Source organism: Hyperoodon ampullatus (assembly GCF_949752795.1).
Source record: "Hyperoodon ampullatus genome assembly, chromosome: 13".
Lineage (NCBI taxonomy): Eukaryota > Metazoa > Chordata > Mammalia > Artiodactyla > Ziphiidae > Hyperoodon > Hyperoodon ampullatus.
In genome coordinates this window covers 88918993-89061385 of record NC_136926.1, presented here as the reverse complement: position 1 = coordinate 89061385, position 142393 = coordinate 88918993, and the positions used below count along the sequence as shown (strand labels likewise).

The following is a 142393-nucleotide window of genomic DNA, read 5'->3' as shown; positions in this document are numbered from 1 at the left end:
AAACAGTACAGGGATCCCTCAAAAAATTAAAAAGAGTCACCGTATGGTCCAATAATGCCAGTTCTGTGTATCTACACAGAAGAATTGAAAGCAGGGACTCGAACAGATACTCGTGCACCCACGTTCACAGTAGCGCGGTTCACAACAGCCGAAGGTGGAAGCAACCCAGGTGTCCAACAGCCGACAGGTGGATCAGCAGCAGGTGGTGACAGACACAGGGAATGTTATCATGTTACGTTACAAAAAGGAAAGAAATCCCGCTACAACGTGGACCAACCTTGAGAACACGTGCTAAGTGAAAGAAGCCGGTCACAAGAGGGCAAATATTGTAGGAGGTCCCTGGAGGAGTTAAATTCAGAGACCGAAAGCAGGATGGGGCCGGGGGCCGGGGGAGGGGAGAGGAGTGAGTGCTTCACAGGGACAGCGTCAACTGGAAAGTGAGAACGTTCTGGAGACGGAGGATGGGGATGGTTACACAGGAATTCAAATGCATCTGATGCCACTGAACTGTACACTTAAAAATGGTTAAAATGGTAAATTTTACGTTATGTATCGTTTACTGCAATGAGCCATGTGGTTGCCTAGATCTTATCACTGATTAGTTTTCCAATTACAGGGATCATGAAGAAAGCACTGTTTATAGACGCCCAAAACGTGAAACTTCAGTCATGTTTAAGGAGCCCTGGCCGTGGCATCTGTACTTTCCTTTTGGTACACCCGGTGGTTCTGCAAGCTTTCCTATTTCCATTCTTTTTTCTCAGCTAAAATGTCCCTCTCAGAAGACTGCTTCAGAAAACCCAGAGCAGACTGTGCACAGCTCACGTTCGCAGCGATGCGCGCTAGATTCGCTGGAAAAACCCGCTGTCTTGTGTTGTGAGGTCACAAGCAGGGACTCTCAGCTTCCCAGAAACTGACAACTACCCCCTCCCTAGGGGGCCCCCGCCTGCTCTCCTGGGGGCCTCACAAGCTTGCAGCATCTGAGGGGCATGAGGGTGTCCCCATGGGACCATAGCTGGCAGCTGTGCCACTTCTCCCAGGAGGGGGTGGGAACCGGGGCTGGAGGCTGACCTGGACTCAGCACAAAGGAGGCTATTCTGGGAGGCCTCGGGGTCTCCCGCAGGGGTCAGCCTGCCGACAGGTTCAGCTCCAGTCCCTGGGCTCCCGTCCTTGGCGTGCACCCCGAGACCCGCTCCTTCCCCTCCCAGCTGTGTCCCCCTCCCCAGGTCACACTCCTGCTCCCACTGAAGCTGTGCCCAGGGGCCCTTGGGGAATTGCCAGGGTCGGGCACCTGTCCAGATACTTGAGCTTTAACCCGTGGGATCATCCACAGATGAACGTGTCAGCCCCTTCACCACGACCCCTACAGTCTGAGTAACTAATCAGTGACAAGAGCACAAGCGCCCTGTTCTTTTGAAATTATTCAGGATAAATAATAAAGGAGCGCAGCTGATAGAGCCACACAAACCGGAGGCCCCGAGTCTCAACCCTCCTGTCTGCTCCCAAAGCTGGGCTGCCACGGCTCCGCAGGCGTCACACCTGGTGTTCCTCCCATCAAGGTCAACACCTGCTGCTCGGTTCCAGAAACCCAGCCAAGAAGGACGTAAGGGCTCTTGTCTCCAGCCCGGGGTCCAAGGGTCGAGGCCTGCTCCTCGAGAGCTATGCGACATTGCAAGTCAACTGCCTGCCCTGTGTCCGTTTCTCCACCCGCGATGGCGAGGGGCAGTGACGGCGCCCGTGTCACCGGGTAGGGAACCAGCGAGGCCATCGCTGTTCATTTCATCACCTTCCTGCAGCCCAGATGTGACCATTTCTACGATGACAACAAAGCCCACGTGTTTGCCTGTGGGACTGCAGGCAGGTCCTGCCAACGGGCAGCCGCTCTCCAATGGCCCAGGGGTACCCAGGCCCTGGGGCCAGTTCTGAATGAGGTGTCCAGATCAGGTGAGGCTGTGTGGACGCACAGCAGGAAACTCCGTTGACTGGGGAGGGGCTGCCGCACACCATGATCTACTTGGGGTGAACTGGTATCATTTAATTTTTATACAGCTTGCTGTTAACAGAGTCCCCAAAATAAACAGTTGTGCCACTTGCTTCAAGCACATTTTCTCTTCAGTTCAAATAGTTTCTTTTTAAAAAAAAAAAAAAAAAATATATATATATATATATATTTAAAATTTATTTATTTTGGGCTACGTTGGGTCTTTGTTGCTGCGCGCAGGCTTTCTCTAGTTGTGGCGAGCGGGGGCTACTCTTCGTTGTGGTGCGTGGGCTTCTCATTGCGGTGGCTTCTCTTGTCGCAGAGCACGGGCTCTAGGCGCGCGGGCTTCAGTAGCTGTGGCACGCGGGCTCGGTAGTTGTGGTTCACGGGCTCTAGAGCACAGGCTCAGTAGTTGTGGTGCACGGGCTTAGTTGCTCTGCGGCATGTGGGATCTTCCCGGACCAGGGCTCGAACCCGTGTCCCCTGCATTGACAGGCGGATTCGTAACCACTGCGCCACGGGGCGGGGGGGAGGGAAGCCCCCAAATAGTTTCTTACCTTAACAATGCATACTTGTTCTAAGAGGGCGGGAGAGCTGGTGGGGGGGTGGGGACGAGGAGGAAGCAGGGAGGGGCTCAACAGGCCCAGGGCAGCCCCGAGGGAGGGGACTCCACGACCCGGGCGCCTCACCTGTGGGTCCTACCCAGCGGGTTCCGTCGGCACCTCCGTAGGGTGGCCCGGATGGACCTGGGGTGGGAGAACAGATGGGGGTCCACTGCCCCTCGCACTCACGACTGGGATGACGGCCAAGCAGCGGCCAAGTCTTCCTGGGGGTGTGTGGCAGAGGCAGCGAGCAGGCCCCTCGGAGCAGCCCCGGTCAGGAGGGGGCGGGGGCTGGGGGCCGCTCCCACCAGAACCTTCCGTCAGGGAAGAGCCCACACAGCCTGATCCTAGCAGCTTCCTGGCAGCCCTCCCGGCACTGGGCCTTTCCAGCAGCCGCCTTCCAGGGGGACACGCAGGGCGGATGGACCCTGTCTCAGGTACGTGGCATCCTGAGCGTCGCAGGGTCCTAAGGAGGCTCCGAACTTTTCACGGGAGGATGTGAATGTACGTGGTTCCCGGCATCCCGAGTCCCCGAGATGACACGCCCCGCCCCTGAGCCCCCGCCCAACCCGCCCCATTCGGTCCAGCTGTTTCGACGGCACTAGAGGGTTAATTTCGCCCAAACAGAGCACTAGGATCCCACTGCGATCCCGCGCCCAGCAATGAGGGAGGCATCTGTGCCTCGTCCACCCCGCAAAAGCCCCAGGTGTCACTGGTCAGGTGCTGGGTGCAGAGAAGGTTTGTCAGAAAGGCGTGGGACGAGACTTCCCACCACGGACGCAACACTTTTCTTTTCAGCCACAAGAAGGATATGTTTTGATGTTTCTTATTCATCTCTACATTAATTTGCATAAATGAGTCTTAGACGTTCATCTTCATAAAGAATAATGTTCCAATTATAAACCTAAGCCATGGGAAAAGTGGAAAATTGGGCAGTACAATAGCATAGAAGGAAGGATTACCTTTAATCCCATCACCACTGACAACCGGCGTAGATCCGGGGGTCCTCCCCCACTTTCTTTCCGTATTCTGACACAGTTGGCTGAGTTGACCTCTGGCTGCTGGCAGCTGCGGTGGGCATGGTGCCCGGCGGGGAGGGAGATGGACGGGTGTGTGCCTGCAGGCCCCGCGTCCACAGGAGGAGAGGCAAGAAAGCCCCCGGGGCAGCACTGGAGCTCACACGTCCTCAGACTCCACAGTTCTCCTCTTTGCTCCGTCCCAGTCGGACAGGAAGGCTGAGCAAGGCTTCCACGCAGAGGTCCGGCTGGAGGGACGGGGTCGGTGGGCAGCGAGGGCTGTAAGGAAACGCCCACAGTTTTGCTAAATCGTGGTTCCTTGGCCCTTGGAACCCCCTGGAAATAGGACGTTGGCTCTTTGAGGCCACTCGAAGCCCTACCTACGCTCTTCTGACTGCCTGTAAGCGTGTCGGTGGACACTGGGGAGCATCTCATCCCGAGGATGGGCCATTACCCCTCCCTCAGCACTGCCCTATCACTGGACACTATTTTACTGTTACTTTACAGCTAGACTGTAAAGGCTATGAAGGCTGCAGAGAACACCCTTTTGCATATTAAAGTCATTTTCTCTGAGAAGCTTCTCTACCCCCACTAGAAATATATATTAAAGGATATTACTAACTAACACACAAAGATTTTTCATTGTAAAAAGTGTTTTTACTCAGCAAATTCCCCGGAGACTCATCCAAACCACTGCGTGTATCAATAGCTCACTCCTATTTTATTGCAAGTAGTATTTCATGGTGTGGATGGACCACTGTTAACCATTCACCCATAGAAAGAATCTTGGTTGTATCCAGTTTTTGATGATTACAAACAGAACTGCAATAAACTGTCATGTACAGGCTGTTAGGTGAACAGAAGTTGTCATTTCTCTGGGATAAATGCCCAGGAGTGCAACTGCTGGGTCATATTGTAGTTGCATAATCGATTTCATAAAAAAACGCCAAACAAATTTCCACAGTGATTGTACCATTTTACATTCCCACCAGCGATGTATGAGAGATCATTTCTCTACGGCCTTGTCGGCATTTGGTGTATATTTTTTATTTATTTTGATAAGTGTGTAGTGAAACCTTTTTGTGGCTTTAATTTGCTTTTCTCTAATGGCTAATAATGCTGAACACCTTTCATGTGCTTATTTACCATCTTTATATCCTCTTCAGTGAAACAGCTGTTCATATATTTTGCTCATTTTTAATTGGATATTTTTGATTTTGTTGTTGTTGTTGGCTATTGAGTTTTGAGAATTCTTTATATACTACAGATTTGGGTCCTTTATTGGATGTGTGGTTTGCAAATATTGTCTCCCACTCTGTAGCTTTTCCTTTCATGCTCTTCAAAGGGTCTTTGGAAAAGCAGGTTTTAATTCTGATGAGGTCCAATTTATCAAGTCTGCCTTTTACAGACCATGCTTTTGGTGTCAAGTCTAATAACTTTTTGCCTAAGCCTAAATCCAGATGATTCTCTCCTATTTTTTTCTAAAAGTCTTATGGTTTTACATTTTAAAGTCTGTGATCCCTTTTTGAGTTAATTTTTAAAACATTTATTTTATTGAAGTATAACTGATTTACAGTGTTGTGTTTGAGTTGATTTTTATAGAAGGTGTGAAGTTAAGGATGAATTCTTTTTTTCTCCTGTGGATGACCAACTGAACTGCCATTTGTTGAAAAGGCTACGCTTCCTCCACTGAATTGGTTTTGTAACTTCATTGAAGATCAGTTAGGTGTACCTGTGTGGGTCCACTACTGGGTTCCGTGTTCTATGATCTGTCTGTCCCTCTGCCAGCATCACATTCTCTTATTACTGGAGCTATATAGTGAGCATTAATATTGGGTAGAGTAATTATCCACTTTATCCTTCTTTTTCAAGATTGTTTTAGCTATGTTAGAGCCTGTGCCTTTCCATATGAATTTTAGAATAAGCTGTACATGTCTACAAAAATTCTTGTTGGGATTTTGATAGAAATTGTATTAAACCCATAGATCAGTTTGAGGAGAATAGACAACTGTACTGTGTAGAGCCTTCTAATCCGTGAACATGGTATGTTGTTCGATTGTTCAGGTCTTCTTTGATATCTTTCATCCGCATTTTATAATTTGCAGCATATGGACCCTGTAAGTGTTTTGCATCATTCATACCTAAGTATTTAATTTTCTTTCAAGTGACTGTAATGGCCTTGTGTTTTTAATTGGTTTCACACATTAATTGTTGGTATACAGAAATGTGAGTGATTTTTGTGTATTAATATCTTACCCTGTGACCTTGCTGTATTCACTTATTGGTTCTAGGAGTTTTCTTGGTACATTCCTTGGAATTTTCTACACAGATAATCATGGCATCTGCAAAGAGGGGTAGTTATATTTCTTCCTTTCTGAACTGTGTGCCTTTTATTTCCTTTTCTTGCTTTATTTAACTTTCAGTACTAGGTTGAGAGGGGACGCCCTTGCCTAGTTCCTGATCTGAGGGGGAAACATTCAGCCTTTCACCATTAAGTATGATGTTAGCTGGATGTGTTTTTCAGGTGCTCTTTATCAAGTTGAGGATCTATTTCTAGTTCTCTGAGAGTTTTCATTATTAGTGGGTGTTGTATTTTATCAAATGCTTTTTCTGCATCAATTGATATGATTGTATATCTGTTCTGTTGATAAGGTGAATTATACTGACTGATTTTTGAATGTTGAACCAGACTTGCATACCTGGATTAAATCTCAGTTGGTCCAGTAACTTTATGCATCACTAGATTCAAAGTGCCAATATTTTGTTTAGGATTTTGTGTCCAAGTTCATGAATGATATTGATCTGTAGTTCTCTTTTTTGTGTGCTGTCTTTGTCTAATGTGGTCTCCAGGTAATGCTAACCTCAAAGAGATTTAGAAAGTGTTCCCTCCTTTTTGTTAAATGTATGGTAGGATTAATTCTTTTTTGAATGTTTGGTAGAATTTTCCAGTGAAACCCCCAGGACCTGGAGATTTCTTTTTTTTAGGAGTTCTTAAAGAATTCACACAATTTAAAACGTTATATTATTGATATAGTATCATATATAGAGATCTTTCCTCTTTTCTAATAGATGCATTTTAGTGCTCTCACTTTTCCTCAGCACTGCTTTGGCTGCATTCCACATATTTTGATTTGTTGTGTCTTCATTTCCTTTCAGTGCTCTATACTTTAAACTGTGAGACTTCCGCTTTGACATGTGAATTGTTTGTGTGTTTTATCGACGTCCCAAGAAGTTAGAGATTTTCCTGTCGTTTTTCTACCCTGCTCCTGAGTCTGTAGGTTTGTATTTTTGGCCGCGTTTGAGAGGTTTTCAGGCATTCTTTATTCAAACACGTTTTCAGTCCCATTGCCTTTCTTCTCTCCTTCTGAGGCCTGATGATAAAAATGTTGATATTTTTGTTATTTTCCCACAGGTCCCTATGACTCGGTTCATTTTTTTTTTTTTTTTGCGGTACACGGGCCTCTCACTGTTGTGGCCTCTCCCGTTGCGGAGCACAGGCTCCGGACGCGCAGGCTCAGCGGCCATGGCTCACAGGCCCAGTCACTCTGCGGCATGTGGGATCCTCCCGGACCGGGGCATGAACTCGTGTCCCCTGCATCGGCAGGCGGACTCTCAACCACTGCGCCACCAGGGAAGCCCCTGTTCATTTTTTTTTTTTCCAGTCTTTTTTTCTCTCTGTTGTTGAGACGGGTCAGTTTTGATTAATCTCAGGTTCACTGATTTTATCCTCTGTTATGTCCTCTCTACTTTTGACCCCATGCAGCAAGTTTTTAAATTCAATTATTGTATTTTTCACTTCTATAATTTCTTTGTATTTTTTATAACTTGCATTTCTTTGCTGAAATTTTCTGTTTTTTGTTTGTTTGTTTGTTTCAGGAAAACCCATAATTGCTTGGTGAAGCATTTTTGTGAAGGCTGCTTTAGAAGACTAGTCAGATAATTCCAACATCTGATTCATCTCAGCATTTATTGATGGTCTTTTTTAGTCAGGTTTTGATATTTCTGGTTCTTGGTATGATGAGTGATTTTTTTTTTTTGTATCAGAGACACTTTTGGACATTCTTTTGCACATTGAATCCTATTGTTCCAGCTCCATTTCTTGAAGAAACTATTCTTTCCCCACTGAATGGTCTTGGCTCCTCTGTTGAAAATCAACCTCCACAGATTTGGGGGTTCATTTCCGGACTCCCCACTCTATTCCATTAATCTATACATCTCTTCTTATGCCAAGACCACACCATTTTGATTACTGTTGCTTTGAAGTAAGCGTCAATAAGTAGTAAGTGTGAGTCCTCCAACCTTGTTCTTCTTTTTCAAGATTTTTTTGACTTACCTGGGTCCTTTGCAATTCCATATGAATTTTAGGACCAGCCATTTCTGCAAACAGGAAGCAGGGATTTTGACAGGGAGCATACTGAATTTGTAGGGCAGTTTGGGGAGTACGGACACTTTGATAATATTAAGCCTTACAATCCATGAACGCAAGATGTCTCTCCATTTATTTAGGTCTTTAATTTCTTTGTATTTTTCAGTGTACAAGTACTTCCTTGGTTAAATGTATTCCTAAGTATTTTATTCTTTTTGATGCTGCTATAAATGGAATTGTTTTCTTAATTTCCTTTTCAGATTGTTCACTGCTAGTGTATAGAAACACAACCAGATTTTGAGTATTGTTTAAGTTCTGGTTTGTTTTTATTACAGTCATTGCTGATGGATATCACCCACCACTTCTGAGGTTGGAAAGTCCTGTCCCTCCAGAGACTTCAAATAGTAACTTCTAGATTTTTCTAGTTTGTTTTAAAATGTTTGATTTCAGTAGGTACTGCCTCTACTCAGTATCTGGTATTGGATGACATCAAAGTCGGTCTCCTCTTACTGGCTGAGCCACGGTTCCAGCGTCCTGGTCAGCCTGCCCTGCTACCTGGAGTGCCAGGATGAGCCTCCCTCGGTGCATGGAGCCCCACCCCATGTCCCAGGAGATCCTGTGCCCCATCACAAATGCCACATTCCCGACATGGGCGTCTTTCTCCAGCCTCTCCTGTCTCTTTCCCAACGCTTCCTTTCTAAGTTTTTCTTTTTGTCCCTCTTCACTTTGATTTTTTTCTTTTAGACTATTTCCAAGTTCCTCCTCTTTTTGAAATATCAGCTTCTTCCCTAAGACAGAAAGGCCTTTTACCTTAGAAGCTCCACACTGGGTGCCGATGGTGCTTCCTGCCTGCTCTCCTCCCCACAAGGCCATGGGGGTTGTTTCCATGCCACAGACAGGGACAGCAGTCATGTGGGACCAGACTGAACCCAGCCACAGGTGCCTGAGTGACATGGACACTGGCCACCAGCTCAGCGACCTCATGACTCCTGGAGGCTGGGCCCCAGGTCAGCGGGCATTTGGCGAGACTCCTATTAACAGTGCCTAGGAGAAGTGAAGGCTTCTGTTCTAGGCTGGGAAGCCTAGAGGTGCCATCTGGAGGTGTCATCAGTGGGTCTGAGTGCCCACCCTACTGTGAGGGAGGGATGGCAGGGATGCCCCGTCAGGTGCCCGTGTGCTGGGGTGTCTGCATGGGGCTGGGGGCCGCACACCAGGCTCTGAAGCGCAGACTCCAGCCCGGGTCTGGGGCCTCGCAACCACGGAGGCTAGAAAGGATTGTGAGTCAGAAAATGTGAGCCTTGGCCCCTCAGTTGGGAGCTGTGTGGCCTTGAGCTCATCACTCAGATGTTTCTCATCATCCAACGGAGCAAACAACCCACCCAAGGAACTCTGGCGGCAGGGCTTGTCCCCCCAGCGAGAGGACATCTGGGTGACGACACCCCCAGGCAGACGGAGCCCCGAGACGCAGGAATCACATGGACGGTGAGGACAGACAAGCCCCGGGGGGCACAGACCTCTCAAAACACACCCCCAGAGGCCCCGCTGTTGGGGGACAGTGAGCAGAGAACGGCCGCCCGCCTGCCTGCAGACCCCAGGCACCGACCCAAGGTCAAGGTCTGAGCCCAGGGCCGTGACTGATCGCGGGCAGGTCAGCTTCCTTGTCCTTAGGGTGAGTCTCCCCAAGTTCTTTCCAGGTCAACACCTGGGAGTCTCAGGTGGCCCAGGTTTGGGGCTAATTCTAATATTTAAACATGAAAAAAGACGAGGGAGTTCCGCCTTGAGACTCTACACAGAGCCTAGACCCACGGGGAGGGTGAAGAAAGAAAACGCTGCAAAACTCAGGTCAGGAACTTCTAATTCTGGCCCCGAGCCAATGGCAGTTCTGAAAACAGATGCCCACAACTGTGCTGTTTGCTCTCCACTAGCATTGCCTTCACCTGCTTGAAATGAGGCTTGTGAGCCCTTATTCTGGTCTCACCACCAAGGGGACAGCGGGACATCCCTTCACAGGCTGGGTAGTGGGAGAGCCGCGTGCCAAGGCCTCCTCCCCGCAGCCGTGAATGGCGCCAACAGACGTCCGATTCTGGGGTCCTTCTCCTCCAGGCCGAGTTAGGCGACGCGTTGTGTGTGTGGGGACAGAATATGATTCCTGCTCCCCGGGGCCGCAGCGGTGGGCGGGGAGGAGCCCGCACCTGGCCCAGGGCCGCAAGGGCTGCAGGGCAGGTGCCGCGAGAGGCCGACTGAGTCCTGAGCGCGGACAAAGGGCCTCGCTGGGCAGCCTCCCTGCACTGGGGGCGCGGAGTGGAGGGGGACGGGGGGCAGCCCCAGGGCAGGCGTGTGGCCTGAAGACGGCCGCATGCCGCTCAGTGGGGACACGTCTCAAAGTCGCCTAAATTCCCCCCACGTAACGACACCAAGAAGAGGTCTGTGAGAAAGACAAGCGCACACGGGCCACCCAGCTCAGACCCCCCAACCCCTGGGCGCCACTCCAGGTCTCCAGGCCGCATGGCTCACGGGGCATTGCCTGGAGATTTCTCTAAGGGTCTCCCCTGCCCGCCAGGCTTGTGCATGCGTGTATGTGTGAATGCGTGCATATGTGGGTGTGTACACATGTGGGCGGGTATGTATGTGTGTATACATGTATACGTGTGTGTCGATGTGCATGCGTGTAGGTGTATATGTGGGTGTGTACACGTGTGTATGGATGTGCATGTGTGTGGAGCTGCGCCCATCCTTCTGTATCTGTATACATCTCCTCCTCCACAACTGGACTCCAGATTTTAGAGGCTCAAGATATACTTTCTGATGCTTAGCACAGAACCCAGCTTACTGTGAACACTCAGAGATGTCTGCTGACCTAATGTGTGCTGGGCCCTGCAGCACAGACACAGCCATGTGGCCAAGGCCAGAGGGTGGGCACCCAAGTGCTGGTGCTCACATGGCTGGTGGCCCACTGCAGGGCTGGAGGTAAATGCAAACAGCGTGCGCAAACGGTGGTCCGGGAGGAAGCACACACCAAAAATGGGAGAAGCGAGGCCGCCACAGAGAAACACAGGACAGGAGGAAAAAGCAGCGGGGGCAGCAGCTCAGCCTTCCTGGGAGACAGACGGGACAACCGAGGCAGCAATGATCCCTGAAAACACACGCAGGAAACCAGGCGTCTCCCGGTGCAGGACATGCAGGGACATGCGTGACAAAAAGCCCAGGAGCCGGCCAGCTCGGTGGCAGCACACGTCCTGATTCACACTTTCTCCTGCGCGAGTGTTTTGTAATGACCCCGTTGTACCTTCCGACAGAAAGACCTTGGCATTGGAAACGTAGAGATTGAGATTCGAGATGTGATGAGAGTCAAGGGGATGTGCTGGGAACTCTGGCACAACTTTCCCGAGAAACCATTTGGTGTCCTGTATCAAAAGCCTGAGAGAGAGCTCATGCACTGTGACCAAATGAAGCGCTTTTTGAAGATAAAGATGTCTATTATAGAATACTGAGAAATGAGAAACAACCCACGTGGCCAACAATAGAAGGAAACACAAACACATTTTGACAAATCCACCCAAAAACATTCAATTTAACAAGTGAAAACATGAAGACATAACATGATCCCAAATACTTGTGTGAGAGTGTGTGTACATGGGAATGTGGGTGGTAATTCTGTATATAAACCCTGAAAGAAGGACATATCCTAACAAATCAGTAGCCGTTCCCTCTAGGAGTGGAATTACACAAGCTTTTTCTTAAACTTAGGCTTCTCTTTAATCTGTGTTTCCAGTTCCTCTATGATAAAAATGTACTTCTTTCACGGTGAAGGAAAAGCAATAGCAGGTATTTTTAGTTGCATTTGTTGTATCTGGAAACATGTATCGGGCTCGGAGCGGGCTTCTCTTTGGTCGCGTTCCCTTTGGTGTGAAATAATCTCTTCACATAAAAGGGCGTTAGCCCAGACGTGACCCACCCATGACGCCGCTGAGCAGAGCGGGCCGCTCTCCCTCCCAACGGCCTGTCTGCCTGCAGCTCTGCTCTGGTGGACGCACCGGGCACCCCCCCGCCCCGGGGACCAGGTGTGGGCTCAGATGCGTCGCGGCCCCCAGCAGGCCGGCAGGTGTTTCTCGGGAGTGACAGCCCCTCGGAAGCCTCTTACTCGCCAAGCCCCCGCCCCCCAGTTGTAGGTTTCTTGTTAAAACAACACGTCGGGATTCCAGAAGATAAAAATCCACCTTGCTCATCATGCTTGTCGCCCCGCACACCTCTGCGTTTTCTTGAGACTCTAGAATTTTTCTACTTCCAATTTGGCGAGTATTCAAGAAGCCAACGATACATATTTCCTATCTTTCCTCATCTAAAAGATGTCTTTTTTTTTTTCCTTTGGTGGAAAAAAAAATCAAGGAAATTTGTTCACAGTCAGAAGCGGTCATTTTCTTGAAGTAACTGTGAACTAGCTAAATTCTTCAGAAAGGGGCCTCACAACATTACAGCACCACAATCAAACATCAGAGACTGAGAAGCAAGACTGTTCCCTTCCCATGACGAAGTAGCTAATCTACATAACGGGCATTAATTTTTAATGCGTTTTATTTCACGGAAGCATTACACTCCATTGCATTAATTGCTATGATGTTACATAAAACATTCGGATTTAACACCTGTCATGCACTTTTTCCCATGTTAATCTACACGCCTGCTCGACCCCCGGAAAGGAAGGGAACCCTCTTCCTGGCTGTTACCAGACCCGGTTTGGCCGCTGTTTGTTCAAGGAGACGACCTGAAATCTGCTTGGCCTGGAGGTCAGGGGCTCAGACAGCGCACGGGGACTCTGCCCCAGGGGCTGGCGGCGGCACCCTTGAGTTCGACCTGCACTGGGGGTGGGACTCCGGGACCAGGGAGTCCGGCAGGTGCCTGCTTAGCAAGGCGCGGGGCCTGAGCCAGCGCCCCGCCCCCCCGGGCCGGCCCCACCCCAGTGGGCAGCCCTGCGCTCTGCTGTGAGCCTGGCCTTTCTGCTGCCCGGCTACGCTGAGCTCAGCGGGGAGATCCGGCTTCTAGACACACGTTCTGGGCAGGGCCTTTCCGTTATTTTGAACCCGTTTAACGTCGTGACCCAGAACTCAGAGAACTGCACTCATAATAGGTGACATGCCGGTACCTTCTGTTCCACTCCTGCTACAAAGACGCCAGTCACAACCCACACACCAGCTTCCCCCTGTCCTAGTGATAGGAATCACCTGGCCTCCGGCTGAGGCTCCGAACCCCAGGCCCCGTGTCAGCCCTCGGACAGAACCCCGGACGGAGGCAGGCACCCTCTGGGGATGGGAGGGGTGAGGGCGCATGTGGAGACCCCCGGCTGGGAGTGCAGAGGCCCCAGGAGGCCACGCCAGCGGGGGGCAGACCCTCCGTCCACACACACCCTCCCTGAGTCCTGTTGGGGCCGGGTGGCTGCAGGCCGGTGAGGACTGAGTCAGGAACACGGAGACCACAGCGTTTCCCACCGGAAAAGGCTAAAATCCTTTACAAAACTAAATCTGCCTCTTCAAGCTAGAATTTAGTAAAAACCCAACAGTCAGATCAGCCTGAGGGTTTCTGAGGCTCTGCTGGGCCCCATAATCCTAGCCTCGATTTTCATGGGCCCAACCCCTCCCAAGTCTAATCTAAGGTTTAAACTCCATCGTTTAAATATCTGAGAAGGTTAAAAATATCCAGGAAGGTCATTAAATTCTGGGAACTGCAGCCCAGGGCTCTGGCTCCGCCGCCACTGGAGCTTATCTGCTCCCTCCCCAGGAGGCTTGTCTAGGGAGGAGGGAGGCCGAGGGGGGCGGACAGAGCAGGTGTCGGGTGGGTGAGGTGGGGGCAGGGCGCCGTGGCCCAGCCTGAGCCCCTCGGCAGCAGCGCAGGACGTCGGGGGCCCAGGGCACCGTCTGCCCCCCGGTGTGCGCCGTCTGCTCTTACTTCTTAGCTTCATTAATTTAAAAAACAACGTCACGTCTCCTGGACTATTTATACGTGACATTTCAATTTGTCTTCTTTCTAAACAGACAATCAAATTAAAGTGTTGGGAGTTTCATTTTGCATGAATGTATGCCCGGCTCTGTTTCACGGAAACGAGTTTTCCCCCGAAAGTCAGAGAGCTGGCATGGTTCAGTCCAGCCTTCTCGTCTGACACGGGAGGATCAGAAAAGATAGAACAGCAGCAGCTGAACCGTTTGCCCACCGGCTCACGATCGAGGAGGCCCAGTACGCGTGTGTCTGGCCTCACAGCGACGCGTACCCGTTCCTGCTTGCCTGCGTTAATGGCACGGGGCACCGAGTAACCGTCTGTACCTGGCAGGTGCCCACAGGTGCGACGCGGAGCGGGGAGCAGGCCTCTGTCTCGTCTGCTTCGGCTGAGAAGCGCTGAAGCTCTCAGGAGAGCCGCTGGGAGGTGACAGAGACACGGCTGTTTCTTTCTTTTTTTTTTTTTTGTAGTAACCTCTCTCTCTCTCTCTTTTTTTTAACATCTTTATTGGAGTATAATTGCTTTACAATGGTGTGTTAGTTTCTGCTTTATAACAGAGTGAATCAGCTGTACATATACATATATCCCCATATCTCCTCCCTCTTGCGTCTCCCTCCCACCCTCCCTATCCCACCCCTCTAGGTGGTCACAAAGCACCGAGCTGATCTCCCTGTGCTATGCGGCTGCTTCCCACTAGCTATCTAGTTTACGTTTGGTAGTGTACATATGTCCATGCCACTCTCTCGCTTTGTCACAGCTTACCCTTCCCCCTCCCCGTGTCCTCAAGTCCATTCTCTACGTCTGCGTCTTTATTACTGTCCTGCCCCTAGGTTCATCAGAACCATTTTTTTCCCTTAGATTCCATATATATGTGTTAGCATATGGTATTTCTTTTTCTCTTCCTGACTTACTTCACTCTGTATGACAGACTCTAGGTCCATCCACCTCACTACAAATAACTCAATTTCGTTTCTTTTTATGGCTGAGTAATATTCCATTGTATATATGACACGGCTGTTTCTTCAATGGCCAAGCGGACCCCCTTTCAGAAGTGACGTGCAGACTAATCACCCACTGAAAGGCCGGCTGGGGCCAGAGCCTGAGCCCTGACCAGCTCCGGGGGTGACGCTGCGGCTTCCAGGCCGTCGTGGGGCAGCGGGGGAGGGGTCGCCAGGGTGCCGGGTGTGAGCGGCTCTCACCCGGCACCCTCGTCCACCTCGGCCTGGAGCTACCCAGTGACGCCCTCTTCAGTCTGACCCGGAGTGACCTCGCGGGCAGTGTGGGCTCCGCGTCTCACTCCTAAAATGTCCCTGTTCCTCGGGAAATTGCGCATTAGGACACGGTGCTCAGATATTCGGACGCACGTGGCCGTTCTCCCCGGACCCCCTGGGCCCTCGCATCTGGCGCCGCCTCATCTGCTTCCCTCACTCCCACCCCTCACAGCCACGCTGCCGCGGAAGCTGAGAGGCCGCCCCCGGCTCCAAACGCCCCTCAGCCCGCCCTGCCCTCCTGGTGCCTGGGTGGGAGAGCTGGGGTAGGAGCGGGGCTGCCCGCACCCCTGGCTGTCAAATCCTCCAGGGACACAGACCCCACCTGCTTTTGCCAGGGCAAAACCCAACATGTTATCACTTCCCACCAACCCATGTGTTCCACACGACCTATTAATCACCGCACATACACCTGTAATTATGAGAGTGTGGGTCCCAGCCATACCCTGGGTAGAAACTCTTAATTAAACTCAAACAATGAATCAACCAGCACATATTTTCTGAGCATCTGGCGTGCGCAGGCCTCAGTGTCAGGCAAGAGCTCATGTCCCTCCTTTTCTCTCATGCCTACAAAAACATCGATTTTTTTCCTTAAATTATGGAAATCTCAAGGTATTAAAAAAAAACTTTTGCAAAGTGGAAATACACACAATTGTAAGATGAAAAGGATCAGGACACTTGGCCCTGGACTCGGAAGGGGTCTGGGAGTTTTATCCTAACCTGTCCCCAGTGACGGTGCAGATATACTAGCCTTTCGTTGGCAAAACTGTGTCATCCTGAGTGTGTGTGTGGCTGGTAAGCAACGGGGATCCACAGCAAGGGGATTCCAGCCCCAGATGAGCCACAATGCTCCCCCCGCATTCAGTTTAAGGGAAGCCAGAATGAGTGCATCCATTGACTAACGGGGAATCATAGATGTAGTGAAGCCTCGGGAGGCCTGCTGCATACACCGCACCATCTAGAGATTAGCGGTGGGGGGAGGACGGCGCCCTCTTCTGCTTAAACTGCCGGGGTTGTGGGATCGCCCTGGAGGTCGCCGCAGAGACGGAGGGTCTCTGTGCTCTCAACCCTGGTGGACAGGGAGACCTTGGGGGTTCTCCGAACTGACCCCCTCGGCAGCTGCCCCGGGGAACGAGTGGGGGCAAACCAGCTGCCACCGCGGCCTCCGCGAGGCCACCTCCCAGCGGGGTCACTGCCACTGGCTCCAAATCTTGGCCTTGAGTACAGGACTCAGGAAACTGGAATCTTTGCAGCCCAGCGAGAGGGAAGGGAAGGGGAGGCCCAGGCAGGGAATTCCAAAGGCCAAGTAGAATCCACCCAGCTCAAACCCAGCATTGGGCTGGAGTTTCGGATGAGGCGACAAACGGTGACAAAAGGAGACACAGCCCACGATCAGAGCCCTGCCCGGAGAGTCGGAAATCAGAAACCGAGTCTGCTGGGACCAGCGGGCTGGGAGGGGGCTCCACAGGTCACCCGAAACCCCTCGAGAGCAAACCCGCGTGGGCGCAGGGACACGGCAGGGTCCCCAGGGACTCGGGAGCTTGGGGGAGCATTAGGGGCGCAGAGAGACCCCAGCTCGCCCCTCTGGACGTCCTTCTCATCCCTGCCGAAGCCCAGGACCCCCTGAGCACCCGCCCCCCTCATTTCCAGAGCCACTATCCGGACCCCGGGCTGCTCTCTGAGCCCCCCAGCCCCAGCGCCCGATCTGGGCTCAGAGGGCGAGTGTGGGAGCCCCCTGGGCTCGGCTCGGACGGGGAGGGCGCAGGGAGCGCTTAGGATCCTAGTTGGCAGAATTCGCAGACCCTCTCCTGGGTTCAGGTCCGCGCCCCGGCTCCGCGCCCGGGCCAGAGAAGGCAATGCTGGGAGGGCGGCCGTGCGTGCGTGCGTGTGTGTGCGTGTGTGTGTGTGGGTGTGTGTGTGTGTGTATAAGGCTACCCTTGCGCGCACCGCTGTGTATACGGGGTGACGTTCCCCTCTGCACAGCAGGGGCGGCAGGAAGGGGCGAGGAAAGGGCACCCGCGCGCCGGGGACTCGCCCACGTCCCGCGCCCTCTTCGCGGAGCCGGGTGCGCCCACAGCCGGTCAGGGAGGGTGCCTGGGAGATCCCTGGTCATCCCACTCGGGTGCCCCCACCCCGGTCTCCGCTTAGGTCACCGCCCCGCTCCCGGTCGCGGACGCCGCTTTGTCCCACCCCTCCGTCCCCTCACCTGGGCTCCTGCAGATCCGACACAGACACACTGGGCGGCAGCTGGAACCAGGCTCCGGCCAAGGCCGTCCGGACCTCCATGAAAGCGCACGAAGCTGGCGGAGCCCGCGCGCGCCTGCGGCCGGGCGCCGGCCCAGCGCGGGACTTGGAGCCTGACGGGGGGCCGGGGGCGGCGCCCAGCCCAGCCCCGCCCCGCCCGCCGCTCCGGTGGCCGGGGGGTGGGGGAGGGGCGCTTAAATGTCCCTCCCGCAATCTCCTTGGCCCCAGCCCCCTGCGCAACCGAGTAGAGACCGCGCGCGCCGGACTGTCGCCGCTCCGGGACAGGTGCCTGCGCCCCCGTTGCCCTGCGCCCGCCCAGACGCTCGGGTGTAGACCCCCGCGCCCCTCCCGCCCCCGCGCCAGGCTCTCACGGTGTAGACCCCCTGTCCCCGCTACGGCCCCGGGAGACTCCAGCGGAGGTCTCTCTCCGCGCCGCGCCCGCCTCCCCGTCTCCCCTCTGGCCTCGGGACCCCCCGGTGTAGATCCTACTGCGTCTCCTGTCCCCGCTCCGGCCCGGAGCCCTCACTGCAGAAGCCCCGCGCCCTTCCGCCCCGCTCCGGCATCGGCACCCTCCAGTGTGGAAGCCCGCGCCCCCGGCCCCGTTCCGGCCCCGGGACCCTCCCCTGTGGGTCCCCGGCCCCACCGCGCGCGCAGCTTCACCTCGGGGCCCCCGACTCCGCGGGCTGCCGCTCGGCTCGCCGGGCCGGCGGCCTCCTCCAGGAGGAGCGCGGCGTTTCTGGAGCCCGCAGCCCGCGGAGTCCGGCACCGCCCCGCGCACCGCCCCCGGCCCGGCCCGGCCCCGGCGATCCGCCCGGCTGCTGTGGCGCGGCGCCCCCTCGCGCCCGGCCGCGTGTCCCTAGGGCGAGCGGACCCCTGGGCGCGGCGGTCCGGCCGGGAGCCCAGGGACGTGTCCACTCAGGGCGAACTCTCGGGGGCGCACGAGGCGCGGACCCCGATCTGCGCCCCGCGCCCACCGACGCAGGGGCGGCTCCAGAGGCGCAGGGACCCCCGCCCCCTCCATAACCACACGCGGAAGCGGCCCTTGCGGGAAAGGGGCAGGCGAGGGGCTCTCCAGTGAGCGCGGTCGCGAGAGCCCGGAGGAAGGGCACCTGAGGGGTCTGGAGACGCTCGGCCGGTCACCAGCAGAGCCTGCTCTTTGCGGGCCGGCACTGCCAGATGCGTGTGTAGTGTGTCCTGGATCCTGACGGCCTCTGTGAGGGGCTGTTTCACCGTGTGCATTTACACGAAGAAGATGTTCCTCTCCGGCTTGAGCCTGGACACCGAGACCTTGGAAAGAAGGTTTTTTTCTTCATAGAAACACTCACTGAATATCAGAGCCTGGCCACCCCTCTGTCCCTGAAAGGCCACCTCTCCCCCAGAAAGTGATGGCTTCCGGGCGCTGGCTGTCCCGTGTTTTCCGGACAGAGTCTGTCCTAGGCTGAGCAGAACCTGTTCTGGGTGGCGGGGCATTTGCCCCCTGGGGATGGATATTGTAGCTGCTGAGGCAGAACTAGGTGGAGGATCCCTTTAACACGGAAGCCCTCCAACTCTAGGAAACACTGAACAATAAATGAGCAAACAAGGCGGCTTATGGAAATCTCTCGGCACTCTCTGGCCCACAGCGAGTGCCCAGCCTCTGGGTCTCATAGGTCTGAGTGTGGGTGGGTATGTATGATTTCTCAGGCTAAATACTCCCCGGCCCCTAACCCTTCATGCGAGGAAATTTCCAGCCCCAGCTCCACCGCGGCTGCCCCTTCAGAGCTTGTGCCGTGGCTGTGATGTGCAGAGTGGCACGAGCCCATCCCCCTCCTCTCTCCAGACACCATACCTCTGTGCATCCAGCCGAAGCGCTCACTAGCCTTTCCTGGCCCAGCGTCACGTTCTCAGTCAACTCTGCGTTTTCAGTCCGCAAAAATCTCTCCATCTCCCCAGTCTCTACTGGTGCAGTTGTTCTTGGTTTCTCCTGATCTGCGGTTTTTAGCTATTTGGTTCTTTAAAATCTAGGTGCAGTATATTTGTTTCTATTAAATTGTGTTGTGTTAGTTTTGACTAGCCTCTTTGGTGAGCCTGTCAGGTATTTCAGAAGCCTAATCCTATCATACAGTGTATAATCTCTGTCCTCACCTTGAGCTGGTGGAAAAGCGGTAACTGAACGTTCTCCAAAGAGGAGGACGCCCAGGGGCCGGGGCCTCCACTGAGCTGTGCCTCTGTTTGGTGCTGACTGCAATCATCTTGCCTTATCGTGGTGCCAGGGACACTCTACCCCCATCTAGACTGTTCTAGCAACGCACATTTTCTGTTTTCTTTGGGAGACTTAATTGAATGCCTTTCTGAGATAGAAGCAAAACTCATTAGGCATCTGAACTGGTAAGTCTACCCATTTTACAAAAATGAAACAGAAAGGATAACACGCGTGGTCTGTTTAATTTGACTTTGTCGTGATGGACTAACCATCAGCACTTTGTTTTAGAAACCGTGCAGTGTGAACTTGCTGGCACAGGGTGCAAATCCTGGTCCATCACTTGGTAGCCTCGGTGCATCTTTGGCCAAATCACTTACCTCTCTGTGTGTCGCTTTCCTTGTCTATAAAATGGAAATAACAGTAGAACCTCCTTCACTGTTTTGATACTTAAATGAGTTAACGCTAGGACACATCTGGGCCATAGCAAACAAAACCAATTATCATCATTATTTTAGGCGCTTACACAGCAGTAACAATCTAGAATGTGGTAGGAATGCTGAAACAAGAGACTGAGCACGTCTGCAAACCGAGGAGCTTTGAACTCCGGGCCCAGGGGCCCTTGGGGAGGACACGCAGTCCAACCTCCGCCCGAGGGCTGCCTGGCACCCGCAGATGCGATGGGCACTGTGGGCATCCTTCCACGTGGGCCAACTCCTCTCCCTAAAACCAAGCAAATAGTTCAGCATGTCGGAGAGGGACAGACCATTCTCAAACTTCCTTTGTAAGTACTCTTCTCGTCTCTCTAAGCCCCTGAACTTCCTTCATTATGTGTGTCTCTTTCACTTTTATTATTTTTACTGCTTTGTTTCTGGACTCCTGAATGTTTTGCTCTGTGTTTCTGATCGTTTTGAAGCCACTGTTAGCGTCAGTAAGTAGATAACGCTGCGGGTGTTGGACCCTCTGGCAGCCATGTGTCTGGGGGTCCAGCACTGCAGGTATTTTATAAATTCGCTGCTGGTCCACAGGACGGGAACCAGGGACAGGGTTGCAAAAGACGGTACCATCAGCCCCAGTAGACTCATTTTTGCTTTTTCTGAGTAATATTAAATTTATTGCTGTTTGATGCATTTGCATTTTTCGTGTAGCTTCTGCTTTAGGAAAGGAGCAAACATTTACAAAATGTTTTTGTGGGTTTTTTTTTGTTTTTTTTTTATGGCCCACGGGCCCAGCTGCTCTGCAGCATGTGGGATCTTCCCGGACCGGGGCACAAACTGGCGTCCCCTGCATCGGCAGGCGGACTCTCAACCACTGCGCCACCAGGGAAGCCCTACAAAATGTTTTTTGAACGTAATACGTGCTTATTGTTGAAAATTAGTAAACCTTCTGTGAAAAATACAAAGGAGAAAATAAGAAATCCCTGTACTTCCCATCTCCACCATTCAAACTTGACCACTGTTACTGTTTAGGACCTATTTTGGTACCAAAACATTTTGGACTCTTTCAATGTAAGAATATATTCTTGTTTGTTTCTATATACAAATAGCATCATAGTAGCTCCTGGATTTTCACTGGATTTAATAGGAAATGAACATCCTCAGTGTTTTCCAGGCTCCAACATCATTTTAAATGATTGCACAGGATTCCTTCTTGTGGCTGGTACCAAACTGTAACTGAAACTCTGTTGTTTGACATCTCTGTTTTCTCCAGTTTTCCACTACTATAATATGCTTCTGCCAAAACAGCTTTCTAGGTTTATCTTAACCCACTTTCTTCACTATAGTAGCATATTAGTAAATACTGACTGGTATGTTATTAGTGGAAAACCCTTGCTGCGAATGAAATCCTTTTCTTGAAGAAATAGAAGGTTTGCATATGCATTTATTTCTCTCTCTGTCTTAGCAGATAGTAATCCCCTTGTGCAGGGACTTTTTTTTGTTTTTTTGTGTTTTTTTTGCGGTACACGGGCCTCTCACTGTTGTGGCCTCTCCCATTGTGGAGCACAGGCTCCGGACGCGCCGTCTCAGCGGCCGTGGCTCACGGGCCCAGCCGCTCCATGGCATGTGGGATCTTCCCGGACCGGGGCATGAACCCGTGTCCCCTGCATCGGCAGGCGGACTCCCAACCACTGCGCCACCAGGGAAGCCCTGCAGGGACATTTTTATTTTCGCTTCCTTGTCCTTAGCATAGATGGGACCTGGCACCCCATGTACATGTTTGGAAGGTGTTTACTGTGAGTGTATAAGTCAGGAAGGGAATGAATATTGTTATGAATGTACACGTCTAATTACATTCTTTACCAGTGTTTTCCAAGTTAGTACTTTTCTTCTGGGTATTTAACTAAAACTTACATGAATTGGCTCCTTTTTGAAACAAGGTGATACATTCCCCCCTCTTTTTTTGGTAACAGCTTTATTGAGAAAGAATTCAGGTATCGCACAATTCGTGCCCTTCAGGTGTGTGATTCAGTGGATTTGAGGATGCCCACAGAGCTGTACAGCCGTCACAGTCAGTGATAGAGCACTTTCACCTCCGCATAAAGAGCCCCGGACCCTGGTGACATGAACCCACTTTCTGTCCATCTGTCTGTCTGTCCACCTGTCCCTTTTGCGTGCCAGGTGCTCAGAGCTCCGTTCAAGAGTCTGTCGGCCTTTCGGACACTTGCATTCTCCTGTTTGCTCACCTGCCTGTTCCTGGCTTGCTTTCTTGCTGTCTCTTCTCGTTCATGTCCGTTTCTGACGTGTGTCACCCTTCATCTCTGAGTGCTGCGGGGAACCAGCCCTCTCCCTGTTAGTGGTTCTCCCCGCCTGAATCACCTTTCCTGGTTCACTCAGCTGCTACTTGAAAACATTTCTCCTTCTGCCTTTCTGTTCTCTGAGTTTTCTTTCTCCGGAGCGTTTGCAGCATTTCATGTGTTCTGGTCACTTTGTAGTTCCCGCAGACGCCCATGGTCTGTGCTCCCCCCACCCCCAGGCCACTGGTGGCTGTCCTACCCTGTGTCCACCCCGTCCTCCCGCTTTGATGGATCGCATGCCCCCCGCCCTCCGTCACGGGAGGCCGGGCCTTTGAGCTTCCCCAGAATTCCCCCTTTGTTCATCCCTTTCATCGTCCACCCCCACTCCCCTGCTCTGCACTTCTCTTCTTCCATTTCCTCATCTTACTCCGAGCTCCATACAGGGACACCACCTACTAAAAGGTAGATGGCTTGCTTCAGCGCGTCGTCCAGCAGGCCCTGGGCCTTCTCCTCGTGCCTGTGGTTCAAGAACAGGACGGAGTTTCACTCAGGAGAGAGGTGTCCTTCGGAAACGTGTGCATCCCTTTAGGGTGGCCTCCGAGGACAGGGGCCTGTGGTGGATTCTTGCCAAGTGCAAGCAACCAGCTTGTCTCCGCGGCTGGGGGGTGGGCGGCTCACACGTTTGAATTCTCTGAACCCCACGCATCTGAGGAGCGAGGCTCTTCCCGGGACCGGGTCCTCCTCTCGTCCTGACGAGCAGACACACTTGTGGTCCAGGCCCGTGGGCCCGGCCCTGCTGCCTTTCATCTGTGAACTTCAGAATCTGTGCCTCAGTGGGCGACTCGTGCAGCACTTCTCAACATGGCTTTTGTTATGATGAGATGTTCGTGATCCCAGAAGCGCAGCAGGGTTTCTGCAGGAGTCGCTCATCATTTAATTTAAACCTACAGTGGGATGCAAGGGTCTTGCTGCCTCTGTCAGTTTTGTGCTTATGAATTTAACATGCAGTTTCACTTGTGTCACGCTTCTCGAAAGCGGCCTCAAATTTGATGCAATAGCATCTTAAATTGTTTGAATTGCTTAACCCTGTACTGAGTAAGGGTCTGGCTGATTGGGACTTGCTTTTTCCCGAGTTATTTGGCGTCAGTGACTCTCTGAAGAGAAATACCTCTCTTGCCTTTGTGAATAGGGCAGAGCCCTCGGCGGCTCAGGTGTCACGGGACAGGCCGGTCACCCTCATCCAGTTCAGTAAATCCTCGTTCACACCCGATCGGTGCCGGGTGTGCTGGGCACTGCAGCCTGAAAGATCCACTGGAACCAGCTGGAAAAACCTTGCTCTGCGGTAGCTGTGCGGTGGGTGGTTGGGAGGAGCCTGAGTGTGGACGCGCAGGGCTTTTCCGTCCCGGCTCAGCCTTTAAACCAGCTTCAAATTTCTCCTCTGCAAACAGAAGCCCACTGCGCTCTACCGGCAAAGCTCTGCAGAACGGCGGGGTCTCAGATCACAGAGGCCAGGACAGCGGTGAGAAAGACACAGCAAGAAGCTACAGCCTACCCCGCACCCCCGGCACACACGCACAAACCCAGACAGAGCGAAGCGCCGTTCTGGACGAAGCAGTAGCAAGCAGCAGGCCCTTGATGGCCTGTACGGGAGGTAGGCTTCGTCCTCAGATAATGAGGAATGAATCAGGGGAGACGCACGGAAGGATTTCCTGCAAGTAATAATAAAAGCGGTGCAGGAGACGCTCGGAAAAGGGTTAGCAGAATGGGTGCGACCAAAATAAACCCAGACGCCGAGCAGTGACATCCCAGCCGCCCTTGACCTCACTTTCCTCCGTCCCTCAGAAGGACGGTGACGGTCCCCGTCAGGCCCAAGCGCGGAGCAGTGCTGCCTCCCTGCCCCCCATGCTGCCCTGGCCGGTCAGCCGCCTCTTCTCGCTGGGGTGGTGGTTAGAGCTTCCTAACTAAAAAGCAGGCAGACAAATACATAAAATCCAGCCTCCTTCAGCGCTCTGACCCTTGTCTCCCCGTACATGCTGCTATCAGGGCCTAAGCTGGTCTCCCCGACTCCACTCAGGTGCCCGGCTGTGCAGGCGCCAAGGTCAGACCTGCCGGTGGCCTCGCCGCAGATCCCGTCCATCCGTGGTCCTGGCTCACGACGCTCACTCCCTCCTTCGGACGACGGGCTGCCGTTCATCATGCACGTTCTTCCTGCACTTGCCTTTTAAAAACTCGGCTCCATCTCCCCCCAACACACACAGCAAGACCACTGCTTATAAGAGCGTGTTGTATTTCAGGCAGAAATGCCTGTTGGTTGGCCTTTTCCCTGGGTAAATTTTCAGCCTTGCACCCTTGCTAACAGTTCCCTCGTACACAGTCATCCTCATGACATCTAGGGTGGGTGCCTCCGTCTGCCTGGTCTTTAATTATCGTTCGAGTGCCGTGGCTCTGGGGCATTTGAAGGCCTTGGCAGGGCTGCAAGCTTCGTGCTCCCATGCTGGCTTCGGGGTTTTTCTTTCCTGAGGAATAACAAGGCCCGATCCTAATTACAAGGAGTCCCCACAGTTCTGACAACACTTCCATCTGTGGCTGTCCTGCTCGCATCTGCCACAAGAGAACAGAACGCCCACGGTGGTTACACGCGCGGGGCGGAGCTCCTGCCCTGGTTATGAAACAGCAAGTCATCTAGGATTTCAGTGCTTCCTCGGGGGGCTGGGAGTCTGGTCACGCCCGCCTCGGACAAGATGAGGGCCCTGGGCAACCAGCCCATGTGTGTGCATGTGTGCGTGCACGCGTGTGTGCGTGTGTGCGTGCACCCGTGTGTGCGTGTGCGCCGTGCCATGACAGGCGCTAGGTGCACGCGCTCAGGGAAGGACACGGCGCTTCACGTGGGAAATGCTGGGGTTCCTTCTGTCCTGATGGCAGCCGCTCCCCTCCGTCCCCCGCCCCTCCACGCCCCTTCCCAGTCCTGGGGAAGGAAGCCTCCGGGATTCAGAGATGCCGGGCCCGGTGTGGGGTGCAGGGCGGGCCCCGGGCGTGAGCACCCGGCGGACCTCCTGTCTGGGAGCGGCAGAGATAGGACGAACCCTCCGGAAGGACAGCCCCAGGTGGACCCTGTAAGGAGCAGAGGCGGGCCAGGCGGGCGGGCGGTGGGTTCCCCGGCTTCCGGGAAAAGTCTGCATCTGCCCGTCCGTCTCGGGGGCCCCCAGGGCCTCGTGGCGGAGGAGCGGGGACACGGGTGGGGGCTATCAGGGCTGTGGCTCTAGGGCGGCGAGGCTGGGGTCACCCTCTGGGCAGAGTTCGGTCTGTCCTTCCCCCGTGGAGCGCGGATGTCGCCAGGCGCAGAGGAGGGCCCACGTGGTGGCCCGAGGAACAGCCCCAGCCGTCTGGAGAGGTTTCCCTGCACTGGTTAATGGACTGGCCGGCCGCTCGCGCCCTCGGACTGGACAGGGCTCCCGGCCGTGGCCCCGGTGCTGGTGGCCCCTGCTCCCAGCTTCTCTGAGAGTCGAGGTGGCGGCTCTTCACCCCCAGTTTCCCACTGAAAAGTAGTAAACCAGCTCTCTGTTCATCAGAAGGGCTATGTTACTTACCTCTCAAGGCAGACAGATCTTTAGTGTGAATTTCTAGAAGTAGCAGGTCCCGACCCTATGTCCCGTGACCGGCTTGATGGTGACCTCGGGTCGCATTTGGTTTCGGGGACGAGAGAGCCCTTCCAGCAGGAGGGTCTTCTCTGTGCCAGGTCCTCTGTGCAGGTGGGGGAGGGACGTGGGGACGGGGGGCGGGGGACAGCTCAGCCCCATCCCGTGGAGACTGTGACCAAGGCCCCTGCCACCTCGTGGCACCCCACGGTACTGTTTCCCCTGCAGGGGCAGCCATCCGCTCAGGGTCCAGGGGATGTTTTAATTCTGTTTTTTTGCTTTCTGGGAATAGTGGCTCCTTCCCAAGGGACTAAAATGAAAGTGACAAAAAAATTAAAATGTCAACAAACATTTGGAAAAACTGTTTAAGCTCACTTATAAGTAAAAACTGCAAGTTGAAAAGATGCCGCTTTTCCTTATGAAAAGAAATATCTTCCAACGGTCCCAGTCATCCTGTCCTGAAAACCCCTCTGAAGGAAACGGGCTGGAGATGGAAAAGTTGCGGTCTAGGAGTGTTTACAGAAGACACATTCATAATATTGGGAAACGGGGAATTTACTCAGCGTCAAGCTCAGATTGTCCCTGGGATCCCGGCTCGCGGAACACGCTTCGGGGTTTGAGAGCACCTGCTTTCGGGACAGGACGTGAAACTGTGTGGAGTGGACGTGGGGCGGGGCGTCTGCTCCAGAGAACAGAGCACGGAAACGTCGGCGCCCCGTGCCGTGTGCTGCGTTTGTGGGTTGCAGTGACTTTCACTTTTATGCATTTTCCTTATTTCCTGCAAAGAATCTGGTTAACTTTCATAACCGTAAACGGTGGGAAATGAGCAGCACGTAGGGGTCCTCCCTCAGGGTGAAAAGCCTGTGCTGTAACCTGGAAAACCGGAGGATTCCCCAAGGTTTACTCCGGGAAGGCCTAGCCCTGCTTTGAGAACAGATTCTTTCACAATTTGGTAAAAACTGAGGATCGAAAGTGCTTTTTCTAACCATAGACCAGCCGAGCGAAGAAAAAAAGTTCAACAGAGAAAAACCAAATGTGTTCACTGCCTCACGTTAAAAAGGGAAGAAGGAAAGAAAACGGATTCTGGTGGAGAATCACATTTCCAGCCTCAGGTCAGATAAGGGGATTATGATCACATTTCCAACTTCAGATCGGAGAATTGTGGGCTTGGCCAAAACACCCCCTGCTCTCCTAGAGTGCTATTAAATGATGAGTGATTTTATATTTTACTTACACAGATTGCCTCCTTACTGGAAGCAGGTGTTACCTAGGTAAGTGGGCCGGCACGAGCCCCGCACCTCACTTCGTCTCAGCAAAGGACGTGAGCTGAGGCTTCAGACGGTGTCTCGGGGCCCACGTGTCTCTCTGGTCTGTGCCCTCGGTTGGCCGTCGGCAGGACTGCACCTGAGCCAAGGCCCTGACGGCTCCAAGGGGAGGGAGGGTTCTGGCAACTCTTCCAGGAGGGATGTGGGTGGTTCAGCTCGGGTCGCTGCGTCCAGAGGCACGGACTCCCGGCACATCAGGCTGGGACCACGGGGCGGTGAGGGCCAGGGCCTTGCTCCCTCAGCTTCCGGGCGGGTCATCCCCGGGGTCCTGTGGCTGAGGTTCAGCCCATCCCTGCCCCCAGCACGAGATGCAGTGCCCCCCCACCCCCATCGTGTCTCCGAGGCTCTGTGGCTGCTGCCGAGTGCCCCGCGGACGGGCGGCAGAGGTGCCCCGGGTGAGAGCCATCGCGAATTCTCTGTTAGAATGAAGCAAGGAAATCGCTGTTTCGGAGCTGCAGTCGGTTCTGAGTTGGCTTGGACTTGATCTCAGAGGTCCTTTGGGCCTGCTCTCATTTACAGGTGAGGAAAGGCTACTAATGTCTCAGATACAACTTAGAGGAACAGAAAAGGCCAACCCCGGTTTATTTTCATTGTTTCAGGGCTGACTATTCACTGCAACGCACGGATGTGAAATAGGGGCAGAATGTGTGGCCACGTCAGGAGGTGCCCTGTGCGCCCCCCCGGCTGCTCGCGGCCCCCCATGGTTTTCTGAAGCCCCAAGCCTCAAAAATGGGAGTTGCAGGAGCTAAAAATAGACATGTTCCGGTGACGAACGCAGCCTGTCCCCTCCCTTCTTCCAGCTACATAACCCAACTCTGTTACAATGCTTCATAAGCCCTCTCTGCCCCCCGGTGCCCGCATGTGCGGCTCTGGATGAAATGGCCCCACGCGAAGCTGTGGGAGTCCAGGGCTGAGCCAGCGCCCCAAGTGGGTCCAGTCAGCTCGAGGCCCCGGGGGGCAGAGAGCGTGTAGCATCCAGGAGCTGTAGCTGAGCGTCTCGAGGGGAACTCGCCCCGCGTGGCGTGGCAGGGGCCGCGGTGCCAGTGCTGCGGCCGCAGCCCACGCGCCCTTTACCAACAGCGACGCCCTTGCCTGGGAGGCTCCCATTTCCTATGCAGCTGACCGCTGGACCCACGGTGGAAGCGCCTGTCCGTGTGCGTGGACACGGTCCTTAGTTGCATTTTCCATTCTTGTAACTTTTTCTCGCTCATTTAGGAACTTTCCTTAATTACCCTCTCGGCGCTGGGTCTGTGCCAGACGCTTGTCATGCAAAGGGTTCCTGTGACCAAGGAGCTTCTGCTCTTATCGGGGAGACAGACCTGTAGACAGGTGTCAGATGTTATGGTGCAGGTAGACGGGTGTGACTGTGCAGGTAGACAGGTGTGACATTGCAGGTGGCCAGGTGTGATACGCAGGTAAACTGGTGTGACCATGTGGGTAGTCAGGTGTGACTGTGCAGACATTCGGACCACCGGGATGCCCTCGCCTTTGTCACACGCAGGCCTTGGTTCAGTGTCTCTCCTCCAGGGCGGGGAAAGACATCTGTTAGCCGACCCCTGGGAGAGCTGAACCCTGGCCAGGCAGGAAGTTCTTTAAGGAGTGTCCCGAGGGCCTCTGAGTTCACAAGCAGCGAGCAGAGCCGCTTCCCTTTCATTTGGGCGGGGCCATGGGGGGGGAGGGGAAGTGGCCGGAGCCACCCCGGGGCACCCGCCTGCTCCAGCCCTCACTCCCGCTTTGCTGACTCTGCTCTGGCCTGTTTTCCGCATGCACCTCTCTCTGCACGTCCACATCTTTCCGCGGCTGCCTCATGATTTCTGACGGTCCTGTGCCCCTTGCTTCACGCTCTCAGAAGTTTCTGGGCGACGCCCAGTACAGCGGTCCCTCTCCCAGCCTCTGCCTCAGTTACGAAGCACAACTTGCTGCAAGCGAGACTCCTCCTGCATCCTCACCCTCCTGGTGTCCAAGGAGACAGGCTACCCGGGGTCAGACGTGTCACTGTCGTTACAATGCTCCTTGGACGCTGTTTGGACCCGGGCGGGACTGCGTGCTCCACTGCGCCAGGCATTTTCAGGGCCTTTGTGACGGGGTGAATGGGCTCGAGGGCTCTGAGTTCCGGCCGCCGCAGCACGTCATCACACCAAGTCCCCATGGCCACCTGACAGGGGTCGCCGGGTCCCGAAGATCCCAGGACCGAGGTGCCCTTTTCCCTCGAGGGTTCGGGGAGAAGCCCTGGTGAACTGTGACCCAGCTCTGCGGCTGTAAGCACGGTGAGGACGGCGAAGATGGTGAAAAGGTTGCATTCCGATGCCCTCCCGGGAGGGCGCGTCCCTCCCCCACTCAGCACCCCAGGTCTCACAGAAACTCGGGTGCCTGCAGGGTCCGGGGCCCCTCCCGGCTTCCACTCTCAGAGGAGCATGCGTGGTCTGCAAAAGCAGGGTCCACAGAAAACAAAACAAGAGCTATCGTTTTCTTTACACACGGCCCCAGGAAGCAGAGATGCTAGAACATTCTCAGCTGGCAGCAGACACAGACTCAACCCCAGGCCCACGGGCACTGGGCTGCAGGCGGGGACACCGCGGGGTGTGATGCTCACGGTCACGGTGCTGGGGTGCAGAGCGCAAGGCCCAGACCCTCGCTGGGCCGGGCTTCCTCGACGGAAGAGAAGAACTCAGCCCGGGGGGGACGCCCCCAGCCGAGCCCCGTGTGAGAGTGGGAGCCGGGCTCGGCTTGCCTCCCAGGGGACACGCCCCGGGCGGCTGCCGCACACAGATTCAGGACGGTGCTGCTGCCCACCTCCGAGGGCCGCGACCACGGAGGCCCCGAGGTTGGTGCCCCCCGGGTTCTGCCACGGGCTCCCCCGCTGCCTGCCATGTCCGTGTCCTTTCTCTGGGACGAAGCACAACCCCGAGCGTGACAGCCTTCTGTGGCCTCGAGTCCAGCCTGTGGGTGGTCTTCTGTGGATGCTTCCCCCGGCCCCCGAGCTCCCAGCTGGGGCACCGTCGGACGCTGAGAAGGCCTCTGGCCCTGGCCCCGGCCCCTCTCCTCCCCCCGCTGTCGTCCTGTGAGGACACATGCAGGGCTCGCCCAGCGGTGGTGGGCTGTGTATTTGGAGGAAGGGTCAGCAGGGTCATTTCAGGACAGGACGGAGCCCGCTGGGCCCCGGGTGTCTGGGGGGCGGTGTCCCTGGGGGAGGCCGAGTCTGCAGGACGGAGCAGTGGAGGTGACTCGGGACCCTCGTGGAAAGGAGGGACCTGGTGGCTCAGACGCTGAGGTCACATCTCCCCCTGCGGCTCTCTGCTGAGTGCTGGCCTGGTGGTCTAAGGGACAGGCGATGGGCCTGTCACTGCGGGACGTCAAGTGTGACACCATCACCCACGTGATGTCACAAGCGGACGGGGGCAGGGGGCCAAGTTAGCCTCAGGCTGGTTTTAGGCTGTTTCTCCTGCCCTTCGGTTCGCTCTCTGCCCACGCGCACCCTCCCTCCCCCAGTGGGGTGGATTCTCCTACTTATTATCAGAAGTGGGAAAGGTAATTACCAGGTGAGGAATCGTAGGTAACAGACAAGGGTGCTGGTTACAAGTTTGCTTTTGGGCAGAAAGTTTTACTTGTTTGACAGCAAGATAACAAGCATTGACAGGACATCACTTTTTGGAAAGACCTATTTGAAGAACATTGGAAAGGCTTTCTAGATGTTTCCACCGGCTCTCAGCTGGCCTCCGACTCCCTGTCCAGCTCCGGGCGGAATGGACGGGCTCTAACAGCCAGGCGAGTGATGCCCTGGGCACGCCTCACTTCCTGCAAGGCGTGTCGCTGCACATGACCTGGGGGGTCTGCTGAGGGCGGGGGAGCAGGTGTGGCATCGGGGCCCAGCTCTGGGCTCAGCCTGCAGCTCCCGGGTGCCTGAGATGGAGCCCCGGGCGCCCCCAACCCCCGCCGGCCCGAGCACAGAGCAGTGAGGCTCCCACAGAGACCTCGGGGGCAGGAATCGGGGTCAGCGTCACAGGAGGGGTGACCAGGGCTGGAAGAGACGAGGGACCAAAGAGGAGAGAGAGGCCAGCCCCTCCCACCTGCGGCCACGCAGCCCGGGCGTCCCTAAACCCAGCCGTCCAGCGCGTGAAGGCGTTCTGAAAGGGGCGCTTCTAAGAGAGCGTCGCCTTGTTCAGGTTGCCCGTGAACACTCAGCTGTCCCCTTGTTTATTCTCGCGAAGGCAGTTTCCAGGGTCCCTTCCAGGGCCGGGTGCCGGGCCGCTCGCTAGGACTGATTCAGCAGCTGAAAGACGGACCCCCACCTTCAGGGGTCTATGGCGCTGGGGCGTCCATGGTTGACCCCGCCCTTGGTTGGTACGCAGCTCTGGTAACACAATTCGGGAACAATCACGGCCCTGCAGAGGCTCGGAAGGCAGAGGCCCGGCATTTGAATGGTTACCCTGCTCGCTTATTTTCCTGTATTTGCTGTGGAGTGACTGGAAAATTCCCCATCCCTCAACGCCTACGAGCCAGAGATTACCAGAACCAAAAATAAAAAGATACCCACAGCTTTTCAAAGAGGAGCAGTGAGGTGATTGAAGGCTCCCCCAGCCTCCTCCACCGGCCCCAGGGGCTCCAAGACAGCCGAGCCATCAGAGAGACAGTTGCTATTGGGGGGAAAAGTACCAAATGCTGCTAGCTTTAAATCCTTCTTTTTTATCAGATTGGACTCTGGCCACTTTATAAAGCTGAACGTTTAGATTTTAGAAAGCAACGCAACAGCCCACGGGTTCAAGAGTGATACCAGGCCTTGCAGAAGACAAATGTTATGAAACACATACAGAGAGAATGATCTCTCATTATGAACCGTACCCTGTGCTGTGCCCAAATATAACCAGCGCATAATTAAAAAACTTCCCAGCGTTATTACCTTCATCACAACAACAGACGTGCCCAGGAGTCCACGCCCCCACGAGACAAGAGCTTGGTGGGGCGTCCTCACGCCCAGAGGCCTCCACAGGCTTCCCTGGAGGACGACCCATCCACTCACCCGCAGCTGAGGTTCTGAGACAGAGATCGTACCTGGCTGGTCCTGCCCTCATGCCCCAAGGAGACGAAGGGGAGGGTGTGGGTCTCGGCTTCCCCAGCGGACGGAGCCCGTCCTGACGGAGCCTGCTCTGCCCTGGACAGTGTGCAGCCAGAGGGCAGTGTCAGGAGTGGACGCAGAGCCTGGGAGGAGCAGCTCAGCCCATGGCAAAGCGTTAGCTTGGACCCAGGGGGCTGCACACGGGAAACTCATGCAGCAGGGTTCTCAGGGGAGGCCCTGGCGCTCGGGGCCTCTGGGCCAGGACGCGTCGGTGGACGTGAGCAGAGGCAGGGCCGAGAAGGTGGCTGCAAACCGAGCCTGAAGCAGGGCCTGTGCTGTGTTCGGCGAGGGGCAGGGGCGGTCCGCTCAGCTCCAGGACGGGGGCATTTGCTGTTTGATAAACCGCAGGCCGGGTTATTGCCTCGTGGGGATTGTGAGAAACGGGTCCAGAAAGGCCAGCACAACTCAGGCCCAATGGTGGCCGTTCCCGAACCGTCCTGGCAGCACAGTCCTGGCACCTGCATTTCCCCAGATCATTGCTGGGGGGTGAAACCCTGGAGAGCGAGTGTCTGCAGGCTCGGAGCCCCATGGGTTACTCCGCGGTGTGGGGCTGCATATCTCACACTGTGTAATTATGTAGCCAAATATTCCCGGGGGAGTTCTGTTTACAGAGGGATTTCTGATTATTCTTGAGGTTTGCTTAATATGTGTGTGCGTGTGTAGGTGAGTGTACTGAAAATAGCTGAGAGTCTGTAATGAGTTAGAGGAAAGGCAGGCAGTTAGTTTGTCCAACTGACTAGCAGTGCGATTTGGGGGAAGTTATGGACTCTCTCTGGATGTGAAACGAATGGACCGCAGCTGCCCACGTGTGGTCTGCACAGGGTAGGTCTGCACCCCGGAGCCTGTTGGAGGTTCAGGCTCAGGCTCCGCCCCGACCACGGATCAGAATCTCCATTTTATAAGGTCCCAGGCCGCTCATCCGTGCGCAAGCGTGTGCCGGAGGCTGGGCCTCTCCATCTCTGAAGTCCGTCCAGCTCTGCATTTATTTGATTCTATGAAAAGAAGGAAGGCTCTTAAGAGGCCATAAAGGGACCAGCAGAGAGAGAATCTCTCACCAAAGGGCAACAGCACAATGCTGATGAAGAACCTTCGTGTTTAATGTGTGTGCAGGGCAAGTGCAGTGGCCCCGTGCAGCGGTGCTGTTATTAAAATGAACGTGTGTGAACTGACCGTTTAACATTTGCATCCTGACCATGAAATAATGTATCACAGAACAAAACGCATCAGTTCCTGACTGCTGTCCTGCTTTGTCTCTTGGGTCACCTGCGTTGGGTCTGAAACCAGCCCCAAGTGGGAGTACTTACAGCACGGAGACGGCAGATGCCACAGACCAGCCCCAGTGGATCCTGACCCGTTCCCAGCGCCGGGCGTCTGTCTGTCTACAGTCTCGCTGGGAGTGGAGGGAGAAGGCTGCTTCCAGCGAGATGTGGGGACTCCAGGGCCTGGCCTCAGACAGAAGGCGAGCAGGGTCACAGGGTCACTTGGGAGCAGCCCAGGGCTCTGCACGTGCACCTTTTTACTTGGATGTGATTGACTTTTGCACCAGAAGCCAAAGGGGGCTCGCCCTGCCTCAGCAGCAGGTGCAGGACGCTGGCTGCCGGAGCTGGGAGATGGCCGGGTTGCCCCGGGGCAGGCGGAGCCGCCCCTGCCAGGCTGCACCTTGCCCTCCACCCGGCCCGGCCTGCTGAGTGATGACCACTAGAGCGTTTCTCCCCTGGAACCATCCTGCCGCGCTGCGTGGCTGCACCTCCGGTGCCGAGCACACTGACCAGCACCAAATAAATACGTGTTAAACGTACGAATGAATAAGAAAGCAACCCCATCAGGAGGGGCTGTCCTGTCCTGTCGCCGGCTCGCTGACACCTTCTAACACGCGTGTCAAAGGGCGTGCTGTTGACGTGAGCAGCGGGCGATCATGGATGCTCCGTGGGCTGGTGCAGCTGACAGGCGTCGGAGGAATTTTTGGCGAGAGCTCAAAGCCAAGCCTCGTGCCCGTTTTCAGGGCCCACTTGCCCCCCGCCTATCACTCGGAGCCGGTGGGACGACTCAGCGGCCCAGAGGGTCTGACCAGGACCCGCTTCGCACCGCAGAGGAAGGTTCATGGGCTGGGATGCAGGAGCGGGGGCCCCTCCCACCAGGCTCTGCGTTTGGGCCGCGTCCAGGCACCGTTCTCCTTGCGATGCACATATGTGTTTACAGTGGAAGAGACGCAAACAAAAGTTAAGTTCATACGCATGTGGGTTTCATGTTTCTATTTTTCTGTTGCAGAAATGAAACTGCTGCTAAATATGTTATACGTACAAATAGATAGATAAATCATAGATACACGGATTTTGTTGTCTCCAGCGTATTTTTATATTTTATCTTTTTAATATACTTCAGACAACATTGATGTTTGAACAGTGGACAGGAACCCCTACGGTGGTTCTTCTAGAGCTCGGGGTCGGATTTCCCTTTTTCCTCGTGTGCTCTGTGTAGAGATTTCCCCTGAGCATCACTGGGTGGCTGAGGCCCCGTCGCAGGACCACAGGCTGCTCCCGGGTCAGGCGGAGTCCAAGGGGCCCGAGGGGCTGCCGCACTGGGTCTGCGGCTCACAGATCAGAGAAGGTGGAGGTCAGTAAAAGCTGCTGTCCCCACAAAGCCTCTTACATGGGAAAGCGCAGGCTCCGCGTCAAGGTGACAAGGAAGTCCCCTGGGCCCAACGGGCAGCTGAGTAACTGTCAGTGGAAGCGAAACAGAGAAGCACAGGCTTGTGAAATGAGCCAGCGGGTCTCCTGGAAGCCGAGTGCAGACAGGAGGGGCCAGCGAGGCTCCAGGGCACGGAGGCTGCCGTCCAGAGGGCAGTCCTCTCCCCCCACCGGCTGCAGAGACCCCAGATCACGCTAAGAGAAGTGGAGGCTCCCCCGGCCCTTCTGGACACCACACACGTGTCCCTCTAGAAGCGTGGCCCTGGCTTCCGCGGTGGGGACCACGACCAGGAGGTCGGCTACAGGTGGAGGCCGAGGAACAGGGACGTGAGAAGCGGCCTGCGGAGAGGTCAGCCAGGAGGGGAGTGGCCACAGGAAGCGGTCAGCACGGAGAGGTGGGCAGGGTGGGCTCTGACCTCTGGGGCGCAGGCTTCGCTGGGTTTTCTCTCGGGCATAGCTGAATGTTTTTGCGTCCTCAGGACACACCCCACGAAGGCGTTAGAGGCTCGACGGTGTGTTTGGTACTGGTCACCGGGCACTGGTCTGACTCTGCGTCCTGTGTGCCTGCCTATCCTCTGGAAGTTTCAGGGCCCCCTTGTTACCCCTTTGATGATCCTGTTTCCAGAGCCGGCTGTGCAGGGACCAGACTCTGAGGTTGCCATGTCCGTCCTCGGGGAGGGGCGTCCACCGGGGCCGCCAGTTTTCAAGCCCCCGCGCGCCTTGGCCTCGCAGGCCCTGATTTTAATCCCGCCTTAATCTCCTTCAGTATATTCCGCCCACCTTGCTCTCACCACTAAGGCATGTGGGACGAAGCCGGGCCCAGGCCGTCTGTCCCAGCAGTGAGGGCTCATGGAGGTGAGTGAGAAGCTCGTGTGTCTCCTCCTCTGGGTGTCCCGAGGCCCCGCTGACTCTTGCTGTCGTTTCCCAGGAGGTCCTTCTCATGGCCGAGTCCTCCGTGGTTCCGAGCACGCCCTGGAATTCTCAGAGGCGCAGTTGTCAGGGCCCAGCTTGTCACGTCCCACGGGCTCTCTTTCTCTGGGGCGCGGCCTGTGGGAAAGGTCTCGCACTTTCGCGGCATTGCATCTTCAGCGTTTTCACCCGGGAGTGGTCCTCACAGCTGCGGAGCTTGCCTCCTGCCTAGAGAGGTGCTGCCGGTTCCAGGGTCCCTCGGGCGCCCACCACGCAGACAGCTGGACCCGCCTTGCGGATGGAGGGCCTGGCCCGATGTTCAGGAAATCTTGCAGTGTACAGCTTGCTTGTTCACCCGTGCCGCTCTCTGCGAGGGTTAAAACAACACAGACAAAACAAAAAAGAATTTAAAACCTCCTCTATGTAGCTCATCTATTAGGAGGTGTAAGTCTAGTTTTGCCTGATCAAAGCAAATACGACCGCTTGTTCATTCACTTGGATGGTATTTCTGAGGCTCTCCTGGGTGCTGGAGGCCAGCACTGTCTTCTAGCCTGTGCGTTGCTGTGGTAACAGCCACCGGCCGGCCGCGGCCCAGCCCAACCCCGAGTGTGCCCAGACCTTGGGTGGGCAGGGCCTCAGGGGCCCGTGGCTGCTAGAGGCCCCCGGACAGCGGGCTGGGCCTCAAGACCCCCTATGTGGCAAAAACCAGAGCAGTAACTGTTGTCAAGACCATCCACGGCGGCTAAAATTAGTGCAGAAGCTCCGCGATGGGCAGGGTAACTGCAGGTCTCAGAAACTGTTGAAAGTGGAGTAGAAAGCTGGTGGCCGCTGCTCTGACTGCAGTCCTGACACGGGCTGACCGGCCCCCCTAGGCGTGGTCCCGGGAACCTGAGAAAAGCCCACCTTGAGGGACCATTCAGGAACCCCTGGCTGTGCTCGTCGAAAGGTCTGGGTCGTGACAGAAAAAGACTGAGGACCTGGAGGGGATGAGGGGGTCTGACGACCGAGGAAACGCCGGAGCCAGGCCAGATGGGGGGACAGACAGGGGACCCTAGGGGACAGCCTTGTCCCCAGGGTGTCAGGCAGCCGGGCCCCTGGCACAAGCTCCTCATCCATTGACCCCAGTGACACACAGCCGTGGGCCGCCAGGGCCCCGCGGGGACAGCACGAGCAGGTGGTGGTAGCTGGGGACACAGCCCCACCGCCCACACCCAGCCTGGTTCTTCCGAGTGGATCACGTCGGCTGGCGGGGTGATCGAACTCGACCCGCCCTCCCAGGCTTTCAATCCCAGAGTTCACGCCCTCGCGTTGCCCGGCGTGGGCGGCTCTGTGTGGGCCCAGGTGGGGGTTTGTTTTCTTCCTGAGGTGCTCCTGTAGGCGCTCTGGGTGTGGGCGCCGACAGTGCGGGCGCTGTTTTCTCTCCAGTTGCTAAGTGCAGGTTGTGACACCCTGGCCGGACGAGCCACTTACGACACTGCGTTGACCAGAAACGCTCGCCAAGACCAACACCTGTTATGATGAGCGCTGGTCTCCCCCGGGTTTGCATTTTCACGTCAAGTGACTTTTTCAGCAAAGGGAAAGATGACGTCTCTCGTTTTTTTGTTCGGAGCTGGAAGTACCTACCAGCGTATTAAGTCAGTTATGTTTCAAGCACCGCTATTCCCGTTGCTGTTCTGATCACTTGTTTATTTAGCAGGAAGCCCTTTCCTCGCACTGGGTCCCGTGTGCAGCCCTGCACGTGAGCCGCCAGAAGGGCACGAGCCGGGCCACCGCTGGGGTCCCAACAAGGCGCCGTCCAGGACCCATCGGTCCAGCCGACACCCTCCCCGAAGCCAGAGGCTCCCTTTTTGCTGTCGCTGCCATTCTCAGACACTCGACAGACCGGGAGCACCCACTGCGCCCGCCACGTGCTTGCGCAGGCTCCACGGGGCGGCACGGAGTCCCGGGAGGGAAGCAGGGGCTGGGAGCCATGGGGGGCGGGGGGAGAATACGGATGCTGTTTGCTTCCGGGAACCCGTTGGATTTGGAGCAGCAGCAGGTCACTGGGTGCTGCCTGGGCCCCGGCGGGCGCCACTCAGGGCTCAGACGGGGGCTCCTGCGTCACTTCATCCGGGGGCACGGGTGGAGTCGCTTCCGGGAGCTGGGCTCCTTTCATCCCCAGGGACCCGTGGCTTCATTTTGTTTCTAACAATAAAGAGGCTGTGGACTGGCCCCCCGCGTCCCGAGGGAACAGAATCCACGACATACTTGCTGTCAGAGTGAATCTCGGAACAGCAGGACTTGGTGCTTGCCGTGCCGGTCGAGGTGGTGGCTCTTTCTTGTGGGGACAGAGAGGAACCAAGGCCACACGTTAATCTCAGCCCAGAGTCGCGAGGCTGCTCCTCCTCACAAAGTCCATGAGGAAACCCTGGGGGGTTTGGGGGGCATCGCCGTGGGCAAGGAGTCTTTACCCCGGGACCCTCCAGGGGTCAGAGGCTGAGCTGCCCCGCAGAATCCGGGGTGGCCCCTGGAGACCCTGGTCCAGAGGGGGTGGGCAGTGCCCTCCTCTCCTGCCCCTCATGCCCCCGCGCCCTGCCCCCCGCCCCCCAGTGGCTCCCGCCTCCCCGAGGGCAAACAGGATGGCGCCCATCAGCCTTGACCTGTTTCCTTCTCAGCAGAGGTGACGATGGCTGCCGAGTGCTGGGCAGCAGCTCCGCCCCCAGAGATGCAGCTGGACGGGACCTGCCTCTGAGCCTCTCCCCAGCGACCGGGGCCTCTGCAGAGGGCAGGGGAGAGGCCGCGACCGTGACGGGCTCTGAGGTGGCCCCTTACGGGGCGAGCAGGTCGGGGCCCCCAGACTTCACGGGGGGCTCTCTCTGCAGGGATGACTCAACCTATCGCGGCCCCTCGTCCCCCGTGGTGTGAGCCGGGGGTCCTGACCGTGATCCCTGCTGCACACACAGGAAGCCAGGACGTCCCCAACCTCAAATCCAGGCCGACTTTTCTGGAGCACTGTCGTCTCGGGGGAGACAGAGAGCCTGGAAGCAGCTGCACAGAGAGCGCTCTGGAACTCGGTCCAGCCTCTCAGGTGACACGACACATGGTGACCTTGTCAACTCGTGTTGCTGCTCGGAGCTCAGACTCTAAGGCCAGGTCCTTAGGGGCCTTCGTCTCCGCACAGATGGTCCCTGGCTGGTGCCAGGACGCGGCGGGCGCTCAGCTGTTAGAGAGGTCAGAGCCCGCGGGAGACCATCTCCCGTGGATGCGGCACCAGTCAACCCTGGGCGTTGGCGTGTGCATGCACGCACGCTGTGTGTGCACACATGTGCTCCCACATGTGGGTGTGCCTGGGGGGGTCATACGCTCAGCAGGGCTAAGCGAGCACTACAGCGGGTCCAGCGTGGGCCACAGACATTGCTGACCTCAGGCCCCAGGGGCCCCTTGGCAGGAAAGCCGACAACGGGGGCCAGCCCAGCTGCCCACCTGGGGTCTGGGACGATTGGGGCCCGTGCCTGCAGCCTGGTGTGCGGGACCAACCGACCGTCCTTTCACTACAAAGCAACTGGCCTTGTTCTGTGCATCTTTAAAACTCAGACCGAGCGACTTCATTCATGTTGTTGTCACTTTTTATTACAGAAAATTCCAAACACATACCAAGTAGGCAGGACTCAAGCTTTTCCAGTGAAAATCGCATTGACCTCGCTCCCTTCCAAGCCCCAGCCCGCCCGCTGCGCCTCGTACGGTTCCAGTGCAAACCCCAGACACCATGCCATTCCGTCATAAATCTTTCAGTACATTCTCTTAAAAAGGGGGCTCCTAAAAGAGCTACACTTCATCTAAAATAAGTGAACAATATTCATTAATATCACACATCTGTTCATGTTTAAAATTCCTGTTGTCACGCTGTGTCTGTGTTACTTTCAGCTTGTGTGAATTAGGATCCAAACAAGCCCACGCACTGGGACTGGCTGCCATGCTTCAGTCTTTAATCAATAGGTTCCCCTCCAGCTCTTTGGCTTTTCTTGCAAATTATCTTTTGAAGAAGCCAGGTTGTCTCACGGAGTCTTCAGCAGCCTGCCTTTTGCACGTTGGATATTGACAATGAAAAGACATGGAGGAGACGTAAACGCATGTTGCCAAGTGAAAGAAGCCCACCTGAAACGGCTGCGCACTGTGTGTCCAACTACAGGACGTTCTGGAAAAGACAAAACTGTGGACCCGGTGAGCAGATCAGTGGTGCCAGGGGCTGGGGGGAGGGAGGGAGATACAGGGGGAGCACAGAGGATGTTTAGGGCAGTGAAAACACTCTGTATGACCCCATGATGGCGGATATGTGTCATTACACACCTGTCTGAACCCATAGAATGTACAACACCCAGAGTGAATTTTAACATAAACTGTGGACTTTGGGTGATGAGGTATGGACATAGGTCCATCAGCTGTAACAAATGTACCGTCTGCTGGGGATGTTGATAGTGGGGAAGACCTCCCAGGCCAGGAGGGGGTGTACAGGAAAGATCCACACCTCCCCCTCAACTGTGCTCTAGCCTTAAGCTGCTCTAAAAACTAAATTCTATTAAAACAATATGCATAAGAAACTAAAACAATACATCGAAATGCTAATGAGGTTAGATCCGGTGGCAGGATTATAGCAATGTTTCTTCCTCATCTTCGATGGGGTCTATGTTAACATTTCACAATTAGATCAATTAAAAAAAGCCAGGCACATGATCACAGGAAAGGACTGTAAATGCTAAATGCGACTGTCACCTCTGGGTGGTGTGATGAACGGCCTGTTTCCTTTGTTGTACTTGAAAATGTTTCCACCTGGGCAGCACTTTCAAAATGGGAAAGCTTTATGTAAAGATCAGACTGCAGCTCTGAACGTGTGTGCGTGTACACACATGTGCACCCGTGTACATGCACACGCTCAGCAGTCCACACTGGATTGAATCTTTGAAAATACAAGGCGTGTACCGTGAAGCTGGCCCTTGTGGTGCGTGAGTGGGTGGCTCCGGTCATCCTCCAGGCTCTTCTGCTCATGTGGGGCAGCCCGGGTCCTTGCAGGGAACACCAGTGTCCCCGCCCTGACACCTGGGCAGCCCCCGGCCCTGACTCGGGTTTCCGCATGGGGTGGGCACACAGACGGGTCAGACTCACACGACAGGTGTCCCCACGTCACAGCTTCACGGTTGTTTTAAAAACGTGAAAAAACGTGAAAAACTCAGATGGGACGAGATCCACCCACGTTTACACAAAATTTCAACATAGCGTTTCTCAAGGAAGAGGGTAAAATTTCCCTACATTTCCAGTGTTACAGACTTTTGAGTGTTTGTAAAAAGTGGCTTGAATTTATGATCTGCTTGTGCAAAGATTTCTCACGGACCCAAGGGATTCTCTCTCCCAATTCCTGGTCATGAGTTTCCAGACAGCTGTCTTAAGCATAAAGCCTGACGTTTAAGTTACGTTCAGGATGGCAAGTTCAAGCTTCCTATTAAAATTTCTAGAAAAGATGTCACTTGGAGGAGTTGCACAAATTACCCAGCATTTCCCTGACTCGAGTGCACGTCTCTCTGTGAGACAGCACGCAGGTCCCCCAGGCAACCCTCCCCCAAGGGTGGCGCCACTTCCTCAGGAGGCTCGAGGGGTCCCAGGGACCTTCGGTGCCACCCCGGCCCCCGGGACGGCTCAGCATCCCAGCACGTGCCACTGAGAACAAGGCTGCAAGGAGACGTTTAACTACCCCCAGCCCTCTTAGGGATATCCACCCGAGGCGCTGTGTCGGGTTTCAGCGGGAAACCTTGAGATTCGTCACGTTCCCAGTTCTGTCTTCTCCGTTTCTGCCCTAGTACAGACCCATCAGAGGGACCTCCCCCTCACTGCTCCCCAGGAACGGTTCTGACCGGGAATCCTGGAGCCTCACACTGCTGTTGTGGAGACTGGCGGGTACACGAAGGTACGCCCACCTTGGTGAGGAAACTAGGCGGGGACTGTGCCTGCATCCTTGACGTCTGCCGGCCCCCACCTGTCCCGTGTGCAGCATGATTCCCACTCCCCCCCCACACCCCGATCATCAGGAGGGTGGGTGGCATGTGACGGTCAAAGAGAGGACAAACCACGGGAGGAGGATTCAAGTTCCCAATGACACCTGAGCATTTGGTGAACACCTGGATCCAGCCGTACCTGAAGCTCCACCTCACTTCTCAGACAAGCCAGTCGATACAGGAAGACAAGCCCACTGGAGCTGTGGCTGTTACTCACAACTGAAGAGTGTGAAGAGGACACAGCCTGAGCCTAACATCACTTTTAATCCAGTAATTAGCCCAGAAAATGGCAAGAAGAAGGTCTGCTGTGCTGACCTAGAGCTGGAAGCAGGCACACCTCCTGTGTCCTGGTGATCCAGCAGCCCAGGGGCTGCCCCTCCACACGACAGGAACGCAGCATCACGGGCACACCCGGGGCTCTGCTTCCTCCACCTGCAGCCTGACCTGGAGACATCACGAAGGAAGGACCAAGGGGCTGTCTCAGACAAGTTCACCAGCATTACCGCCCAGGAGTCTCGGGTCAGGGGTACCGGGTGGGGTCTTCCTGGGGCCGCCCGAGCACACGGGGCCTGTGGGTGAGACCTGGGACCCCAGGGGCGGGACCACGCGTGGCCATGCTGTCTGGCTGACACACCGAATACGATGAGTTTCACACCCTGTCAGCACTGAGTTCCCAGGTCAGAACTGCCTCTGGTTTCCTTGGGTGTCTTAGGTCAAATTTTCATAAATCGAGTGATTAGAAATAACACTGGTCCTTGGCATTCCTAAAGCTTTGGTGCAGTAAGGGAGAGACTAACAGCCACGGACCGGCTTGAGACGATCGTCTGCTTTTCTGTTTCAACGTCCAAGGCCCTGGTCGTTCACCCAGGAACCTGCCCCGTGAGCTCCCTGGAGGGAAGCAGGACAGGGCAGCTCACCCACGCACGTGGTGCGAGAGCTGGATCCCGTGAAGAGGGAACGGGGCAGAGAAGACGGCTTACAAAAGGGACTTTTATTAACGGAAAGAAAAATCTGTTCGGTGGGTCACGTATGAAATAGATATACAAAACTTTACATCCGATCTCGCAAAGGAGCCAAAGGCTGCCCGCGAGGGCAGGGCCCTTTGTCCCGGCGCCCGCGAGAGCTGCAGGGCCCTGGGGGCCCCAGGCCTGTCCTCGTCACACGCCGATGCGCGGCCTCGCTCGAGACCTGTGCATGTTCTGGTAGCTTCCATCGTGAAAGAGCAGGAGGACGCTGGGTTGCTGCTGCATCAGCCCTCTGCCTGGTCGGACGCCCAGCCTTCACCCTAAGTAATATGCTGCGGTATTTAAAGGAAAACACCTCCCCACACCCCCCCTCTTCCTGATAAAAAGCCGCAAACTCCAGTCCCGCTGTGCGGCTCTTCTGGGCTCACCCAGGATCTTTGGCATGGCCGCGTTCCCTGCCCCGCTGTCCTTAACAAGTAGGCTTTCTTGTAGTGAAACTTCTAAAAACACCTCTTTATGCAAAACAGTGTGTTTCTGCAGGTGGAGCTCTGCACACAGACATGTCCGACTGGAGAAGGGGCAGCCCCCGGGACGGAGGTGAGTCGAGTGCCCGCCCCGCGGTCACATGAGGTCGCCGAGCTCGGCCTCCAGCGCGGCCGCCATCTCGTCCGCCTCCGAGCTGCCCCCCTCCTCGTCCTCGCAGCTGGACGCTCCGCTGGACTCGCTGGCTGCGTCCTCCTCGTTCAGCTTCCTCTTGTGGCCCCTGCGAGGGAAGCACACGCGCCGTGAGATGCTTGTGGCGCACACGCTCCCCGGCCCCTCGGCCGCCGGCCCCCATGCTTCCGGAACAGCCCTGACAGCACAGGCTGGGCACCAGGGCAGCCTCCGTCTCCAGCAGGGAACGAAATACCCAGGATGTGTGAGGGCGGGAGAGGGAAGGGCCCGGAGCGAGCTCGGGGCTACGGCTGGCGCTGGACAAGCCGCTGGGAAGGGAGGTGGGGACACCGCCAGCAGACAGGTGTATGCTTTACACTCACGTCTATGAAATCTATGTTGAGTTAGCCACTGAGTACATTCCTGACTGTGGGCTACGATCAACTATTCTGCATTTGGACATCAATTTGGACATCAACAGTTTATAGCTGTTGTCGCACCATTTATCGAAACGAAAAGTTACGTAGGAATATATATACGCGCCCCCCCCCACTACTATGGTTTGGGGAAACCTTCTGAAGGGAAGAAACCCCCCAAAAGATTTACCTCTTAGAGACACAAGAGGCATCTCAAGCGGTCACAGACACACACGAGACTGGGAAAATGACGTGCAAGACTATGACGTCTATAACGTAAGACCTATAATACACACAGAAATTTCTACAACAGACAAGGAATAACCTAATTGTGAGAAACGCTCCTCAAACAGAAAAGGGCAGTTGGCAGAAAAAAGGGCCAACGAACACTGAAAAAGATACTACTACGTAATTTGAAAAGCGAATCAAGGGGCCAGTCAGGAAGCACATTCAGCGCTCAGGCTGGCAGAAGTCAGAGGAGAGGGACCCCGGCCCCGGAGGGAGCACGTGACCCGAAGGGGAAGTGCACGTTTACTGCGACCCAGCGCCGCCCCCTGCTCAGCCGCTCCGGCCTGGCTCATCAGCCCCCGCGGCTGGAGCTGGGCCCCCAGTGGGCGTGAGGACAGGGAAGGGAAAGTAAACCCGAAAGAAACTCCTCCTCTCGGGTCCCGTCGGCACGGGGAGGAGGTCGGTGCAGGAAGTGGGGGCGGCTGGGAAGCGACACGCGGCTGGGAGGGCGCCAGGGTCTGGACAAGAGGACGGAGCCGTGGGGACCTTGTGATGTGCCTTCAGGAGAAACACTGACCAAGGTGGATGCTCGAGCACAGCCATGGCTGGGACGCGGCGTCCGGGCCTCGCCAACTCAAGCCAAATCTGAGCAGACGTGCGGCCCGAGGGTGCAGCCCCTCAGACACACTGTAGGGTTAGCTCTGGATTTGCGGGAGATGGTGGAACAAAAGATGGTGTTGAGTGTAATTAATCGGAGGCGCTCACACGATTCCCCTTCGCTGAGCGAACATGACAGATAAACTTAGAAACGACGTGTAGATGGAACGGTTTAGAGAGACTGCTTTCTCCGCTACCGTTCAAACTACTGCAAATAACCCCAATGACAGGGACAGAACTGGGGGGTCGCGTGTGCACGTGCGTGTGCAGCAGTAACACACACGAGAGCAGAGTCAGCACCAGGCCTGAGTTGTGCTCAGCTGCGGGGGATGGGCAGAGGGGGCTGAACCCCACCTTCCAGGCCCCCGCTTGTGGCTGCATCGCCGGCGGCGCTGAGAGCGCGTGGGGACGTGGTCAGTCCTCGAGGCTCCTCCCCGACCGCCCTCCACCTCCGGCGTGTCCCGCCTCCTGGGCGTCCCCGGGGTGGGTGCCGTGCGTGCTGTAAAGCAGATCCCCGTCTTCTGGTCACCGAGGGGACGAGCTTCCAGGAAGCACCAAATACAAGGGCAAAGAGGAGGTGTGCCCATGACTGGTGAGGAAGCCCCCGGGTCCAGGAAGAGCCGGGCCCTCTGCCTGTGTACAGAGACCCTCATGCACCCCGAGCTGCTTCAACAAGGAAGCCGAAGCTGAGTCAGTGGACGGCGCCTGGCTGCGTCATCCGGGATTGGTGGTCTCCTGTGGGGACGGCTCCACAGGTGGCGCAGGGGGGCCCGGGAGGGACCCCGGGGCAGGAGAAGTGCAGCCCCTAGAAGGCTGATCCCGGGGCGTCCTGTTGATAAAACCTCCTGCACTGCATCTGGAGACCCCGCTGCAGGGCAGCCTTTTGGGACAGCATGGGCTGCACAGGGTGTCCCCCCGCCCCCCAGGGAGATGCCAGCTAACAGCTAGGCAGGACCCCACGGCTGTCGCAGCCTCTGTGCAGAGAGACAAATATCGACTGTGCTGAAACCCGGCTGGTCCTGCGGGAGAGACTCTGGGAGCTCGGTGTCCACTTGTGCAGCCGTGTCCAGGGGCCTGGGGACCAGGGTCGGGGGCCACAGTGATAGTGCCTTGTGCTGGGAAGAGCAAAACCTTCAGTCTCGGTTAAATAATGTTTGGAGTGTTCCTATATCCAACACGATTGAGTTTTAGTAATTAAAAATCACCTCAAAGACTGGACATAGCTCCAAGTCGTGGTTAATAAATGCCTAAAATTGATACCAGCTTCCTTTCCTCTCAGCAGAACGTGCAATAACTGTATTTTGTTTTCACAACCAACAGCACAGTCCCCTAGAAAAATGCTAACAGATTTAATTTGGGGAAAATTTAAGGCTCAAGAATCAGCTCAGATTCAACGTGGAATAAAGCAAGAACGTGAACAGGAACATAAATCACGTATGTACATTTCCTCCCTCACGTCCCAGCCTCTGAGCTCTTTGCTGTAAAGAGGCACGTGGATCCGCACCTGAAGTCTGCTGTTTAATAAGGTGCACAATTATTTTAGCAACTACGGCAAATAAACACACATTATTATTTTATACCGGTGTCTAACCAACAAGATCAAACAATCCATAACGCATTTATTTTTCCAACTGCTGGTTACAACCAGCTTGGTAATTTTGGCAGAAAGATAAAGAACAGAGCAGCACGGCAGGTGGTAAGGTCACTATTTTCCCTAACAAAAGCTGTTTCAGGTACGTGTGTGCATGTGTCCATGTGCGTGCAGGGGAGTACCTGCCCTGGGGTGTGGAAGGCCGTCCGGACCCCGAGGCAGAGAGGACGTGCGTGGGTTCCTGCCTGCCCTGACCGGTCACGACGGCGGAGGCTCTGCTGCTTCTTCAAAGAGGTGCACGTGTAGGTCACTGTAACACAACACCGGGCTCCAGGGCGTGTGATCAGGTCAGGGCCACAGGGCGAGAGGGCACGTTCCAAGGAAAACTCGTACGGGCCACATCTGTTCAACTGTTTCTGAAAAGCCCGAGAACTCAGGTGACGTCACCTATTTTGAGACAAAGGGGTCTTCTGACCCCTGTCCTGGTCTTGGCTTCCTGCATCTTCGCCGTGAAGCGTGCAGATGGGGACCTCTGAGCTGACCCGGGGAGGCTCCTGAGCTCCCGGGATGCGTCAGATGACGTTCCCCGTCATTCGGGAAGGTGCCAGTCATCACGTCCCCGGCAGTCCTGCCACGTGTGCGCCGAGGGCCTGGCGGTGCCGTCTGAGACGCTGTCCCCAGGACCCTTCAGCGGTTCTCAGTCTCCGCGGCTCTGGGAACGTATCCCGTCTGTTCCTCTGATACGCGGTCGCCCTCTCGGGCAGCTCCTCTGGCCTCTTCTGTCTTGTCTGTGTATCATTCTTCTGTCTCTCCGATGTCTCGTCATTCTTTTTGCTGGAAACTGGACGTTTTAGTTACTGCGTTGCAGCCACTCCGGGCCCTGGTCTCCCCTCCCCCCAGGGCTGGGCTGTTCTGGTGAAGCTGCCGCACCGGCACCACCCCCCCACCCAACAGCACAACGTCTCTGGGGTCCAGCCTTGGGCGCACGCTCAGCGCAGGGAGAGAGAAAGGCACACACAACTAAAACAGCGCCGCTTTTTATCCATCACGCTGCAGGGGCCAGAAGCCGTCACGAAGCACCGTGCCAGGGAGGGCGGGGGACAGCCGGCCCTCTCACCATCGGCACGACCCTCCACGGTCGGAGGGCAACTCAAAGCAGCAGCTACCAGGTCAAGTGCGAAGGCCTTCCGACCTCGGCGATTCCGCCTTCAGAAATCGACCGTGTGTGATGAGCTCGCACATGCAAGGGGCTGGGGCACCAGGGTGTCACCACGGTGCTGTCGGCTATGCAGGTTAAACATCACAAATCAACACACGAATCGACGGGAAGCCACGTGTCCACACAACAAAAGGGCAGCTCCTCAGCCACAGCCTGGGGAATTTACAACCTGAACCAAGCACCTTGGTCCCAGGGTCACCAGCTGGCAGCGCAGACAGAAGGTGTCTGACGGCAAAGCAGCGACAGGGTGGAGGTGGAGGGCTGGCTGAGAAGCGGCCTTCGGGCTCCACCCCGGCAGCAGAGCTGGGTCTGCTCTGGTCACAAACACCAGGCCCACGTCTCCTCCATCTTTAGAGATGACCAACCTCCCCAGCGCAGTAAAGACAGCCTTGCCTAGGCGACCACCCAGCACTGAGAACAGCTCTCACGCGCGAGGGCCTCTGCACACCTTCGCACCGTCTGTCTACACGCTCGGCTGGGACCCCGGCCACCGCGGCCCTGCGGAGAAGGGGAGGCGGCAGCAGAAGGACCGGGCGGTGGGAGCCCGGGACCCGGGTCAGGAGTTTAGCCTTTAGAAGCGGAGTGATGCTCCTGACTAGTTCACCACGGGACCGGGTGGGCTGGGAAGGTGCCGAGACTGAACTCTCGGGCACTCAGACAACGGTCTTCGGGGAGGGAGAGCTGGCTTCCGCTGGCCAAGCCTACGCCCACGACACGAGACCCCAGGCCGAGTCTCCACGTTGCGCGTCTCCTGCGAGTGGTGGGGACAGGGCGGCGTCTCCAACGCCTGCGGACGTCTCGCCTGGCAAGTGCCTGCCAAATGGCCCTGACTTCTTACTCGGGGATTTACCTCAAGGAGCGGAAGCGCCCCTCCAGCTGCCGTGTGTAAAACAGGCGCCTGACGTCTGTTCATTTGAAAGAGGAATGGATCGGTTCTCAGTAGACAAGCCGAAACCCCACCCCGTCCTTCCATCAGAAGTCACCTTCAAGTTCCAGTGACATCAAGATCCCATAGAAGAGCCCGGCCACTCAGGCCAGCAGGACATGCTGCCAGAGCTCGGGAGAAGCCAGGCTGCGACCCGGGGCGCAAGGCGCCACCGCTCGCGGCAAAGGCCATGGACCGAAATGTTCCACAGGCAAGAAACAAACCCCCAAACATGTCTGAATTAATTTCAAGTAAAAACGCTACTATGGGAAAATCCAAAGTGTCCACACTTCTATACCTAGAGCCCACTGACAAGAATGAAATATGTGCGAAAACCACATTCGCCAACTTCTGGGCAGAGAAAGGGATGAGCTCCCGAGCCCGATCACGGCACCTCAGCCCCGAGGCAGGGCAGACTCGACGTCGCGTACAGGGAGACGCCGAGCAGCGGAAGGGCAGGCGGGGGCGGGAGCAAGGGTCTCTGGCCGCCCAGGGGGAGGCGGCATCTGGGTGCACCCTGGGCTTTGCCCTCATCTCAGATTCCCACACCGCGGAGGTCAGGCCGCACAGCACGGTGTGAAACAGCAGCTGCAGTGAGGTTGGTGAGGAGACTGGGGCCGGCGGGGGGGTGCTCCTGAGCACCCCCTGCCCGCCCCACGCCGGCCCAGCGCGGACCACAGACCCAGGCCAGGCCACCGGCCCCGGCGCTGGACTCCCTGGCACCGTGCAGGGCTGAGAGGAGCCGCAGTGGACGCAGACCACACGCCTCTGGCCCCGATGGCAGCACCAAACCACCGCAGGCAAGGCTTTCCCTGCGTGGCCCGGAGCTACTTCACGTGTGGACAGATGATTCCGTGGAGACAAAGCAGGACGCTGGCCCCAGGACTCCGGCCCGTCCTTCCCAGTCTTAGAGAAAAGGCTCTGTGTCTTTCTCTTCACTTGGCAGAGAAAACAGGATCAGGCACACAGAGCAGCCCGGCAGCACTGGAGCCGGGGTTCTGGGGTGGCCTCCTCAGAGAGGCCCCAGGTCCCCACGTCCCTCGAGAGCCCCATGGGACCCTCGCGCTGAGCTGAAGACGCAGCTGAGTCAGACAACTGTGTAAGGCAGGGGTCTCCGACCCCTGGGCCTCGGACCGGTCCGTGGCCTGTTAGGAACTGGGCCTCATGGGAGGAGGCGAGTGGCGGGCGAGCGAAGCTCCATCTGTATGTACAGCCGCTCCCCGTCGCTCGCATCACTGTCAGATCAGCGGCGACATTAGATTCTCGAGGGGGATGAACGCTGCGGGGAACTGCGCACGCGGGGGATCTTGGCTGCGCGCTCCTTATGAGAATCTAATGCCTGATGGTCTGGGGTGGAGCTGAGGTGGTGATGCTGGGACCCACTGGGGAGCGGCTGCAAATACAGATTCTCATTGGCAGGGAGGTCTGGCTGCACAGAGACCATAATAAATCAATGGCTCGCAGACTCGTATCAAAACCCTATCGGTGAGTGGCAAGTGAACACAAGCTCGGGGCTCCCACTGCGTCTGCACTGTGGTGAGTTGTATAGTTATTTCATTATACGTTACAATGCGATAATAATAGAAACAGAGTACACAATAAACGTGATGCCTGAATCATCCCGGAAGAAACCACCCCTCCCCCACCACAGGTTCGATCCCTGGCTAGGGAACTAAGATCCCACATGCTGCGAGATACGGCAAAAACAAAACAAAACAAAACGTACAAACATACGTACATACCAATAAGTAAATAAACTAAAATACGATAAAATAAAAAGGAAAGCACCATCGTACCGTCCTACCTGATTCAGTGTCAGCACTTACAGTCCCAATAAGCTGAGTAACCCCGAGAGCAGACACTGGTGTTGGCAGCTGCCCTCGGCCCACGCCCTGCACACGCGTGAGGTCACGCGGGGTCCAGTTCTCACCACGACCTGCCTCCGAACACTCGAAACCCTGGGAAGACCAACGCCCCCCCCCACCACAGGGGCTGCGAACACACCACGCAGCTGGACACAGAGCACAGGGCCGCCATGGGTGGACAGCACGCTGCTCCTGGCCGTGTCCCGTCCTGGTCCACACACAGCAGCCCTCCAGACGTGAGCGGGGACTCAGGGAGAGGAGCCCCACCGCAGGCTCCTGGGCCGCTGGGACCACACCTGGGCATGAACCACCACCTACAACAGACACTGTGCGCTCCGTGAAGGGGAAGTGTTACATCTGCCCAAGTGGTAACTGAATCATGAACAACTTGATAAAAATCGAAGGCACCACAAATGTAATATTCTAAACAACCTGTAACGTGCTTTGTATGTTCAGAAACAGGACAGTGACCTTTGCCCTCTCAGGACCACCCAGACCGACGTCTTTAGGTCTCTTACCCCCTTCACTATTGCCTTGGAAATGATACCCGCACACCATGGCCCGTAACAACACTGGGAAGATACAACAGGGTACCAACAGCGCACTCATCAACGCGGAAGGCGTCCGGCGCTCACGGGGCAGCGCACAGGCCCCCCCTCACCTGGGCCCCCGGCCGTCGGCTGCATTCCTCTCGGTGGGTGGCGCGGACCTGAGCGTAGGCCCCCCTGGGGCCCTCAGGGCCTCGGGCTGCCCGGGCCTCGGTCCCCGCTCCCGGTCCTCCGGATCTCCCGGCTTCTTCTTCTCGCTGTCACTGTCATCGCTGCCCTCTCCTAGGATGTCATCCACCTGACAAAGGACCAAGAGTCAGCACAAGATCACCTTTCTGAAGAATCCACGCAACGGCCCCTCCCCCAGGAGTGACACAACCGCAGATTTCTGCACGGGCCCCGCTTTCCGTGACTAAGCACGCAGGACACCTCGTAAAGCTCCAACATGGGGCCTGCCGCGAGGCGGATGCTTACAACCAGCACCGAGGAGCGTGGACGAGGCCCACGGGGTGGACGACGGGAGGCAGAGGCGGCCCGGGCTGTCCCTCCTCCGCGCCCACCTCGCCGGGTCCTGGGACCCACGCGGCCGCGTGTGGGGTGCCTGCCCGTCTGTCTTCTCTGACAGACCTCAGGCTTAACTGTTCACAGACACGGCAAGGGAGGGTGGTTGGGGGGCAGGGGGCAGGGCCCCGACGACAGCTGACGCCCACGACGGAGGACGGGCCCACGTTTCCTGAACACGGACCCGCCAGCACCTTTTCCAGGGAGGAGCAGCGACCCCGTGTCCCGTCAGCTAGAGTAACTACGTTCTTATGGCCTCAGAGCGGGGTCGTCACTTAACAAGTCTGATCCGTGACGCTGCCTCACGTGTGCGAAACGACAAGAGGTCTGCTCATCGGGCTCCGCCCCCGGCTCCCAGCCAGAGCCCCCAACCCCCCTTAGTCTCCTGGACGAGGGAACACCTCTGCTCTAATGAGGCGACCGTGGGGGACTCTGGGGTGGGGCTGGTCACCCAGAAGCACCAGCGGATGAGCGGCCTGGACCTTTCTGCCCCGCCCCGCCCCCAGGAAGCCTCCCTAGAACCCCCAAGGCACAGGGCTCGGGAGCTTCTGGCCGGGACCCTCCCGACCTCACCCGTGTGCCCTTCACCCGCTGCCAGTCAGGCCTCGACCGCGTGCCCGATTCCATGTTTCCCAAGTTCTCAGCCGTCCCGGCCGGGGCGTGGGAACCGACAGGCAGCCGGCTGGTCAGAAGGACGCGTGACAACCCGGGACCGCCCATTTACGACCGCGTCTGGCGTCGGGGAGTCCCGTGGGCCGTGCGCATCCTGTGTTTCTCGACTGCTGGCTGCGGCTGCGGGTGAGGGTCTCAGGGCAAAGCCAGGTGGGCACTGCCACACCCCTGGTCAACCGAGCAAGAGCGACCGTCCACCAAACGCTCAGGGAACGACCCCCTGCGGCTCCAGCACAGCAAGGCTGGAACCCAGCTAACAGCCAGCACTCGAGGGCCGCGCGGCATATGAGACACAGAGGGCGGCCGGCGGCAGTGACGAGGGCTGCGCCCACGCGGGCTCTTGGGCATTTTGAACTTTAAACTACGGGGCGGGATGGCTACTTTATCAAGCTCAGAAAACACGCCAAGGAAGGAAGGCTGTTAGGTGGACTTCACTCACGGGAGCTCCGACTTCTTCCAGCAAACCACCCACTTCTGAGCCCCGAGTCAGGGAGGCTCCCGTGGGGCCCAGAACCCAGGACGACCAGGGGATGCCCCCTCGGCGCCCCTCCCACGCCCGCAGCACCCTCCTGGGTGTGTGCCCTGCATACGTGCTGCTCCCTGTGGCTCTACTGGGCCCGCTTCCCTGTGAGAGTCATGGACTCGCAGTGCACGGCAGGGACACCTCGGGGAAGGCACCGGAAACGGGACAGGACGGGTGTCAACCCTCTGATTAAATTCCGGGGGGGGGACACCCCCTCTACAGAGCAGCTCTGACCAGCGACCACCAGCCACACCCTGAGCGCTCAGGCCAAGGTTGACGTCTTTGAACCACTGTATCCAATCTGAAATCTATCAACACGCAGTTTAGGGAGGAACGATGCACAGGGACCTCCCAAGTTAAAATGCGGAAACATTTTAATTGACAGTTAAAGTGCTGGCTTTATCGTCAGGGGTCACAAGATCTTCACACGTAATATACCCTCTCGGGTTAAACTAAAGGCACTTAACAAAAAGCATCTAATTGTATTAATTCTACCAGGTTACTGGCACTTACACTTCACTGGTCTATTTAGTTGGCTGTACTTAACTTCATTTTGATAAGCAAACCTCCTCTTGTCAAATTTTGCTCTGAAAAGACTTCAGGTCTTTAACTCTGCATCCCATCTTTGCAGGGGAAAAGAAAGAACTAAAAGAAGTCAATCGTTTAAAATCTGCCCGAACCACGCAATCTCAGCAGCTCAGAGACTGTGGGGCGACCCTAGCCTGGGCCACGTGCCGGGCCCCCCACGAAGGGCTCGCGCCTCGGTGGCGTTAGCACCAGGCCTGGCGGACAGCGCGGGCTCATCCCGCAGGAGGTCTGGTCTCATCTAGACCCTGCTTGGTGTGCTCCCCCCGGCTTCCCTCACATAAAGTTCTGTATGAGGACAACTCTGCACTTCCTGAAAAACAGGGATCTGTAATGAACCATTTACTTCGTAAATGTTGTTTTAAAAATGCTTGTGTAAATATTTAAAAATCTTAATTAAGGGAAAATCTAAAAGCAAGTACGTGAAGAGAAATACAAAGTTCACTTTTTCCTCAAGTACTGAAAGCTCTCAAAGGGCAAAAGCACGAATGACATCAAATGCTCTTGGGAATGTTTCCATCCATCGACTTGGAAGATGCAGAATCACGAAGACTTAGTAAAACTCATCTCAGCTTCTGACCCGTGGAAGCGAGGCAGACGGGGGAGGAACAGAAGAAACGGAAACAGACCAAGTCCAGGCCGAGAACGGCCACAGGGGACACGGCCTTGTCCCAGCCCTGGGCCCAGCACTTTCTTCTCACCATTCTGTTACTCTGCCTGCAGAGGGAGGGAAGCTGATGCAGCGAGGGCCGTGCGCAGAGCACGAGTGAGCGACTCTAACCACTGACAGCGCCGCCTGTGAAGAGGACGCGCCTCCAAGGACCACGTGCGTGAACTCTAAGCTCTGGTCTCAGGCAGCGCGCTTCGGGTGAGGTAGAAATGACACACCTGAAGGGTCTTTAGACCAACGCCAACGTACTCCTCTCTTGGCCAGAAGAACAAATGTCCTGGTCACTCTCCTCGATATGCTGCATTCTCACGAAATAAAACCGGAAGCACTACTGGGCCTATTAAACTTAACTTTCTCCAATGACGTTCCCGTAACGTGGAAAAGGGGACCAGAAGGCAGCTGTGCACACACCCGCGTGGTTGACCCTCGTCTAGACTTCACGCTTCAGGCGGACACCGCCAGAGTCTGCTGTCTCCTTGGCGGCCACGGAGGGGACGCTCTCCTGGGGCCCACAGAGCCCCGTGTTCCACAGGAAGCGCCCCGGTGGCCAGGCCTCGGGCAGCCATCTGCCCCCGACGGTCCCCGCGCGCTTGGCACCCACCTGCCCGCCCAGCAGAGTCTGCGGAACAGGCCCTCTGGGACGTGAGCGCCAGGCTAGGACGCGCCTCTACCTCACTATCGGCTTACTAACGTGCTGTTTCCACGCGTGCATCATCTTCAACCTCAAGTATTTCTCCTAACGCCCAACGTGCGGTACCTCAAAACACCTGGCGTCCACGACAGCGACTGTGGGGCTGCCCACCTCCTGACACCCAGATGGCACGGCCCGGCGGTGAGACATGCTGACGTTGGGAGCCTGTTCCCCACACTGACCCTGACGGCCCGCCTCGGAGCGCCCGGCCCGCCTCAGGCTCGGATACAGTCCCGAGAAGAGAACCGACCTCACACGGGTGTCGAGGCTGACCGGGCTGCACAGAAACGGGACCACGGGGCGAGCCCGGCCAAGCAAAAGGGCCGAAGACAAAAGGAGGAGAAGATTCAGGTGGTCGTGAAAACAAAGCATTAAACCTCTGCAGATACGTGCTGCTCCTAAAACACGCAGTAAGAACACCCAGTACCCGAGAAACGCGTGCTCTGGCCTCACATCAGCTCAGGTTGGCCCACACACGGCGGGAGGAGGGTAAGCGGGCGTCAACCCCGACCCCCTACCCGTGACCACCTGTGTCCCGCTGGGCTGGCCTTTCCCATAGCCCGCTTCCATCCCAGGGGAGAAGGAGCCTGGACGTCGTGACCACCTTTGAAGAAATTCCACAACTGGCCGAACTAGTTTATGCCATCAAGGGCAGTAAATTTAAGTCTTCCACCAAATGTGAGGTTTTCAGCCATTATCTCCCCAGGTATTTTTTCTGCACCGATCTCTCCCTCTTATCAGCTCAGACGACACAAACATTCAACTTCTGATTTGACCCCGGTGTCCCTGAGACTCTGACCCCCCTGCCCGGTCTGTTTTCCTGTTGTTCCTCAGGGTGATTCCTAGAACCCTGTCTTCAAGTTCACTTAATCCTTCCTCGACACTCCCGTCACCAGGGGTCCTCCTGGTGAATTTCAGGGCATCTGCCTGAGCGCGTGTCCAGTCCTGATGTTTCCACGTGGTTCTTCTTCGTGGTCTGCACTCTCTTCAAGGCTGTGCCTCTCCCAATGGCCACGGCCACGGCCACGCCCGCTGCTGCAGTACTGGTCTGACGACCCCAACGCCTGGGCTACCCGGGTAGGCGCCTGCTGTCACTCTCCTGGGAATCGCCCGTTCCTGTGTTCGCATGTTGAGTAACTGTTAAATCGTGTGCTGGACATCCTGAATATCATGTCCTGGTAGGAGCTCTGGAGAACGGGATTTTGTGTTTTAGCAGGTAACCAGCCCAGTCAGGCTAAGATGGAAAGTTCTGTCCTGCCGGCCGTGGACCGTGACGTGAGTTTCACGCCTTTGCAGTGCTGTCCGCCCCACACCCAGCACGACTGGGATCGACTTCTAACAAATAGTCGAAGACAAAAGTGGGAGGAGCAGAAACGGAGCCGGAAGCCAAGGCAGCACAGGGGACACGCGCAAAAACACACCAGCACACACGGGCCACCGCGGAGCGAGAGTAGCGCAGGAAGGTGGCAGAGGAGGGAGGTGTGCCGTGCGCTCAGCGCGCCTGCAGGCGTGAGATGCAGCCGTGTCAAGCGCGCCAGAAGAAGAGTGCAACCCTGCACTGGCCGGGGCCACACGGGCGCCGTCCACACGCACCCGCATCTGCTCCCCCAACACGTGCACCGCCTGTGCATCGTGCTAACTGTGCACCTCCAGCTGAGCAGACGCCGCACGGCAGGCGCTGTGAGAACTTTCCACGCTTTTCTTATGCATCTGCTAGTAACAAAAACACATGCTGACAGAACTGATCACCAGCAAAAACATGCTGTGAGAAGACGCCACCGCCTCTGGGAAGCGACAGCTTTATGGCAACCATGCAGAATGGAAAACCACATCAATCCTACGAATCATCGTAATTTGCGCAAAGAATCACGAATGCGCTAACGGCCCTGACTTTTGAACACAAACTCAAACGCTGCTGGACACGCCTGCTCCAGCCTCCCAGCTCCCTAAAGCTGGGTCTTCGAGTAGCTTCTGGGATCACCTGGCTTCTTCTCAATGTTTTGAAGCTCGTGGAAAATGCGCCTCTTATTCATAACATAATCCTCACAAGACAGTGTTTGCTGCCAGCACAGAGCGCACCCGCTGGCAGGGGTGGGATAAGCAACTCTGCAGATCTCCCTGGGGCAACAGCCCCGTGACGCGTGCAGCAAAAGGGACCACGGTAGTGAGGGCAGCAGGCTGAAACTGCCACCCACGTGTGCAGCGGTGGCCTCTCGGGGTCAAGGCACCACCTTCGGACACGTTGGTTACTGCGTATCAAAGGCTTTAACCCGCCAGATAGCAAACCTGTGCCTGAGGTCTCAGTTTCTCCAGTGAGACGTGTTAACGTCCATGGATGGGAAACGAGACAGGACTTCCTCGCTGTGCTGACGGATGGTGCTCGCTGGTCCACACAGACCCACATATCAACAGAAACAAAGCACGCCCCCAAACTATCACATAAAGTCAACCTCCTCCTTGACAGAGGCTGCCGCGGTGCTGAAAGGGAACTGCTGCCCAAAGTCCGCACGCGGGCTGCACGCGTGGAGGCCACACCCTCACCGCTTCCGCCTGAACCATGGCAGATGGGGAGTTGCTGAGCCTCTACTCAGCAAAGAGCTTTTTCACGTGAACCAAAATACACAAATACAACCATCTGGCATCAACAAGACAAAGACAGCGGTGATCACACCAAACGTGGGTATACTTCTGCTTCTCTGAAAAAGGCAACGAGGAGGTTCTGCTCAGATTCTGGGTCTGCAAAGATGCTCATCTGAAACGCCCGCCTGCGCGTGGCGTGTTACAAGGACAGAGGCTTTCCTAATCAGGCTTAGGTGCAAGCTGCGAGTACAGAACACCTTGCTGCTGGTGAGATGTGCCTTTGGTGAGAGGAGCTGACCCTGGAAATGAAGGGTTCCGGGCGGCTGGGGGCTGGGAGAGGCGTCTGTGCTTGGGACGCCCTGGCTGGGGAGCCCCCAGACATGGTCCTCAAAAGTGTAGAGCAGACAAGCACCTGTCGCTGCCAGTCCGGGCCCATCTGAAGAGCCCCCTCTGGTGGAGTAAACTACAACTACAACAGGCTCAGAGCCACCGCCCAGATGAGCACCCAGGCAGCACCCTCTTCAGTAGTCCTGTTTCCCTGAACTTTAAGGACAGGGAACACCTCTCTGGCCTCAACCGCCTGCTGCGGCTCCACGGGGGCCTCCCGCCCTTCGTGCGGCCCTGGGGACCACAGCCTGGCCTCCTCTGGGCAGAGCTGCAGGTGGTGGGCACGGTCTCTGGCCAGCTCTGTCCAGCCTCGAATCCTAAAGCCCCACACGGCCCCCGCCCTGCCACGCAGGGAAGATGGAGAGCCGGGTGCCCGCTCCCCTGGTAATCTGGCGCCCGGCACTGACCGAGCGGTCTCTCTGGGGCCCAGATGTCACCGGGAATCGAGCAGGACCCCCTGAGCACAGCTGGACACCAACTCCTGGTTCCCTCATTCATAAAACGACAGCCATGTTTGCTGGAATCCCCAGTCCAGGATTTCTCTCTCCTTCAAAACCTTTCTTCCTGAAGAGCCAAAACTAAGGTTTTAAGGCTAATTTTCATTTCTGAAAGAAGAGCCAGGTTTCAGAGTGACGGGAAGTGTATTTAACACTGTTATTTCATGTTAAGATTTGACACCCTTTGATGTGCAACAAACAAGTAGCAAAATCGTCGCCACTGCCTGACAAACTGAACCGGGTCTCTGCAGGTGTCCAGCAGGGAACCCACCCTGTCCACCTGGGAGGCCTGGGGTGCGGGGGTGGGCAGGAGGAGAGCAGTGAGGGTCCAGCTGCCCCCCGCCAACCCCCAGCAGGGAGCGTCCCTCACGGAGAACAAGGAACATCCTTGATCAGGAAGACAGGCTGACAGCTAAAAACATGTTTCTAGGAGAAAACATTTTTATGAACAAACCCCAGCAGTGTACTGGCCAAATGCTCAAAAAGGCAGAAAACGGCAAACAGAGAAATTCGGCACATCTGAAAGCAGGTTTAAGCGTCACGGGATAAATTATCGTCTGAAGATGATGGTCTGAGTCGCTGGTAGGATTCTATACTGAATATAACATTCTTCTGCTACCGCTGGAAGTACGCTGAAACGCATCTCTGTCCTCAGGGCTGTCCCTGGCGTCCACGGTGGTCCGAGGACGACTTCTGTCTGCGCAGTACGAGTGGCCGAGTGGCCGCGGGAGCTGTCTGTCTCTGAGACGCAGATCCGAGGGCCGGATGGGTGTCGGTCCTGATCCGGGCCCAGCTCCGTTCAGTGGGACGTGAGGTGTGGTGTCCACAACGGTGCCTGCGTAGAACGGCAGCCCCAGAGCCATGCTGCCCAAGCCACCTTCCACAGGCTGGGGCCTTCTCTGAGGGGCCTGACCTAGGATGGACGAGGGGCACACAGGCCCTGGGGCAGGCACGGGACACAGGGCAGGCTGGTGGGCGCTCCCACTGCTTCCCTCGTGGGCCAGAGACAAACAGCTGACTTGCAAAATTATCTATAGTTTAGTTTTGTTCTGGTCCTAAGGAGAATCCCCTCTGTATTTAATCTTCACTTCAAAAGGGATTCTGGGTCCTATTATCATTATTCCCACGATTAAGCATTTGGAAAAAAACACCACTTCTACCCACGTTGCCTGAAACCTGTTAGTGGTGTAACAGCCAATTCCCAGTCATGATCTGGGTGTGTTTCAAAACCTACGTGCAACCTGAGAGGGCAGAGGGTGTCTTGACCTGGGCCCTGTGGACGCGGGGGCCGCCCGGGCACTGTAGGCTGCTTGGCGGCTCCCCTGGCACCCACCCACTCGACGCCAGGGGCCCCCTTATTAGCGACAATGCCAGACACCGCCGTGGGCCTCGGGGTGGAAGGGGGAGGTCATGCCCGTCGGTGCAGAAAACTGCCTTCTATGTTGCCAATACAACAACTGGTCGTTTCCTGCTGTTGTCACCTCCTCTCCCACACGTCCCGTGGAGACCAGAAGGCTGGGCCGGGGCTCACCTCCTTGTCCATACTCTCCAAGTCCTCCTTACACAGCGTGTACAGCGGCATGGTCTCCGACATGCTGGGCTGGCGCTTCCTTCTAGAAGGACCAGGCTGCTCTCCATCTTGATTAGCTGGCAAGTCTTCACCAAACATCTGCTGGTGATGTGGCTGAACCGCTCTGAAAGGAATTTCACAGGCCCCATATGAGGAAAGTTGGTCTGAGGTCACCTTTCCAGCCCTGAATCAGATTCCCGGTTCTCGGGATAGGCACGCGCGCGCACGCACACACACACACACACGATATCTCAGCTGTGGAAACACACGCTGTCTCGTGGACGGTACCTACTCAGGCTTGATATGGGTTTGTTTACGAAACCAAATCCCTGCTGGTCCAGCCAGGCTGTGGGCCAGTCAGGCTTGCCCTTCTTTGGGCTAAAAGTGAACACTTAGCTCATCCCATCAACAAACCGCACTGTCCAGAGCATCCGCCTGGCGCGATGCATTTGAGAACAAAGGGCAAAGGTGAAGAGAGACGGTGAACTCTTGCCCAGAAACGAGCCGGAGGGCTGTTTATCCTCAGAGTAAGATCAAGCAGCCGTAAGATTTCAAGAAACAAACCATTTCTATATCATCCAGGCTATAAAAGTAGAAATAACATGATGGTGAATTTAAGACACAGAGTGCCCTGCGTTGTAGTGAAAGTCCATCCACCCACAGAGGACAGGAACGTTCAGGGTCATGCGTGTGGTTTTATTAAACTATTAAATATCAACACTGCATGAGGAACCAGCCTTCTGTTCCCAGAATGCTTCTGTCCTGGAGCCGAGCCCCAGGCTGGCGTGACAGTGACTGTCCTCTGAGCTACCCTCTCCGTTCCACCTGGAACAGACCCCAGAGCACCCCTGTCCCCCGCACACGCTCCCATCCCGTGTCAGGTCCCCAACATGGGTCAGTGCCCGTGACGGCCTCAGAACTTAAGGGGCTTCGTGAAGCGGGTGGCCGTGCCTTCCTCTGGAGCTGGCCAGGGCACCTCACGGCCACCAGGAAACTGAAGACGACGTAGCAAAACCTTGTTACTCTGAAGAAAAATGGTGGTAATAATAAGTCTGAATCACAAAACTGAAAGGAAGCAACTGTACTGGGCTAACCACACACTATCTGATGTGGTGAAGATCTCTGACCCAGAAACATGAAGGACCACCTAGAAGTAGACTTCCGAAGTCAGACTCTGTCCCCAGCCTCTCGATGGCCTGCCCGCCTTGCCCGCCTCCACGTACTCGTGCGGCTTAAGGGCTTCCTGTCCTGTCTTCTGACCTGGGCATCAGGCTACACTTCAGCCCACCCCCACTCACCGTCACCCCACCGCCCAGGGCTCCTCTTACGAATACGGAAAACGGCAGAAGTACCTTTGTACTAGCACAGCCTCCCTTCAGACCCAGAACGGGGAAGGTGAGAACACGTGCACCCCCTACGGAGGGCTCATGGGCCTGGGGGCCAACTGGTCCTCAAGGCAGCAGGGTGTGGGCTCGGCCTGAGCCGTGCACAAGCACCTGAAAAGGCAGGATGTTCTTCCACGTGGAAGATGCTGAAAATCGGCCACCACGCTGGGGGCTCCTGAGAACCCCCTCAGGGCATTTGCAAGACCCTCCCTCTTCTAGAGACACACCGGGCGTCCCCACCGGACGGCAGGTCACACCAGGCGGACCAGGAGGCAGGTGGGAATCCCGTCTTCCGCGAAGCCAGAGAGATTCACAGAAATGCCGACGAGCCGCCCTTCTCATTCCATTTCTTTTCGATTTGGAGAAGAGCTATTCTTCGTTAAAACAGTGTTAACGGGCAGTGGTTTATTGCTCTTCTGAGATGAATGAAAAGCAAGTACGTTAAAGGCGCCTCTGTTTTGCTTTCTAACCTGGTGAACACCAGGCTATGAAGCCCCCAGGACCGACAGCTGGAGGCCCAGCTCACAGCCCCCGGCCACCTGCCTGCGCGTCTCCCCCCAACGGGAACGTCGCTGCGAGACGCGATCAAGCAGATTCCCTGTGGCTTCTGAATCGGCTCCGCACGCACAGCCCGGGCCCCAGGCCCCACGGTGGCTTCTCTGGTGCTTCCCGCTGCTCATCCCGGGAACCGGCAACTGGACACACCCACGGGCAGGCCCGGCTCATGAGCAGCTGCAGCCGCTGGCACAGGGCCGGACAGCAACCCTGCCTGCTGCCTCACCCCGCCCCGCCGCGCCGGGGCCGGGCCCGCCTCCCCGCCAGCGGTCACGGAGCCAGCGGCAGAGTCGTGGGCAGAGCAGAGGTTTCTCGCTTGGAGGAAGCTCCTCATCAGTTTTCTATGGGTCATGCTTCCACTGTCCAGTGTGTGGACCCTGCCTGGTCCGAGATCCTAGTCCTACATTTTCTAAGCAGGTCCGTGACGCACTGCAGTTGTCAGTGGAGCCCACCCACCTGCAAAAACCGGGAGGCATCAGACTGTCGTGGACCCCGTGCCAAGGCTGCCTGGCAGTAACACTGACCCCCAGGCCGGCGTCAGCGGAGGCCGAGTGGGACCCTGGACTTCTTTTGCCCCTGCCCGGCAGTGGTTAGGAGGTGTCTTATAACTTCAGCTGCGGGAGCACAGCCTGCGAACGCCAGCTAAACAGAAGGCTTCAGCAAGGTCCAGACTCTCAGAAAGAGACCTGTCTCCGGGTTTCAACTGAAAACCACCTGTCACACCAAGAGCCAGGAAGATCTCCAACTGACTGAAAAAAGACAATCAGGAGATGTCAACTGAGGTGACAGGAATGACAGAATCGTCTGACAAAGGTTCCAAAGTATCCGCAATAAAAAGAAATGCTTCAATAAGCAATTACAAGCACACTTGAAATAAATGAAAGAAACAAAGAGCCTCAAGGATGAAATAGAAAATAAAAGAACCAAATGGAAATTTTAGAAGTGAAAACAAACAAAAACATGCATTGGGTGGGCTCAGTATCGCGACGGAGCGGACAAAGGGAAGGAAATCTGAATCTGAAGACACCCTAGAAAGTTCTCCATGTAAACGACAGGAAACAGACTGAAGAGGAAAAACGCACACAGCCTCAGGCCCACGGGACGAGAGTGAGAGTCCACGTTCATGTCACTGGTGCCCGAGAAGGAGAGGAGAAACACGCAGAGCTGAAAAAGTACTTGAAGAATAATGGCCGGAAAGAAATGCCCCAAATTTGGCAAAAAAGACGTGAAACTTTCAGATTCGAGACTCTTAAGTGAATCCACAACAGGATAAATACCCACATCCATATTAAGACACATAACCATCAAATTTGCAATTCAAGACAAGGAAAAAAAATCTTGAAAGCAGTGAGAGAAATGCTACTCCAGTTACAAGCGAAATGCGACTCAAGTAACAGGCCAAAGAAGAAAAACTGCGTGAGCTTGAGGTCAACACAGATAAAGCGATGAAGAAATTCAACACCCATTCACGGTGAAACACAGGGAAGACAGGAATCCAAGGAGGAGCAGCTACAGAAACTCGCAGCCGACACCACATGTGACGGTGAGAGGCTCAACATTTTCACCCTCAGACTGAGAAAAAGGCGAAGATGCCCACCAACCACTGGAAGAGACACAGGACCCAGGAACAGACCCACAGGAATACGGTCCCGAGTCCAACAAAGGTGCAGAACAAGCCCACGGAGGAAAGAGGGCCTTGCCCACAAACGGCCCCACCCTCAGACCTCTCACGTTAGGCCAAAACTCACTCGAAACGGACCACGGACTTACATACAATACATGAAACTACCAGGATCCAGGCCAGGCAGGGTCCACAGAGTTGACACCGAAGCATGACTCACGCAAAGACAACCAGTCAGAGAACCTCCCCCAAATGAGAAACGTCTGTTCTGCCAACGACTCTGTTACGAGGGTGGAAGGCATCCCCAGAGCACGAGAAGCTTCCACAAGGCTCGCAACTGACGAAGGACAAGGACCCGAGACACCCTAAGGGCCTCGAACGCACGGGCAGGCGACGGGACATCTCGCTGAGGAGACTCCACAGAGGCAAAGGGCCGTGAGAAAGGGTGAGCATGAAACCACACGTCCCACACCCTCAGGGCGGCTCAAGTGGAAGCGGGGGCACCAGATGCAGAGAAACAATGTCCCCCACCCGCTGGTGGGGACGTAAAAGGTACCACCACTGCAGAAAAAAACGGATGGCTTCTTGTAAGACTAAACACACTCACTGTACAACTCAGCAGTCCCACTCCTGGGCACCGATTCAGGAGAAACAGAGACGTGCACAGACGTTTACAACAGCAGCAGCTGTATCAGTAACATTCCAGAGCTGGACACACCCCAGATGACCTTCGGCGGGTGAAGGCCACAGAAGCCATGGTACCTCTGACCACGAAACACTCCTCAGCAGCGGACACGGCCACATTGGGGCAGAATCTCCAGGGAACTGTGCTGAGTGGAGCTGCACGCCACATGACTCTACTTACTCCGTGTTCTCGGGCTGACGGGAGTACAGGGACAGAGACAGGCCGGTGGTGGCCGGGTTAGGCTTGGGGGTGGGGCTGGGAGGGCTGGAGGTGGGCCGGGGGGCCCTGGGGGGGATGAATGCTATGTCTGGACCAGGCCAGGGTCGGCGTCCCAGCTCGAGACTGGCTGCACCCTACAGCCGGTTCTGTGAGATGATGCCAATGGGGGAAGCGGGTTAACGGTCCCTGGGATCGCTGTTATTTCTGACAACTGTCTGTGAGTCTACGATTGTCTCAAAATAAAACCTTTACTTAAGAAAACAAAACGGGGCTTCCCTGGTGGCGCAGTGGTTGAGAGTCCGCCTGCCGATGCAGGGGACACGGGTTCGTGCCCCGGTCTGGGAAGATCCCACATGCCGCGGAGCGGCTAGGCCCGTGAGCCATGGCCGCTGGGCCTGCGCGTCCAGAGCCTGTGCTCCGCAACGGCAGAGGCCACAGCAGTGAGAAGCCCACGTAATGCAAAAAAAAAAAAAAAAAAAAAAGGAAAACAAAACGTTCACAACTTATAGCACACAACAAACAATGGGTAAATGAAAAGGAATTCGGAATTTCAGTGGCTGTCCGTGCAGGGAGATACATTTCGGTGCATGATGCCGGGAAGCCCGGGGCCCCTCGCGGCCCGCTGTCTCCGCGAAGGGTGCTGCCCCCGCCCTGCACCTCTCAACCTCAGACACACCCCTGAGGTCGTCGCCTGCGGGAAGCCCAGTTTGGGCTCAGTGACCCCCCTTGGAGCCACGCCTGTTGCAGGGCCCTAGCTCAGGGGGGCTCTGAACTGAAGCCGCCTGGGACGGACAGAGCCCAGCAACTGCTCTCAGCTCCAAAGTCCACACCCTGACAGCATTCCTCGTGCAGAAATCCCGTGAGGGGGAGCTCCGCCCCACGTTCCCCAGGGACCTCTGACTCCAAGTCCCACGGAGGGCCAGCACCCCAGCCCAGAACCAGAATAGCAAAGCAGGAACTAGAGAGCCTTACAACTCCCAGATGAGCACTGGCAACAATGTAACGACTGACAGCTCCAGGTGCCCTGTCACAATAGGGTCTGTGGGGCTCCGGGCTCACAACACCGCTGAGACGCCACCCTTGGGGGAGGGGCCCCTGCTCCTGCCCTCTGCACACGGTGGGTGAGGGGCCACTCCAGGAGGCAGGACCAGCAAAGGGCCGACCGGCCCAGCGGCGTGGCCGGTGCAGGGCCGGGGGCCCAGGGCTCAAGGGCGCGGCCGTGTGGATGGATGCATGAGGCACAGACGGGGCTGGGTGCGCCCTGCCGCCAGCTAAGCGGGAAGGAAGGGCCTGCTCGGTGCCCGTCCCCTCAGAGTTGTGCTTTTTTCTTATACAAACTGGTCCTTTCATCAGTTCTGAACGCAGAACTGTCAACAAGCTGTACCAACATTCATCAACTTCAGGAGAACATGCAGTTTCCCATACATACAAGCAAGGCGAGAAAGAGTATACTGAGCGCGACAAAGATCATCCAGAAAGCGCATCCCGGTCTCCCGCCGTGGTCCGTCGTCATCAGGACCAGGCACTGGTCTGGGTGTGGCAGCACTGCCCCCTTACAAAACCTACAGCACGGCCAGCAGGCTTAGTGAGTCACAGTAACGCTCTTCTGTGTACCTAGGCAGTCTGATAATTACCAAAAAAATTTAATATTTTGGTGAAATTCACACCTCCAAGTTCAAAAAAGCACAAATTTCCTCAAAAGTCAAGTCACTAGAATAAACTACAGCCCGACGCGTGTATTTTCCATAGAAAAGCTGGGCAGAGCTGGAACACTGTGATGTCACTTGAAACTGAATTACCGCTGTTCACGTACATCTGCACATCTGAGAACAAATATGTGGTGACCTGTCGCCTGTTATTAGTGTCGTACGGTGAAAGACGCACTCTCCCCGCATCCTCGGGTCTGTGTTCAGACGCCACTTAATCACTTCTTCTCATCGGAGAAATCCCAAGCCTGCTGCCACTGTCTTCCACCAAGGCTTAATAATCGGAAAACCATTTTTGTATCTAATTTTTAAACATTCCAAACAGTTTAAGACAATGTGCTTTTGTTCTTCACATATCAGAGAAATAAATCAATGTGTGCTTTTATTTTCAATGGTAAGAAAACAGATTCTAAAACCAGGGGCAGCTCAGGTAAAGCTCAGGACACTACTGACTTCGTGATGCTTGAAATTACGTAACTGTTACTGTAAAATTGCACTTCCGTGCCATTTTAATGCACAGATCTTTCCTGTCAGTGTGCTTCTGACTCAAATTACAAATCTACAGACCATCCCCTGGAACAGAAGCGCGACCACACAACCAGCGAGACCGCAGTGAAACGTGACTCTCTGAAGAGGGGCCCAGGTTGCTGCTGGTACGGCCCATCCCTTGTGTTCTGTTCCCTCATCTCAAGTGTCAGGGACCATAGCGTCGTTTTACTCCAGGTGATGCCCATCTAAGCGAATCTAGGCAGCGACCATCGCCAGGCAGCCTAGGGAGGCTTGTCAACTCTGCTAAAGGCCGGAAGTTGACTGAGCCAAACGAAGACCACCACAGAACCTCCTCCTGAAAACCGGAAATGCTCTCATCTCTGTGGCTGTGTCATCACTCCTCTCACCCGCGTTGGAAACCCCAGACTCATCGCAGGCCCGTCCCCTCCCAGGTCCACCCCTACTGGGCAGGGGCACCCGCACGGGGGCATGGGCACCTTGCACCCACCTGCTGCTCTCAGGCCTCTGTGTCCGATCACGACAGTGGCCACACGGATGTGACCTGGGAAACAAGGAAGCATCAGGGCGCACTTCCTGAAGGAGCTGCTCGCGGAGATGCCCGTCACCGCCCACCTCCCCCCACTGTTTATACACCCTCCTCCACGAGCCAGAAGGGCGGCGCCCCAGCCCCGCGCAAAGCGCAGGGCTGGACGCTCGGAGGGGCCTCAAGACACCTTCCCATCAACTGCACCTCACCCAGCACCGCGTCCGAGCCCTCGGCGTTTCCGCTGCCTGCAGGTCCCGAGTCCAGTCAGGAGGCGCTCCGGGTGGGCGGCCAGCTCACCGTGGGTGCCCTCGCGTCAGGCGCAGCCAGCCTTCTTGGGACACCTTCCCGAGCCCAGGCAGGGCAGGCGAAGCAGCCACCCCGGGCATCGCCCCGCCCTCGCCGCATGGGCAGCCGGGGCCCCGAACACACACGGGCTTTGTCTCGGCGCGAGTCTTCCCTGCGCTCCCCTCGGTCCGTGACGGCGGCCGCCAGCCCGGGCCCCTTGTCAGAGCAGTGGCTTCCCTGAACCTGGTGTCACCGCTTCCTCCCAGGATGCCACCAACAGCCATGTTTTCTGTTGCTTAAAATATAACCAGGCCTCCGAAGCCCGACGGACGGAGCCTCCCAACCCGGGAAAGGCGCGGCCGCTGCAGGAGGACCACGGGCGGCCAGCCCCGCCTCGTCCTGGTGCCCGCACACAGGGGTCCCGGTCCCTCCCAGTTCCACCCACACGTGCGCGGCCAGAGCCGTGCTCAAGGCCTATCTTCTCTTACTTAGGTGACCTTATTTTCCATTAATTTATTAGCCCTAACATACTCGTGACAGTCAACCAACAGCTTGCTTTAATTCTTTTGCTATATAGAAACGTTAAAGTTTAAGAGATAAAAACCAGCTATGCAGTTACACGTAACACAGCAGGGTACAATTATAAAGTCACTGAATAGTATGATATAATATCGATATACCACTAATATTAGCACTAATTGACATTATATAACATATATAGCATCGTGTCACAGATACCTCAAACAGGCTTTCCCTGTCTGGTTTTAAGAAGGTGATGTGTTCTGCCTTCCTCCATCACCTGGCCTGTGGACGCCGAGCTCCGGGATGTGAGCGCTTGCTCCCTGTGGGCTGGGGGACTTCCACGCTGACCTGCCCACCCCCCCTCCTCTCCTCCGGGGTCTTGCGGGTCCCCATGTCTCCCGTCCCATTCTTTCCTTTGTGCACCCAGTCTGCATATTTTCCATGGGCCGTCTTCCGTTTAATTTTAGGCTTTGTGTTTTTCAGTTCTACAACAGCCATTAGATTATTTTCAAAGCATTTTCAAAGGCTGCAATCCTCTGTTGAGATTCTCCACCTTTTCGCCTGTTTTAACGCCTGTCCTTTCCTTCGCCTTATTGACAGGGTAGTCACCGTTCTCTGAAGGCTCCTAAGATCCCAGGAGCCTGTACGGCCTGGGACTCCAGGGCCCCTGGGCTCCCCCTGTCTACTCTCCCCTCCGAGATCTGTTCCGATGGCCTCAAACCCCCACCTTGTCTCAGAGCCGGGGAGGCACTGCCTCAGGCTCGGCTTTGCCCACCAGTCACACAGGACGGGGCCCTCGGGGACCAACTGTGCCGGATGCTGGCTGATACCTTCAAGTGGCCGTGCAACACGTTCTACGCAGCCTTCTGGTTCCCTTCCGCAGGAGGGTTAATCCAATCCGAGCAGCGCCACGTCGCCAGGACCAGAAACCCTCCCCTGGCGGGTGCTGATCTCAAGCCCGCGCTCACTCTGGGGTGGACTCCCGAGCCAGAGCCGGTCCTCAGTGGACGCTGCCGCGAGCTGCTGCGCCGTGCTGTCCACAGCCCTCGAGCACGAGCGGGCGGGCAGGCTCAGTGCAGCACTGGACCACCACGTCTAAACCTTCTGCTGGCTGAAGATGTGAGAAGCAGCAGCCGGCACTGCCGCCCAGCCTGGCCACCACCTGCTGGCCCCGCGTCCCCTCCCGGGAGCACGTGGAATGCAGCTACCCCCGCCCCACTGCCTGTCCTGGCTCCGCAGGGCCCGGCGTCCTGAGCTCACGCAGGTCCCCGCCCGTCCCCCAGCGGCTCCAGGGCTGCGTGTCCCTCACGCCGCGATGTCGGCCTCCCTCTGAGCACGTGCCTCACGCTCTAACTCAGGGTGTCTGGCGGCCTCTGATGTAACCTCGCTGGAAGTTCTCTTAAAATCTCCGCTAACCCTGACCCTGTCCTCGAGGCCTGGCCGTGTCTGCCTCGGGAGCCCTGTGCTTGCTGCAGACCCTGGGCCCACGTCCTGCCTGGGCTGGGTCCCCCTCGAAGGTGTGTCCCGCACACCCATCGGGCTTACTTTCACGTAGAGGGACCTCAGAAATCGGGGTGATCTCAACACGAACAGCTCAGAGTCAGGACGAACGCACGACAAACACACCAGGTGGTGACAAGCGGGACATCCTTAACAACCCCAGGCCTACACACGTGAGGAGTTCAAGGCATGCGTGACAGGCTAGGTTTAGAGAAACAAGCCACCTGTGAGATTCTTCTGGACAGTAAAATACAGAGCTACCAAACAAAACCCAAACTGTTTGTAGGATGACACGCGTTTGAGTTGCTCTAAATACTGAAGCACTTCTGCGCTGACGGCGCACCCTCTGCAAGCACGGGACAAGTCCATCACGTGCTTCAGCATGACCTCTACTCAACCAGCAACCCGCTTAGCTGCTGCTCTGGCGACAGAGGATGCCCAAGCATCGGCTCTACGTCAAGAAGGATCTGACAGTGAAACGGCAATTATAAACATTTGGGCCATAAACATTCACTATAAAGAAAAAATCCCAGCAACCCACGTATTCAAATGAGGATGAAGAACCAGCATAGCTCGGTAACAACCATGGGACCCGGAGCCAGCCAGGCGTCTCCTCCTGCATCCAAGTGGTGGCGTCGCCTACCTTACAGCAAACGTTTCCCAGAAGGGACAGTGACCAAGCTTCCAAAACCCAGTAAGGAAAAAGGCGTCAATTAAGGGTATAAAAAGCCAGTCCACTGAAATGAGATCCAGGGGGCTAATCAACACGTGCAGAGGCGAGCCTCACGCCGCTCGGCAGCCGGAGACTCACCGGAGAGAGAGGGCGGCCGTGCGCCTTGAGACAGATCGAGGAGCGGGGAGAGGGAGGGGCCGGTCCTGCCGGGCGGACACGAGTCCCCACAGATCTCTGGCAAAGTAACAAGTAACTGCCCCCATTTGTTAAAGTCAAGGACAGCCACCATCTTTAACCTAGTAATCCTGCTTCTGGAAAGGAACTCCACGGGAGTATAAGCAGCACAAAGCGATCATAATGCATCTTCTTAAGTAATTCAATATCGTGTTGTCGGAAGAAAATCACAGCTTAATCAGCAACAATGCTTTTAGAACAAAATAATCCACCAACCAATAGCCCAACTGAAACTGGTCTAAACCCCGGGCATCTGTCCACATCCGGAGCCCGGCCGCAGGGTCAACGGACACCCCGCTGGCCTCCCGGGGCCCCTCGTCCACATCCACTCTGCTGGCGTCAACCGGGCTCGTGTCGGCCCCTGCGGTCTGTTGCCGAGGCCAGAGAAAGGCCAGAGGGTAGGGAATCGGGTGAGTCACTGCCCACTGTAAAGGGCACTCTGGTGGAGCCATGCGGTCAGTGCAGGCCTGCCAGGCCGCCAGAGCAGGAGAAATCCACCACCACACATGGGCCGCTAACAGCAAGGGTGGCTCTCAGGATGGGCTCGGGGCTCCAGAAAGGAGGGGACCCGGAAGCAAGGCCACGTGCGTTCAGCAGAAGCACAAGCATTTCAAAGCAGTGGCCACTCTTCAAAAACAAAGCTTCAGGTCCCTCATTTACGTCTCAGAGTGCTAAGGTGTTTACAGGATGCTCTGTAAGGTCCCCAACTCAGCTGATTTCCAGTCAACATGCAGAAAGGAAACAGACACTCGTGGAGACACGTGTGGAAACCACTGGCCACGTTCCCTCAGGGCAGTGCCTTCCTCCCCGACCTGGGTCTCTATCTTGCTATTTACCAACTGCCACGGCCACCAGGGCCCTCAGTGTGACCTGTGACCTGAGGGCCGGGGCTACAGGGCAGAGCCGCTCCCAACTGGCCCTTCTGGGGGTGGCAGCGGGGACGGACCCGAAGGGCAAGGCAGGAGGGTCAGGTCCAGCCGCCTGAGGCCACCCCTTGGCACCGAGCAAAGGTGGAGCGTGTGCAGGTCCAGCCTAAGCCACGGACTCGTCTGCCCCAGGCCCGGGACCCGAGACAGGACGAAGAAAATGCACAAAGGCCCGACGCGGGCATGGGTGAGGCCTGTGCCCCCGGCCCGACTCCACAGGCACCCCCCCTCCGCTGCCTGCCAGCTAAGCCCTGCGAGGACACCTTTGCGTGCGGGGCGCGCGTACCTGAAGGAGGAGAGCTCCGCGTGCACCGGCAGGGAGCCGGGGGGCCCGGGGCCCGCAGCACCCTTACGGATGAGCTTGCCCGTGCTGGCGTCGTAGATCCGAACTTCAGGGCCAGGCGGGGCCTTGGGATGCACGGGTGTTGGATGAAACAGGGTGGTCGGAAGCAGGCCCTGCCTGTCGGGAAAGGCGGCCGGGCCGTCCTCCCTGGGGGGACGAGAACGAGGGCGGTGAGGAGGGGCTGAAACAGACCAGGACCCCCCGCGCCTCCCCCCCGCCGGGACCGTGAATCCGCACGTGAAGCCGTGGTTCTCCGTTAAGCCTGGGGCTCGACCTCGGCTGCGGACACGAGGCCCCTTGGAGAGCGCGGGCTGCACCGCTCTCTGACACTGTTTTCGGCTTCACCTCTAAACACAGCACCCGCTCTGACAGAGCCGGTGCGCCGTCCACGCCGCCCACGCTGCCCGGCTCCACCCACGGGCCCTCCGCACCCATCCCTCGTCCTGGCCACCCCCTCCCTCCACGCTGGACTCTGTAAAGACCCTGTGACTCGATGGGACCACGTCCCAGCTGTGAAAGAAACAGCCGCAAACTAGGATTCGCCGTTTAAGGCTGACTTGTGTCTCACGAGAAGCACCTCCGCTTCTCCTCCAGGTGACATGGGTCAGAGGTGCTCTTTGCGACAGTCTGCTCGGCGGGGGCGGCGGGGACAGGCGGCGTCTCCCGAGGGGGAGCAGCGGCCGCATGGGCTCCAGCGCGGACCCTCCCTCTGGGCCACCAACCACCCCCCAGCGGGTGCCCACCTCTGGGATTTGGCCTGGTCACCGCGCAGTGGGAACAGCCGCTCCTCCACCTTGTCCCAGCGCTCCAGGCAGCTCCACAGCCAGTCGGGGTTGACCACGTGCAGCTGCCCGGAATCCTGGGCCTGGCGCACCTTCTCCGTGCCTGCGGGCACATGCACTCTGCTCGGAGCCGCCGCGGGCCACTGGTCTGCCGTCAGGGCTTGGGGCGGCGGGGACAGCAGGGGCCCTGGAGGGAACAGCCCTCAGAGCGGGACCCGCCGTGTGACGGCTCCTGAAGGGCCCCGTTTCTCTACATCGGCACCCACCCCAGAGCCTTGAGCCCGGGGCCTCGGGGAGCTGTGACACCTGGGTGCCCCCGAAGCGCGGACCGTGGTGGCGGCCGGTTCTGAGGGGGAGCCAGGGACAGGAGCCCCACCCAGAGGCGGCCGGGGCCGGGGGGAGGAGGGCGTGACTCACCGGCCCGCGCGGCGATCAGGTGGGTGGCCCGGTCGGGGTTGTCGGGGTCCAGCACCAGCTGGGTGAGGATCCTGGCCCCCAGGGCCGTGGCGTGGTAGTGCTCCCGCGTCTTCTCGATGGGGAAGTTCGTGGGGTGCAGCCCGCTGAAGATGATTGCGACGTCGGCCAGCACCCTGCTGCGTAGCTCAGGGACAATCTTCCGGATGTCGGGGGCCTCCTGGGTCTCTCCGCGGAGAAAGCGGTCGTACCTGGCGTAGTACGTGGCGTGCACGCGGGCGAGGATCTCCTCCAGGTGGACCAGGTGGTCGTCGGCGTCGGCGTCCTCCTCCCCCTCCTCCTCCTCCTCCTCCTCCGCGCTCTGGTCCAGGGACTCGCCCACCGTGATGCCCGACTGCTCGCTGTTCTGGGACTCCGTCTCGGCCTCCCTCCTGTCGGCACAGCCGCCGCCCAGCCCGCAGAGGCCGTCCCGCTCGCCCTCCCCCTGCACGGCCGCCTGGACACCGGGCCCGGGCTCCACGCACGGACTGGCGCCCGGGGGGGCGCCCTGTGCCGCAATGTCCCCAGCGTGGCGGGCAGCCGGAGGCTTTCTCCGGGTCCTCTTCTCCCCACTCTCCCCGTCAGAGGGGACGGGGGACGGCCGGCCCTCGGACTCGCTGCTGCTCCCGCTGTCACTGGGGATATCTGGGTCCGGGTCAGGGCCCACCGGACCCCGCACAGGCCTCTTCTCTGGAGGCGTCCGCCCGTGCTGCTGGGTGCCTGCCAGGGGCCCCCGGCCGTCAGCCGAGGGGGCGCGGGCGGTGGGCCGGGCGCCCCTCTCCTCCTCCTGCGCGGGACAGGGCCAGACCCCCCGAGGGCCCGCGCCCCCGTTGAGCTCCCGCGTGGGCTTCCCGAGGCCGTTGCTCTGCTCGACCCCAGACACCTGCCTTCCTTCCTCGGGATCCTTGACGGACAGGGGCTGCTCCGTGGCGTCGGCACCTTTAGGAGAAGGACTGACTGCACGTGTGCATGAGAGACAAGGTCACCGTTACCTAACATTTAAGAGGAAACCCCCTGTGGAAGCAAACTCCATCCACCTGCCCCCAGCTGCTGGCTGGAGCCACCTCTGGCCAGGGAGCGGCACCCTCAGCCGGGAAGGGCTGGAGGGTGAGTATCTCAGGTTTGCGGGTCTCACCCAGTCACCTCGTTCTGGGTTCCACAGTGGTACGAGATGCCCAGAACATGCTTGGTTCCCAGGCTGTGGTCAGATTGGGCCCAGCTCGAGCTGTGCTGTGCAGCCTCGCCCCCGAGGGTGCCCTGGGGTCTCACTCCCCTGCCTACACCTCAGAGTTCTACTTTAGTGACAACAGCAATAACTGCATGCCTCAAAATGGATTATTTAAAAGCTAAAGATAATCAGAAACACTTTAAACCAAAACTTAAAATTTTTTTCAGACTCTGGGTTCCAGCTCGCCTGGGAGGTTCCCCGCAGGCTCTGGGCTGGGGCCCGGCACCAACCACCCACAGGCTGGAGCCTCACACACCAAACTCCCAGTGTCATGCTTGTCTTTCAAGGAAAGCCGGGATGAAAGGCAGTATTCAGATGCATTAAATTAAAGAGTATTCTTTTTTTTTTTTTTTTTTTTTTTTGCAGTAGGCGGGCCTCTCACTGCTGTGGCTTCTCCGTCTGCGGAGCACAGGCTCCGGACGCACAGGCTCAGCGGCCATGGCTCACGGGCCCAGCCGCTCCGTGGCATGTGGGATCCTCCCAGACGGGGGCACGAACCCGTGTCCCCTGCATCGGCAGGCGGACTCTCAACCACTGCGCCACCAGGGAAGCCCAAAGAGTATTCTTTAATCTTTACTCAACGGGAAAAATGTTTAGGCTGGTACTAGTAAAAGAAAAAAAAAAAACCCAAACTCTAAATAATACCACGTTTTTCAGCATAATATAAATAAACCCAACACAATCTCTATGACTACTGAAATATAAATAAATGACCCAAACCAAACTGAATCCTGAATTAACAGCAGCCACAGCAGAGACAGGACAGAGCCGACGCTATCTGACAGCCAGGAGGGGCCACCCACCTCTCCTCCTCGCCTGGGGCTCCCGGGACCCGGATGGGGCATTGATGTCACCTATGCCCTGGAAGTACACGTATTTCTTCACAGTTATCAGGTTGGGGGCAAACTTCCACACGTCTTCTCGGTCATCGATAATGCAAACCATGGAGTCTCCACAAGGAAAAAGATTTCTACAAGTAAAAACGCATCGGAACTACTAGCACAATTTACAAAAGGCCATCATCAATTTAATGTCAAGATCATCTTTTATATGAAACCAGCAGAGAGCATATTAATCAGAACCACATGCAAGCCGCACTGAAGGGCTTTTGTTTAGCTCACATTTAAAAAAGTTTCCAGAGGAAGTTATACTAAGATAGTCACACTTTTCTCCAGTGCCTGACACCCCTCAAGGCAGGGGTCATGACAGATTCTTCAAAGGGCTGGAGAGTGAAGGGTTCACTGTTTGGGGCCACGGAAAGCCCTCACCCGGGGAAGCCGGCACGGACCAGTGGGCCTGGCCACATCCCAACACGGCGTTATGTACAAACAAATGTAATCGGCCTGTGCCAGGTGAGAGCTATCAGTTACAGGCAGGAGGGCAAGGCCTCACTCAAATCTCGGCTGGGGCACCTACACGATGCCAAGTCCAAAAAGTGACTGTTGTATCCCCCAAAGCTATGAGGATGTACGGGTGGAGGAAGAATGTTAACAGGGTCCAAAAAGCCACCTTATGGACACAGGCCTGCTCTGTGGTCTTTTCACTTGATTTCTGCCCACAACACTTAGATTCAGACAGACAGGCGCTAGCATGCAAAATTCAGAAGGATGAGTGCTTCCTGCCTGTTTTCTAGGATCGAGAAACAAACCCAGGAGAAATGCATGTCATTGTTCAGGTTTTCTAGCTGATACTAAAGGCTACAGGTAGTCAGAAAAAAACGTTCACGTGTGCAGAATTGTCTTTGGTGAGTCTGTTTTCCATAGGCAAAACATAAGCGGTAGCTAAACTGACTTACACAGTTAATGCCTTCAGCACATTTAATTCCAGATGAGGGAGGTGAATACCACACCAACTCGAGACCGGGGAGTGGAGCCCAGCGCCGCCCCCGCAGCTGCCGTGGAGCCCCTGTCCTCCGACACGCTCCGCCTCGGGCAGGTGTTCCCCCAACAGGTCATCACACCCTCCCTCAGTTTCCTTCGTCCTCGTATCTGCTCATTCGGTCGCCTAACCAGTCAACGTGAGAACTGTTTCTGAAACAAGCACTCTGAGTCTCTCCTTGTATCCCAAGGACGTGAACAGGTCTCAGTCTGTGTGGATACCCTAAACCTGAAGCATGAAATGTTACCTAAGGGTGGCCAACGCCAGCCTAAAGGCCGCTGAGGCCACAGCTGTCACTGTCCAAGTCTTAGGAATCAACAGCCATGAAGAAAGTTATATCTGATGTAGGATCATAGTGGGGGGAGGCTACCTTTCTGGGTAGAAACGGGGAAATTCCTTGTACAGAGTGAGCAGGAAATTCCCAAGAATATAAATCAGCCCTCGAGGGGTGGGGTGGGAGGGAGCCCTGGTGTAAGAGCACACAGACCCGGATGGGGAGGGGCACACGGGGACGGAAGGACGGGGAAACGGGCCGAGCGCCAGTGCAGGGCAGCACGACTCAGGATCTGATGACCGACTGTGCGCTGCACAGCACGCGAGGTCTTAAGGGAACAGAAACCCGAGGTGCCAACACCCCCTAAAACTCCCGACTAGGCCAAACAGCACCCTCGCCCTCTGGGGAGGCTCTGGGGGCTTGGCCGCCCAAACTGTCTCTCCACGCATCCCCCAGGCCCTGGTCTCGCTCCTCCCCCGACACCCATGTCGCCCCGGGCTCTGGCCCGAGTGCCCCAGGAGCCACCACTGCCTGGACATTCAAGCAGAGCAGGGAAGGGAGGGGTCTGGTTAGAAGACAGCGGGCTTGCTACGTGCCAGAAAGTGGACGCTGGTAACCGGGAGAATAAATACACAACGATTGGCCTGATGCTCAAAATGCAGACTTTACAACGGGAACTGAACGGTGACCTCAGCGATGCGCACAGCCAGGTACTTACCTAAGGTTACCCGTTTTGGAAAACGGGTCAATACATTCGTCCCTCGATAATATTCGATGTGAAAAAAGCTTCTTCTCAGGATCTAAGAAGCCTTTGAAAAGAAAACAGGACAAGGTCACGTGTCTGCGATGCACTGACGTCCCTTCCTGCGTGCGGTGATGTGCAGACACAGAGCACCGGCATCAAGCACTTTCCTCTTTCAGGTGAGACCGACACCCTCTTACAGTTCCTTTCCTCTAATTTTAACGCAGGTAAGGGCTTTGGTCCAGGAAATGTTGACTGAATCTCACATCACTTGGAATCTTGCTGGGACAGCAGATGGGATGAACAAAGATCAGCGTTACCCCGGAAGCTCAGAGCCGCGGGTAATTAGCACGTGAACTCACCACGTCCGCCCACCTTGCAGGGGACTCGGGGCGGCATCAGGGAGGAGCCCATCACCAGAGAAGTGGCGCCAAACAGGGGTTCAAATGCTGGTTTGGCTTTGTCATCTCCCTGACCTTCGTGTTCACGAAGCAAAGGGGAGGGCAGGGTGTTCGGGCAGCGCTCTTCAACTCACACCGCGACAGGACAACCTGTGTTTCCTCAAGCCTTTCTTTACACGGACGAGGAGGCACCTTCATAACCTCACGTGCGTCCTCTCCCACACGGCCCGCCCAGAGCTGCCTCCCTCTGTGACAGGACCCTTGACACTGCAGGTCTGACACCCACGCCTTACTGTTTCCTACTGCTGACGGAGACGGATGCGTCACTGGTCGCTAGGCCTGCAGCCCGAGGTCCTCCTCTGAGCGGAGCCGTGTGCCCCTCCTGAGGGCCCCTGTGCAGCGAGGCGGCAGCCGCCTGGTGCTCAGGGCCTCGAGGTCACTGAGTCGTCAGTGCTTCATCGACAGACAATGCCCATCTCGCAGGAGAAACACACACTACCGTTTTACTATGTGAAGAACTGGTATGAACGCTGAAGCCTCTCAGCGGCTAAATCTAAAGCACTAAGCATCAGAGCCTCTACAATAAATGCAAAGCGTGCAAAGTGCTTAACGTTTCTGCCCCAATGGAAGCGTTCCTAACCTCGTTACACCGAAAGTACACATTTTCTGAAAACAGTAAAGTCGACAGGAAGAGGAAGTTACGAAAACCATCACTGTTAAAACCACTGTCAGGCCTCCCCACATCTGGCCTCTGCTTGTCATCTGCGAATGATCAGACTGACACGGCCGATCAGCCGACCCCTTCCAGCTAAAAGCGCTGTGGCCACTAAGCTCAAATCCACGTGCCCCCGAAGGCCTCGCAGCTCCCAGAGCTACGTGGGGCACCAGCGCCTCCTCCCGGGCCCTCTCTGCAGGTGAACCGTGGTCGCTCTCAACGCCCTCACCGGGGTGGCCGAACCACCTCGGGTCTGCGGTTGAGGTGCTGCTTGGAGGGTCTCTGCACCCACTGTCGCTGGGACACTGCCTGCGGTTTCCTCGTGACGGCCTTGTCTGGACTTGCTGCAACTTGGGATTCTACGGCACACGGCGCAGCCTGAGATGGGGCGAGCCCTGCTCTCAGGAACCTCAGGAAGCGGCGATGGCCACAGGCCCTGGGGTGGGCAGGGCAGCAGGCCGAGCAGGGATGCCCCCCCGGACCTTTGCTGGTGCCTCACCAACTGACCCCTAGCGAGGCCAGGTTCCAGAGGGGACAGCCACAAAGAGAAGCCCGAGGCCGCGCCTGCAGACGTCACTTGCTATTCCCACGTGGGGTGTGGCCTGCTCAGCGGTGTGAGAACTCTGCAAAGGAGGTGCGTCAGTGTCCACACCATGCTCCCAGGGAGCCGCCGAACAGCCACATGCTGAAGGTGAGCACGCTTAACGTTAGTTACAGGATGGATTAACTGATACGCTGCCTCTGTGTTGGTGACTAACGTTTCCTACAAAGGCACCAAGTGTTAAAGGGGATTTAAAATGTATTTCCCCACTGACAAGACCAAGACCCATCTGCAAAGGCGTTTGCATTTAAAAGTACTTAGTTTAACATCCCTGTAACTAATCCTAAGGAGCTGGGACACACTGCAGGTGCCAATGTCCACTGATGGGCCCCAGCGGGCCGGAGCCCAAATGTGCCTACGCAGGGGAAGCTGGTGCCCTTCGCCCCGTCCCCAGCCAGAGCTGGGGGCCAGGGGGCCCCTGTGTCCACGCACGAGAGCAGCCAGCACAGAACCGCAAGCCCGAGCTAGGACAGCAGGTTAATGCATCATCACGCTGCTCCCTTCCAAGTAAGAGAGACTCTTCTGTCTGCGCTGAAAGTGCTAACTGCAGACAAACACAAGCAACACGGCTCCAGAGCTATTTCCTAACGGATTAACATTTTTTAAAAGAACCCTCATAGAGAGAGTTTCTACTTTTCCACATATGTGTGGTCCTGACCAACTTCCAAAGTGGCCCGTGGCATGCAGCTGACCGCAGTGACGGCAGCCTGCCCTCCGGACTGGAGCGCGTCTGGTCACGGCCCGTGGGCCCGGCAGAGCAGGGAGGTTCTCGTCCGCCTGCAGCCTGTGGACCGACTTAACTGGGCCCCCACCTACCAGCTGGGAGACTGAAACTGAGTTTGAGAGACCTTCCTGATCTTTCCCCTTCATCTTCAAGAAACGTCGAGAAAAAGAGAGAAGCCAAACGTTAAGTGTCCAGTGGGCGGACTGAAGCCCGCGGCCCACTCACCTGCGATCGTGTGTGCGTACAGCCGGCTGCCGAACGTGAAGACGTGAAGCTCGTACAGCTTGGCGATCTTCTCCAGGAACCCCTTGCAGTGAGGACGCAGACGGGTGTGCAGCATCGGCTCGCCCCGGCCCAGCTGGAAGTGGAATATGCCCTGCAGAGAACAGGCCCAGTCACAGGGCGGGAGCGGCCAGTCAGGGGGTGGGAGCCACCGCGAAGGCTTGGCCCTGCGGCTCACACGTGACACGTGACAGCTGCATGGGTCACCGGCGGAGTCTACGTGCAGTGAACCCCGCCCACTCCACAGCAATGCTCTCCTTTCTCACGCTCTATGGGGGAAGGGGGCTCCACCTCCCCTGCTGCGGTAACCACGTACGGTAAGCACCCAGGACGAGCATGGAGCTACCCAGAACGACCAGGTAACTACCCACCTGGGATAACTTCCTGTGATGACTATGGTACCTCGGCTGTCCGAGGGCTTCACTAAGAGGCTATCAGGACACCGGTGGACGCTTACACACCCTGACCGTCCTGCCAACACTGTTCCTCTGATCACGGACAAAGTGAGCACCCCTGAGAGAGTCACCGCACACAGCGCAAGCAGCAGAGCCGCTGCGGACCACTTAGACCCCACCTCCAGGGGCTACTGACAGCGTCTCCCAGAGCTAGTGGTGAACACAAACCAAGGGTCCCACATCACTCAGTCTGACTCATGGACGGTTTAAGATGCAACTTCACTACCTTACAAATGAAACACGGAAGCTGAAACAGTATTCGCAGACACCTTTAGGAGACAGATGAAATTAGTAACCCCAACGTGCTTATACGTGATTAACGTGCACGCATGTCTACTCTCCTTAGGGAGTTAACCTTTGATCCTTTTAATCCTTTATCATTTTCTCAGTAGTAATAAACTAAAAAGAAAGGAAACAACCTGAGGCCTAGTTAATTTTTTGCTGGCTCTAAATTCGTCACACCCCTCATGATGGGGCTGTTCTGGTAAAGCATCTGGGAGTGTGAAATGGTATAAAACACCTTCCACCATACTCAACAGCTAAAACGTCCAGAAGCTGCAACAGAAACATCCTTAAAATCCCAAGTTAGGATCTCCGACATTAAGCATTCAACATGCCTCTCTGGCTGTCACCAGCAGGTGTCCTGTGGGTCCGGAGTTGGGGGCGAGGCGGGGGGTTGCCATGCGTCCCGGATGCCGTCTGGGGGTCCAGAGGGGCCTGGCCAGTGGGCAGGTGTGGGCAGAGGCACAAGGAAGCCCCCAGCAGCAGTTGAGCGCCGTCCACACGGCCCCGAGGACACCCTCCTGCCACACAAGCTGAGAACGGGAGTGGCGTAACCGTGCAAACTCTTATGAAAGGAATGAAAAGGCCCGGCTTCGCAGGCAGAACGAGCGCCGAGTGGCTGCGGTGCTCGCCGCAGCCATGCCCTCAAGCTCCGCCCCACCCAGCCTGAGTGCAGCGGTCGTGATGCAGGAAACCCCCGAGACGCCTGCCAATCGCGGACGTCACACAAAGAGCATCTTACAGAAGAGCCCATGACGTCAAAGACTTACGTCACTGAAAACCACACGCCGTTCTGTGGGTGAGGGACTCAACACCAGCGCTCACCAGCTACTCACCGTCCCCCGCACCGGGGCCGAGAGCGTCCGGAGCAGAGTGACCTGCGCCTGCTCACTCACTGATCCGTGAACCCAAGCTCCTTCAGACGGAGCTTGTAACAAGGCTGCACGGGCCTGGGCCACTGCTGAATGAGCTGCACCCACCACCCCACCCCCCGGAGGAGCTCACTTTGTTGGACATCTGCTGGCAGTGCTGCTCTGTTGTGTGGATCAAGGTCTGGTCCAAGTCCACCATGAGCACTAGTTTTCTGTTGCGATGCAGTCGCTGCTGGTCTTCCCTTCCTAGCTTTTCAGCTTGCTAGTTAAAAAGGAAAAAGAGAGATGACAAAGGAAGTACATGTGGATCCAAAGCAAAACTCGGTCTTATCAGAAAACAGAAAAGGAAGCTGAGGGTGGTCTTCACTGTCCCGCACGCCTTGCCCGCCTCGCTCACAAGCCTAGCGGCCTGGGGACTAGGCCCCAGTGCCCAGAGCCAGTCCTGTGTGGTCCAACCCTCTTCAAGCCACTCCGCCTTGTGACTGCTTTTCATTAAACAGGTAGACCAGTGAACGGGGGCCGAGAAGAAAGTGGCTGTGTCTATACAGACTCAGCTGAAGGCTCTGGAGCCGCTCAGGGCAGGCGACCGGCAGAGCTGAGACAAGCAGTGGGCCGAGCGTGGGGCGGAGGGGTGCCGCTGTCCGCTCCTGAGGCGGCTCACGCAGGACGGGCGAGGGTTAGTCCTTCACAGCAGGGATGACGGGGGCGCCTTCTTCTCTTTCTATCCTCAAACTTCCTTGTTTTGTCTTAAACATACACTTATGTATTTGTATTTGTTTAAATTTCAGCAATTCAGAAAAACCAGAATCACGTACCTGGCACTTTGTCTTTCCCGTGAAAAACAAAGCAGGTACCTATCATTTAAAAGCCCACACCTAATAAAATTATAACTCTGAAGAGAGCTTTTACCTATTACTTGCAAAAACGTAGAGCCCTGAGACTGCCTTGCGATCAGACAAGAAGCCAGTTGTTACAGAGCCCCGTGAGGTGGGCACCGTGCCTAGTGCCCTGTCCTGGCAATGCTCACTCACCCCACCCTGGTGACAGGAGGCCTCTGACCAACACGGCAATGTACGACAGCAGCCTTTTTCTTTCCCGACATCTCTCCAGCACTTGTATGTCTTTGCACATGAAAGCACAGCACCGGGTCCTCTCCCTCCACCCCACGTCCACGCAGCCGGCGCTGACCAGACCTGACACCGCGCCCTGCTGCTCGGCCCCCTGCTCCCCGGGCAGGAGCCCTCGAGATGCCCTTCCTTCACCCCTGCTCACGATCCGCCCGGGCTCTGCACCTCCCCCTCGGCTCTCTTCCCACCCCGCAGCTCTCCAAGCCCAGGGTCCGGCTGCAGCACCCTGGAGAGCTCCCGACTCAACACACCCCGCGGAGCAGTGCCGCCTGCAGGTGGGATCGTTGGGGAAGGAGGAGGAAGGGGCGCAGCCCTCACCGGCGGGCAGGCCGCATGCGCCACATAAACCACCCGTCCACCGCGGCCACGCTGGGAACACAGTGACGATGACGACAGAGCTGGTGTCTTCTGTCGCCCCTGACGCTAAGAGCGGCCCACAGATACGCTCACAGCTCTCAGGAACCGTCTTCCCAACCGCTGCCCCTGCCAGCGGCGCACTTACCTCGGAGCTCACCATTAGTTCGGGGACGCTGTGCACCATCGACACGGTGGCCGTGGACAGCGGCACCTGCGGCCTCCCATTCTTACTCTGCAGCCTGCGAAGTGAGAAGGGGCTGCTGAAACGACACCTGCAGCTCATTAACTTACACAGAAATTTTAGTTCAGACTTTAGCTGATGAGGCCGGGGGACTTGGTGCTGAAATTTCCCCCACTGTCTGAAAACAGACAGGAAAACCGAGGAAAAAATTAAGTACGAGTTCCCTTTGAAAATAAGGATGGCCCCACTGAAACACAGAGGCCCAGAGCACGAAAGTACAGGACAGTCCACACTGCTCTACACGTACAAACGGGGGAGACAGCTCAACAGTGGTGGCAAACTAGCGCAGGCTGCAAGATGGGGGCCTGGGGGCTGTGAAGTGCCGGCTGCGTCCAGGGACAGCCGGTCCCAGTGGGGAGCGTGGTTCACTCGGCGGGGATAAGAAGGCAAATCCCAACCCGCCAGCTGTTTCCTACCACACCTGGGGTGGGCGGCAGACATGCTTTAGTGCTTCCAGAGCTCAAAGAAATCAAGCCAGAGAGGAAGCGGCCTGACTCACGCTACACGCGGGCAGATGAGGGGCAGTGGAGACAGATCCTCCAGCCCGAGCCGCTCGGGCGTCCTGTCCCTCCACGCTCACACCCACCGCCCTCGCGCTCCAGGGGTCTCGGTGTCCCACTCTCAAGCTGCCAGAACTTACTGGGTCAGGTCTTGGCCACACTCAGCACACAGGCCCTTCATGACGACGGGGTGGCTACATCCTTCTAGTTGCACCAGAACCGCCCTAGAATCGGGGTGAAAACGCTCACAAGTTAGCAAGAACGAAAATCTCCTGCTTTACCCAACTCCTCTAGAGAGCATCTGAGTGGGCACAAAGGCACCTGGATTCTGGTACCAGTTCTCCTGGTGACGCTTGTGTCCCTTTAGCTTCACATCACCCTCCAGGGGTGCCACTTCTCTGGCTATAAAATGAAGGGCTTTTTCATCTACGGTGAAACACCTGGGCCCTGTGCCAGTGTCGCGAGGGAGGCCCTGCTGGGCGTCTGCCCACAAAGCACAGACTGTGAGGCCCGGCGGCCTTCTGGTCGGCGCCCCACACGGGAGGGCGGGCGGCTCTGCACCCCTCCCTCCCCACCTGTCTCTGTCCTAAAGGCTCTGGACTGCAAATGATGTTCACGGGCAGACAGAGCTGCCAACTGTGGGGGGGACCCAGGGAGGCGACACCCCTCCTCCGAGCAGGGCCTCCTCCCTCCCCGCCCTTCCGGCCCGTTGCTCATCACGGCCAGCCACACGGTGCCCTGGGCCAGGACGCCGCACCGGCCCCCGTGCTGGGCGGGGAGGGCACGCCAGGCCCCGCCCTGGCCCCGCCGGCCCGGCCCCTCTCCCGCCCTCATCGCCGTCTCAACCCCTCCCCGAAACTGCCTCCCTCGTCCCGATCCTGGACAAGCCGGAGCGGCGGACGAGCGGCTGCCCCGAGCACACGCGGCTCCTCCCTCGACCTTGCCCCTCTGGTGGCGCCTGCTCCAGGTGCTGCCCGCCTCGGCCACTGGCGATCCGGCACCCAGGGGAGACCTGCCCTGCTGGCCTTCTCCACGTGTGGCCCCTCAGCCCCCCACGTCCACCCAAATCCCTCCACAAGGCGCCCGCGGCCCCTTCGCCCAGCAGCGCCTCCAGGGCTCTTCCGCCCGTGGCCTGGTCGGGGTCTCTGCTTTCCCAGCTCTCACGGCACCTGGGCCGCACGCAGGCCATGCCCTGGGTTCCAGGGTGAGGTCACTGCCGGGCCGCACCTGGTCCTCCCCACCCGGTCAGTTCTGGGGGGCGTTCACTGCTGACACGGGGCGCCCACCTTCCCAGACCCCCCCCGCCGGGACCCTTCCCAGCCGGCCCTGTTCTCCTGCGCCCGAGGGGAAGAACGGGGCCCAGGAAGCGTCTGCGACGGCATGGTGGAGCCAGCAAGTGGACCGGAGGCGCTCTGCTCAAGGTCAAAGGTGCACCTCAGACATCTGCTCACGGGTCAGGGGTGCGTGTGGGCCCTTTGGCACCTGGTGAAAAGTCTGCCGCTCACCTCCGGGGACGCTGGCGGCAGGTGTTTGAGAAACAGTAACTGGCTCACCCACCAACCCAGAAGGTTTAACGATGCTGATGTTGCTTACACCTTAGTTACAGGTTCTGCTGACCTGCTGCCTTGTGAGAGCATGCAGGCCACACGAACACCAGTGACCCAGGGGCTCCCGGGCCAGGAGCGATGACCTGGGGGCCCAGCCTCCACACAGCGCTCCTCCTGGTAGGCACAGCTGGTGGAGTGAAACTGATGGGGTACGGCAGCTCAGAAACACTCAGCCCAAGTTAAAAGGCGGGGAAACAGACTTGACAGTCACCCGTCCGTAACCGCAGGGGATTGGTTCCAGGACCCCGCAGGGAGCAGAATCCGAGGATGCTCAAGTCCGTTATATAAAATGGCCTAGTATTTGCATATAACCTACATGCATCCTCCTGCGTACATTAAATCACCTCTCAGTTACCTACGATACCCAACACAATGTCAACGCTATGTAAATAATTGCCGGTATGTGGCAAATTTAAGTTTTGCTTTCTGGAACTTTCTGAATTCCCCCCCACCCCCCAAATGTTTCGATCCAAGCTTGGCTGCATACACAGATGCGGAACCTGTGGCATGGAGGGCCGACTGTATTTTCTGTCAATTACCAGATCACTCAGAACCGCTCTCCAGGGTCAGAGCTGTCTATCCCAGCTGACCTCTGTATCTTTGCATGGGCTGAAAAAATTCCCCCCAAAAGAGATAAAATGCCAAGAGAGAGGGAAAGGGAATTAGACAGGAGCACAGCAGCAACGTCCTTTTCAGCACAAGTTGTTTCCTCCTCCAGCTCTGCAGACACTGCTCCGGGCCAGGTGAAAGGCGCCGAGTGCGCCGCGTTCTACCCTAATCCTCCACACAGCCAAGGGGCAGATGCACTGTGAACTCTAAAAACAGCGCTTCAGCCAAGGAGACAAGCCGCAGAATGCTAGGCCAGTCGCCCATAAAGGTCAACTTTCCTGGTTCGTCCCTGAAGAAAATCCATAGGATAACCATCAAATGCAATTCCTAAACAAGTTATTTTCCCCACAAATACACAAGTATCAAACTCTCCTGATTTTTTTGTACTCATCAGCTTTTGTGTCTGCTCCAATAGGAAGGTCAGAGAGCACAGGGTGTATCAGAAAGAGCCGTGTCGGGGAACTGGGCCCCAGCACGCTGCTCCCTGGAGCAGTTGCTGTCAGGTGTTGGGTCTGGGCGGGTCTTACAGGTTAGGAGGGCTACAGGGTCTCTTCTAAGTGCTAAGCCTCTGAGTACTGAAGGATATTGGAGGAAAAGAGACTATTTTGTGCACCCAGATTGTGGTTTCTAAATGCCATTCTCCATTAAAAGCAAGCAGGATTTCTTGGAGAAATGGCTGACTCCAGGGCTGGGGACGGGAAAGCAGAAGCCATCTGTGTCAGAAAACAGGACCAGGCTCTACGTTAATGGGACCTGGGAGGGCGCCCGCTTCCAAATCTAGGACAGTTTGAGCATTAAGGCAAGTAATCGGAATGGACCATAATCCACTGAATAAAATAAGAACCCCTGAATCCACACTGATAAATTAGTTGTTCTTACTGAGGAAAACGAATCAAGAAATAAAGCACAAACGATGAAATTAAGAACATCAGCGCTGTACAACCCTGATAAAAACATCAGGTTCAGACAAGCACAGATAAAGCTGGCTGGATATCCATGGAAGATGCAAAGGCACATCTACAGAGCCTCCTCCCGTGCCGGTCCTTATCCATCACCAAACTTCTTTCCTGATTACTTTATGTGTATATTTCCCTTTCCTTTGGCGACATCAATGTACCCGAGTGAATTGAAAAAACGCAGACAGGTGAGGGGGAAAGACATCATCAGGTACACAATTAACAGATTGACTCTCTGGCAGACAGTGCCTTGTCAGAAAATGTTCAAATCCAAGTAATTTCAATCCACATATATATTAGGAAGACAGAAACAGACTCTCATTCCATCTACATCCCCCCAGGGGGACGCTCTGGATGAAACGCAGCCTAAGGAGAGAGCAGTGCAGAGGCAGCCCTGGCGAAGCCTCCGCAGGGGCGGTGCCGGTGCATCAAACCCTCTTGGGACCGCAGCCCCTTCCTCTGTCTCAGTCAGAACAGTCCCCATTCTCCCCGACAGCATGAAGCACTACAAAAACGTGCAATCCCGTTACAGACCACAACAGTATCTACGGATTATTTCCACTACACCCAGAGGCAGGGCTTCTACGCTCCTGCAACTGTTCACTGCCTGAGAACCACCTCTGACGTGGTCAGGAGGAGTCCTGCAGAGGACAGTGCAGATGGAGACAGGGACAACTCCAGCCAGGTGAGCCCGGCGCTGCGCTGGTGCTTTCCTCCCCCACACACCTGCCTTCCAGGAGAAACGCTACCACTCTTCAGGTCCTCAAAAAGCCCCACGATGAACCACTGCAGTAAGATACCCCAAGACCTGAAACACCAAAAACACACCAAAAAGAAAATTACTCACAGCGGGGAGCCTGTCACTCTATCTGATTGGTTACGTGACCTCACTGGGTTACTCTGATCTGCAGGACTGGCTGTCCGGATCCATGCATGCACGTGAGTCTCACTAACTGCTGTGACCAGTAACCGGCCCGTCTGGGCCTTGGTGGCCTTTTCCACGCAGCGGAACAGAACCACATGGAGAAAAGGTCTTTCCCTCAGGGGTTTTCTACACAGTGAAAGAGCAGCATCAGGGTGCACCTCCATCGTTTAGCTGGCAGGTTTACAGGCTCATTATGGACCAAGCAATGGTCAGGTTAAGACGTGCCTTCAAAGTAACGCTGACAGTGTGCCACACACACAGCGCAGCGAGCCCCTGTCTCCTAAAGGAGGCCATGCAGACAGCTCTGGTGGCGGATGCGCTCAGTGGGCAGGGGCGGGCGCCTGAGCAGAAGGCTGAGGACCTGGCTGCCCACCAAAGGCGAGAGGAGAGGAAAGCATGCGGGATGAGACCCCCAGGATTGCGGGGGAGGCCAGCTCTATCCTGGCCACCCACTGCTGGTGGACTAGGTAGAAGATGCTCAGAAGCCAGAGGGGCAATGAGAGCAACAGGGGGAGGAGCAGGGACTGACGCCCCCCGAACCCCCGGGGAGGGCCAGGGTGGGCAGAAAGGGAACCGAGCACCCAGGGTACTGAGGTCCCCACAGAGGAAAACTGCACAGCAGCCACTAAGCAGGAGGCAGGGATGCCCACCTGCCGCAGGTTTCTGTTCTGCCGAAGAAAACCACCACACCAGTCATGTGCACACGCCTGTGGGCACACCACTGGTCAACTTAGGGAGAAGATATAAACTGACAGGTCCATACACTTTAAAAAAGAAAAAAACCCTTTACTAGATTAAAACAGAAGTACGACAGCAAGAGCCCGTGGCAGGAGCGTGCACTACTGCTTCTCATCCTGACCTACCTGTGCCCAGGCCGCACCCCCTTCCTGAGGTGAGATGCAGAACCGCACCAGGTTTTACAACCACGTTTCGCAAGGTTTACTAGAACCTAAAGAAGTGCACGCCTCCCAACAGCGGACACTACGACAAGCATGGAGTACGCCTGATTCGTCCTGTACGCACTATGACCCCCTAGTTTTCCTAATTTACAAACGTGAAGTCTTGGGGGGAAGCACCTATTACAGAAAGAGAGAAAAGAGAACACAACTGTCTTACAAAGAGTGCAATTCCGGTGACGGAGAATTTTTTTAAAAAAAGGCCTGCTGCCTCTGATTAGTAAAGTCACTAGTAGTGACTGCCGTCCAGCCTTAGAAGTACAGGCAGCCACGCAGCTGTGGGCTCTAACTTACAACTTCTCTCACAGCGCAGCCTTCAGCTGCCGCCCCGGAGACTCTCTCCCACCCAGTGCCGGGCCAGGACCCCTTCCCGGCCCAAGCCCAGAACTCCCTCTAGAACTCAGTCCCCTCCCTCCTTCCCACTCACCCGGGGGCCACCACCTGGCCGGGCTGCGCGCACAGCTCCCGCACCACGCCCGCGCGCTCCGACCTCAGCCTGCGCTCCGTGCGCACGCAGCCCCCGGAGCCGACGCGGGTAGGGGCGGGCCCGGTGGGCTGCGCGGAGGCGGCGGCCTCGCACACGGCCAGCACAGAGCCGATGCGTACGGCCGCGCCAGCCGCCACCCTCCACTCGAGCAGGCGCAGCGGTCCGGGGCCGGGGCAGCGCACCTCGGCCACGGCCGGCGGCTGGGCGCCTTCGGCGGGAACGCGGCCGCTGGGCGGTGCCTCCATCGCAGCCGAGCGGAGGCGCTGTGGAAAAGCGGCGGTGGGCGCTCAGGGCCCGGCGCCCATCGCGGGCTACCGGGCGACCCCGGCCCAGACGGAAGCGGCAGCGGCGCTACGATTCTCCTTTCGGCACCGGCTTCCAACAGTCGCCCGTTCCGCGCCGACTTCCGGGACAGCGTGCGACATCACGTGCCACCGCGTGCGTGCGCGCAGGCGCCGAGGGCCTGGGTGTAAACACGCCCACGCGGGGCCCGAGATGTCCTCCGCCGGCCATGGGAACTGGGCGCGTCCTAGGACCACGCTTCTGCGACTGGGCCCAGTGGAAACAGTGTTCCTTCGCCCCATCCACCACATAAGCGCCGGCATCTGGGGCTGCGGGTCGGCATGCAAGGCGGGGCTGCCGGCCCAGAAGCCCCGTCAGGCGCTGAGGCTGGACATCGTGGGACTCTAAGTCCCGGCGTGCAACGCGCCCTTCTGTACCACGAATCCCCGTAAGGCGCCGTGAATCCCGGCGGGCAACTCTCGCAGTCCCCGTCACCGGCTGAGGGCCGGCGTCATGAGAACTACAAGTCCCGGCATGCAACGCTCTGCTGTTCCCACAACCCTTTATGCGCTGAGGGCTGGCTGGTGTCTTAGGACTGCGAGGCCGGAGTCCCAGAAACCCCATCAGGCCCTTTTGGTCCCGGCATGCAACAGGGGCTGACGTCCCACAACTCCTCCCATCACGTGCTGAGGCCGGTCGTCCGTCGTAGAACTACGAGGCCCAGCGTGCAGCGCGCCGCTGTCCCATGAATCCCAGTCAGGAGTTTGGAATCCCGACGTGCCTCGCGGGAGTCGTGGACTGTGGTCCCAGCAGGCTGTGCGCGGTCTGGGGTTGGAGTTTGGTGGGCGCCGGGATCCCCGCGTCGCCCTGGGGTGCGTGTTTTGGGGTCTTCTCGGGGTCTGGCCCTTCCCGCACTGTCGGAGCCGCCTCGCCGCCGTGCCCGCCTGGGGAGGCCAGGTGCACTGTGCGCAGGGACCGGGAGCCACTGTGGAGACAAGCCGAGCCATCAGGGAGGAGTGGGAGTGGTCGTCGGCGGGGGCCTTCAAGGTCTTTCTTGATAGGATTTCTGAAGAGCTGCACTTTCTCTGGTGGGATTTGAACATAAGCACCTGTCCCAAAGGCAGAGCCCCCAGGTGCATGAAGCAAAAGCTGACGTAATTTAAGGAAGGCAGACAGCTCAACAGTAGTACGTGCATAATTTTGCAGCACTTTGCTTTCTTCCGCTTCACAGATACTGCGTTTTTTTTTTTTTTACAAATTGAAGGTTTGTTGTAACCCTGCATGGAGCAAGTCTGTCAGCACCAATTTTTGCAGCAGCCTTTGCTCACTTTCTGTCTGAGTGTCACATTGTGGTAATTCAAGCAAACTTTTCCGTCGTTACTGGTTACGCTGATCTGTGATTGATGTCCTTTGGTGTTGCTGTTGTAGTTTTGGGGCGCTGACAGCCGCGCCCAGGTAAGGCAGGGAACTTAACTGATAAATGTGTGCGTTCTGACTGCTCCACTGACGTGCGTTCCGTGTCTCAGTATCTCTCCTCGGGCCTCCCTATCCCCTAAGACGCAACAATATTGAAAATAGGCAAATTATTAACCGTACGATGGCCTCTACATGTTCAAGTGAAAGGAAGAGTCGCACGTCTCTCACTTTAAATCAAAAGTTAGAAATGATTAAGCTTAGTGAGGAGGGCCTGTCGAAAGCTGAGATAGGCCGAAAGCTAGGCCTCTTACGCCAAACAGTTAGCCAAGTCGTGAACGCAAAGGACAAGTTCCTGAAGGAAGTTAGCAGCGCTACTCCAGTGAACACACGAATGATCAGGAAGCGAAACAGCCTAATTGCTGATATGGAGAAAGTCTTAGTGGTCTGGATAGAAGATCAGACCAGCCATAGCATCCCCTTAAGCCAGAGCCTAATCCGGAGCAAAGCCCTAATGCTCTTCAACTCTATGAAGGCTGAGAGAGGTGCGGAAGCTGCAGAAGAGAAGTTTGAAGCTAGCAGGGGTTGGTTCATGAGGTTTAAAGAAAGAAGCCATCTCCATAATGTAAAAGTGCAAGGTGAAGCAGCAAGTGCTGATGTAGAAACTGCAGCGAGTTATCCAGATCTAGCTAAGATAATTAAGGAAGGCGGCTACACTACACAACAGATTTTCAATGTTGATGAAACAGCCTTATATTGGAAGAAGATGCCATCTAGGACTTTCATAGCTAGAGAGGAGAAGTCAATGCTTGGCTTCAAAGCTTCAAAGGACAGGCTGACTCTCTTGTTAGGGGCGAATGCAGCTGGTGACTTGAAGTTGAAGCCAATGCTCATTTACCACTCCGAAAATCCTAGAGCCCTTAAAAATTATGCTAAATCTACTCTACCTGTGCTCTATAAATGGAACCACAAAGCCTGGATGACAGCACATCTGTTTACAACATGGTTTACAGAATATTTTAAGCCCACTGTTGAGACCTACTGTTCAGAAAAAAAGATTCCTTTCAAAATATTACTGCTTATTGACAATGCACCTGGTCACCCAAGAGCTCTCATGGAGATGTACAGTGAGATTAATGTTGTTTTCGTGCCTTCTAACACAACGTCCATTCTGCAGCCCATGGATCAAGGAGTAATTTCAACTTTCAAGTCGTATTATTTAAGAAACACATTTCGTAAGGCTATAACTGCCATAGATAGTGATTCTTCTGATGGATCTGGGCAAAGTAAATTGAAAACCTTCTGGAAAGGATTCACTATTCTAGATGCCATTAAGAACATTCGTGATTCATGGGAAGAGGTCCAAACATCAACATTAACAGGAGTTTGGAAGAAGTTGATACCAACCCTCATAGATGACTTTGAGGGACTCAAGACTTCAGTGGAGGAAGTAACTGCAGATGTGGTGGAAATAGCAAGAGAACTAGAATTAGAAGTGGAGCCTGAAGATGTGACTGAATTGCTGCAATCTCATGATAAAACTTTAACAGATGAGGAGTTGCTTCTTATGGATGAGCAAAGAAAGTGGTTTCTTGAGACAGAATCTACTGGTGAAGATGCTATGAAGATTGTTGAAATGACAACAAAGGACCTAGAATATTACATAAACTTAGTTGATAAAGCAGCGGCAGGATTTGAGAGGATTGACTCCAATTTTGAACGAAGTTCTACTGTGGGTAAAATGCTTTCAAACAGCATTGCGTGCTACAGAGAAATCGTTCATGAAAGGAAGAGTCAATTGATGTGGCAGACTTCACTGCTGTCCTATTTTAAGAAATTGCCACACCAACCCCAGCCTTCAGCAGCCACCGACCTGATCAGTCAGCAGCCATCAACATCCAGGCAAGACCCTGCACCAGCAAAAAGATTACGACTCACTGAAGACTCAGAGGATGTTTAGCATTTTTTTTTAACAATAAAGTATTTTTAAGTTAAGGTATGTATGCTTATTTTTAGACATGCTATTGTACACTTAATGGACTACAGTATAATGTAAACATAACTTTTATTTGCATTGGGAAACCAAAAATTTGTGAGGCTTGCAATATTCACTTTACTGCAGTGGTCTGGAACTAAACCCGTAATATCTCTGAGGTAGACCTGTCATGGTCTTTAGTTGGATCTCTCTCTCCCTTTGTTCTTCTCTCCCCCCATTTAAAAATTATGTAAATTATGTACATACCAAAGACTGTGTAACCCTAAAATGAACATATCCACCGATCTAAAATCTAGAACGTGACCAATATTGTTACAACTACCTATGCACTCCTTACCATCCCATCTTATCTCCTTGATTCCCCACCAGAGGTATCTGCCATCCTCAGCTTCATGTTTGTCTTTCTCCTTTTGTATGGTGTTTTGCTGCATTTGTATATATGTATGCACAAAGATACTGTTTAGTCAAACTTTTTTTTGAGGTTTATAAAAATGCATCATGTTTTAAAATCTGAATGGCTCTTTCATTCATCACTATGAATCCGAATTTTATTCATATTATTTTATCTGGGTGTAGTTTATATATTGAGACTTCTATATAATAGCTCATTGTGTGAATATACCAGGATGTATTTATTATCTTGTGAATGGACATTTGGATTGTTTTCACTTTTTGATATTCTGAAAATTGCTACAGTGAACATACTTCTGCGTGTTTCTTGGTGTAATGAGTTAAAATCTGAGGATATGTGCATAAATGTGGAATTGCTGAATCAGGATATGCAAATGTTCAGATTTATGAGATAATGCAAAAATGGTTGTCTCAGTTTATATTCGTACCACATTCTCAACAACTTGGTATTATCAGACTTCTTTATCTTTGCCAATCTAAATGAAAGTCTGTGTTAAAATTAAGTTGTGGTTTTAATTTGCACTCTTCTGATAGCCTTTTGGCTTAGTATCTTTTCCTGTTTTTTTTAATTTACCTTTTTTGTTTTCTGCAAAATGTCTATTCACGTTTTTTGCTCACCTTTCTATTGGGTTGTTTGTCTTTTTCTTGTTGAGTGGTGGTAGTTCCTTATGGTTTCTGAATACAGATCCTTTACTGTTTATATGTTACTCATATCATTTACCAATTTTTGGCTTGTCTTTTTCATGATCTTTTGAGAACAGAAGTCCTTAATTTTAAGAATGCATTCCCTAACCTGAGGTTATAAAGATAGCTTCCTTTTTTACTCCTAAAATTTGTAAAAGTTTGCCTTTCACAGCCAAGTCTTTAAATAATAAGAAATGGATGTTTTGTATATGTTGTAAGGCAGGGATCTGATTTCTTTCCCATATGGGTAACCAATTATCCCAGCACTATATATTGAAAAGCTTACCTTGTTCTCACTGAGCTGTGGTGCCATCTCTGATACAGAGTAAGTCTCTATAAAGGTATGAGCTTATTTTGGACTTTCTATTCTGGGTTGTTCTTGTATCATCTTAATTGCTGTAGCTTCATAATAAGGCATGACATTTGGGAGGGCAATTACCCCACAGAAGTTTACTTATTTAGAAGTTTCTTTAGAAGTTTTGTGGCTATTCTTGGCCTTTGTTTCATAAATTTTTGAATTAATGTGTCAAGTTTATTGATAAAACCTGTTAGAGTTTTGATCAGAACTATATGGAATCTATAATTCAGTTTGGGGAGAAGTGACATCTTTGTGATTTGAATCTTCCCATCCACAAACAGTATATCACTCCAGTTATTTAGGCCCCCTTTAAAATCTTCCAATAAGGTTTTATAATTTTCTGCATATAGGACTTGCACATTTTTGGTTAGATTTATTCCTACTTTATTTTTTTGTTGTTGATACTTTTGTTGATACATGATACTTCTAAAAAATTGACATTTTCTAATTGACTGTTGGTGGTATATAAAAATGCAGTAGATTTTCGTGAACTGATCTTATACCCATTTACCTTAATAAGTTCTTTTATTTTAAATAGTATATCAGTAGATTCTTCAGAGTTTTCAATGTAGGAGTTCATGTCATTTACAAATAATTGTTTTATTACTTCCTTTCCAAGTTTTATAGCTTTATTTCTTTTCTTGTCTTAATGTGCTAGTTTATCCCTATACTGCAATGATCAGTTATATAACAGGATCAGTTATTGTGGTATCCTTGTTTTATTCCACATTTTAAGGGAAGTGTTTCCAACATTTCCCCATTAGGAAAGATGTGTGATGAGCGTTTTTTGTATATTCATGATCAGGTAAAAGAAACTTCAATCTATTCATAGTCTCTTAAAAGATTCTTATGACTATTTTAGAATATTATCAAATGTTTTCTGCATCTTTTGAGGTGATCATATGGCTTTCTCTTTTGTTAAAATTATAATACATATGCATATATATGCATATAATATATATGCATATATATGCATATGTGAACATATACACATATGCACACATAATAGATATATGAATTCTGTTTATGTAACTAAAATTATGCATTCCATGTTTATGAGTGAGAATAGTCCATATGTTTCCTCTTCTATATTATCCTTATTTAACTTGATTTCAAGGCCAGTAGGTGTCATGAGATGAGTTGGGGAGCTTTTCTTTTCTGTTTCTAGTTCTATTTCTGAAAGATTTTTTGTAAGTGTGGAATGATCTGTTTCTTGAAAGTTTGGTGTAACTAGCCTTTATAACCTTTTGGTCTTGCTATTTCCTTGTGGGAAGATTTTACCCTGATGATTCCATTTCTATCCTAGTTATAGGTCTATTCACACCTTCTATTTCATCTTGAGTCATTTCGGAAATTGCATTTTCTAGGAATTTTGTCAATTTATTTGGATTCATTCTTATTTCTAGCATCTTAAATTGGATGTTTAAAGCATTAATTTTAGCCTGTCTTCTTTTTAAGTAAAACTTCTATGCCATTTGTGGGCTATTGCATATATCACTCTTGCTTCATCTCACTAGTCTGGGTATATAGTTTTTTCATTACCAGTCATTCAATTATTCATTTATATCCATTATGATCTTTTTATTTGACAAATGGGTTATTTAGAAGTATATTTGAAAATGTCCAAAGCATGGGAATTTTTCTCCATCTTTTTATTGTTGAGTTCTAAGTTAATTGCATTATGGTTAGATAACATAATCTGAATGATACTACTTCTTTGAAATTTAATGCAGTTAACATAATTCTAGTATATGGTTAATATGTACTTCAAAAGAATGTGTCATCTTTCCTTATTGAATCAGGAGTCTATATCTACTCAATAAGTTAAGCTTGTTGAACGTGTTATTAAAATTTCCCATTTTTTTTTCCTGATTGACCAAGCAATGATTGAGAGATATATGTTGAAATCTCTCACTATGATAGTGGATTTACCAAATTCTCTCTGTAGTTTTATTAATTTTGTGTGTGTACACACACACACACAATTGTACGCATACATACACAAATGGGTTGGGGGCAGAGGTTGTTATTAAGGCATACATGTTAAATTTTTATATCCTTGAGGAATTGAAACTTTTTGTTATGTAGAGCCCTCTGTATCCTGAATTATGCTTATCTATTAAAATGTTTTTTGCTTGAAGTAATATGACTGTCTTAACTTTTTTTTTTTAAATAAATGCTTGCCTGGTATATACTTCATTTTTACTTTTAGACTTTTTACACCTTAAGTTTAGGTATTCTCTTATAAATGGCATCTAGCTAGGCTTTTATAATTCATTCTGACAATCTCCATCTTTTAGTTGCAAAGTCCAGTACATTTACATTTAATCTTCCAATTTTTCTTTGGATATCTTTTCTCCCTTATCATCTTTTTTCCCTTTGGGGATATATTGAGATCTGGTTTTCTGTTTATTTTCTTATACTTTTTCTTACTCCATTTTTTTTCTTTTGGCGATCACCATTGAAGTTTTCCCTTTGCGTATTGTGATTTATAGGAGAAATGTATATTTGGTCTTCATCCACAGCGCCTGGATCACATCTCCCAGAACCCTTGGAATTTCCTGAGTGATAAGCACAACGGGATAATATTTGGTCTCTTGCCCTTAGTTCCTGAAAACACTTTCAGTAGGGCCCCACCTAAGGGTAGGGGCTGGTTGCCAGGAGAACCAACCAAATTATTAGAGGGTTAGAATTTTCACCCCATCCCCACCTCCACCCTGAACTCCAGGGAGGAGAGATGCGCTGGAGGTTGAATCAGTTGCCAATGGCCAATGAGTTAATCAATTGTGCCTAAGTAACAAAGCTTCCATAAAAACCCAAAAGGACAGAATTTGGAGAGATTCCAAGTTGGTGAACATGTGGAGACCTGGCAGAGTCATGCACCTGGAGGGAGCATGGAAGCTTCACGCCCCTCCCATACACCTTGCCCTGTGTATGTCTCCCATCTGGATGTTCATCTGTATCCTTTCTCCATATCCTTCTGTAAGAAACTGGTAATCCAGTAAGAAAATGGGTTTTCCTGAGTGCTGTGAGCTGTTCTAGCAAATTAATCCAACCTGAAGGGGGGAGGGTTGTGGGAACCTCTGATTCATAGCCAGTTGATCAGAAGTACAAGTAACAACTGGACTTGTGATTGGCATCCTTAGTTGGAGGGGGTCATTGGGATCTCGAATTTGTAACCGGTGGGTCAGGAGCATGAAACCCGGGCTTTTGACTGGAGTCTGAAGTGGAGGGCTGTCTTGTGGGACTGAACCTTAACCTGTAGAATCTGATTCTATCTCCAGGGAGACAGTATCAGGATTGATTTTGAATTCTTGGACATCCTGCTGGCATCTGAGAATTTCTTGTTGGTGTGGGGAAGCCTACACACACACGCACACACGCACGCACGCACGCACGCGTATTGGAATTGGGTCCAGGAAGCCAAAAGAACCTTGTATTCCTAACTTAATAAATTTAAAGTGAATATTCCAGTTTCCTTCCAAACAATATATAGATCTTAAAACACTATACCTCTGTTCTTCTCCAGACTTACACACTATAATTGTCTAATATTTCAGTTCTGCCTTTTTACAATTCCCAAATCTGACATTATTTTCTAGATAATGTTAGTTTTGCTTTAACATATATTTACTAATTTATTTCTCATCATTTTTTCCTTAACATTTCATATCCTCCTTTTTTTTGGTAACAATTTATTACGAAAGAGATACATTCCAGTGAAAATAAACAGGTTCTACTAAAATGATGGATACCTAAAATATTTGTATAATAATCTACATATGACATGTACATGTCATACACATTTGTATATACTATGTTGTAAATAAATCACATCTTATCTCTGGGATTAGGGCTCACCTTGGAGTATATTCTTTAGAATTCCTTTAGTAAAGTTCTGTTGGAGTTAAACTCTCAGTTTCTGTTTATCTGAGAATGTTGTGTCTTGCTCTCATTGTGGAAAGGTAATTTTGGTAGACATACAGCTATAGAGTGACAGCGGCTCTTTTCATGTAGAAGACATTTCATTAGATTCTGGTTTCCATTTTTTATTGTTGAAAGTCTGTTAATCTGGTTGTGGCTTCGTAGGTGATAGGTCTTCTCTTTGTCTTTGGGGTTCTGTAATTTTGTTTCAGTGTGTCTAATGGTAGGTTTCTTTTTGTTTATACTGTTTGAAATATATTGTAAATTCATGGATTTAATTAATTCTTGAAAATTCTCAAGCATTATCTCTTTAAATATTTCTCTTTAGTCTCTCTGGAACTCTGAGTAGATATTTGTTGAAATTTCTTATTCTATAATCATCTCTCAATCTTTTAAAAGTTTTTCCCCTTATTTCTCTATCCAGCATTCTGGGCAGTTTCATCAAACATTGGCTGCAGTTTATTAATCTCAGTTCATCTGTGTGTAATCTGCTGTCTAACTCATCTTTTGAAGCTTTACCTCAAAAATTATTTTTTGCATTTATGAAAGTTCTGTTTGGATATTTTTCAAATAGGCCTGTTCATTTATAGCCTATTTTTACAATGCTTGCTTATAATTTTTGTAATTTTCTTTTTTCTTTTATAGGTTCACACCTAATTTGTCAGATTCTGATTCTGATCATTTGAATAACTGATGTCTTTGTGGGTCTGAGTCTGTTTTGTATTTGTAGTTGTTCCTACCCATTCTTATTTATAGAAGTGTGTTTCCTTTTATGGTTGGTGCTGTTTGTGAGCTCATTTTGGGTTGATAATCTGTGGAGATCCTTGTGACATTTGCTATGGCGAGAGCCAGAGGGCCGAAGATGGGGATACTTTGGATCCTTCCAGGGTAGGAGCCTAGAGTTCACCTCTCCTGCTGTGCCAGGAGCCCAAGGCTTACCCTCCCCACCTCTGCAACCTTAGGTAGTTCTGGTACTGGCAAGTTCTCTGAGGGCAACCCTGCGTCTTGTATTTTCTTACTGGAGTTCCCTCCCTGGATCCCTCATTAGGATTTCCTTGACTTGAGAGAGACTTCAGGATGTCCCTTACTTCCTTCAAGCCCAATACTGACATGGAAAATTAAGTCCTAGACAAAAATCTAATTGTTTTGTAGTGTGAGGGGCCCTTCAGAGTTTCTACACTGCCATACCACCCAAATTGGAAATTCTTCTCTTTGATTTTTCTTCTCTGTTTGTTTTAAACTGGATCAAATGACCAAAGGAGAAGACATTCCCTTTCTCCCCACCCCCCTCCCCTCCTGTTGTTTTCCCCTCTTTTTCCCCACCTGGTTTTCTCCCTTTTTTGGTCTATATTTCAAGGTACTGGTCTTAGAGGAGTCATGTGCTCACTGTCCCTTTTGTTTTGGTGAGTGGGGCAGAGGAAGAAGGTGGAAATAGAGAAATTTCCTGTTAGTGGAAGAGCACTGTTGACATGTCTGGGAAAAAGATACTTGTGACCTAAGAATTTTAAGTCATTTGGAGGAGAAATCTCCATAAGATAAGGTATTTACAAACCACCAATACATCTGCATATAGGATGTTATTACATGATAGATGAGAATAATTGTACCGTACAACACAATACACAGACCAATTAAATCTGTAAAGCGTGTAAGTACTGGGACTATTCTAGCTTAGCAACGATTTACTGACTCTTTCTACCACTCCCATAGGCTTGGCTACATAGCGTTTTACTTTCAGTAAAATGGCTCCTTGAGAACAGACGAATAATGAAAACCAAGTTATTTTGGCTGCAAGGAACATTCTACCATTTCTTTTACAAAGAGGGCAGTAGTACACATGGTGTGCATTTTGGAAAGGAAAAGACAGCCGGGAACACTGAAATGGTTCTCGTGCTCAGGAGAAGGCAGTCTCTAGGGATGAGGACGTTTGTGGCCCTGTTACCATGAGAGCAGCTGGTGTGCTGTGCGGGCTGGTTTCTCACCGTGAGTCCCTTTAAACAATCCCAGAAAAATACCAGAATAGAGGGTGTACATCAGAACCTGCACACATGCCTGGCGAGACCTTCCAGGATGCTTCTCATACGAACCGTGACTTTTTCAGGAGCATTTCCCAGCCCTTCGGAGCAGCTAGGTAATCATGAGAGAAGAAATAGACAGATTCTCCCTGCTCTCTTTATTGTTTTACTTCCCAGTAAAGGGAAATGCTATGAAGTCTGCTTGGTTCTACTGGAATAGCCATGAGATTATGACTCTAGTGACAGTCCACAGAGTTAGAAGGATTTGGTTTTCTCAGCATCCTCACCAGGTATACTGTCAGCTATAGTGGGGTAGAGATGGAATGGAAGCATTTTACGACTGGAGCCTTCCCATATGGCTCGGGTTTAATTTTTTTTTTGCGGTACGCGGGCCTCTCACTGTTGTGGCCTCTCCCGTTGCAGAGCACAGGCTCCGGACGCGCAGGCTCAGCGGCCATGGCTCACGGGCCCAGCCGCTCCACGGCATGTGGGATCCTCCCGGACCGGGGCACGAACCAGCATCCCCTGCATCGGCAGGTGGACTCTCAACCACTGCACCACCAGGGAAGCCCCGGGTTTAATTTTTTTAATTATTATTTCAAGTTGGGTGTTAAGAAAACATAGTTTACAGTGAATCTGATTCACAACTCCAAGCCACAAGTTTTCATTTGAAAATTTATCAGGTTCAGAACTAGATAGCCCTTCTCCTGGACTGAGGGTCAGCTTTTCTAGGTCTGAGATGGGCCCAGTGCATTACATGAGAGGGAATGAGTTAATGGGCTCTGCCTTGTTCATCTTATCTCACATATTCCCTCTGGAACAGCAGGACAGCAGGCTCCTGACCACTGCATATTATAATGTTTGCTTTGCTGCTGCAAAAAGTATATTTTTGGGGAAAATGAACATGAGACTCATTTGATTTTACATCATCAGATGGGTGTAAAAAGGCTGTTAAAAGAGAACGCAAGCCTTTATAGGCTGAATGCAGAGAGTCCGTGCAGCTTACGGAGGATTTCTTCTGTTTATTTTTTAAATTCCTATAGGAGATTATTGATGCTTTATTTGACTTATGGGTTTAAGAAGAATCTATCATTTAAAGATGTGTGCTGAAATATTTTACAGATGAAATAATAGGATACCTGGATTTATTTCTAAATAATCAGGTTTAGTGAATGGTACATATGATTGAACAAGACAGGTTCTGTACTGATAATTGCTGGAGAAGGGTAAGAGAAACGTCAGTATTTTTGCATGTTTGAAAACTTTCATAATAAAAAGTAAAATGTTCTGTTAGGGGAAATAATCTTCCTGCATAAATTCCACGTGTAATTTGCGTACACGTTACCTCCTGATATGCTTCTCCTCTTATGACTGCCAAGTTTCCATCACAGCCGCTGGAGAGAGAGTTTATAAAAAGCAGGTCCCAAGATGACGGTCTTAGTGTAATTCACATCAGAGAGTGGGTTGCAGTCCTCGCCTGTCAATCCATCCTCTGAATCCAGCACAAGACAGACATGAAAATATACTATGGGGTTGAGAGAGTCCTTAACAGGAAGAAATCTCTCTCCAGTGACTCTTTAAAATGTTATTTTGTGTTAAATTTTATGATCTAGACCGTGAACATCCTAGAATTTCAAGTTCTGTTCATTGATCTTTATGTCTGTCCTTATGCTAACACCAGATGATCTTGATTTCTGTAGCTTTATAGTAAGTTTGAAATCCAATAGTGTAAATTCTCCAACTTTGTTCTTTGTCAAAATTGTTTTGGCTATTCTAGGTCCTTTTCATGTCTATATAATTAATAGGATCAGTTTGTCAATTTCTACAAAAATATGCTGGGATTTTGATAATGATTGCATTGAATCTCTACAATTTGTAGGGAATTGACTTATAAATAATATTGAATCTTTGAATCTATGAGCATTGGATGTCCCTCCATGTAAATTTTCTATAATTTTTCTCAGTGATGTTTTATAGTTTTCAGTGAATTAATCTTGCACTTCTTTTTTTACATTTAATACTAGGTATTTTATTCTTTTTGATGCTATCGTAAATGGAATTATTTTCTTAATTTAATTTCAGGTTGTTTGATGATAGTACAGTTGACCCTTGAACAACACGAGGGTTAGGGGCACCAACCCTCCGTGCAGTCACACTGTGTATAACTTTTCACTTCCTCAGAACTTAACTACTGATACCCTAATGTTGACTGGAAGCCTTACCGATAGCATGAACGGTCGATTAACATATGTTTTGTAATGTTATATATATTTATAGGGTTTTTTTTTTTTTTTTTTTTTTTTTTTTTGCGGTACACAGGCCTCTCACTGTTGTGGCCTCTCCCGTTGCAGAGCACAGGCTCTGGATGCGCAGGCTCAACGGCCATGGCTCACGGACCCAGCTGCTCCGCGGCATGTGGGATCTTCCCGGACTGGGGCACGAACCCGTGTCCCCTGCATCGGCAGGCGGACTCCCAACCACTGCGCCACCAGGGAAGCCCACGTGGTATTCTTATAAAATGTAAGCTAGCGAAAATAAAACTTTATTTAAAAATCATAAGGAAAATACATTTATAGTAATATGTGAATTTATTTTAAAAAATCAGCATGTAAGTGGACCTTCACAGTTCAAACCTGTGTTGTTCAAGGGTCAACTGTATATGAAAATAGAATTGATTTTTGCACAATGGGCTTATATCCTGCAATCCTGATAAGCTCATTTATTAGTTCTAGTGAGTTTATTTTGTTATATTCGAATTTTCTTTATACAGGATCAGGTCATCTGTAAATAGAGTTTTATTACTTCTTTTCACTCTTCATGCTTCAATTTATTTTCCATTCTCTCATTCTCTTCCTTCCTTTTTGGTGGAGCAAGTATTGCTCTCTACGACCTCCAGCACAACGTTGAGTGGGAGTGGCCAGAACAGATATCCTTGCCTTGTTCGCAGTCTTAGGAAGGGAACGCACGTCACTGACTATGATGTGTAGGTTTGTTTACATGCCCATTATCAGGTTGAGGACATTCCTTCCTTGTTTATTGAGAGGTTTTTGTCCATTTGTTTCGTTATGGATAGGTGTTGGATTTTGTCAATGAGATTTTTCCACACCTATTGATTGAACGGTTTTCAGATGTTCGTCCAACCTGCATTCCTGGGATGAATTCCAATTGGTTGTGGTTTATAATCCTTTTTATATGCTGCTAAGATTTTGCTAAGGGTTTTTATATTAAAGTTCGTGAGAGAGATTGGTGTGAAGTTTTCTTGTAACGTTTTGTCTGGCTTTGGCGTCAGGGTGGTAGTGGCCTCGTAGAATGAGTTGGGAAGGGTTACCTCCTCTTTTTTTCTGAAAGAGCTTTTCTCTAAATTTTGTATGGAATTCACTGTTGAAACCATCTGGGACTGAGCTTTTCTCTGGGAAGATTTAAAATCACCAATTGAATTTCTTTTCTTGTTATAGGTCCATTCCAATTTTCTATTTCTTCTCGAGTCAGTTTTGATCATTTGTGTCTTTCTAGGAATTTGTCCATTTCATCTTCATTGGTATAAAGTTCTGAATATTTCCTTATAACCCTTGTCAGTATGGTTGGTCGTGACAGCCCCTCTTTCACTGCCAGTTTTGCTCATGTGTCTCCTCTCTTTTTCCTGGGCCAGTCTAGCTCAGGGTCTCTCAACTTGAGAATTACTGACATTTGGGGCTGAAGAAGTCTCTGTTGGGAAGGGCTGTCCTGCGCAATAGAGACTGTGGCTGACGTGCAGATGGGCTTCGAGGTGTGTGATGTGAGGGGAATGTAGCGGGAGCAGGTCTGGGCAGGGGAGAGGTGAAGCTGTGTGGCCGTCAGAGCTGTCCCCAGACGCTGCTCGGGCTTCTGCTCCGGCCCTGCTCAGGCCCCCATGGCTCTGGCTGAGGCACCGAGGTTGGAGGGGCTGCCCCGCTTCCGCAGCAGGGGGGCAGCAAAGCCCTCCTGGGGGGCGGATCGGGGCTGGAGCTTCTCTGACCCCACGCACAAGGGCACCTTCTCCTAAGTGTCCAGATGAGGGAGACAAGCTTAGGGCACGAAGACCTGAGCTGTGCCCGTAGCAGAACTAAGGTCACGTTGGCTTCTCTGGAGCCCTTGGGGCCACGTTTCCAGGCACTGCAGTGGGAGCACGCTCCCGGTAGAGTGGGAGGCCACTCCCAGTGCCCTCCGTCCCAGAAAATGTGCTGTGCACAGAAGCGTTTGTTTTCCACTGTATCCACACCTGTAGCTGCATGAGGCTGAGGCTGCATCTCAGCTGGAAAATTAACACTTGAATCCTAAATAATAATAATGACTGTTTCTGCTTATTTTGAATCCACTGACAAAGACTTTTACAAAATAATTGCACTGATCAATCCCCCATGAGTTACAGGGGAAGATTCTTGAGTTGGTGTGTGATGAGAACATTAGTGGGAATTCTGTAATGGGGTTCTGTTTAGTAAGTGTAATTGTAAGGAATATATCGCGTTAAACTGCCTGACGTAGCGTCTTGTAATAACACATGGTTTCCATCAAGGAGCAGATGTTTCTCAGCCTCCCCTTAGAATAAAACATCATAATTTAACCACACCCACCAACTTTACAGTGAAGCAAAAGCAAAGCACAGGCTGCACATTTTAGATCTGTGTAATTGCAGCTTGAAAGCCCCCCCCTTTTTTTTTTAGGGTGAAATGGCCTTAAAAAGAAACAACTTTTTAGAATATCAGCCAAAGGAATCCTGGGAAAACTGTGTTTAGCAGGAACTGTAGCTGTGGTTTATAAACAAACAAATGAAGAAACTGATTTCTCTTTAAGACTTCTGGCCCCTGGATGTAAACTTCATGTCCCCAAGACAAAGCAGAGAAAAAGACAGCCTCGCCGCCATGCTCTAGATAATTTAACTTCACCATAAGAAGGCAGAGACAGTCTTTTCTCTTTCTGTACATATTCAATCCTTTCACAATTGTTCTTTTTTGAAAATCGACATATAATTTCTACCATGTAATTCATCCCTTTAAAGTGTACAGTTCAGTGGTTTTAGTATATTCAAAAAGGTAAGCAACCATCAGCACTCTCTAATTCAAGAACTTTTGTCACTTCCCACAAAAGGAAACCCGGGGCCTAAAATGTTTAGCAGGAGCTCGCTTCTCGGTGTAATGAGAGGTCACGGCCACTAGGTGGAGACATTTCTTCAGCGAATTTCTCTGCGAAGCCTCGTCCTGAGTTGTGCTCCGGTGGGGACGGCAGGGCTTTGGTGCTGGATTTCAGGGTCCTCGCGCTTCTCTAAAGGCAAACGTTGTTTTGTCAAGCAATTTCCCCAAATTGCGACGCTGAGGCTTTTTAGGCAGCATAGGGACAAACGTGTTTTAATGTATTCATTATATATTTATTCTGTATTTGTCTGAATGTGTAATAGAAAAAATACAACAAATACATTAAGGCCATGATGTTATTTGTTTTACTTAGGATAAGGACACGTTTTTTGTTTTAAAAAGGATTACATTTAAAATTAAAGAAAATTATTCAGTAACTATCACAAGTGACATGTGAATATGGCAAAAGCTGTGTGGGTGCTCAGGACACTGGGCTTTGGGGACAGTGCTGGGAGGGTTCAGTAAAAAGCCCTTAACCGCAGCGAGAACGGGAAGTTTCATCTCCAGAAACGAACGATCCTCTCACGTATGGACGAGAGTCCTCCACCTGCCGATATGCGGGGAATCATCCCAGCTCTTACGCTCAGGCTCTCCCAGGCCTCTGAAGCGGGAGCCCCTGGATTTAGTTTATGCCCTCAGATAGCCGTGCAGGCGGAGAGCTGCCCTCAGCCATCTGGAGCCTCCTCGCGCTGATAGCTCAGTTGGGAAGCGGGCCCTTTGTGGAACTAGAGGCCCACCTCTGCATGCCTGGAGCCCTGTCTGGGGCCGGGCACACGGTGGGATCCGGGAGGATGCACAGGGAGGGTCTCTGGGGGCGAACAGCAAGTAGCGGGTGCAGCGAACGCCTTTGAAGCTGGAAATCAGGGTCTGCAAATAGTGTTAGCGGGCGCGCGGCTTCGTGCTCCCCAGCCTCCTTCCACTGTGGCCCCCCCTCCCCGCAGGGAGCCCCTCGGCTCCCCACCCACCCCATCCCACCTCGGACCGTCCTCAAGGTGTGCTCACCGCCTTCTGGTTTCACTTGAGTGACAGCCTTGTGAGGCAAGAGGCCTCGTTATCCATCCCTGTTTTCTAGATGAGGAAACCGACACCCAGAGCAGCTAAGCAACTTAACTGGTTACTGGAGAAATGGCATTTGAAGTTTGGTCTTCTAACTCCAGGTTTTCCCTCACTGGATTATACTTTCTCAGGATTGTTCTCACCCCAGCACGACAACGCACTCGCACAAATACACAAATTAGTCATCTCTCGTGGCACCTGCCAGCTTTTTTGTGGGGAAAACAATTGGAATGAAGGACCTGAGACAGTGCAGCGTTCCTCCTCGTCATAAAGTGTTGAAAGTTTGAGGGAGTGATTCACGTACTAACTCTTTGCCTTTGTGAGAACAAATTGTGGAACTGGGTGATCATATTACATAAGGGGTGACACTCCTACTAGCAAAGCATCTGCTTAAAATGCTGGGGGATACGCACGCATGAAGAAGTGTCTGCTGAGGAAATGAATGGATGGATAAATTAGATAATAAACACGGTACCTGGTCTGAAGGGATTAACAAGCTACCAAAATCTGCCAACACAGCAGAACCCAGAGTTCTGCAGAGAAGCTGGTGTGGCCGCCCTGTCCCCGGTGGGTCCCCTCCCTGGAGCCGCCCGTAGGGACCCTGAGCCAGTTGTCACACACACGTTGGACTGAGGCTCTCTGGTTTGCATTCTTTCCTGTCACCACACTGGGGTACAATCTACCTCCAGAAGGGCGTGTGCAAGAGGAATCTGTATCTCTGTAGTCAGTAACCTCCACGTGAAAATGGCAAAGCCCAGTGTAGGCAACAAGGGAAGAGAGGGCCGGGCTTCGGAGAGAAGCGCTGTTCTCATGCAGGGGGGTGAGGTGCGGGCTCCGAGAGGAGCCGGAGGCGCGAAGGTCACGCGTCCTGAGTGCGGCCGGGAGGCGGGAGCCCGTGCCGCGTGCACGGACCTCGACGGCTGTGCCCCCTGCCCGGTGTGACTGGTGCCAGTGCCCCCTCACCGACCCCGTGGGTGCCCTGGTCACAGAGGACGCACGCGCCGCCCGTCTTGTAATAGAGTGCGAGCCGGGGAGGGCAGGGGGTTTGCGGGCGAGAGTCTCGGAGGCATCGCTGATGCCTGTCACATCGACGAGAAGTGGGTAAAGCATGGAAACCCGAGGGGGGTAGGGCCGAGGAGACCGCAGGGCCGGGAGGCGCGGGTGTAAGACGGCGCCGGGTCACACCGCGCAGCCTGTAGAGGCTCCCTGGGTGACGCCCGATGAAGCCTAGATGGGGGTCTAATAGTCGCCGGCGGTCATCGCTGGTGAAAATCCTGGAGCCCCGGTCGGGCGGCCCCCGAGGCTCAAGGGCAGGCCCTGCGTGACTGGCGGGCGGGGCCGGGCTGGGAGGCGCTAAGGCCCGGGGCTGGGCTGGGCGCTGGCGAGGCTTCCGAGCCGTCTTCTCCCTCTTCCTGTCCCTGTCCCTGTCCCTGTCTCTCTCCCCCACTCTCTCTCCTTCTCATCACAGATTTTTATTAGCAGCAAACGTATCTGGAGGTGACACTGGTTATCAATGTCAAAAATCAGTAATTACAGGTACATCTCAATTGGATGAATTCCGTTTTACAAACCTGTGTAAAAGTAGCTTAGAGAAAGATGAAGTCACACATTAAAATACAACGACGGCTAGGTGTGTCCGCAAAAGAATTGAGAGCTTTGTGTCCACAGTGTCACTATTCTCAACCCGCAAAGGTGTCTGTCTGCTGACTGACAGACGGATAAGGGAATGTGGTGACAGACACAGGGGAATATGATTCATCCCTGAAAAGGAAGGAGCCTCTGACTCAGGCTGCAGCTCGGGTGAGCCTGGAGGACTTCTCAGTGAGATGAGCCCGTCACAACACGACGCATACTGTCCCATCCACTCGTAAGAGGGACTCAGGGTCGTCAAATTCATAGAAAGTAGAGGGGGGAGGGGGAGGGGTGTTGGTGTTGCACAGGGACCGAGCTTTGGTTTTGCGAGATGAAGAGTTATGGGGATGGATGGTGGTGGCCGCACAACAGCGTGAATGTGCTTAAAATGCCCCTGAGCTGTGCACGTAAAATGCTCAAGATGGAAAATTGTACGTGTAGTTTGCCACCGTTTTAAACACGGGGAAGGAGCTCGCCGTTACAAGAAGGACGCGCACACAGCGACGCGTCGTTGGGCGCTCCTCCGAGGTTGCTGTGCGGGGAGGGCCTCGTCTGCAGGGCTTGTGGGGCGCAGGGCTCCTCTGAAGGCCCCGTTCCTCCGGAGGCAAAGACACGAAACGTGTGGGCTTTGTTTTGATTCTTTCCTTCAGACGGGAAGGAGGAATTCCAGCGTCACAGCGAGACGCTAGGACCAGCGCTCGGAGTTGGTGTTTCAGGCACAGAGGGGATGGAACCCCGTCAGGGTGTCGGCAGCAGGGTCCCCTGGGAGAAGCCGCGTCCTCCACACACACCGCTCCCTGGACGTGCGTGAGGGCCACGTCCTCCGTGCCCTCTCCCAGCCCTTTTCACTCCGTGTCGTATGGCGGCCACATTCCATCCATCCCGTGAAAGGAATTTGTGACATATTTTAAGTGGATGTCATTCTTTTTCTCAAGTCCCATAAAACCTGCCCTAACGGTCCAAAGCCTTTTCCTCCCACTCAGACTCCCAGTGGAAAAGTGTCCAGCTGCCAGGAGCCTCCTTGTGGGTCCCTGTCCTCCTGCCGACTCAGGCTTGGGGCCTCCCCCAAGCAAAGGGCCGCTGCGCCTCACCGACACGTGCCTCAGTTGAGGGAGGTGTCCTCAGAGCGTTCCCACGCCATCGGAAGCGTCTCTTAGCCCAAGTCGCTGGTTTGGGGATTGAAAGCACAGCTAGAACAATTCGAAGAGCAGGACAACCCGCCAGCTTACACGGAAGCAAAATAAATGCTCTTCGCTTATAGAAACTTCTCAAGAAATGTTACTTCTCAAGAAATGTTTTCGCTGAAACATTTCAGTCCATAAAAACTTTTTAGATCGGAGTTTCTTATTTACAGTTTCCAAACATTGGCAAAGTGTGCCTCGGCCCAGATGCCTGGCAGGGGAGATCAGAGCTGAACAGAAATTTCTCACTTTAAAACAGAGACATTTCAAACCGATAACATTTTTCACAAGGTTGGTGACAACGCCAGGTGGACGCGCCCCTTCCAGGCACCTTTTTTTTTATTTATTTATTTATTTATTTATTTATTTATTAATTAGTTTCTGCTTTATAACAAAGTGAATCAGTCATACATACACATCTGTTCCCACATCCCTTCCCTATTGCGTCTCCCTCCCTCCCACCCTCCCCATCCCACCCCTCCAGGCGGTCACAAAGCACCGAGCTCATCTCCCTGTGCTCTGCGGCTGCTTCCCACTATCTATCTACCTTACGTTTGGTAGTGTATATATGTCCATGCCTCTCTTTCGCTTCTTTTCTGATTCTGGCCCGGAGAGAAGCAGGGCTGCCAGGCTACCAGCAGGAGGCCTTGGAGAGGCAACTGTGGAACCTCGCAAGAAAAACCTGGAATCCGCCCAATTTCAGAGACTTCAGAGGCGCTGGCAGCTCAGAAACCCGTTGGCCAGCTCGGAAGCTGGGCTTCCCATCGAGCACCTCTCCAGACCCTGGGCTGTGACGTTGATGTGGACAGGAGCCTGGGGGCCCTGCTGTTTTCCCGGGGGGGCCTCTCTCTGAGCCCCTCCCTGGCCTCTGTCCCTGTCACAGCGACTAGAGGGGACGTTCCTGCTAGAGGCCACAGGCAGCCCGAGGCCCACCCGCACGGGGCTGGGCCGCTGTTCCTCCCCTGGTGCCTGTCAGGGGCCAGGCGCCCAGCCCTCCTCCAGGTCTTCCAAGAGCCGATCTCCACCCCTCAGCCTCACTGAGGCAACGGGGGCAAGTCAGAGCTGCCGTGGCCCGCGGGGCCCAGGCTCAGGGGCGAGGTCACCGCCGTGGGCACGTCTGGGGTGGGTTTGGGGCCTGGAGCAGTGTGAGCCGGACGCCACGTGCTCAGTTAAACTGGGAGCAGAGTCCCCTTCTGAAAGGCATGGGTAACGCCTTCGGGCTCCAGAGGCCCCTACCCTGTGTGCCTGCTCAGGCCTCTCCGCGGTCCATGCCAGCCGGTGCTCAGTGCCAGGGCCTGCGGGGTCAGAGCGCTGGACCTCGACGGCCCCCGCACCGTGTGTTCTGGCCCGCGTCTGCCTGTCTGCCTGCCCTGCAGCTGTGGCCGGAGGAGGCGGCGGCCCTGTGTGGCTGTGGCTGGGACGCCCCGCCAGCCCCCAGTGCCCTGCGGTCGCTCTCCTCGGCGCCCTCCGCGGAGCCGCGCGATCTGACTGGCTCTCTGTCTCCTCTCACCTCAGGCTCTGGGCCCTGAAGGACACTCGCCTCCCACTTGGAGCTCGATGGTCCCAGGCCCTCGCTGTGAGTCCTCCGGGGTCACCCTCCTGGGGTCACCCTCCTGGGGTCACTCCTCCTGGGGTCACTTCTCCTGGGGTCACTCTCCTGGGGTCACTTCTGGGGTCACTCCTCCTGGGATCACTTCTCCTGGGGTCACTCTCCGGGGTCACCCTCCTGGGGTCACTCTCCTGAGGTCACCACTCCTGGGATCACCCTCCTGGGGTCACTCTCCTGGGGTCACTTCTGGGGTCACTCCTCCCGGGATCACTTCTCCTGGGGTCACTCTCCTGGGTCACCCTTCTGGGGTCACTCTCCTGAGGTCACCACTCCTGGGGTCACTCTCCTAGGGTCATTCTCCTGGAGTCACTTCTCCTGGGTCACTCTCCTGGGTCACCCTCCTGCAGTCACCCTCCTGGGGTCACTCCGCCTGGGGTCACCCTCCTGGGGTCACTCTCCTGGGGTCACCCTCCTGGGGTCACTCTCCTGGGGCCACTCTTCCTGGGTCACCCTCCTGGGATCAACCTCCAGGTTCACCCTTCTGGGGTCACCCTCCTGGGTCACCCTCCTGGGGTCACTCTCCTGGAGTCACGCCTCCTGGGGTCACTCTCCTGGGGTCACTCTCCTGGGGTCACCCTCCTGGGGTCACCCCTCCTAGGATCACTTCGTGTCGATGCCCGTGTCTGTGGTCAGGGCGCCTTCTGAACTGCCATGCGGGTGGAGGATGGGTGACCTTCTGCTTAGTTTTTACGTCAAGGCCACATGGATGGTCCCTGCACAGCAGGGGCTCGGGGACGCTGGTTGATGAGCGGCTACATGATAGAGCAAGCGACTGAAGGATGAGGAATGTCCCTCAGGCAGAAGAGCCACCCGGAAAGACAGACAGAGGGAAGGTGTTTAGAAATGCAGCCTAAAGAGTGTAACACTTTCCTTCATGAAGATTGTGTCACGTGTTATAGACACATTTCAATAAACTGAACACATTCAATACATTCAATTGAACATTGAACACATTCCATAAATTCAACACATTTCAATAAATGTAGCACAGAAATTACTTTCCCTGAACGTAGAACTCTGCTGCGCGATGGCCTGAGCCTTGTACCTGAGAGTTCTGCCCTAAGTAGAAGTCGTTCCACATCTATTGACATCGAGGTGTCCCTGAGGAGGCCACCCCCCACCCCCTGGCCGGCAGCAAACCTGCCGCAGAAGCAGGATGTGGTCCAGCCCTTTATAAGATACCCCACTTTCATATTTGTCCCATATTCATGTCTTCATTTAGATTTTGGGATTTTTTTTAGAGTCAGAATTCGTATTTAATTTATTTTACTTATACTTTCGCTTTTTTGTTTTGGATCGTTTATTTTTCTGATGTTTCCTAGACGTTTCAAATTCCTAGAGCATTCCTACAAGCTCTTTGGACCCCATCATGCTAATAAAAAAATTATTTAAAAATACAAGTATAAACTAACATTGAATGTAATTTGCCTTAGTTTCTTTAGTCCCCCATCCCGTGGAAACCTGCTCTTATGTGTCAGAAGTAGGAAAATATTGTGAAGCCTGGTGGACAACGCACAGCACAAACCACCGTCTGAGCACTGACTGTGCCGCAGGATGAGGGAAGTGCTCATGCCCGCAGACCTGGGGTCCTGGGAGGTGACTCACACCCCGTCGCCGGGCAGGAACAAGTCCCCCTGGACACGGGGGCCCCTCGAGAGGTCGGCCACAGCACCAGATCCTCTCACCGTCCACTTTTCTGTTTTGGCTTTAAGGTTTTTCACCCCAAAAGTATTAAAAGCTCATAACACCAAGATACACACATAGAACGACAAGTGCAGTTAAAATTCAACATTAACCAAAACTGATTCAGGGCGGCAATTCTGCGTCCCTGGACTCAGACCCTAGTCTCAGCCTTGAGCCAGGGCGGCGGGGGACCCGAAGCACAGCTGTCCCCTCGAGGCTCAGGGTCTCGAGGGGCCCCGGGTCTCAGACCTGAGCGCTAACCCTGAGGGCCTGTGACGCGAGCTGCTGACAGAGGGATTTTGCCGACCACCCCACTTCCCGTTTTCCCTGTGCGTCTTCTCGTCCCCTCCAGGCCCCACGTTACTGCTCTGCTGGCCTTGGGGTCGAGGAGGAGCTGCATTTGCTGCGTGGCTCACACGGGACGGAACACCAGCAGGACGTCGGTGCTGACTCTGGGGACCTGGAAGGACAGCAGAGTCTCTGTCCTGGCCGCCGAGGCCTCTGCCGGCTGCCTGCTGTCCCCCGCCGGCCGGGTGTATCTGGGGATGTGTAGTCCAGGGGTGGGAGTGCGGTGGTGCCCAGGAAGGGAGGACAGGCCCGCCTTTCTCGGCAGGACAGGCCCGGCTGCGGGACAACCGAGAGGGTGCATTCCCCATCCCGGGCCCTTGGAGGGCCTGTAAGCGACGAGCAGGGCCGGCCCGTCGGCCCCCGGCAGGGCACAGCCCGGCAGCCTGGGTGAGCTATCCAGGCCCACTGTGTGCCAGGCAATGTCTGGAGCTGTGTTCACACAAGGGGACGCCATGGGGACCTCAGTTCAGGAGACAGGCAGGGAGCAAAGCAGTTGCTTGTCAGGTGGGAAACAAGCCACCGAGAAAAGGAACCAGGGGAGGGAGCGCTGTGGGCAGGGGGCAGATTTAAGTAGGACACACAGGGCAAAGGTCAGCAGGAGGTAGGGCAGGCACATGGGCGTCCTGAGCGAGAGGGACTTCCCAGCACATCTGGTGCCTTTGGAGCCACGGTGGAGGGCCGTGCAGGAGGGGCCCACGCGGCGGGGCGGGGCGCGGCCCGGTGAGGACAACGGGTGGGAGGGGCTGAGGGCTGTGGAGATGATGCCACCTGGAAAAATGCCCGGGGGCCAATCCTCCTTCTCACCCCGCCCCCTGCTGCAGTCCCAGGGCCCTGGGATGGCCCCGGGTCAAAGGTCGACATGCTGGCCGTCCTAGTGTCGCTTCCCATGTCCTGGAACATTGGGCCGCACGGCAAGCCAACCCAGTGGTTCTGGGGGCCGGTTGTTGAGGAGCTGGGCACCCACGGAGCCCGAGGTGTTCACAGGGCAGCAAATTAAAGCCATGGTGAACTCTGACCCCTGGCCATGAGAGGTTGCAGCCCCGCCAGTCGCTCTGCTGGGCCCCATGTGCCACCATCCCTGAAATGTTTGCGTGCTCTGGTCAGTAATTCTACGTCCATGAGTAATTCCCAGGGGAGGTTAGAGGGCCCTCACATTGACTCATGTGAGGTGTTCTCTGCAGCATCATCTATAATCGCATAGAAACCACAGTTTCAAAGGATGGTCCTGCCGTGGAGTGCAGGTGCTCGGAGATCAAGGGCCCGGCCTCGAGGGTATGGCTCGTCTCACGGGGCATCTGGGGACCAGGACTCCGGACCCGGGACAGACGCCCCCTTGCTGTTCGGGGCTGGATTTTGGCCTGGGCTGCGCTGAGTGGTAGTCCTGGCCTCTACAGGCACAGACACACCGCTCACACGCATGCATACACACGCACATGATCACAGGCACACGCACGGCTGGGAGAACACACAGGAGTATTAACCTTGCTGCATCTGGGAAGTGACGCTCTGTGTGGCCTCCACTTGCTTTTGTTTTTCTATACTTTCCGAAACTCCATAATGAGTAGGCCTTTTTGTGTGTGTGTGGTACGCAGGCCTCTCTCTGCTGTGGCCTCTCCCGTTGCGGAGCACAGGATCCGGACGCGCAGGCTCAGCGGCCATGGCTCATGGGCCCAGCCGCTCCGCGTCACGTGGGATCTTCCCGGACCGGGGCACGCACCTGTGTCCCCTGCATCGGCAGGTGGACTCTCAACCACTGTGCCACCAGGGAAGCCCTGAGTATGCCTTCTTTTTCTGAGAAGAAAATAGGTATTTTAACAAAGACTTAAGTGAGCACTTTGGTTGGATGTGAGGATGTCTCCCGATCCCCCCGTCTGTGCACTTGGCCCTGGAGACTCCTCGGAAGCGGCTTCGTGTTCAGCCGAGTTGTTGGGGTCACCGCTCGGGCTGGAATGTTCGGCCGGCCACCACAAAGGTTTCCTGAGAGGCTCAGCGGCCTGGCCTCACCTCGCCTGGCCGCTTGGGCCCACCTCCAGCCCGCCACCGCCCCTCGGTCACACCCAAGTCCCCCGCCAGCACCCGGGACCCCTCAGACCCTGGGAACCACTGGGCCACCAGACGGGAAGTCCCGGGGAGGCCTGTGGTTTGTCGCTGATGTGACCTCATTCTCAAGCTTGGGACAGTCTGTAGTTCTCAGCTTTTATTTCTTAATTTTGTGTTCAGTGTTTAAGGACATGGATATTCAAAACAGCTTTTTCTTCTTCTTTCTCTTTCTCCCTAAATGACCTTAACTCAATGTCCTCTCGCATGAAAAGTCACAAGCGGGGTGTTCCCCTAGGCGTCCTTGGAGAGAAGGAGCCGCGGGACGTCCGGGCCCCGACCGCGGGGGTGGCTGGCAGGAGGGGTGCCAGGTTGGCCTGGCCGGGCCTGGGCTCCCAGGCACTCACTCTGTGGCCCTTCATTGGCCTGAGAGGAGATGTGACTCCTGGAGGCCCCAGATGTGCTGGTGAGTGGGTAGATCTGTGTGCGGTTCCAGCCTCTCACAGCGAGGACGGCGCTGGGACACAGCCCGAGGGCCCCCCACCTCGCGGGCCAGGCCGCGGCCTCTGGCCCCTCCCAGCCGAGCCCCCTCCCAGCTCGAGCTCGTGGCCTTCCAGGCAGGCACCGTCATCGCCACCGAGTCGGTAGGGCTCCGTGTGCTCTCAATCTTCTTCTCTGAGGCACTGCTTCAAAGCTGGGCTCGCAATCCCCCAAAGCGGTAATTACAGGCCGTAGATGCTTCAACAGAGACTCCTGTGGGATCCACGAAGATTCACATGGCGCTTGCTGGGTGGAGGAAGCTGACCGAGGAGGGTGTGAGCTGGGCGTGAAGCCGAGGCCTCCTCTGCCCTCCCCCCTGGGGCCGCAGTCATGGCTGGGAGATTCTGGATTCTCCTCCTCCATCCTTTTTCCCTCCAGTAAGTCAGGCATTTCCAGGAAAAATGCACCTTCAGTAACTCCTTCCCTGAGGAGGGCCAGCTGGAGGAGCTGACCTTCTGCTCAAAGCCCTGCGTCCTACCTTCCAGGTCCTGCCCAGCCCGGCAGCTCCGTCTCGGTCCCAGCCCCAAAGTGACAGCTGCACAGATGGGACCACACAAGCGCCTCAGACCGGTGGCCCAGATGGGTCAGCTTTCACTCTCGCTGTCTGTGTGTCACTGTGACTTGACACACACGCGCACACGTGCGTGCATGTACACCCACTCACATGGGCACACACATGTACATGCATGCACACATGCTCAGGAACACCCTGCATGCACACGCACACAGGTGTAGTAGCTGTGCGATTCCCAGCCGGCATGTCAGGAGCCCGTGGGGTCACAGGCTTTGACTCATGGTGGTGGGCTTACAGACCACACCCCTCCTATTCCGGGGGCACTTTATTTCCCGTTCGCTTAAACGCTTGCCCTCACAAGGACAAAGGGAAACCGAGGCATGGGATCAGGGAGTGCCCTATGGCTCACTGGGGGGACTGCAGCGGGACCCCGGGGCCACCCTGGATGGGTCATGGGGCGCACCCCCGGGGCGTGCTGGGCTGCACACAGGTGTTAACGCCTCTCTGTTGTGCGTCTGACGTGGGACCCAGAGTCGCTCTGCCCACAGACCCACGCCAGCAGTGGGCAGTCTGCGTGCCCTTCGACCTCCCAGTACACCCGACGGTCCCGGGGGCTCCCGAGACACGAGAAACTCGTGCAGATCGATGGTGTTTTCCTGGACCGAGATCTGGAAGGCTGATGAGACTGGAAGTAACTGATGAACTTTCCACATCCGCACCAGCATCTTCTCGTCCCTGGGAGACACGCAAAAAGACAATTCAGTATTAATTATGAATATACTAATTTCAAGCGAAAGCTCTCTAATGGTAACTAATGATAATAAAGATAGGGCACGGTTATTGAGTTACACGGCCTTCCGTGCGCCGCGATGCTCAAGGGGAAGCTCTTTCTCTGTCAGAGGCTGGCACCCTTCAGGTCGGAGTTTATTTTAATTTTATTAAGTGTGTTCTCAGGCAGCATCCCTGCACCCCTGCCCGCCCCTCACCTTTCCGGGGGCACCCGCTCCCCGAGCTCCCTGCAGCCCTCTACCCTGCCTCTGAGGCACTAGCTGCCCTCGCTGCCTTCCAGGTGCTCATCGTCGGCACGTCTGTTCAGCCCTGTCCCCACCACAGGCACGGTCCCCACTGGGCACTTCAGCCTGGAGCCAGCTGATGGCTTTCCCCCAGTTTCGCCCCCCACCCCCGAGAATCGACGCGGATCGCTGGACTCTTCCGAGGCGCGACCCCAAGGCGCTGCGTTGACTTCCAGCCCCCAGGGTTGCTCTGGAGCCCGAGACCCCACCCTTTGCGTCCTCCTGGTCCCCTGGGCTCCATTCTTTCGGCCCGAGCGCTGGTTGGCCGGGAGGGTCTCTGCGCGGGACCCTCGAGGTCTCTGCCTGGAAACTCACACCTTCAGTTCTGGGAAGTTGCTCTCGATTGTTGGTCGACTTCTTCCCGTCCACCCTAACTGCTCCCCTTTTTGGGGCTCCTGGTCTTGGGGCCTGGTCTGGGGGCTTTCTGAGCCTTTCTTTCTTATTTTTGATCTCGTCGTCTTTTAGCTGTACTTCCTGGTAGATTTTCTTAACATTCGTCCCCATATTTCTGATTTCTAGGCTCCTGTGTTTTCTGTTGTAAACACTGTGCTTTGGTTACATCTCCTGCCTGGGACACCTTTCTGAGGGAAACGATGTCAAGGTTTTCTCCCTGCACGGTGTCTACTTACTTGCATAAGCTTTTGCAGGAGGTTTAGTTTTTCACGTTAGCGCGTTTGCTCTGATGTTTGTCTGATTCTGTTTGAGAGGGAGGAACCAGGAGGCGTGATAGTGGGGTCTGCCTGCTGTGGGCTTCCTTTTGGGACATCTGGTTGGGGCACCCCAAGTCAGTAACTTTAGGGCTCCCTCAGGCTGGTGGGACTCCCGGAGAAGGTGCTCTGGTCCTGGCCGGGGCCTGTCTGGAGCCTTGGCGTCCAGCCTCGGGGACCCGCGTGCTCGGCACCAGGCAGCGTGGCTGTCCCTCCTGCTGTCTCGAAGGCCACTGCCACCAATCCACCCACTTCCCAGTCTGTTTCCTCTGTGCCCTTTTGGTTTACAGTATCTCTGTACTGCATTTCAGCAGAGAAACGGAATCTCAGGAGAGAACAAAAGTAGACGTGGTTTTCACTCCGCATCTTCTCCAGGCCGCGTTCCTTCTAAAGGCACCGTTTTCAATTCTTTACCTCGAACCAGAGATTCAATGACAACAGAACAACGTTCACCCCAACCTATGTTATGTTTCAGTAAATTTCCCGTATCATTCCATTCTGCCCCAAAACTTCCTCCTTGCCCTCCTGGGGCCTCGTGGGCCTGAGGATTCCTTTCCTGCGGCCTGAGACAGAGCTCCCGGCGCCCGGGCAACCCTCGGCTGGAGGAGGGGCTCCGGGGGAGCCAGGCACGCAGCCGCGCCCTCGTCTACACTCTCTGGCACGGCTTTAAGGGAACGTGAGGCAAGGCTGTGCGTTCTGTTCCCGTCGGGGCGCCGCGAGCATGGCGAGGACCCTGGTCACTGCCCGCCGTCACTTCCCACTGGACAGTGCCGCTCTGCCGGCCGTTCGCCCACAACAAGCTCGGGTCTGGGGTCAGGGGGTGCAGCAGGAGCGAGGCCGTTCAGGTCTGCCTGAATCCCACCTCCCCCACCTCCTCCCGCACCTCTCCTCCGGAGCACTTGGTCTTGAAATCTAGGCTTCATAAGTGGGACACGAGACCCAGGCTGGCGAGGGGTTCGTTTCCCGAGGCCCCAGCCACCCTGACTCTCCTCCACGGGTCCCAGGAGGTGAGGTGTGGGTGCAGCTGGCTCGGGGCAGCCTGTCTGTCCGTCCCAGGGGCCGTCCTCAAGGCCCAGGGCCTGTCACCACCGTCCTCGAGCCTCTGGTGTGAACACCGAGTCCCAGCTCAGAGGCCTTGTAGAGGCTTTCCACCGCAGCCCGGGGGTCTCGCCCGCAACCCCGGCCAGACGGCCGGCTTTCTCCCATCTGGACTCTTCCGGCCAGGCCTGACTCCACCGCTTTCCCTGGACGGTTTCCTGCTCGGGTCTCTCCTCTTGCCGCGAGGCTGTCGTCCTCCGAGTTCCGGGGCGTCTGACCTCACCTGAACCCCAGCCTGGCTCTGCATCCCCTGAGGCTGCATTTCCAGTGGAAGAGAGGAGGTTGAAACTCCGGTTTCAAATTCCAGCGGAAGCCTGACCCCTGCTTATCTGGGTGTTAGAAACGAGTGCCTTCACTGACTGGTCACTGCACTGGAGGGGCCGCTCTGCATGGCCAGATGGCCAGTGCCGGACCCAGCGAGCCTGTCAAGCTGGCTTCACGGCAGGCCGGCCCTGGGCCGGGGGGTGGGTGCGTCCACGCTGCCTGCTGTCTGTTAGGGGCCTTTAAACACAGGCTTCTCCCAAATGCAGATTCCAAAAGTGGGTGGGAACCTGTGGTGACTTCCCGATGGCCGCGGTGCTGTTATTCTTAGCCCGGGGCTGACAGCTCCCTCCCCGAGGGGCCACGTGGACACTGATGGGGACCAGCTGTCGCATCTGAGCCTCTGTGCAGTTGACGCATCTCAGAGGCCACGGTCAAGTCCCAAGAGCAACACAACAGAGATGAAGGACCATCAAGAACTCTCCAGAGCCTGTCCCCAGGCCTCTGCGGGCAAGGAGCTCTGTCCGCCTGAAGAGGCCTTTCGGAAGGTGGAAGTGACCAGACTTTAAAGAGGCCATCCTGCTGACTGATCTAAATCTGGCCTAATTCCAGAAAGGTCGAAGGTAGATCAGATGAAATCAAATGCATGAAATGAATACAAAAAATCGAGACCCGAGAAACGGGCAGTGGGCCTGAAGCCCTTGGGGGATGTGCATGCTGGGCGGAGGGCGCCGGTCTGGAGGCTGCCCCGGGGAGGGCTGCCACGTGCGCGGCCCCTCGAGGGAGACTGGGGTCGGCTTCCCGCTGGGCCCGGGCGTCCCTCCGAGGGAACCACACACAGAGCTGGCCTTGGGGTCACAATCGCCAGCAAACGCGGGGCCGTTGGGGAGCGCGAGCAGAATGCCCACCCCGACGGTGCTCCTGCCAGGCAAGGGGTCCCCGGGCCCGACGGGGAAGGCGGCCCTGCCAGGGAGGGGTGTGTGGAGCCTCAGCCCCGCGTGCGTTTTCTCTGCATTTGGTGACGTGCGGCCACGATTTTCCCTCAGCAGCAGCTCAGGCTCGGGCTCGGCACCTGATGGGAACAAGCCTCCAAGTTCTCACGGAGCCTGGAGGTGAATCGGGAACCAGACCCTTTGCCCCACGATGGCTGAGTGTCTGGGAGGGAGTCCATGCAAGGAGGACCCCAGGCTCCCAACTCGAGTTCGTCTGGGATTTGTTTCGGACGATGCTGTCCGCTAAGTGGTCTCTGTACTATGTATTGAAGGAGCTGCTCTCTGCCCAGTGGCTTCCACGCATCCTGGGTCTGAGGCTGTGCCATCTGTCCCGCTCGCTCCGTCTGTCCAGGCCTGAGCTGGACCCTCACTCTCTCCAGGGCCGCATCTTCTTAAATCTCTCAGTGTGTTGGCAACACAATCCTCCTATAAGCACAGGATTTTTGTTTTTGTTTTGTTTCGCTTTGCCTTTCTTGTACTTTTCCAAGAAGAAAAATGAGCTTTTTCAAGTCCCAGCACAAAGGAATGAACTGACTCAGGCTTTAATCACTGTCTGCCCTGCTGCCGCTGACGGACTCAAGACGGGGACTCGCTGGAGTTCCTCATTAGCGGGGCCCGGCCTGTGAGTCAAGGGCAGCAGGGCCTCCGTCGGGGCACCTGCTCCCCAGACGCCCAGCCTCGTGTCCCCCCACCTGCCAGGGCTTCCACAGGAATGCAGAAGGGGAAACTTCCAGCTTTTCTCTGAAAGGGGAAGCTTGGATCAATCATGAGTATTTTGGGTTAGCTTATTGTTTCTTCTTTCCCCAGAAACAGTTCTCCACCGGTGACACATGTGAGCACAGAGTGGACAGTCACCCAGGAAAGTCCCTCGGGAGCCCAGGCCTCCCCCCGAGTTCCACATTTTCATTAAAAGCTCCTTTACAAGTAAGTGGACTCAAAATTTACAAAGCAGGTTGTTGGTCTCTTTCAGCTGTTTGCTCTCAAAAGCATGATGTTGCTATTTTTAATATTTTAAATATTCTCTTTAATACCAAGGGTTAGGCTTTCGATAGAAGTCTCATAAAACTGGGTTTCCCGTGGTGGATCTACTGTCCTGAAGTTCGTTATCTCTCTCCATAGAAGAAAAAAGCGGAGCTGCAGCAGCTGCCCCAGTTAAAGCCATCCTCTTACGACTGCAGATTAGCAAATCTTTAACAAGCCTCTGTGCGAGGGCTTCCCTGACGTGATACCACCTAGTGCTTCGCTTGGCCTAGGTGGGTCTTCAAGGCTCTATGAAACTAAACTCTAACTTTTAACGTATACCCAGCTATATGGGTTAGGTGGCTGTTAATTCAAGCTCACCTAGACAATAATATAGTAAAGGAGACTTACGGGCCCCTGCGGCTGACAGGTCCAGGGCATCAGGTCAGGGATGGCTTGATCCAGCAGCTCAGGGATGACACCCAACAATTGCTTTTTTAAAAGTCTTTCGGTTCTATGTCATCCTGAGGCTGGTTCTATTTGCCATCACGAGGGGGTTTCTGACAGCACCTGGGCCGTGAGAGTGAGGGTCTCTCGGTCCCAGTATTGGGGAGATCCGACGGGCACCTCCTGGAAGAGCTGTGGGCCTCATGGCCTCGTGGAGCCTCACTGATGGCCGGGGAGGACTGCGCTGGGCGACACCCCCAGGGCTGGGCTGGGCTGCGCTGGGCCAGGCTCCCCAAATGCACGGAGCAGCCTATCCCGTGTGCACAGGATCTGGACCGAGTCCCTCGTTTCCTGCAAAGTAACGGTGCTGGATTCACCAGTCCCTGAGGGGCCTTTACACCCGGTTCTCATTCTCTCAGCCTCCAGCAGGGGTCTTGTCCTCGGAGCCAGTAGGCTGACAGAGACGCAGGCAGGGGCACAGGAAATGTCTTCCTCCTCTGTATTCAGGTGATTCTGGAGAATTCTAGAAACTGGAGTCTTCCCATCCCCAGGGCTTGTCTTATTAGTACTTGGATGGGGGGGGATGGATTTGACTGTCCCCTACTTCACAGACGTGGACGCTGAGTCCCAGGGTTTCCTCTGCCATTCCCCGGCTTGCCCGGCTCTGGGGGCCCCACCGGTCCTCAGCCTGGAGCGTGGCCCCCTCGGACACACGGTCTGCTTGTTGGAAGCTTGTCGTTCAAGCCCAGCCGAGGGTCAGTCCCTCCACGTCTCCCCACCCCACGATGGTCTCCTCCTTGGACTCCCAAGCCCCTGCTGACAGGTCAGGCTTTTCCGGGAGGCCCAGTGCTTCCTCTCCTGGTGCTGGCTCTCCACCCGTGCCCGTGCGCCTGGCCACACAGGCCCAGCCCAGGACACAGGCCCGTAACCGCACTTGTGTGCGTGTCTGTCAAAAAGACCGCTGGCTCTGGGAATGCGGGCACATCGCTTTCCAAGACTGAAAAAGCCTTTCCCCGCCTCTCCCTTCCCCAACAAAATACTTGGGGGAGGGGCTCCATGTCCACCGGCCATTCGGACCCCCAGAGGCATCGCGCAGGACCCTGCTCCCTTTGTTGGAGATACGGCTGCACAGGACTCACCAGCTCTGCCTGATGAGACCACAAGGCAGGCGCAGGCAGCATGCCTCCTGAGGGCGTCTCTTGGGAAATGCACCTGTGGGCTGGCCGCAGAGTGGCCGCCCTGGGCCCAGGCTGTGTGCCCCATGCGTGGGCCGGGCTGAGGGGAGGCAGGGGCCCCCGCCTCCGCTGCTTTAACCCCCTGCCCCTCGCTGCAACCTCAGGTCTTCATCAGAGGCCGCTTTTCTGTCTCTCACCTCTGCCGAATTTAAGGCACATAGACAGGTCCCTGGAAGAGAGCGACTTTTAGTACATGCTGGTGCAAGCGTGGTTCTTTATTTCTGTTTTTATTATTTTTTTAAATTGAAGTATGCATGAAGAAGAAGTAGTTCTTTAAACCAACACCAAAGCTTGAACAGCAGCGGGCCCGAGGCCCAGGTGGCTTTCTGCCGCCCACCTCTGAGGGCACGGGTTCGAGAAGACAGTGGTCTGGGCCAGCAGGTGTGCAGATGCAGGCTTTTCAGGGAAAGTATCTGCAAAACAAATAAAATAAATCGGAAAGCGAGTTGGATTTATTTGTTATATTTACTGTTTCAAGATTGCACTATGTAGAGTTTCTTGACCTACAAATGACAAAAGAGAAAGTCATAAAATTAAACATATATGTTATTTTATTTCAAATTGAGGTTATCAACTTTCGCTTAAAATAAATAAAAACGTTCCTGAATTTATATGGTCGCCGTGTCCTTGAAAAGCAGATTAGAAATAGAATTTTTTTATAAAGCAGAAACTAACACATCATTGTAAAGCAATCACACTCCAATAAAGATGTTAAAAAAAAAGAAATAGAATTTTGCTAGAGTGTCTTGTTTAGCTATAATCTAACTACACGGGCAACTCTGGGAAGAAGGGTGAGTGTGTTAGAAAAGCAATGAAATTCTCTAACCTCTTTGTTCCGTTCACTTAGATTTTGGAATATGAGACTTCCTTAAATTGTCTCATCAGGCAACGAAAACCAAATTTAACTAACAGCGTCACGAGGTAGGCATTTGTCTTCTGGTCATAAAACCAGTACTTACTGTTACGAGAATGTTTAAGGCCAACAGTGGGGCTTTTACTAAACCTGCTGATATTCTAGTAAAAATTGCTGTTGATTTGGGACTTCTTGTTTACATTGCGTTCCACTGTTAGATGGGCTTGCATCATCTACTCGTCAACTTAAAATTATTTTCCAGGTTATGGAGACTACTCTGATGTATCGCCAGAGGATTCATATTCCAGACGAGTCCTGTCAGCTGCAGTGTCATCAGAAAATCGCTGGCAGCGGGAGCGGAGGGCGCTGGTCTCTGCCCCACTCACCGTATTGGTCCAAAGAAGATTTTCCACATTACGCGGATCCAAACCGAGCACCCGCGACACCACCGTGACGTCTCATTGCGGTGGTCATGGGGGCACGGGGCTCTCATGGGCTTGCCATCTGTCCCCCACTTGGGGACCCCAGGCCGCCCTTTTAAAGAGCACACTTGACCCCTGGGTGGCGGCAGCGTGGCTGGGAGACCCGGGTACTGAGCACACCCCGGGGGCTCCAGGTCAGTGCGAGGCTGACCCCCGGCCTCCAGATGGGTCTGCACCCACGGCATCGGCGCCCTGGTTTCCCCCGCATCCTGGTCCCCCGGGATGCCATCATCTTAATGTCCCCGCTGACACTTTGCCCTCAAAAGGAGGCTCGCTTTTGTTGACAGAGGGAGCCCACAATAAATTATTTATTTTGACCCGCTTGGGAAATAACTCCTCTCTCAACAAGACCGACCACACTCCTCGGCTGCTCTTCCATCAAAACCCAATGCAAACGCGCCAGCCTGCCTTTCCTGTCTGTGTCTGAGACCCTGATCTTGACCTCGGCCCCGCTGCTCTGCAGGTGTGGTGCCGAGAAAACGTGTCCGCCCAGCGCAGGGCGCGGCCGAGCCGAGAGGCTGTGGGTTCCACCGGGTCCTTAGGTGACAGACGGCGAGCGACACGGTCAGACGTGTGGGTTTCATTTCTTACATTACTATCAAAGTAATTTACAAATTACTGTCAAATTACTAAATTACTACCATTTTAATCAAAGTCATAAGAAAAAGTGCACTAGGCCGTGGAGCCCCCCGGCCCACCGTCCGCATCCTGAGGAGCAACGTCCACCTAGCGTTTCGCCCGCGTTTCTAGACGGCGGGCCATGGGCTCGGCCTTCCTGAGGGGCTCCTGTCGGGCTGGGGGGAGCTCGGCTCTCTGACCCCTGCACAGCCCACCACGCTTCTTGCTGTTGTCCAGCTGCCACGCGGTGTGGTGGGCGGTGTTCTGTGCGAGGATGTTGGCTCCCTGCTGGGTGCGTGGCCCACAGGACGGCTGCGAAGTCTGGAACCAGAGGCTTGAACGTGGACTTCGAACAACACCGACAAACCCTGCGTTCACCCCCAGGCTCATCTATGTTTGCAGACTTGGTGCCTCCCCTGCCAGCTGTACTGGAACTACATCCTCCCTTGTACAGCTTTTAGGATTCTCCAGTTGTCTTGATTTTTCTGAGCACCTGTTGCTAAGTCTTCCCAATCTCCCCGGTGCACCTGTGAGGCCCCTCGGGAGGGGCTCCACAGTCACGGGTCCTCCAACTGCCCCGGGTCTCCCGGGCCTCCTGCCCCGGGCTGGGGGGCTGCTCTCCTGGCCTCACAGACCTGCCAGCCCAGGGGTCCCTCCCCACCTGGGGGGTGCAGTCTCAGTGGTCTCCTGAGCGGCTTTCGAGGACACGCAGGCTGATGGTTTGGAACGGAGCCGAGGGAACCTGTCTCCTCGGGGATCAGACCCAGAGGGACCTCGTGGGGGCCGGAAGCGGGGACAGAGGGAGGTGGGGGAAGGCAGGGAGGGCTGCTCTGGCCTCCGCAGCCCCCTGCCGCCAAGACAGCCCAGAGGCAAGGTTTCTGCCCGTGAAGCCGCGCCCAAGGTGCCCACCGACCGTGCGATGGGAGTTACACAGCAGGGAAGAGGCCGCTTTGCCCCGGTGTCCTCAGGTGCTGCAGGGCTTCCTCAGGGACCCGGTCACTCAGGGGTGGGTGCCCGGGACCCGCTTTGGTAACCACGGAGCTGCAGGCAGGCAGGGGCCGTGTTTGCGATTCTCCTGTGTGCTCTCCAGGCCCTTCACCTCCAGGCTCTCCACCCTCACTGCTGAGACGCCCTGACACAGTGTGACCAGCCCTCCCACACCCTCTGCGGTGGCCCGGGGACTGGAGGACCAGCTGTGCCCCTGGGACCACGGCGCAGGCCTGGAGGGTCCCGCAGACCCGCGCCCACCGGGGCCCCGGCTCCCTCTCGTCCCCTCGCCTGTGCCCCTGCTCTGCCGCCGTGGGTCCCTCCAGGGCCCATGGGATCCATTCCCGGAGGCTGGGCTCACGGCTCAAGTCATCAGGGCCACGTGGGGGTGGACGTGCACCCTCCCTGCTTCCCTCCATGCCTCCTTCCCTGAAGATGAACAGTGAGAACTTGGGACAGACTTAAACTACAGTAGTGTTTGTTGTTCTTCTGAATTTTCTCTGGCCGTGCTCACAGCAGGGTAGTGAATTCCTGGGCAGGTTGCCAGGGGTCCCTGTGGTGTCTGGGGGGCACCACTCGAAAGTCCTGCTATGTTGCGGTTCCTCCTGCCCCGGAGCTTGGCCCGGGGGGCCTGGTGAACGCTCACCACCCCCGTGCGAAGGTCACAAGCCTTTCGGGGGCCTTCCTGGCGGCTCAGATCCACACCGGTCGCTGTGGGCTCTTGAGTCGAGGAAGCGACTTATCACGTTTGCATCACCTGGGGCAGCTCAGCAGTGCAGACACCCAGGGGCCTGATGGAATTACGTTTTGTTCAACGAAAACCTAGGCCTTTTCCGGGCCTGGAGAGGTGAGGTGGCTGACCGAATGGGTGGAATCAGGACAGTGTAGAATCTACTGATAGAAAGATGCTGAAAGGGCCTGTAGGCGCATCGGCATGAAACAGGAAGGCACGGCGGGCTTCAGGGTGGCAGCTACTCGGGCTGGGCCCCAGGGAGCACAGTCCGTCAGCTGAGGACAGATGCCCTGCTGCACTTTCTGGGAGGTTCTCTGCAGCTGTTACACGGGGAATAAGCTAAACATTAATTCACAAAGAGGCCTTTAGAAAACTCCCGACTTGTGCTAGGCTACAATATCTAGCAGTTACTAATTTGGGGGGATCTCAGAACACCTTCAAAAATTATCAAAGCCCCCAAGAGCTTTTGTGTATGTGGGTTGTACCTATTGATATGCACCATAGTAGTAATTAAAACTGAGAAATTTAAAAACATTTATTGATTGATTCATTTAAAAGTAACAATAATAAACCCATCAAGTGTTACCATAAATGACATTTTTATGAAACATAACAAGTTTTAGTGAGAAAAAATGGCATCGTTTTACATTTTTTGCAAATCTCTTTCGTGTCTGGCTTAACTAACAGACACTTGGATTCTCACGTCTGCTTCTGTGTTCAAACTGCGCTGGCTGAAATACAGAAGAAAATCGGGCCACACACTAAAGTTTAGTTGGATTATTGGATTACTTCTATTAATCCTTTCACATAATTGTGCATAGTCTTCTTTGATATTACACAAAAGTTGATAAATGGTAGTTTCTTAAAGGTTAGCTGCCCTGTGGAATCGGAAACCACACAGGCAAGCTTCTCAGAGCGTGTCACGTGGAAGACCCCTGGTCTACACTGCGTCCTGAGTGGATCTGCTACCCAAGCACGGTTTGGATGCTTGCCGTTTGGAGAAAGTTAGTTCACCGGATCGTACAGACCTTCCACATGTTGACACATTTCTTTGTACAATATCAGAAAATCACCACCAAGTGCCTTGAAAAAGTCGAACCGTTGGGAAGAGCACAGTGACAGCTGCAAGTGTTCCAAAACTCTAATTTTTGCTTGAAAGCTCAAATTTTGTCATCGGCAACAAATTCTGTCAGTTGTTTACTTAAAGCACAGGCTCATCTTGTTCGTTTTCTAGAAACGTCTGCCTGACGCCCACATCCCAATGACCACAGTTTGTCAGCTGTTCTTTCAAGTGCAAGAGGGTGGATTCAGCCCACAACTCGTCCACACGCTTTTCTTGAGGCCCCATCGCACTTCGATGTGTGTTTCCCGTCTTCTCACACAGAATAGTAAAAAGATCTGTGTCCAGGTGTCTAAATGTGACCGAATCAGGATTGTCTGCTTTGTCTGGGACAGTTCAGTGACACCAGATCACCTGGGTTCCCCGCGCGTGCGTGGCACAGCCCGGGGCCACGTGGGCTCGAGTTCGGGGCCAGCAGCCCTGCCAGCCACAGGTCCTGCCTCCAGGCAGGCGTCCACACGGCTGAGAAGGACAGTGACATCTTGCACTGGTACCAGCCAGCGCTGCTCTGTGGACAGAATCGCGGCTGGAGTCGGACATCTCGACAGCCAGCCGATGGCTGCTATCCGGCTGGCGGCGGTTGGATAAATCGGTAGAGTGAAACGGGCCCCAGCCGGTGCGCTGGGGTCAGGGGGGGTCCTGGTCTGTCAGCGACCCCGACAGCCATTTGGGCGAGTTGCTTGGCATCCCTGGACCCTCTTTCCCTGTTTATGAAACGCACGGCACCCAGGTGACGTAGGAGGCCCCCAGCTATCCCAGGGTAGGCACCCCCTGCTGTCATTTGCCCAGCCCCCCGCTTTTCTGGGACACCAGGCGGTGAGCACCAGGGGCATTTCCAGAGCTGGGCGTAAAGCACTGCGAACGACCTTTGCTCTCAAGGAGTTTACGTTTTCAGCAGACGGCTCTGTCCAGTCACCATGGTGGCCTCTGTGCTCACCTACATTAGTTCCGTCCTCTGCTCAGGCTCTGCTCACGTGTCATCTGTCTCCTGGCTTTAATCAGAGTCATCGGTCTCTTCCTGGTCCAGCTCCTCCCGCCAGGCCCGTCTCCCAGCTGATCTCCGTGCATCTTCCTCCCCTCAGCATCCTCTCTCTTTTCATTCCCACGGCCTCCTGTGCCTGAGGACGGACCCCTCGGCTGGGCCTCAAGGCGGCAGGAACCACTGCCCCTCCTGGAGCCGGCTGCCTGCTCAGGAGCCGAGCGGTGGACCTGCGGCCGCAGGGCAAACGTTCGAGCCCGCGGCGTCCAGGTGCAGCGTCACTGCTGGTCCTCTCACTTCCTCGGTCCTTCTGTTCCGCCATCCTCGTGGCCCTGCCTGAGCCCGGCCCGGTGGCAGGCGCTCCTCCCAGAGGGTCACCCGGCCGTCCCTCCGCTCCGGGCGCGGCCTAGGACTTGGGACGACACTGGCCTCCGGAAGGCAGATGGGCATGTTTCCTCCGATGGTGGGTTGTAAAGAGAGTTCAGAGTTGTCTCCCAGACAGAGAGAATTGCCGGGGGTTATTCAGCGTCACGGGTGAGGCGGGCGGTGCTTCTGACCGCGTCCAGCTCGCGGCCTCGTCCTCTCACAGGTTTCCCTGCTCTGATTCTTCAGTCTGTTCATGGGGCCCAAACACACAGAGCGAGCAACCTTCTGAGCTCTGCAGGTGGCGTGGGCGGGGGCGGGGCGTGTGCCGCTGCCGGAGGTCCGCGCTCGGCCGGGGGGGGACGGGGGTGAGTGGGGGGCAGCAGATGGAGCAGCGAGGCCCTGGACTCTCCAGAATGGCCCCCGCCACCTGCTTCAGAAGACCCGCTGGTCCTCGGCCTGCCCCCTGTGCCGGCAGGGCACGGGCCCCCAGGCCGCAGGTCCGAGACAGCAGGCCCAGAGGCCAGTTCCTATGCCTTGAAAATTCCACTCTTTGAACAAGATTTTCTCTGACTTTTTCAAAAAGAAGAACTTATTCCAGGCAGAGTCTGCATGTTACTTTAACAAATATTTGGAGTAAACCCTTCATATCATTTGTAATATAGCGTGGGCTATCGGGGGCAGACTCGGGGGTCCTGGATCCCGGGCCGCTGTCGCCCGCGGGCAGCTCTCTGAGCCTCCTGTCGGCGGCAGGGGCGGAGTCCGCGAGGACGCAGGAGGTGTGCCCGGCGGGGCCTGGAGCATCCTCTCAGCGTAATGGATGCTGGTTCCCTTTGAAGCAAATAAACCCCCCGCTGATGGGCCCTTGGAGCTCCTGTAAGTTCATTAACACACTCTTGCTGTCTTATTATTCCTAGATACAAAGCTAATTTGGAAAGACACATGCTCCTTTTAAAGCTGCGTGGTTAAAAGGATTTGGGAGCGGAGCTTAATTAAGAGAGAGTAGCTCTTAGCGTGCGATCCCTGCAGCCAGAAGGAGGAGATTAGATTACGGCCCTCGCTCCCTCCCGCCCACAGCTGCTCCCGGACCCCACAGGGCCCGAGCATCGACCCCGAGTGACCCTCTCGGGGCTCCCTTGGGCCCCAGGTCCCGAAGCCAGCGTCCACCAGGCACCACTGGGCGGGCCCACTCACTCCATGCGAACCCCGCGGGGACATCCACGCCACGTGGTGACCCAGGAGGGGTCTTGGGTCATGAGGCTCCTGGGGGGGAAGGCTCCCCTCTGTGCCACCACGGGGCCTGGGAGGGGACGATCCTGCTGGGGGTTCTGGGGAAGGAAAGGCCTGAGTGTGTGGGCAGACGCCTGTCGGGGCAGGGAGGCACCGGGCCTCTGGCCTCTGGTCCCTGACGGGTTGCTGGGGAAGCAGGGGTCGGGGGTGGGGTGGAGGGTGCAGTGGGGTCCCCATCTCTCGAGGGGGCCCTCGGTGGGTGGCCCCATCACAGGCTGGGGCTCTCCTCCCTGCGCCCCTCCCGCGGGGAGTGGAGGAGGGATTTCCCGCGGCCGCCGCCCTCATCGACTGGGGGATGGGGCTCCCCACTCCCTGGGCTCTGAAGCCTGGGAGCCCAGCGCAGCGACCCCCCTTCAAAAGCCAGTAGGACAGTAAGAGGAACCTGTTTATCTGCATTTTTCTGTTAGAAAAAAATGATAAATTACCCTTATGTTTCTGACAAAGTCTACACAATGACTTTCTAAAAAGCTTAGGAATTATGCTAAAAAGTACACTTAGGGAGGGAACAGGTAGATATCCTGTGCAGAAGAATTCCAAACAATTTCCATGGATTCTCCCCCGCAGGAGACAGACGCCGCAGCCAGGTGACCCAGGGGGCCTCACCTTTGATACGATGTGATGAGAGCTTGTCCCCCAAACCCATCAGCCCAGTGTCCTCATGAGAAAACCAGCGGCCAAGTCCCCACAGAGGGACGTTGTACCAGACGGCTGGCCCGCTCTCCTCGAGGCCACGGGGGCATCAGAAACAGGGGACATCTCAAAAACTGCCTCGGCCCAGAGGAGCCTGAGGCCACGTGGTGACCGAGTGTCCTGCGGCGACCTGGGTGGAATCCTGGGACAGCGAGAGGACATGAGGGGACGCTGAGGGGACGCTGAGGAAACCTGAACAAATTATGGAATTTAGTTAACGTGTCAATATTGGTTCATCATGTAGCGTTCATCTAGTGCATATTTATGACATTTTACCACAGTAATGCAAGACCTTAGCAACCGGCTAACTGGCTGTGGAGTATATGAGAACTCTCTGCTATTTTTGTAGCTTTTATGTAAATTTAAAACTAATCTAAAATAAAAAATTTATTGAACAATTTTAGAAGTAAATTTAAATTACAGTGGTATAACAGAGAGGATAAAACCTCTTCTATCGGTCAGATTTAAAAAGAAAAATATTCCCCTTTTGCCTCTTGTGACTTTGCGGAGTTTTTCTGCACAGGCTTGGGGTCCCAGGGGCGGTTCCTGAGTGCTGGCCCTAATGGTCCTGATGAGATAGGGTCCTGGGTAACGAGGTTGAAGTTTGCAGGTTTCGAGGAGGGGTGCTTGATTGGACCGGCTTTCCTACCGCAGTCCCCAAACCCGGGGGAGCAAGTCTCGCGTGGCTGAGAGGGGCGGGGCGCGACTGCGGGCAGGGCCCCTGCTGACCCCACATGGGGCAGCTGGGCCCAGGCTGAGCATTAGCTGTGACCAGCGCTGCACCGCGGTCTCACCTCCGGTCTCTGCGGCCTGACAGCGCCGAGGTTAGGAGAGTGCTTTTAGCCATTCCCCCAGGAGGGTGCCGTGAGGGAACCCTGAGGACTTCTGGCCTCCTGACCCCGCCTCAGGTCAGCTCCAGCCTGCTCCTGAGGGTCAGAGGTAGGCAGAGCCAGCCCGCGCTGCAGTACACGCCCAGGAGGTGCTGCTCAGTGGTCTGAGTTAGGGGAAGGGGCTGGGCGTTCTCCCAGTGCAGGGACCGCCTTGGTTTCCCTAAAACACCTGGAGTCATCGGGACCTGGCAGGACTGCACTGCCCACGCCCACTGGGGTCCTGGCTTCCATGCAGACCCAGGGCCAAGCCTGGGTGTGGACAATATAGGCTGCTACAGACCTAGGACCAAAGGGCCCTTTCCCAGAGTCTGCTGGACCCCAGGCCTTGTCAGAGCCCTAAGGATGAGGTTTAACTTGCCACCGTCAGGCAGGTTGGGGCTGTGATGGGACGTAGAGGAACTGATTTGATAGGGCGGCTCTTGGTCTGAAAGCCCACCTGCCATGGAGGCACAGGGGACCTTGCACGGGAATCAGTGACTGTGGCCAGTCCTGGTGGGACAGGTGTCCTGATATGAGTGTGGCCTATGGAGTCTTTATTCACTCCTGTGTGGAATAAAATTGTTTCCTTGCAGAGACGTTGACAGGTTTGACCACAGGGCTTCCCAAGCCCCCGAGGGTGCTGGACGAGGCACCCCTCACGTGTGCTTTCCTGACCTTTGTGGGGCGTCCAGCTGGGAGTGAGCGCTGCGTGAGTGGCCCTCACACCGCCCCGAGCGGGCCGCCCGTGTCTGGCGCCAGGCGTGCTCTGCAGCCTGTGCTCAGTCTGGGGCTCCGAGAATTCGGGCTGAAGAGGGTGCTGGTCAGCTGCCAGTGGGGGGCAGGTCTCAAGACATTTGGCTACTCATGGTTTGGGGTTCAGGGTGGCCCTTTTGGACACATCCATAAAAGCTCCCACAGCTGGATCAGATGCCAAGGCTCCCTGGGGTCCCGGGACCCAAGAGTGAGACAGCAAAGGGGCCCATGGGGACGGGGTGAGGGAGCCTGTGGTTCCCCTGCTACGGACGCCGGCTGCACTGGGCTGAGCAGTAACCCTGCAACTCATGTCCATCTGGCACCTCGGGATGGGGTCTTTTATGGAGGGTCTTCGCAGATGTAATTAGCGGGAGGAGGTCATCCCGGGGGGGCCTCCAACCCTGTGACTGTCCTCGGGAGAGGAGGACACACAGGCCCAGAGGGAAGGCGGGGTGAGGAGGTGAAGGGGCCGAGACAGGGCTGCTGTGGCCACAGGCCAGGTGCTGTCGGCATCACCAGAGGCTGGAAGAGAAGCAGCGCCTTCTGATCGGTTCTCTGGGGAGCTCGGCCCTGGACACCGCGATCCAGGCCTCCGGCCTCCAGGCTGGGAGCTCAGCCAGGGCGGCCCCGGGACCCTCACCCGCCTGGAAGCGGGCCGCAGGGAGGAGGTGGCGGAACTCGCGGGCTCCATGCCCGCAGCTCCTGCACTGTGTCCTCCAAGGGCTGCTCCTCGCATGCCCTCGGCCCAGCAGGCTCCAGGGAGGGGAGGCGGCACAACCGGTGCTCGGACCCGGGACCTGGGGGTCTGCGGAGGATGCTGGGCCTTAGGGCGACTAACTCTCTGGCTGCCCTGGGCTCAGGACGGGATGTCCCGGGACGGGGGACTGTCGAGGGGAAGACCGGCCAGGTCCCCGGAAACCGGGCGGGTGGTCGGATCGCCTGTGGGGATGGGGACCAGCTGACCTTCGGCCAAAAGGACATCTTGGGCCAGTGGGTGAAACCTCTGCCTAAACAAGGGGGGAGCTGGAGTTGGGGTGGAGGCCCCCCACCCTGTGAGCCTGGAGGGAGGCTGCCCACCCGGCGGGCTGCTGGGAATGGGGCCGGGGGCTCAGCCGGGGTGGCTGCTGCGGGCGACGCGTCGGACATGGTGCTTATTCTCCGGCTACAGGGGGCAGACGGACCCCGGAGCCCTGCCTGGGGGCTTGTGTCTCAGCACCGAAAGCACCTGCTAGGGCTCTTCTCTGTTGTCTTGGCTCCAGACGGGGGTGGAGCTGGACTGGTTGAGGGGTGTGGGAGACACAGAGCTCCCTGGGGTCTGGGGAGGGGCCGCACGGTGCCCTCTGGCTGCCCTGGCCAGACGGGACCCATGTTGGGGCTGCTCCAGGCTGGGCGGGGGGCACGGTGACCGTGGGCAGAGCATCAGGCCCCCAGCACCTGGCCCTGCCTGGCGCAGGGGCGCCACTGGAGGCTGAAGCTGAGGCTGAGGCTGGACTCCTCCCTACCTACAGGATGGGGCTCAGGGCCGGTGGGCTGTAGAGACACGCAAGGAACCTGACGGCTCTTAACACTGTGAATTAAGTTCATGACACCAGAAACCATGGCTCACATCACACTGCCCTTGTTGTAGAAATCTCAGAATATCATTTACGGGAGTCACTATGTCAAGATTACAGAATTCATTAGAACAGGATATTGCTATTTAATGAGTTAATATCAGTATCTCATGATTGTGTTTTTAAAGAAATATTTCCACGGCTGGGTGCAGTTGTCATAATCCTGCGTTTTTACTTTATGCATTAAAATCATTTCTCTGAGAAGGGCCGTGGGCTCTCCACACCCCCGAGGCCCCGGGGCCCAGAGGCGAAGCAGGCCTGTTCGTGGAGGGGGGTCGTGTGCAGAAGAGGGCGTCTCATGGGCTGCCTGGGGTGTGTTCTCCCACCAGACTTCAGGTATCGCCCATCTGCTTCCAAAAGGGATTTGAGGCTTTTACCATAAAGAGAACACAGGTCAGTGGGAGGGTGAAAAAGCGAAAATAGCAAAGAGCCAGAGTCTGATAATTCAGAGAGAGGGGTTGATTGGGTCTGAAATCTGAGCTTCCTGGACACAAGGCAAGAGTGACCCTCAGCCGTGAGGGGAGGCCCAGCGTTGCGGAAGCCTGCTTTCAGGGCTTCGGTGCGTCTGCAGGAGGCTCCGTCTGACCTCAGAGGGAGAAGCCCCCCTTCGCCGCCCTGTGGCGCCCCGTCCCTTCAGAGGGTGGCCCTCCCCAGCCCACTCGTCCAGTGGGGGCTCCAGCAACTGCCGGCCGGGGTCCCCGTCGCCTGCCCAGTCTCCGCACCGCCCATGTCCCGAGAGCAGGGTCTCCCCCGCGGAGACGGAGGCTCCTCCAGGACAGAGGCCGCCCCGCGGGGTACCCGCCGGCTCCCCGTAAGCCCCGCTGGGGTCTGGCCGGGCGGGACCCACGCCCACTGCCCAGCCCTCCCTGTACCCCTCAGCTGTATCTTTAACCTTAAGCCGATTTTGTAACCTTTTGTACTGAAAAAAACTACCATAAATGTACATATTTCAAAATAATTGTGTCAGGGCCCAAGTGTTCTTAGCAGTGCAAAGTGCTGGGCATGTAACAGAGTCCCGCTCACCTCCGCCGGTCGACTCAAGGATTAGAGCAGCAGAGACACAGCCACCAGGGAGGGGCTGCTCCAGAGTGTGACGTTGTCCTGGGCGCTTGTGCCTTTGGACCATCTTCTTCCCTTTCTCCCACCCCCAGTGCCTGCCTCTGTCAACCACCAATACGTTCTCAGTATCTGTGAGTTCAGTTTGGGGGTATTTTCTTTAAGATTCCACATATAAGTGAGATCGTACAGTGTTTGATTTCTGTTGGAGAAGATAAAGGACAGATTAGGTTAGATTCCAGGAGCCCCATTAGATGTGCATTATTCCGTTTTACCTGCATTTGGAAAAGAGGAACTGATTTAATGTTTTCGTCTCGAATGCAGAAGGCACAGTTTCCCTAGCCCATTCCTCGTCGGGGGGACCCTGCCGGTTCTCTGAGGTGGCAGAGGCTGACTGGGGCCTGGGGACGGCTGCAGGGGCTTTCCAGCAGGGTCAGGGCCAACTCAGGGCTAAGACTTCTCAAAGCAGGCAGGTCTGGACAGACGGATGTCCCTGGGTGCACGGATGGATCTAGGCACACGGACCTTCCTGGGCACACAGACTGTTCTGGGCTGGCAGCATGGGCCGTGGGCGAGCCCTGCAGGGCCAGCCTTGAGTGAACGTGTTTGCCATTATGACAATTTACTCCTGGGGGTTAATTATGTCTTTATTCACACGAAGGTGTTCGATTCATGCCATAAATCATCTGCTGACATGCTACCTCCTGCGTGCCAGTTTGTGGGCTTCAAGCCATTTCATAGAACCAGCTTTGAGGTGAGGAATGTGTTCATGTTGCTGGGTGTTTAGAGGGAGATTAATAGATTATTAGTAGCTCCTGTAATGAAAACATTACGCAGGCCCCACAAGTGGCTGTGTCCTGCTCATTTGCTGGCCGCTAATTGCTACAGCATACAGGGTCTGTTATGAGATGAAGTGCCATCCATAACCTTGGCCACATTGATTAAGATATAATTACTTTAACGAAATTCTTACGGAATAAGGCATAGTTCAAACAACACATTGGCTTTATAAAGGTTGATTTTCCTGGCCAATTACAGAAATAACTACAAAAGCTCTAGGTTTAAATTTGATGGTTCATTCTGGTAAATTCACAGGAGGGAACATTCCAGGAATTGCACTGGGCTCACTCGGGTGGTTTGAACTTTCCAGTTTGACCATAGAATCTGCCCAATGGTAAACAACAACAACAACAGCAAAACCCAAAAAACCCCACAAAACAATGCAAATCCTGTCGGTTCTCTGGCATCCCTGGTAGGCGGGGACGCTCTCCTTGGTGGTAAGGGTGGGTGTCGGGGCGGAGAAGGAAGGTCCCCCTGGACCACGAATTCCCAGGGCCGGCCGCGCCCTGACCCCTGGCCTAAAGAAGCCGGAAGCCGTCCTCACTGTCTCCAGACGCGGGAGCTGGCGCTGTGTGGACCAGAGAGCAGCTGCCCCCTCTCACCAGCGGGGCTTTTAAAGCAAAGGAATGAGAAACGGACAGGACAGCTGGATAGTGTTAAAACGTAAAGCTTTCACACCGGATAAAGGCTTCTTTTCTTTTCAGGCTCAAGCAAGGCACTTGGCTCCTCTGGGACTCAGTCTTCCTATCTGTAAAAAGGGCCTCAACACATGGTCTACGGTGTGAGCACCTGACAGCCTCAGTCCCCATCCAACCCTCCTGGCCTGATCAGTTAAGTACCTTTGCTGGAGGGGGGGTGTTGTCACAGTTTTAAAAATCTGATTCAAACGATTTGGCAAATGAGTGGACCGCCCCTTGCCCGACTTCCTCTGGGGAGCCCTGCCCCGTTCCTGGTGGAGGGTGCGGGCCGCGTGTCCCTTGGCTACCCCTGCTTAGCTCAGTTCGCGACCAGCTGCCCCTCCGTCCACTCCCTGGGCACCTGGGAGCCCACAGACAGGGCCCGTCTGGGCGGCCCTGGCTCTGCGTGAGCTAGTGGTGGAGTCCGAGGCAGGTTCTAGGGGTGGAGGGGTGGCCGTAAGTGTCCACCCCGTGAGCTATTTGATGTTCTATACAAAGGGTGTCAAGTCCACCGGTGGGAAGCACAGGTGCTAGTATTTCGTCCATCATGTTGTGGACACACTGTCCATACAAGTTTTTCCATCTTAGGAAGTCAGGCCTCGCTGGTCCTTGCTGGACCCCCAGTGCTGGCCTGAGAGTCGTACATTAGCCAAGAGAGGGAGGGTGGGTGGATGCACAATTCACAGACTGGTGATGGAACAGGAGACGGGTGCGGACTCTTCCTGGAAGAACCTGGGACCATCAGTCTGGTCAGTCTGCTCTTGAAAAGTTCCCACCTGTCGACAAGGAGACCCTGCGATTAAGCTCTGATCCGTGAGAGGACCTGGGCGGGTGTGCGTCCCCAAGGGGCCCTGCCCCGAGGCTCTGGATGGAAGATGGTAGCCCCGCAGCCTGTGGGGGACACACGAGGCCCCCGGCCCTGCCCACCCGCCCTGAGCGCGATTCCCCAGGAGGCCGCAGCCTCGGGCCACGCTAAGCCCCAAACGCGGATTCCTAAGGACGCCTTGGGAGCAGGGTGGGCTCCACGTGCGCCGTCCTGCTGGGGCCCCGGGACGACCCCGCCTCTCCCGCCTCGAGCCTGCTCTTGGAGGAGGGCCTGAGGCACCGATTCTGGTGCAGCGTGAGGCTGGGGGCGGAAGGACGGCTTCTTCGAGACTGAACCTTGAGGCAAAGGTGGGCTATCGACGCCCCCTACGAAGGCGTATCAGGGTCTGCAGGTGACGGCCTGGCAGGATCGGGGTGGGGTGAGCGTCTAGAGCCAGGAGCACCTGGGTCCTGTCTGAGTGCAGTTTCTGGGGCAGCAGGTCTGGGGTCTGGCCTGGGGACTGCCTGCCTCACCCGCCCCCAGATGGCCGGTTTCGGGCCGCCGTGTGCACACGAGGCTCTGTGAGCTGTGTCTGGCGGCTGTGCTGGCAGGTGCGTCTCTGTCCTCCTAGGCTCTGCTTCTCTGTGTGGCTGTGGACCTATAGGTCCCAGGGGGCTAGTTCCCAGCCCCCCACGCCTGGCTGCTCCAAGCAGGCCACCACTTCCCCACCTCCTTCTTATGGGAGGAGGCCGAGGCCCAGGGAAGTTGCCCGAGGCCACGGCTAATCAGTGCTGAGAGTGTCTGCGATGTTCCATTACACCTGCCCCCGCATGGAGCAGTCGTTGGCCGGGCTCACCGGAGGCCCTGCCAACGTCGCTCAGGTGACCCCCCGCCCCAGGTGTGGGCTCCCTGGCGCGTTGACGTGTTACACACACGAGAGCTGTGTCCAGGGCTGGTCTCCACGCACCCAGCTCTGGTCTCGGAGGAGCCCCCGGCCTCGGCCCTGCTCTCTCAGAAGCGACAGGGTGGGGGCTTGTCGCTTCTCCCAGCAGAGGAGCAGGGTGAGGGGCCAGGGCTGGTGTGGGGAAGCATACAGAGTCTCAGGCTCCTGCAGGAAGGTGCACAGGACCTCCAGGCTGCCCAGCCGGCCCTGCAGCAGTGCTGGGCGGGCAGGGCCTCCGGGAGGAGAGGCCAGCCTCACCGCCCGAAGGCTCTTCATCCCAGGCCCCTCGGAGGGCACCTGCAGGGGAGAGGGCAGCCTCTGCTGCCAGCGGGGCCCCCAGAGCCGCCTTTGTGTGGCTGCAGGGCCGGACCTCGGGGGGCGGCTGGTGGCCCGCCCGAAGCCGACCTCGTGCCCGAGGGGACACGGGGATTCCAGAGGGCCCTGTGGGGTGGGGCTTGCCCTGGCTGTTCTGGCTGTGCGTCCCCCCAGCACAGGCCGCTTTCTCATGGAGTGATTTGATATGAAAACCTGCGTGGTTCACCAGATGCCCAGCTCAGCCTGGGGACAGGGACGGGGACGGGGTGGAGGAACCGGCCGGAGGAGGTGTCGCAGGAGGCGCCAGGCCCTGGGCGCCCGCTCGGGACAGAGTCTCAGAGGCAGGAACGCCTCCCTGGGCAGCCCGCCCCACTTGAGGCTGTGAGGTTTATAGTTGGACCATCTCTCTTTGTCGTGACCCTCAGCAGACACAGATCTCAAAGCCTCGTTAATACAGGGCCTTCGAGAAGCACGTGTGGATACAAGATGGAGCTGCAGATTCACCGGCACCAGCCTCGGGCATCACACGGCGAGCCGGGCGGGGCCGCGGCCGTTCCTGAGGCACCTCTAGGGAGGATTCGGATGGGGCTGGACGCTGCCCCTCAAAGTCAGGAGGGTTCCAGAGCCCCCTGGGGTCCTGGCCGTGAGCTCCCAAAGGGGGGTGCAGTGGGGGTGGAGTGAGGGTGCAGCGGGGCATCTGGGGCGTCCCCGTGGTCCTTCTCTGTCCCTGCACTGCTGCGCTCGCTTATGGTCTGCCTTGTTCCACGTCAGCTTGGAAATGGTTCTCACTTCTGGACTGAGCAGGTGGCTGAGCCCCCTTCCTCCTCCTCCTTAAGCCAGGCTACAAACCCTGGAAGCTGCAGGCTGCAGCCAGAGGAGCCCCGGGCAGGGGGTGCTTAGAGGAAGACAGAGGTTTGGGCCAGAATTGGGGAACAAAATGCCAGCGGTCATCTCACCACATAGGGAGGCGGCCCAGGCGCAAGGCGCAGATAGCGTGGAGCACGCGTCCTCCTGAGATAGCAGAGGAGGGGGACCAGGCCCAGCCCAGCCTTGTCTCCCCCAAGACAGTGATGAGGGGGACCAGGCCCAGCAGCGGCTCCTCCCTCCCTCTGACCGACTCTCCCACCAAGGGACCAGGAGCTGGGCCAGGGGAGGGACCTACAGAAGGGGCACGTGTCTGCCCTGGAAACCGCTTCCTCCCTACAGGCCAGAGAGCCCCCCTGCACCTAGGGGGCCTTGGGGAGGCTCCTTGTGCCCTCACCCGCAACCCCCCCCCAACTAAGAAGCACGAGCAGGGCCAGTGCAAGCTCCCGGGAACCAGACAAACCAAGCTGACTCAGCAGGGCTGCACAGGCTCTGAGACGTGCATGCCCATGGGACCAACTGCAGCCAGGACCAAGCCTAGACAGGTGGCTGCAGGCAAAAATGGAAGGTTCAAGCAGGACCCATGGTTTCCTGTCACAATGGGCAAATGCTAGGATAAGACTTAAAAAGCATTTAAAAAAAATTTATTTACTTGGCTGCACCGGGCCTCAGTTGCAGCAGGCAGGATCTTCATTGTGGCACACAGGATCTCTAGTTGTGGCATGTGGGATACTTTAGTTGCTGCAAGGGGGGTCTAGTTTCCTGATCAAGGATCGAACGCGGGCCCCCTGCACTGGGAGCACAGAGCCCTAGCAGCTGGACCAGCAGGGAAGTCCCAAGGATAAGACTTAGAGTCAGGAAAATCACAACTTAGGTGAGACCATCAGGTGTCCCCAACACTGGATGAATCAGGTGCTGGGACCATTGGACAAAGGTTTTAAAGCAGCTGCCCTAAGAATGATTCAACAAGCAATTACAAATTCTCTTGAACCAAATAGAAGATCTTAGCAAAAATCCAGGAGTGATTATAATGAATCGAATGGAAATTCCAGGACAAAATACTCACGAACAGAATGAACCCCAGCTCCTTGGTGGTGTCGGGGAGGCAGTGCATAGGATCGGTGAATTTGTGCACACGTGGGAATTCACTCAGTCTGAACAGCAGAGAGGAACAGTGCAAAAGACATGAACGGAGCTTCAGGGGCCTGTGGGACAATTAAGAAGATGTGGCTCTGTGGCACCAGAGTCCCAGAGGAGACGGGAGGGGAGTGACGCTGAAAGGGAATCAGGATAAACAACAGCTGAGAGCTCCCCAAAGTTGGTAAAAGCGTAAACCTACAGATCCAAGAATCTGAACAAATTCTCAATAGGAAAACGCCCCCAAACCCATGCCAAGACACATCACGATTACACTTCTAGAAGCTAAAGACAAACCAAAATCTTTGCAATATCCAGAAGGAAACACATTACTGACGGAAAAAGAACACCGGTTCCAGCAGCAGCCGGTTCGTCTGAGACCACAGAGGCCAGAAGGAAGTGGCACATTTTCAAGGGCTGAAAGATTAGCACTGCCAACCCCGAATTACTCTTCAGGGGTGAAGGAGAAACAAAGACGAAGTTCTCAGGCCCAAATAAATACGTAAATCAGGGAATGAATTTGCCACTAGCAGACCTGCCCTGTAACAATGGGCAAAGGGAGGTTTTCAAACAGAAAGGACACGACCAGAGGACTCTTGGAGCCTCAGGAAGGAAGACAGAGTGGGAGGAGCCCGAGATGTGTGTCCTTTCCACCCCCACAGGACGCTATGAGTCACCCCTGATGGGGAGGAGGTGGAAGGTGCTCAACGGAGGTGAGGGGCCCGTCGGGCAGGTGGTGCAGGCTTGATGCCAGTGACCCACCGGCAGCAGCCGGATGACAGCAATGGGCAGTAGACACTCAGACACCATGCCCGAATCCAGAGGAGCCCTGAGTGCACGCTCACAGTGAGGCTGCAGCGGGCCACAGGTGCAGCAGCCCTTGTAAAGAGATGGGGGTGAGGGAGCGAGGCCGGGACAAAGGTGGGGCTGACGTGGCACCAGAGCACACCCCGTGAAGGGTGGGTCTGGTTCCTGGGGCTGCTGTCACCAAGCCCCACAGATGGGGCGGCTCAAGGAATTTCTTCCCTCCCAGTCCTGCAGGCCAGGAGTCCGAGATGGAGGGCGGGCAGGGTCAGCGCCTCCTGGCGGCCCTGAAGGCAGGACCCGCTGGGCCTCTCTCCTCCGTCCATCCTCATGCAGACTCCCGTCTCAGAGTCCCGTTCTTTGTCTCCCATAAGGACATGAGCCCTGGCTGTGGGGGCCTTCCAGATGATCCAGGACCACCTCATGTCGAGCTCCTCACCTAAATCACATCTGCAGAGACCCAGGTTCCCCATGGGGTCATGTTCTGAGGTCCCGCCACACTGGCCAGCTGTGTGTCCTGCTTCCTGGGCAGCAGGGAAAACCCCCAACATCCTTAGAGTGTCGTAAGCTACACCCCGGTATTCAAAACTAGCTCAACTATTTAACCTTGGGAGGAATTTCTTCCCTGGGGTCTCTTCAAGAACTCCCATGACGAGAAAACCCAGCACAAGCAGGAGAATCGGGGGCTCCCCTGGTGGCGCAGTGGTTGAGAGTCCGCCTGCCGATGCAGGGGACACGGGTTCGTGCCTCCGGGAAGATCTCACATGCCGCGGAGCAGCTGGGCCCGTGAACCATGGCCGCTGAGCCTGCGCGTCCGGAGCTTGTGCTCCGCAACGGGAGAGGCCACAACAGTGAGAGGCCCGCATACCGCAAAAAAAAAAAAAAAAAAAAGGAGAAGCGGGCAGGTCCTTCTGGTCCCCTCCATATCGCAGGCAGGACCATCTGGTGCCAGGCTGGCTGCTCCCCAGGTATGAGCGCCTCGGGAG

The 142393-nt window shown here is 55.1% G+C and overlaps 1 protein-coding gene across 1 annotated transcript; it reads right to left on the bottom strand.

The window, feature by feature from the left end:
* Positions 1–43546: 43546 nt before the first annotated feature.
* CTDP1 (CTD phosphatase subunit 1) lies at positions 43547–89258 on the bottom strand (the record flags this gene model as incomplete). Its single annotated transcript, XM_079717948.1, has 13 exons — positions 43547–43793; positions 51247–51431; positions 59831–59993; positions 71503–71706; positions 72303–72444; positions 72759–73751; positions 74826–74992; positions 76893–76983; positions 79583–79733; positions 81382–81510; positions 82878–82971; positions 83614–83697; positions 88954–89258. 13 exons carry the CDS (start codon positions 89256–89258, stop codon positions 43652–43654), a joined length of 2850 nt encoding a protein of 949 aa, XP_079574074.1. The 3' UTR covers positions 43547–43651.
* Positions 89259–142393: the final 53135 nt, after the last annotated feature.